Below are 144179 nucleotides of genomic sequence, written 5' to 3'. Positions count from 1 at the left end.
AAATGAGTTAATAGCACAGGCAGACTCTTCACATACTAGAGCATGTCTGAAATAAGTGTCAGAGCTGAAATCGACATGTAAATATGAAATAAATGCCCAAACATGTAGCTAGGTGTAATGTTAGAGACCACAGCAGTGAACCTTTCAAGCCGGTTTTCTCAACTCGCATTTTTCTGCAAGACATTACTCTATAAGCCATATCTCCAAAACTGGTGGGTCAAACTGAACAACCAATATGTCAATTTAAAGCTATGATTCCCTGCTTTCATATGACGTGAAAAAACGAAAATTCAAAAAAATCCAATGGCAGTCCCTCAGTCAAATTTAGTCACAAATGGTCAAGGGTCCACTCGGGCTTGGGGCTGTTTATTGGACCCATGAAGAGCTCTTAGGCCAAATAACCTGAAGCCGTAGCGTAGCTTAAGTCATGGCATCTTCCAGTTTGCAGCGAATAATATCTTTGTTGTCTTGTCTGTGGCATTATTTTCACAGATCATCAGTGACCTCATGCACTTCAAAGGCTCTCACAAACACGAGTTTGACTCCCGCTGGAAGAGCTTCAGTCTTGTGAAGAAATCCATGGAGAACAGAGTGAGTTTTTTTCTTCTTTTTTCATTCTTTTTTTAACCCATTCTGGGCGGGAACCCCTTTTGGTGTTTTAAGCGTTACGTTAAACTTTAGCTATTGAAAAATAGCAGACCTACAAGCTCATAGCGCGCCACCGAGTGGCGCGCTATGAGCTTGTAGGTCTGCTATTTTTGAAAAATCGTTAAAATGTGCCTCAAATCTTTCAGAAAATTGTCATGATTTAGAAAACGTTTTTTTTAAATTTCGACGTCAGGCCTGAATGGGTTAAATATATTGCATTTGTATAACATTTTCAGTGCATACTGTACATCAGAAGTACTGTAGCAACATCTCGAGATGTCAACTTGACGAGACGTTTGTTTTATTTTGTTTTTTTGGGGGGGGTTTTCAGCTTCACGGCAGAAAGCAGCACATCAGAGCCCTGCTCATAGACAGAGTAATGCTCCAGCATGAGGTAAATACTAGAAACATTTTACCACACCATGACTGCACTATGTATGGAACATTAATCTCCTTGTATGGAACATTAATCTCCTTGTATGGAACATTAATCTCCTCGTATGGAACATTAATCTCCTTGTATGGAACATTAATCTCCTTGTATGGAACATTAATCTCCTTGTATGGAACATTAATCTCCTCGTATGGAACATTAATCTCCTTGTATGGAACATTAATCTCCTTGTATGGAACATTAATCTCCTTGTATGGAACATTAATCTCCTCGTATGGAACATTAATCTCCTTGTATGGAACATTAATCTCCTCGTATGGAACATTAATCTCCTCGTATGGAACATTAATCTCCTTGTATGGAACATTAATCTCCTTGTATGGAACATTAATCTCCTCGTATGGAACATTAATCTCCTCGTATGGAACATTAATCTCCTTGTATGGAACATTAATCTCCTCGTATGGAACATTAATCTCCTCGTATGGAACATTAATCTCCTTGTATGGAACATTAATCTCCTTGTATGGAACATTAATCTCCTTGTATGGAACATTAATCTCCTTGTATGGAACATTAATCTCCTCGTATGGAACATTAATCTCCTTGTATGGAACATTAATCTCCTTGTATGGAACATTAATCTCCTCGTATGGAACATTAATCTCCTTGTATGGAACATTAATCTCCTCGTATGGAACATTAATCTCCTCGTATGGAACATTAATCTCCTCGTATGGAACATTAATCTCTAATCTCCTCGTATGGAACATTAATCTCTAATCTCCTTGTATGGAACATTAATCTCCTTGTATGGAACATTAATCTCCTTGTATGGAACATTAATCTCTAATCTCCTTGTATGGAACATTAATCTCCTCGTATGGAACATTAATCTCTAATCTCCTTGTATGGAACATTAATCTCTAATCTCCTTGTATGGAACATTAATCTCCTTGTATGGAACATTAATCTCTAATCTCCTTGTATGGAACATTAATCTCCTTGTATGGAACATTAATCTCCTTGTATGGAACATTAATCTCTAATCTCCTTATGGAACATTAATCTCCTTGTATGGAACATTAATCTCCTTGTATGGAACATTAATCTCCTTGTATGGAACATTAATCTCTAATCTCCTTGTATGGAACATTAATCTCCTTGTATGGAACATTAATCTCCTTATGGAACATTAATCTCTAATCTCCTTGTATGGAACATTAATCTCCTTGTATGGAACATTAATCTCCTTGTATGGAACATTAATCTCCTTGTATGGAACATTAATCTCTAATCTCCTTGTATGGAACATTAATCTCCTTGTATGGAACATTAATCTCTAATCTCCTTGTATGGAACATTAATCTCCTCGTATGGAACATTAATCTCCTTGTATGGAACATTAATCTCCTTGTATGGAACATTAATCTCTAATCTCCTTGTATGGAACATTAATCTCCTTGTATGGAACATTAATCTCTAATCTCCTTGTATGGAACATTAATCTCCTTGTATGGAACATTAATCTCTAATCTCCTTGTATGGAACATTAATCTCCTTGTATGGAACATTAATCTCCTTGTATGGAACATTAATCTCCTTGTATGGAACATTAATCTCCTTGTATGGAACATTAATCTCTAATCTCCTTGTATGGAACATTAATCTCCTTGTATGGAACATTAATCTCCTTGTATGGAACATTAATCTCTAATCTCCTTGTATGGAACATTAATCTCCTTGTATGGAACATTAATCTCTAATCTCCTTGTATGGAACATTAATCTCCTTGTATGGAACATTAATCTCCTCGTATGGAACATTAATCTCCTCGTATGGAACATTAATCTCCTTGTATGGAACATTAATCTCCTTGTATGGAACATTAATCTCCTCGTATGGAACATTAATCTCCTCGTATGGAACATTAATCTCCTTGTATGGAACATTAATCTCCTTGTATGGAACATTAATCTCCTTGTATGGAACATTAATCTCCTCGTATGGAACATTAATCTCCTCGTATGGAACATTAATCTCCTTGTATGGAACATTAATCTCTTTATGGAACATTAATCTCCTTGTATGGAACATTAATCTCCTCGTATGGAACATTAATCTCCTTGTATGGAACATTAATCTCCTCGTATGGAACATTAATCTCCTTGTATGGAACATTAATCTCCTCGTATGGAACATTAATCTCCTTGTATGGAACATTAATCTCCTTGTATGGAACATTAATCTCCTTGTATGGAACATTAATCTCCTTGTATGGAACATTAATCTCCTTGTATGGAACATTAATCTCCTTGTATGGAACATTAATCTCCTTGTATGGAACATTAATCTCTTTATGGAACATTAATCTCCTCGTATGGAACATGAATCTCCTCGTATGGAACATTAATCTCCTTGTATGGAACATTAATCTCCTTGTATGGAACATTAATCTCCTCGTATGGAACATTAATCTCCTTGTATGGAACATTAATCTCCTCGTATGGAACATTAATCTCCTCGTATGGAACATTAATCTCCTTGTATGGAACATTAATCTCCTCGTATGGAACATTAATCTCCTTGTATGGAACATTAATCTCCTTGTATGGAACATTAATCTCTTTATGGAACATTAATCTCCTCGTATGGAACATTAATCTCCTCTTATGGAACATGAATCTCCTCGTATGGAACATTAATCTCCTCGTATGGAACATTAATCTCCTTGTATGGAACATTAATCTCCTTGTATGGAACATTAATCTCCTTGTATGGAACATTAATCTCCTTGTATGGAACATTAATCTCCTTGTATGGAACATTAATCTCCTTGTATGGAACATTAATCTCCTTGTATGGAACATTAATCTCCTTGTATGGAACATTAATCTCCTTGTATGGAACATTAATCTCCTTGTATGGAACATTAATCTCCTCGTATGGAACATTAATCTCCTTGTATGGAACATTAATCTCCTTGTATGGAACATTAATCTCCTCGTATGGAACATTAATCTCCTTGTATGGAACATTAATCTCCTTGTATGGAACATTAATCTCCTCTTATGGAACATTAATCTCCTTGTATGGAACATTAATCTCCTCGTATGGAACATTAATCTCCTCGTATGGAACATTAATCTCCTTGTATGGAACATTAATCTCCTCGTATGGAACATTAATCTCCTTGTATGGAACATTAATCTCCTCGTATGGAACATTAATCTCCTCGTATGGAACATTAATCTCCTCGTATGGAACATTAATCTCCTCGTATGGAACATTAATCTCCTCGTATGGAACATTAATCTCCTCGTATGGAACATTAATCTCCTTGTATGGAACATTAATCTCCTTGTATGGAACATTAATCTCCTTGTATGGAACATTAATCTCCTTGTATGGAACAATAATCTCCTCGTATGGAACATTAATCTCCTCGTATGGAACATTAATCTCCTTGTATGGAACATTAATCTCCTTGTATGGAACATTAATCTCCTTGTATGGAACATTAATCTCCTTGTATGGAACATTAATCTCCTCGTATGGAACATTAATCTCCTTGTATGGAACATTAATCTCCTTGTATGGAACATTAATCTCCTTGTATGGAACATTAATCTCCTCGTATGGAACATTAATCTCCTTGTATGGAACATGAATCTCCTCGTATGGAACATTAATCTCCTCGTATGGAACATTAATTTCTAATCTCCTCGTATGGAACATTAATCTCCTTATGGAACATTAATCTCCTTGTATGGAACATTAATCTCCTCGTATGGAACATTAATCTCCTCGTATGGAACATTAATCTCCTCGTATGGAACATTAATCTCCTTATGGAACATTAATCTCCTTGTATGGAACATTAATCTCCTCGTATGGAACATGAATCTCCTTGTATGGAACATTAATCTCCTTGTATGGAACATTAATCTCCTTATGGAACATTAATCTCCTTGTATGGAACATTAATCTCCTCGTATGGAACATGAATCTCCTTGTATGGAACATTAATCTCCTTGTATGGAACATTAATCTCCTTATGGAACATTAATCTCCTTATGGAACATTAATCTCCTCGTATGGAACATGAATCTCCTTGTATGGAACATTAATCTCCTTGTATGGAACATTAATCTCCTTATGGAACATTAATCTCCTTGTATGGAACATTAATCTCCTTGTATGGAACATTAATCTCCTTGTATGGAACATTAATCTCCTTATGGAACATTAATCTCCTTGTATGGAACATTAATCTCCTCGTATGGAACATTAATCTCCTCGTATGGAACATTAATTTCTAATCTCCTTGTATGGAACATTAATCTCCTCGTATGGAACATTAATCTCCTCGTATGGAACATTAATCTCCTTGTATGGAACATTAATCTCCTTGTATGGAACATTAATCTCCTTGTATGGAACATTAATCTCCTCGTATGGAACATTAATCTCCTTGTATGGAACATTAATCTCCTTGTATGGAACATTAATCTCCTCGTATGGAACATTAATCTCCTCGTATGGAACATTAATTTCTAATCTCCTTGTATGGAACATTAATCTCCTCGTATGGAACATTAATCTCCTCGTATGGAACATTAATCTCCTCGTATGGAACATTAATCTCCTCGTATGGAACATTAATCTCCTCGTATGGAACATTAATCTCCTTGTATGGAACATTAATCTCCTCGTATGGAACATTAATCTCCTCGTATGGAACATTAATCTCCTCGTATGGAACATTAATTTCTAATCTCCTTGTATGGAACATTAATCTCCTCGTATGGAACATTAATCTCCTCGTATGGAACATTAATCTCCTCGTATGGAACATTAATCTCCTTGTATGGAACATTAATCTCCTTGTATGGAACATTAATCTCCTCGTATGGAACATTAATCTCCTTGTATGGAACATTAATCTCCTTGTATGGAACATTAATCTCCTCGTATGGAACATTAATCTCCTCGTATGGAACATTAATCTCCTCGTATGGAACATTAATCTCCTTGTATGGAACATTAATCTCCTCGTATGGAACATTAATCTCCTCGTATGGAACATTAATCTCCTCGTATGGAACATTAATTTCTAATCTCCTTGTATGGAACATTAATCTCCTCGTATGGAACATTAATCTCCTCGTATGGAACATTAATCTCCTCGTATGGAACATTAATCTCCTTGTATGGAACATTAATCTCCTTGTATGGAACATTAATCTCCTCGTATGGAACATTAATCTCCTTGTATGGAACATTAATCTCCTTGTATGGAACATTAATCTCCTCGTATGGAACATTAATCTCCTTGTATGGAACATTAATCTCCTTGTATGGAACATTAATCTCCTTGTATGGAACATTAATCTCCTCGTATGGAACATTAATCTCCTTATGGAACATTAATCTCCTTGTATGGAACATTAATCTCCTTGTATGGAACATTAATCTCCTTGTATGGAACATTAATCTCCTTGTATGGAACATTAATCTCCTCGTATGGAACATTAATCTCCTTATGGAACATTAATCTCCTTGTATGGAACATTAATCTCCTCGTATGGAACATTAATCTCCTCGTATGGAACATTAATCTCCTTGTATGGAACATTAATCTCCTCGTATGGAACATGAATCTCCTCGTATGGAACATTAATTTCTAATCTCCTTGTATGGAACATTAATCTCCTTTTATGGAACATTAATCTCCTCGTATGGAACATTAATCTCCTTGTATGGAACATTAATCTCCTCGTATGGAACATTAATCTCCTCGTATGGAACATTAATCTCCTTGTATGGAACATTAATCTCCTCGTATGGAACATTAATCTCTAATCTCCTCGTATGGAACATTAATCTCTAATCTCCTCGTATGGAACATTAATCTCTAATCTCCTCGTATGGAACATTAATCTCCTTGTATGGAACATTAATCTCCTCGTATGGAACATTAATCTCTAATCTCCTTGTATGGAACATTAATCTCCTTGTATGGAACATTAATCTCCTTGTATGGAACATTAATCTCCTCGTATGGAACATTAATCTCCTCGTATGGAACATTAATCTCCTTGTATGGAACATTAATCTCCTCGTATGGAACATTAATCTCCTCGTATGGAACATTAATCTCCTTGTATGGAACATTAATCTCCTTGTATGGAACATTAATCTCCTTGTATGGAACATTAATCTCCTTGTATGGAACATTAATCTCCTTGTATGGAACATTAATCTCCTCGTATGGAACATTAATCTCCTTATGGAACATTAATCTCCTCGTATGGAACATTAATCTCCTCGTATGGAACATTAATCTCCTTATGGAACATTAATCTCCTCGTATGGAACATTAATCTCCTCGTATGGAACATTAATCTCCTTGTATGGAACATTAATCTCCTTGTATGGAACATTAATCTCCTTGTATGGAACATTAATCTCCTCGTATGGAACATTAATCTCCTTATGGAACATTAATCTCCTCGTATGGAACATTAATCTCCTTGTATGGAACATTAATCTCCTTGTATGGAACATTAATCTCCTTGTATGGAACATTAATCTCCTCGTATGGAACATTAATCTCCTCGTATGGAACATTAATCTCCTTATGGAACATTAATCTCCTTGTATGGAACATTAATCTCCTCGTATGGAACATTAATCTCCTCGTATGGAACATTAATCACCTCGTATGGAACATTAATCTCCTTATGGAACATTAATCTCCTTGTATGGAACATTAATCTCCTTGTATGGAACATTAATCTCCTTATGGAACATTAATCTCCTTGTATGGAACATTAATCTCCTTGTATGGAACATTAATCTCCTTGTATGGAACATTAATCTCCTCGTATGGAACATTAATCTCCTCGTATGGAACATTAATCTCCTTGTATGGAACATTAATCTCCTCGTATGGAACATTAATCTCCTTATGGAACATTAATCTCCTTGTATGGAACATTAATCTCCTCGTATGGAACATTAATCTCCTTGTATGGAACATTAATCTCCTCGTATGGAACATTAATCTCCTTGTATGGAACATTAATCTCCTCGTATGGAACATTAATCTCCTTGTATGGAACATTAATCTCCTTGTATGGAACATTAATCTCCTCGTATGGAACATTAATCTCCTTGTATGGAACATTAATCTCCTCGTATGGAACATTAATCTCCTTGTATGGAACATTAATCTCCTCGTATGGAACATTAATCTCCTTGTATGGAACATTAATCTCCTCGTATGGAACATTAATCTCCTTGTATGGAACATTAATCTCCTCGTATGGAACATTAATCTCCTCGTATGGAACATTAATCTCCTCGTATGGAACATTAATCACCTCGTATGGAACATTAATCTCCTTATGGAACATTAATCTCCTCGTATGGAACATTAATCTCCTCGTATGGAACATTAATCTCCTTATGGAACATTAATCTCCTCGTATGGAACATTAATCTCCTCGTATGGAACATTAATCTCCTCGTATGGAACATTAATCTCCTTGTATGGAACATTAATCTCCTTGTATGGAACATTAATCTCCTCGTATGGAACATTAATCTCCTCGTATGGAACATTAATCTCCTTGTATGGAACATTAATCTCCTCGTATGGAACATTAATCTCCTTATGGAACATTAATCTCCTCGTATGGAACATTAATCTCCTCGTATGGAACATTAATCTCTAATCTCCTTGTATGGAACATTAATCTCCTCGTATGGAACATTAATCTCCTCGTATGGAACATTAATCTCTAATCTCCTTGTATGGAACATTAATCTCTAATCTCCTTGTATGGAACATTAATCTCTAATCTCCTCGTATGGAACATTAATCTCTAATCTCCTTGTATGGAACATTAATCTCCTCGTATGGAACATTAATCTCCTCGTATGGAACATTAATCTCTAATCTCCTTGTATGGAACATTAATCTCCTTGTATGGAACATTAATCTCCTTGTATGGAACATTAATCTCCTTGTATGGAACATTAATCTCCTTGTATGGAACATTAATCTCCTTGTATGGAACATTAATCTCCTTGTATGGAACATTAATCTCCTTGTATGGAACATTAATCTCCTCGTATGGAACATTAATCTCCTTGTATGGAACATTAATCTCCTCGTATGGAACATTAATCTCCTCGTATGGAACATTAATCTCCTCGTATGGAACATTAATCTCCTTGTATGGAACATTAATCTCCTTGTATGGAACATTAATCTCCTTGTATGGAACATTAATCTCCTCGTATGGAACATTAATCTCCTCGTATGGAACATTAATCTCCTTGTATGGAACATTAATCTCCTTGTATGGAACATTAATCTCCTCGTATGGAACATTAATCTCCTTGTATGGAACATTAATCTCCTTGTATGGAACATTAATCTCCTTGTATGGAACATTAATCTCCTTGTATGGAACATTAATCTCCTCGTATGGAACATTAATCTCTAATCTCCTTGTATGGAACATTAATCTCCTCGTATGGAACATTAATCTCCTCGTATGGAACATTAATCTCTAATCTCCTTGTATGGAACATTAATCTCCTCGTATGGAACATTAATCTCCTTGCGGTTCACCAGCTGCGCAAGTTGACCGTGGAGGGATGTCAGTACAGGAGTACTCACCAGCAGCTAATGACAGATCTGTTGAGACTCACCACAAGCACGTACAGTCAGGTGAGATGAACCATTCATACGACAGTACAGTATTGGAAACGCTATTGTGCCAATGGTTGTGTACCCATTTCTCCTTTCTCCGTTTGCTGGAAATCAATACTTAACTTTATCACCCCAGGGGCGACTGTGGCTCAAGAGGTAGAGCAGGTCGTCCAATGATCCATGGGTCGGCGGTTCGAATCCCGGCTCCTCCTGTCTACATGTCGAAGTGTCCTTGGGCAAGACACTGAACCCCAAATTGCTCCCGATGTGCTGGTTGGTGCCTTGCATGGCTTCCGCCGCAATCGGTGTATGAATGGGTGAATGTAATGCACAATCTATGTAAAGCGCCTTGGATAAAGGCGCTATATAAATGCACCATTTTACCATTTACCCTTCCGCTCTCCTCCACACCAGGTGCGCAGCAGAGCTCAAAGTGTGTTTTTCTCTGCGTTGGGAACCTACAACTTCTGCTGCAGGGATCTGATTCCACATGTTCTGGAGTTCCTCAAACCCGACGCCAGTGGTGTCACGCAGCAGCAATTCAAAGTATGTATGATGGCCCTGTGTGGCATGTCTGTGTTTTATATGTGTGTATGATGGCCCTGTGTGGCATGTCTGTGTTTTATATGTGTGTATGATGGCCCTGTGTGGCATGTCTGTGTTTTATAGACAGACCAATACCAACGCTATTATAGTGTGTATGATGGCCCTGTGTGGCATGTCTGTGTTTTATATGTGTGTATGATGGCCCTGTGTGGCATGTCTGTGTTTTATATGTGTGTATGATGGCCCTGTGTGGCATGTCTGTGTTTTATAGACAGACCAATACCAACGCTATTATAGTGTGTATGATGGCCCTGTGTGGCATGTCTGTGTTTTATAGACAGACCAATACCAACGCTATTATAGTGTGTATGATGGCCCTGTGTGGCATGTCTGTGTTTTATAGACAGACCAATACCAACGCTATTATAGTATGTATGATGGCCCTGTGTGGCATGTCTGTGTTTTATAGACAAACCAATACCAACGCTATTATAGTATGTATGATGGCCCTGTGTGGCATGTCTGTGTTTTATAGACAGACCAATACCAACGCTATTATAGTATGTATGATGGCCCTGTGTGGCATGTCTGTGTTTTATAGACAAACCAATACCAACGCTATTATAGTGTGTATGATGGCCCTGTGTGGCATGTCTGTGTTTTATAGACAGACCAATACCAACGCTATTATAGTGTGTATGATGGCCCTGTGTGGCATGTCTGTGTTTTATAGACAAACCAATACCAACGCTATTATAGTATGTATGATGGCCCTGTGTGGCATGTCTGTGTTTTATATGTGTGTATGATGGCCCTGTGTGGCATGTCTGTGTTTTATATGTGTGTATGATGGCCCTGTGTGGCATGTCTGTGTTTTATATGTGTGTATGATGGCCCTGTGTGGCATGTCTGTGTTTTATATGTGTGTATGATGGCCCTGTGTGGCATGTCTGTGTTTTATATGTGTGTATGATGGCCCTGTGTGGCATGTCTGTGTTTTATATGTGTGTATGATGGCCCTGTGTGGCATGTCTGTGTTTTATATGTGTGTATGATGGCCCTGTGTGGCATGTCTGTGTTTTATATGTGTGTATGATGGCCCTGTGTGGCATGTCTGTGTTTTATATGTGTGTATGATGGCCCTGTGTGGCATGTCTGTGTTTTATATGTGTGTATGATGGCCCTGTGTGGCATGTCTGTGTTTTATATGTGTGTATGATGGCCCTGTGTGGCATGTCTGTGTTTTATATGTGTGTATGATGGCCCTGTGTGGCATGTCTGTGTTTTATATGTGTGTATGATGGCCCTGTGTGGCATGTCTGTGTTTTATAGACAGACCAATACCAACGCTATTATAGTGTGTATGATGGCCCTGTGTGGCATGTCTGTGTTTTATATGTGTGTATGATGGCCCTGTGTGCCAAGTCTGTGTTTTATAGACAGACCAATACCAACGCTATTATAGTGTGTATGATGGCCCTGTGTGGCATGTCTGTGTTTTATATGTGTGTATGATGGCCCTGTGTGCCAAGTCTGTGTTTTATAGACAGACCAATACCAACGCTATTATAGTGTGTATGATGGCCCTGTGTGGCATGTCTGTGTTTTATAGACAGACCAATACCAACGCTATTATAGTGTGTATGATGGCCCTGTGTGGCAAGTCTGTGTTTTATATGTGTGTATGATGGCCCTGTGTGGCAAGTCTGTGTTTTATATGTGTGTATGATGGCCCTGTGTGGCATGTCTGTGTTTTATAGACAGACCAATACCAACGCTATTATAGTGTGTATGATGGCCCTGTGTGGCAAGTCTGTGTTTTATATGTGTGTATGATGGCCCTGTGTGGCATGTCTGTGTTTTATATGTGTGTATGATGGCCCTGTGTGGCATGTCTGTGTTTTATATGTGTGTATGATGGCCCTGTGTGGCATGTCTGTGTTTTATATGTGTGTATGATGGCCCTGTGTGGCATGTCTGTGTTTTATATGTGTGTATGATGGCCCTGTGTGGCATGTCTGTGTTTTATATGTGTGTATGATGGCCCTGTGGGGCATGTCTGTGTTTTATATGTGTGTATGATGGCCCTGTGTGGCATGTCTGTGTTTTATATGTGTGTATGATGGCCCTGTGTGGCATGTCTGTGTTTTATATGTGTGTATGATGGCCCTGTGTGGCATGTCTGTGTTTTATATGTGTGTATGATGGCCCTGTGTGGCATGTCTGTGTTTTATATGTGTGTATGATGGCCCTGTGTGGCATGTCTGTGTTTTATATGTGTGTATGATGGCCCTGTGTGGCATGTCTGTGTTTTATATGTGTGTATGATGGCCCTGTGTGGCATGTCTGTGTTTTATATGTGTGTATGATGGCCCTGTGTGGCATGTCTGTGTTTTATAGACAGACCAATACCAACGCTATTATAGTATGTATGATGGCCCTGTGTGCCAAGTCTGTGTTTTATAGACAGACCAATACCAACGCTATTATAGTGTGTATGATGGCCCTGTGTGGCATGTCTGTGTTTTATATGTGTGTATGATGGCCCTGTGTGCCAAGTCTGTGTTTTATAGACAGACCAATACCAACGCTATTATAGTGTGTATGATGGCCCTGTGTGGCATGTCTGTGTTTTATAGACAGACCAATACCAACGCTATTATAGTGTGTATGATGGCCCTGTGTGGCAAGTCTGTGTTTTATATGTGTGTATGATGGCCCTGTGTGGCAAGTCTGTGTTTTATATGTGTGTATGATGGCCCTGTGTGGCATGTCTGTGTTTTATATGTGTGTATGATGGCCCTGTGTGGCATGTCTGTGTTTTATGTGTGTGTATGATGGCCCTGTGTGGCGTGTCTGTGTTTTATATGTGTGTATGATGGCCCTGTGTGGCATGTCTGTGTTTTATATGTGTGTATGATGGCCCTGTGTGGCATGTCTGTGTTTTATATGTGTGTATGATGGCCCTGTGTGGCATGTCTGTGTTTTATATGTGTGTATGATGGCCCTGTGTGGCGTGTCTGTGTTTTATATGTGTGTATGATGGCCCTGTGTGGCATGTCTGTGTTTTATATGTGTGTATGATGGCCCTGTGTGGCATGTCTGTGTTTTATATGTGTGTATGATGGCCCTGTGTGGCATGTCTGTGTTTTATATGTGTGTATGATGGCCCTGTGTGGCATGTCTGTGTTTTATATGTGTGTATGATGGCCCTGTGTGGCATGTCTGTGTTTTATATGTGTGTATGATGGCCCTGTGTGGCATGTCTGTGTTTTATAGACAGACCAATACCAACGCTATTATAGTATGTATGATGGCCCTGTGTGCCAAGTCTGTGTTTTATAGACAGACCAATACCAACGCTATTATAGTGTGTATGATGGCCCTGTGTGGCATGTCTGTGTTTTATATGTGTGTATGATGGCCCTGTGTGCCAAGTCTGTGTTTTATAGACAGACCAATACCAACGCTATTATAGTGTGTATGATGGCCCTGTGTGGCATGTCTGTGTTTTATAGACAGACCAATACCAACGCTATTATAGTGTGTATGATGGCCCTGTGTGGCAAGTCTGTGTTTTATATGTGTGTATGATGGCCCTGTGTGGCAAGTCTGTGTTTTATATGTGTGTATGATGGCCCTGTGTGGCATGTCTGTGTTTTATATGTGTGTATGATGGCCCTGTGTGGCATGTCTGTGTTTTATGTGTGTGTATGATGGCCCTGTGTGGCGTGTCTGTGTTTTATATGTGTGTATGATGGCCCTGTGTGGCATGTCTGTGTTTTATATGTGTGTATGATGGCCCTGTGTGGCATGTCTGTGTTTTATATGTGTGTATGATGGCCCTGTGTGGCATGTCTGTGTTTTATATGTGTGTATGATGGCCCTGTGTGGCGTGTCTGTGTTTTATATGTGTGTATGATGGCCCTGTGTGGCATGTCTGTGTTTTATATGTGTGTATGATGGCCCTGTGTGGCATGTCTGTGTTTTATATGTGTGTATGATGGCCCTGTGTGGCAAGTCTGTGTTTTATATGTGTGTATGATGGCCCTGTGTGGCATGTCTGTGTTTTATATGTGTGTATGATGGCCCTGTGTGGCATGTCTGTGTTTTATATGTGTGTATGATGGCCCTGTGTGGCATGTCTGTGTTTTATATGTGTGTATGATGGCCCTGTGTGGCATGTCTGTGTTTTATATGTGTGTATGATGGCCCTGTGTGGCATGTCTGTGTTTTATAGACAGACCAATACCAACGCTATTATAGTATGTATGATGGCCCTGTGTGGCATGTCTGTGTTTTATAGACAGACCAATACCAACGCTATTATAGTGTGTATGATGGCCCTGTGTGGCAAGTCTGTGTTTTATAGACAGACCAATACCAACGCTATTATAGAAAGCAAGCTAGCTCAACGCTAAGCTTAATTTATATTGAGGTCTCCAATAAGAACAGATCTAAACACTGCAACATGTTTGCTAGCTAGTTGCCAATAAGAACAGATCTAAACACTGCAACATGTTTGCTAGCTAGTTGCCAATAAGAACAGATCTAAACACTGCAACATGTTTGCTAGCTAGTTGCCAATAAGAACAGATCTAAACACTGCAACATGTTTGCTAGCTAGTTGCCAATAAGAACAGATCTAAACACTGCAACATGTTTGCTAGCTAGTTGCCAATAAGAACAGATCTAAACACTGCAACATGTTTGCTAGCTAGTTGCCAATAAGAACAGATCTAAACACTGCAACATGTTTAAGCTAGTTGCCAATAAGAACAGATCTAAACACTGCAACATGTTTGCTAGCTAGTTGCCAATAAGAACAGATCTAAACACTGCAACATGTTTGCTAGCTTGTAAATCTTTTCTTTTTGGAAAGCAACACTGTCAAACTATGCGGTTTGAATTAGGCTTCAGGTTGGCTTGAGTACATTTGCCTTAAAGATGGAGTGCCATCTTAAAGATGGAGTGCCATCTTAAAGATGGAGTGCCACAATGTTTGTATTTTTCCAGTTTTTCATGTGTCTGAGGTGACAGTACTTCATTAGACACCCTGGAGTGCAATGGTGTATTAACTTTGTATTTAGGGTTTTTTCCTGGAGGCTGAACCCTTGACAGTCAAACGGGCCAATTAAATAAACAGTAATATAGTGACATCACATTGTCAGCCCTTCCCCTAACCCCTCCCCCTTTATCATACAACCACAGCTGTGGGTGCGGATTCAGTTCAGGTGGATCACCACCCATTACCACCCACCAGGCAAACCAGGCATACTTAATGAACTGCTGGGCGTGTCCACATAAAAACAACATTTTAACAAATACTGTACACTTTTTTAGAAAAAAATATACCTCCTTATATAACGATAAGACCTGATGATCTTGTTTTAGGGTGGAAAAAAATCACGGCACTCCATCTTTAACATTGTTTCCCCGTATGTCCTCTCTCCATCTTCAGGGTGCCTTGTACTGCCTCCTGGGGAACCACAGCGGTGTGTGCCTGGCTAACCTGCACGACTGGGACTGCATTGCCCTGACCTGGCCGGCCATTGTGCGCTCGGGTCTCAGCTCGGCGATGTCCCTGGAGAAGCCCTCCATCGTACGCCTCTTCGATGACCTCGCAGATAAAGTCCACCGCCAATACGAGACCATTGGCATCGACTTCTCAGTAAGGGACCCTTAACACTAGGATGTCTGAAAAAAATGCACTACTACTATGACGGCTAACGGTCAGGCTGACCGGTGTTTTTCGTGCTATTTGATTGGCCATTCTCTCCCCCACTGTCTAATGATCTTCACACCTCTCTCTGCACCCGTTGACGGCTTGCCATTGTCTTCTAAATGTTACATTCCAACGAATTCAAGGCAGCAGTTTCAACTAGACAGGACAACTCAAGTTATTTTTTATTTCAGTTTACCAAACTATAATTATAGTGACGGTGTGAGCGCTATATTGAATACCCTTGCGTGGCAAACACTGTCCGACTTTGTATTGAGCCAATAAAATAAAAAAATAAAATAGAAACAGAGCCAGGCACATTGCTCAGACGAAATACGACATTAGTTATATATTGTCATTTTATATAGGGGGAAACATCGATGTAATTAATATATATTTGATTGATTGTGCCAAAAAAAGGAAAGAGCTGTGCGTGCGTGCGTGCAAATCAGAAAGGTTTACAGACAAAGGAGTTGGGAGTTTGGGAGCGGCTAGCCTTCTATATAATGCTGCGCACATATTAGCCTATATATATTTTAAAAATACCCAGCATAATTTTTGGGAAGGCTAAGCCTGGCCTAGCCTTACATACCCGCCGCCTATGATCGATGTCATTTATATATATTTGATTTATTGTGCCAGCAGAGAAGTCCGTAGCAGCAGCACGGTTTATATATACACCATAGGATAGATCAAGTCATGTGACGCATCACCGCCACAAATAGTGCTACAGCGTTATCTAAAATGCACTTCCGCATACCTCACCGTCAGTTACTTGGATATTTTCTCCCTCTCCACGAGAGAGGGAGAGAGAGAGAGGGAGAGAGAAAAAAAGAGAGCCGTGATGCGTGGAAATTAGTTCCACTGGTCGCGTGCAGAAAAGTTTACACACAAAGAAGGACGGACAGAACTGTTCTTCTGACTGACAAAACATTTAGAAGTTCGGGACGTCTATCGGGTTGGACTGATTTCAAACACTGTCATTTTTATTTGGCATCGCGCTGATTCGTGCATCGGCGAACATTCTAATGTCGGTCGGGTCAAACAGACCATGCTATAAACTTTATTATTCCAGGATAATTGATTCATTTTTATCATCGCCACCTTACATAATTATGCTATAAAGATGGCGTGTATAGTCAACATGTATTTATATCTATTGAGCTATGCGTTTGGTTGAAACAATACGCCAGTCAGTCAACACACCATATTTCACCATATTATTTTTTTCCGTTTCGAGAAATAAAGTCAGACATCGTTATTTCTGCAAACCGCATATATAACAAATATAACATCTAAAACAACAAACTTACATTCGTAATGTAAGTTTGCCTACATGTGGAAGTATAGTTGGAATGCAAATGACACATTAGCTTGAACAATGCCCGTCTCCAGCCGGGAGGGAGGTGTGAACAGCACTGCTTGTGGGGGAGAAAGGGTGAGGGCTCTAAGAGCGGTCCCACGGACCGAAAAAGAGCAGACATTTTAGTAGAATTATGTCTAAAATCATATTTCCAAAACGTTTCAGATGGAAAAAAAACAGAGATGGTTTGAATCGAACATTTAGAAAAAGTCATGCAAGGGGAACTTTCTCAGGACTTCATGGGCAAAGAAAATCCACTTAAAAATTTCAAAATCGGTCAGCCTGACTGCTCCGACGCGCTAGTGTTAAAGTAAAGGAAACTGAATACAGACAAAAACTGTAGAAGCAAACTCAAGACACCTCAAGGGCAGTATGATGGAATAATTGACATTGGCTCTATTTTATTAGAAAGAGGTGGATTATCCTTGGCCAATTAAAAAAATGAAAAAAGTAGGGTATTGTTTGGAGGGACAATCGGGGGAAAAAACCAATATAGAAAATTCACCAGACATATGTTATACTTAATACATTTTGCAAGTGTAGTTAGTGGCAGTGGCAGTGTAGTTAGTGGCAGTGCCAAGATCACTCTGGCCTGTCATCCCGTCTCTTGGGGAGAGATGGGTGATTAAGGCATTGCCACTAAATGACTAGTTACATACACAATTCAGTATGGGGTGCCAGAGGATGAGAGGCCACTCAGGCCAGAGGATGAGAGGCCACTCAGGCCAGAGGATGAGAGGCCACTCAGGCCAGAGGATGAGAGGCCACTCAGGCCAGAGGATGAGAGGCCACTCAGGCCAGAGGATGAGAGGCCACTCAGGCCAGAGGATGAGAGGCCACTCAGGCCAGAGGATGAGAGGCCACTCAGGCCAGAGGAAGAGAGGCCACTCAGGCCAGAGGACGAGAGGCCACTCAGGCCAGAGGACGAGAGGCCACTCAGGCCAGAGGACGAGAGGCCACTCAGGCCAGAGGACGAGAGGCCACTCAGGCCAGAGGACGAGAGGCCACTCAGGCCAGAGGACGAGAGGCCACTCAGGCCAGAGGACGAGAGGCCACTCAGGCCAGAGGACGAGAGGCCACTCAGGCCAGAGGATGAGAGGCCACTCAGGCCAGAGGATGAGAGGCCACTCAGGCCAGAGGATGAGAGGCCACTCAGGCCAGAGGATGAGAGGCCACTCAGGCCACAGTGATTTTGGCCTTGCCACTACACAAGCATATTGTAACACTTTCTATACAAGTTAAGTTTAGGCTGAAGTTATGTAATCAGCTCTTGTGAAAAACCTAAATTGTATTTATTGTTGTACAGCAAGGATAACCTAAGTGTTTGTGTATGTTAGATTCCTGAGGAGTGCCATAGGGTGGCACAGCAGCTGATGGTCACCTCCAGTCCTCTGCCTAAAGAGCCTGTCCCGTCTGAGGACGAAGTGGCCGATGGCCTGAAGAGGCAGGAGCTCAAGAACTCCGAATCAGTAGAGTGAGTTCACGCCATTGTCATGACAGTGTCCTCATCTTAATAAAAGGCCATTTAGCATGTTCTCCCCGTGTCCCCTAGGGTAGGTACCCTCACATGTTCTCCCCGTGTCCCCTAGGGTAGGTACCCTCACATGTTCTCCCCGTGTCCCCTAGGGTAGGTACCCTCACATGTTCTCCCCGTGCCCCCTAGGGTAGGTACCCTCACATGTTCTCCCCGTGTCCCCTAGGGTAGGTACCCTCAAATGTTCTCCCCGTGCCCCCTAGGGTAGGTACCCTCACATGTTCTCCCCGTGCCCCCTAGGGTAGGTACCCTCACATGTTCTCCCCGTGCCCCCTAGGGTAGGTACCCTCACATGTTGACCCCGTGCCCCCTAGGGTAGGTACCCTCACATGTTCTCCCCGTGTCCCCTAGGGTAGGTACCCTCACATGTTCTCCCCGTGTCCCCTAGGGTAGGTACCCTCACATGTTCTCCCCGTGTCCCCTAGGGTAGGTACCCTCACATGTTCTCCCCGTGTCCCCTAGGGTAGGTACCCTCACATGTTCTCCCCGTGTCCCCTAGGGTAGGTACCCTCACATGTTCTCCCCGTGCCCCCTAGGGTAGGTACCCTCACATGTTCTCCCCGTGTCCCCTAGGGTAGGTACCCTCACAAAAAAACATGCAGTAATGCTGGTCTCTATACTGCCTCCCCCTGGCCAGCCGGGGCGCCTGATGGAGGGGAAAGGAACTGGTTGGAATAACGTGTTCCTTCCACGCGCTACGTCCAACCAGGGAAACTCCCCCCTGTCGGGTGTAAAGGAGCGACTTGGACACTCAGGCATGAAGGAAGCATGAGTTCAAGTCCGTTGCTCTCCCCATGTCCCCCATATATGGGGACTGGTTGACGGAGGGTGTGTAGAGCCCAGGATCACATTAGATAATTGACACAGGGGTGAAAAATGGTTACAAAATCATGGGATAAAAATTATATATATAAAAAGAAAAGGTAATTTTGCCATCAACTTGTCATATCAAGTTCCTATTAACTGCTCATCAGTTCAAGACTATTCTAGGCCTGACTGGAGTCTTTTACAACTAGTGCAGAGGGTGTTCCCCCACCTCAGCGTGCGTGCGTGCGTGCGTGCGTGCGTGCGTGCGTGCGCCTCCTGCCTTGTGGGGAAACTCGATGTCAACTAAAATTCCATTCCTGTTGTTCTGATGTGAGAAAAATAAATAATACTGTCAGTCAGTGTGGAAAAAAATCACAACCGTGTGAAGTAAGTGGTGCAACTCCGTGTGGGGGTCCCCCCGGGGGGGCGGGGGGGGGGGAGTTCCAGACCCACAGGAACGCACCCAGGGTCCCGGCCCGATTCCGGCGAGCCGCCCCACGTCCGAAACGGTTGAGAAATGACAGAGTTACCGTGTTGGGGTCCCTCTACTGTACTGTACTGTCACTGTACTGTACTGGCACACCCAAAATCACCATATATACAGTTAATATATGCGTGTGTGTTTGTGTGTGTGTGTTAGGTTGCGCACAGGTGGTGAAAAACAACCATGCTGTTTTCGTGCTCAGACGCAGCCAGCCAGCCACCCAGCCACACACATAGTCACTTAAGGAAGTGGTTGCACCACTTAAAAACACATCTTATGTATATTCTATACACTCCAAAATTGAGTGTACAGAATATAAACTCTGAAATTATGCATTTGACATATTCATCGTCAAACATTTCACGGCGAAACTACACAGAAGTATCTCAGAAGAACGGGCTTTAGGTTGAAATCAGCTAAAGTGTTCCTTCAATATCATCAGCCTAATATTGTTCCCTCCCCTCCCAGAAAGTACAAGCGGCTGGTCGGTGATCTCCTGGACTGCATCAGCAACAGAAACATGTACGTTAATATTTACTCTCTGCTTAAAGGGATAGTTCAGATTTTTTTAACTTAAGTTGTATGAAATACTTGCCATTTATATAGTGGTTGCAACTGTATTAATTGATTGCCCGAGTCCTGTGGTGGGAGTTCTGCTCTTGTTTTGGTGAAATATCAAGTAGTTCCGGTCATTTTGTGGGGGGCACTGGGGGCCACGCAGTAAAAGTAAATTAATCCACAAAACTAACGTAATTTGTATTGTTGACCTATTTCTAAAATATTAGTGCAACTTCCGTTCTTTTTTTACCCCTCTATCACACAGAACTATGTTTTTTGTGTCCATATCACTACGCCCAAAAAATTGTTCCATGTGATAGAGGGGTCAAAGTTGAACGAAAGTCGCGCTAATATTTTAGAAATAGGTCAACAATACAAATTACGTTCGTTTTGTGGATTCATTTACTTTTACTGCGTGGCCCCAGTGCCCCCCACAAAATGACCGGAACTACTTAATATTGACCAAAACCAGAGCAGAACTCCCACCACAGGACTCGGGCAATCAATTAATACAGTTGCAACCACTATATTAATGGCAAGTATTTCATACAACTTAAGTTAAAAAAATCTGAACTATCCCTTTAAGTCTTGTCAGTTTCATGGGCTCATGCTTTGGTTAATCAACGATGTCTATATCCTGGTGTGTTTGTTGTTCCAGGCCTTGGAAGTTTGAACACATTTCTATTGGTTTCCTGTCACTGTTGTTGAGGGACGACCACCAACTCCCTGCACCAGCTGTCCTGTTCTTCGTTAAAAGCCTCAATCACGACTCCCTGTTGATCCGCAAGGTCCGTCTCCTCACAGCCATTCACAATAAAAAACAAACATGAAGATTGAAGAGTGCATTTGAAGCCGCATCAGTTGCATGGATTCACCCGAAAGCTTTTGTTTTCTCCACTAGGTGGCGATATCGGCCGTGGCAGGAATCATGAAGCAGCTGAAGAGACCTCACAAGAAACTACCTGTCAGTCCTTTTGAGCTCAGTAAGTATAAAAGCTCTTTCTATACTTTGATTAACCCATTTTGACCTGGGATCAAAAAATGTCTTCTACATCCTGACAGTTTTCTGAAAAAGCTACGTTTCGATGTCAGTCGTTCTTCGATTTTTCAAAAATAGCAGACCTACAAGCTCGTAGCGCGCCACTCGGTGGCGCGCTATGAGCTTGTAGATCTGCTATTTTTCAATAGCTAAAGCATAACACAATGCTAACACCAAAAGGGGTTCCCGCCTAGAATGGGTTAAGTAAAAAAGAAAAGGCAAACGTTAAGGTTTCCCTTAACGTTTAGCTTTGCCTTGTTTTCTCAAGTATGCAAAAAATGATAATCATTGATTTCTACTTTTTGCGATCTCACCCACTTCTCCCGAATTCTCTCTGGAAGGTGGGATGAAGGAGTCTCTGGAAGGTGCGATGAAGGAGTCCAACGGTATCATAGCGGGTGACCGGCCAGACAACCGGTGGCTTCAGTATCACAGTGCAACTCTACCGCGATCGCAGAAGGACTGGGATGACTGCACGTTCGTAGAGAAGACTCACTGGGGATACTACAGCTGGCCAAGGTGCTCACTCAACGATCTGATCCCAGCCCCATATGTGCCCCCTCCCTACCTTAGAGTATATATGAATAGAGACGGCACCCGGAGGAAACCCTGAGGAGAAATGGACATGGTGGCTGAATTAGGTATTGCAGCGCTGGCCCAAACACGTGAACACGTGCAATGATAGTCAACGGCAGCGTGTTCATGTGTTTGGGGCAAATCCATCCCAGAATGCACTCTGTTCCTACCCGGAAGGAGGAGTGAAATCGCCTCATGCGCTTTAGAGCAACTTAATGCAAGTGGATGGGAGGAGAACTCGGGTGCCGTCTCTATTCATATATACTCTAAGCTCCCTACGCTCATTCTGTAGCTCCGAGATGAGGTCACACCCTGGGCCCCTCCCACCGCGGTTCAGAAACGACGCATGTTTCCACAAGGAACGCCTCTTACCCTTTTCTGCAATGAATCCAAAAAGTGAAGGGCTACATTTTTGTTGAGTGGTGTAAACCACTCCTACAACTGGCTTTTGTGTGCAGAAAAAAATGAGCATGGTTGCTATGTTCAAAATAATTTCTGACGTAATTAAATCACACCCGGGTGAACTGGATGACCGTAGCAACCATGCTCATTTTTTCTGCACAAAAAAGGCCAGTTGTGAAATCACATCCGGGTGTGATTTCATTACGTCAGATCAGAGCTGATCAGGCTATATAATACCTTACCTTATATAATAATAATGATTTCATTACGTCAGACATTACGTCAGACCACAGCTGATCATGCTATATAAAACCTTACACCACTCAGTTCACACGGGTGTGATTTTGTTTTACACTAATTCAAACTTAATCAACGGCCAAGAAAATCCAAGTTCAAACGGTTACACGAGCCTCACAGCGGTTGTTTAGCATGTTTTTCAAGGAAGTTGAAGCTTTAGCGCCTCCCCGGCGCCTCCCCTGGTCGAAAGTAGAATTACATTTCCAACTGACTTCAGTTCACTCGACATGCACGCGCATACGCACGACTTCCTCGATAAACATGGAAGCGACTGACTAAACAACCGCTGTAACGCTCGTGTAACCGTTTACACTTGGATTTTCTTGGCCGTTGCTAAGTTTGAATTAGTGTAAAACTTATTTTAGCCCTTCACTTTTTGGATTAATTGTGCAGAAAAGGGTAAGAAGCGTTCCTTGTGGAAATATGCGCCGTTTCTGAACCGCGGTGGGAGGGGCCCAGGGTGTGACCTCATCTGGGAGCTACAGAATGACAGTAGGGAGAGGTCACATACTGGGGCTGATCTGGTCCATGCCTTCGTCAGCTCAACTTATTTTATTCACTCCCCCCCCCCCCCCCCTTATATTCTCTTGATGGCATATTAACTTTTATTTTCCAATGCTATTTCTAGAAATCTGATGATGTATTCCCCACCAGAGGAGCAGCCCAAAGAGAACATGCCCAGAGAGGAAATGACAGAGGTTTGATACAACTACACATGATCACACAATGATACAACTACACATGATCACACAATGATACAACTACACATGATCACACAATGATACAACTACACATGATCACACAATGATACAACTACACATGATCACACAATGATACAACTACACATGATCACACAATGATACAACTACACATGATCACACAATGATAAAACTACACATGATCACACAATGATACAACTACACATGATCACACAATGATACAACTACACATGATCACACAATGATACAACTACACATGATCACACAATGATAAAACTACACATGATCACACAATGATACAACTACACATCATACACTGATACAACTACACATCATACAATGATGATCACACAATGATACAACTACACATCATACACTGATACAACTACACATCATACAATGATGATCACACAATGATACAACTACACATGATCACACAATGATACAACTACACATGATCACACAATGATACAACTACACATGATCACACAATGATACAACTACACATGATCACACAATGATAAAACTACACATGATCACAATGTCACTGAAAAATAACATGGCATCGGGGTCAGTGGTGGAAAGTAACTAAGTACTTTTACTTAACCCACGTAGCACTTGCCCTAACCTCGACGATCTTACAGGCATATGCAAAGGCTCAACTTATGTAACTTAGATAGCATTTTATGTAGACATAGCACTCAATAGTGTATACTCATAGTTTCATTATATAGAATATATAATGTATCTTAGCGTACGTATGATTCTTGATGACAATTCTTTATCATGTATTTGATGGCATTACCACGTTTTGTTCTTGCTTACTGTAAATCGCTCTGGATTCAGAGCATCTGCTAAATGCCTAAAATTGTGAATATATATATATCCATCCCTAACAGCGAGAACAGATCATCTACGACCACTTCTCAGACCCCGTGTTCGTCAACCAGCTCATCGAGTTCCTCTCTCTGGAGGATCGCAAGGGCAAGGACAAGTTCAGCCCCCGCAGATTCTGTCTGTTCAAGGTGAGAACACAACGCCAGAAGAAGAAGGGGTTGGTCAGAACAGCCTGGGAACGTTAGAAAGGAGTAAACGAGACTTGACCCATTTTGGGGCTGGAACCCTAATGCTAATGGTGTTAGCATTATGTTATGCTTTAGCTATTGAAAAATAGCAGATCTACAAGCTCATAGCGCGCCACCGAGTGGCGCGCCACCGAGTGGCGCGCTACGAGCGGTGCGCTACGAGCTTGTAGGTCTGCTATTTTTGAAAAATCGAAGAACGTCTGACATAGAAACATAGCTTTTTCAGAAAAACTGTCAGGATGTAGAAGACATTTTTAGAATCTGATCTCAGGTTAAAATGGGTTAATTGTTGCAGGGACTGTTTCGGAACTTTCATGATGCCTTCCTGCCTCTGCTGCGGCCACATATGGAGCGTCTGGTGGCCGACTCCCACGAGAGCAAGCAGCGCTGCGTTGCGGAGATCATCTCTGGCCTCATCAGGGGCTGCAAACACTGGAGTTACACCAAGGTATTGTTCTCTTCCACACTGAGGTGACCAGATTGATACACCAAGGTATTGTCCAACCCGTCCTCTTCCACACTGAGGGGACCAGATTGCCCTGCTAGCGCCGCCTGGGAAAAAGTCCCTCAAATTGCCCTCAATGAAGAATTTAGTTGTCAATGTCAATCATATTATAAAAGCACATTTGTGACCAGATTTGACTGAAAGACTGCCATCGCGCAAATTCCGAGGAGAAAGGAGAAAACTTTTATTTTTTTATTTTTTTAAATGAGTTAATAGCACAGGCAGACTCTTCACATACTAAAGCATGTCTGAAATAAGTGTCAGAGCAAATGCTTAAACATGTAGCTAGGTGTAATGTTAGAGTCCACAGAAGTGAACCTTTCAAGCACTGTTTTCTGCAAGACATTACTCTATAAGCCATATCTCCAAAACTGGTGGGTCAAACTGAACAACCAATATGTCAATTTGAAGCTATGATTCCCTGCTTTCATGACATGAAAAAACGAAAATTAAAAAAAATTCAATGGCAGTCCCTTAGTCAAATTTAGTCACATTCGTTTGATTTGTATATTTACATAGCTCACACCAGTGCATTTTCAAGCGTCTTCAAGCAAAAATAAATGACTACTGAATCTTCTTTTCATGTTATCACCTTTACACAAAATGAATGGCTAAAATGCATCCTTAGATTCTCCCCTTTTCATTGAGCACTTTTAACCTATTTTGGGGCGGGAACCCCTTTTGGTGTCAGCATTATGTTATGCTTTAGCTATTGAAAAATAGCAGATCTACAAGCTCATAGCGCGCCACCGAGTGGCGCGCTACGAGCTTGTAGGTCTGCTATTTTTGAAAAATCAAAGAACCACTGACATAGAAACATAGCCTTTTCAGAAAACTGTCAGGATGTAGAAGACATTTTTAGAATCTGATCTCAGGTCAAAATGTGTTAATTTGACCCGCCGCTGTGCTTCCATCCCAGGTGGAGAGTCTCTGGGCTCTGTTGTGTCCTCTGATCCGAACCGCCTTGTCCAACATCACCATAGAAACCTACGCAGATTGGGGTACTTGCATCGCCACAGCCTGCGTAAGCCTTCATCTTGTTTGTTACAAATATTACCTGTAACTTTATGGATCTGTCGTATCATGAAGAATGTTACTAAAGTATTGCATTCCTAATATTGATCTTGTACAGGAGAGTAGAGACCCACGCAAGCTGCACTGGCTGTTCGAGATGCTAATGGAGTCACCGGTCACCGGGGAAGGGGGTTCCTTTGTGGATGCTTGGTGAGCAGAAGCGGTTTCAACCTTTTTTTTCCTTTTTTTCACCAGCTGCTTCGTAGAAGTGCACTGTTTACCTGGGAAACTTGTGACCGGTAGACGGACACCGCTAGTCTTTCTGCTGAGTGTTGCCAAGTCTGCATATTTCCAGCCTAACGTGGATTCATTCACAGTTGCTTGCCTGGTTTGGTTTTTGGAGGCTGCTTAGCTTATTTCTGTCACGACAGTTGCCACCACTGGCAACAACCCATAACATCCCATCGTCTGCACGGCATGGCTAGTCGAGCAGTTCCGATTGGCTGCCTCGTCTCCAGCCATGTTGCCTCAGAATTCTTTAGGGTCACTAATTTGAGCATAACAGCGGAGCGCAGCTAAAAAGTGGCATAACGTCAGCAGCAGACCCACAGATAATAATAATAATGCAGCTGGTAATTAATTGATTTAATTAATTTTGGCTATTTTTTAATGGCGTGACTCTGCAGGAGTCTAGCAGTCTAGAACTCCAGAAGTCTGTGTGCTTTGTGCTTCTGTGTGAGTCTGAGATAATATTGCAAACCACTGGACCAATCGGCATGTTTTTTTTTAGCACACTAAACAATAGGCGTCATATGTACAGTACCTACACAAAAAAAGAAGGAAAAAGAAAAGAAAAACATGCATTATACATTTTAACCCATTTTGGGGCGGGAACCCCTTTTGGTGTTAGCATTATGTTGTGCTTTAGCTATTGAAAAATAGCAGACCTACAAGCGACCTACAAGCTCATAGCGCGCCACCGAGTGGCGCGCTATGAGCTTGTAGGTCTGCTATTTTTGAAAAATCGAAGAACGACTGACATAGAAACATAGCTTTTTCAGAAAACTGTCAGGATGTAGAAGACATTTTTAGAATCTGATCTCAGGTCAAAATGGGTTAACTAATAAGTCGAGTTTTGCTTTGCTGACTGCTTCCTTGTCATTTCTTCCGCAGTCGTCTCTACGTGCTTCAGGGCGGCCTGGCGCAGCAGGAGTGGCGCGTTCCGGAGCTCCTCCATCGCCTCCTACAGTATCTGGAGCCCAAGCTCACACAGGTGTACAAGAACGTGCGAGAACGCATCGGCAGGTAATGTGACCCCCCTGATGGTATTGTATTTTTATTATTATGCACACATATTTATGTACTCATATATTATGTACATATATTGTATCCAGGGGTTCCCACGACGACCATGAAATTCCTGGAAATATTTTGAAATGAGAAAACAAAATATATATCCAGTCCTGGAAAAAGGTTTCTAATTTATCAAGGGTCCTGGAAAAATAGTTTGCGGCTATTGATTTTGTTCATAAAATAACTTTTTTCCAAAACATGTCTCTATTTATTTTGCCAAACGGGAATGATTGCAGGAATTGATCGCAGCCTGATGTGTACCAGTACGTGACAAAAATCACAGATCTACAAACAAACAACATTTGGCACAAAATGTGGAATAGATCTGAATGATAGCATTCTATATTCTATGCTTTATTGTCGCTACACTGCCTGTCTTTGGGCATTGTTGCACATAGGACTAAGAGACTCATTGTTGCACTGAATGATTGTTATATATGCCTGGAAATTGGGTTCAATATTCTGGAAAGGTTTTGGAAATTGGTAACAAATGTGTGGGAACCCTGTGTATTGCTCCCCATATTCTTTCTGACGTCTCTGTCTCTCTCTCTCTCTGTCCTAAATGGTAAATGGTGCATTTATATAGTGCCTTTATACAAGGCGCTTTACATAGATTGTGCATTACATTCACCCATTCACACACACATTCACACACTGATGGCGGTAGAAATCATGCAAGGCACCAACCAGCACATCAGGAGCAATTAGGGGTTCAGTGTCTTGCTCAAGGACACTTGCTTCGACACCAACTCTGGGGGAGCCCGGGTTCGAACTGGCAGCCTTGCGGTTGCGATCCAGCCACTCTACCCCTGAGCCACCGCCACCCCAAAACTGTCCTAAACTCTCTTGCAGCGTGCTCACATACATCTTCATGATCGACGTCAACCTGCCGTGCATTCAGCCCACCACCTCTCCGCGCATCGCGGAGTTCACCCTGCGGATCGTGTCGCAGCTCAAGCCTCTGATGGAGGGCGACGAGGAGATCCAGAACCACGTGATGGAAGAGAACGAAGGGGCGGGCGAGCAGGACGAGAGGACCCAGGCCATCAAGCTGCTCAAAACAGGTGCGATTATCGCAAAGTAGTTGCAGAGCTGAGCAGAATATTAACCCATTTTGGGGCGGGAACCCCTTTTGGTGTTAGCATTATGTTATGCTTTAGCTATTGAAAAATAGCAGATCTACAAGTTCATAGCGTGCCACCGAGTGGCGCGCTACGAGCTTGTAGGTCTGCTATTGTTGAACGACTGACATAGAAACATAGCTTTTTCAGAAAACTGTCGGGATGTAGAAGACATTTTTAGAATCTGATCTCAGGTCAAAATGGGATAAGGAATTCACGGGCTAGAAACGAAACCGTCACAACCCCATGGTTGAATTACGGTCAAAGCAGAAGAATGCACCACATGAATGAATGGTCTCCCGGCCACGTTGTGTGTCTTTTTGGTTTGGCTCTTATTGTTCTGAAGTATCCTGAAGCCGTAAACGCTGGGCTGTTTTAGCTCATTGATTTATTGTATTTGTTTTTAAAGTGCTCAAGTGGCAGATCGCCAGCGCTGGGCGTTCCTTCTCCACGGCCCTCACAGAACAGCTCCAGTTGCTGCCGTTGCTCTTCAAGGTCAGTTCTATCTTCTGTCTGTGTGTGCTTCTGTTACCTAAGTCAGGGGTTCTCAACCTGTGGGTCGCGACCCCTCGGGGGGGGGGTCGCCAAATTATTTTGGGGGGTCCCCAAATCATTAAAAAAAAAAAAAACATATATATTTTTTTTGCAACTGAATGGCTGGAAAGTGGAAATGAAGAGTTTACATATAGTACACATAGTACATGCATACACCTTCCCTAATGATTATATCTGGTTTCAGTATTTATTTATGGTGTATTGTCTCTATTATTAAGGTTATTGCAGCAGTCCATTTATATTGGGGGTCGGGAGGGGGCGGGGTGGGGGTCCCGAGACGTTGCCAAAGCATTTCCGGGGGTCCCCGGCCAAAAACGTTGAGAACCCCTGACCTAAGTCAGTGGTTCCCAAGCCTTTTCGTGTCAAGGACCCCCAAATCAACATTTATTAGGCCACGGACCCCCATTTGAAAACATATGCCAGTGACCCCAATAAGGGAGGATTTTTACGGCTCTAGCAGTGATTCCGAAACATATTAATTTCAAGGACCCCCAGTTTCACACGCATTATGCCACGGACCCCCGATTGAATTAGCCTGATTATCAGACTGTAGCTTTCTTGAAGCTTCAGTCTGACATTTTCTCCTGTCTGAGCGATTTCAAGGGGGAGGGGATTAGAATTTCCCTCAACCAGTAGCCATTGGTGTTGTTTTCCCCTCCTTCCTCTGTGTGTTGCGCTGCGTGATGACGCTGAAAACGGGACTCGGCGCTGATTGGTTGTTCGTTAGACCCACCCCCACCACCGATTCTCATTGGATAATACATTTTTGTACCGAAGAAATTATAGGTTCACAGACAGTGCAACACCAGACCAAGAGACGCAGTCCACTCAGAGAGTGGGCGGGGTCTTTGGGCTGGATCCAGGCTACAATTTAATGGCATTTCTATCTCTGGTACTCCAATTTATATTGTAAAACCACTGTTAATTTTACTCTGAGAGTGTACAAATGGACCCGCTAGGGTCCCTGGAACAACATATTTTGAGAGTGGGTTCCAGAGCCAATTGAATTTAATTCTGGGGCTCCTTGCCCTGAACTAGTTTGAGAATCACTGACATAGAAAAAGGTTTCTCAGATAACTGTCATGATTTAGAGGACATTTAGTCTAATGGACGTCGGGCCTGATTGGGTTAATCTGCCTTGCGGGACAGATCGCGCCGGTGGAGAATGACGACAGTTATGACGAGCTGAAGAGGGACGCTAAGACCTGCCTGTCTCTGATGTCACAAGGCCTCCTCTACCCCCAGCAGATTCCAATGGTCCTCAGCACTTTGCAGGAGGTGAGTCATCAGTCACTCTGCCCTTCATGTCTAGCACTTGAAAGACCAGTTAGGAGTAGGTGAACTTCTTATATGCTATATACAAGTAAGACGCGCAAACGTGGCAAGTGAACGCAGTTCGTAAATTGCAATAACAACAATTAGAATAAATTACATACTTTTATTCAAATTTTTAAGTTATTTTTTTAGTGTGTGTATGTGTGTGTGTTTATTATTATTTATTTTTTTAAGTTAAGTTTGTGTGTGTGTGTGTGTGTGTGTGTGTGTGTCTGTGTCTGTGTGTCTGTGTGTGTGTGTGACAGACAGAGGTTCTGCTAGGTCTCATAGTTGGTGCTCACTGCGTTCGCAATAAATAATGCCATTGAATCTACATCAAAGTGAAAGTTGAACTGCATGTGGATAATATATGTATATTATATTTATTTACTTATCTTTTATGACGTAATTTAATTATCAGACAAAACAAACATGGGCAAAACAAACAAATAAACTCTGTCCATGTCAATGGCGTTTTCAATGTTTGTTTAAGGAAAATCAAACATTAAACCTGTATATAGGAGCAGCTAGCACCCCTCAATAAGTAGCCTTGGGAACCAACAGCTCCCCAAGGCATGTGTGTGTTCAGGAACCTGTATATAGGAGGGGCTCGCGCCCCTCAACAAGTAGCCTTGGGAACCAACAGCTCCCCAAGGCATGTGTGTGTTCAGGAACCGGTCCCTTCTTTCCATAGCTAGCGTGAGGCAGCTTGATGTATATGAACCTACATGACAATAATAATAATAATATTAAAACTTTATGTAGTGCTTTTCGAAAACAGTGTTTACAAAGTGCTTTTCAGTGCCAAGATAAATAATATCCATAGGGAAAACAAACGACAATCAATTAAAATTAATCTATGCAAACAATACCAAATATAAAACCAAAGCACATACATAGACATACACATTATACATATATATTGAAAGTAACACCATTGAGATGCAAGGTAAAGGTACTAGAATGATTCAATCTAAGGAAAGGCGTTGGTTAATATACAAAGAGTGATTTAAAAGATGACACTGATTTAGCTAGCCTTAAAGCCACACTGGGCAGGTCATTCCTGAGCCTGGGCGCCCCATGGTGGCAAGGCGAGTCATGACATGTCACGTCACGAGCAGGAAGGCATTGTGGGGGCACGGTGGCACAGTTGGTAGTGCTGTCGCCTCACAGCTAGAAGGTCCTGGGTTCGATTCCCGCTCGGGACGCTGTGGGCGCTGGCGGCGTGTCCTCTCCTCCGCGTCATCAGTGCCCATACCCGAGGCGGGGTTGGCGAAAGGGCCTTTCTGTGTGGAGTTTGCATGTTCTCCCCATGTCCCCCAAAAAACATGCAGTAATCCTGGTCTCTAAACTGCCTCCCCCTGGCCAGCCTGATGGAGGGGAAAGGAACTGTTTGGAATAACGTGTTCCTTCCACACGCTACGTCCAACCAGGGAAACTCCCCCCTGTCAGGTGTAAAGGAGCGACTTGGACACTCAGGCATGAAGGAAGCATGAGTTCAAGTCCGTTGCTCTCCCCATGTGCCCCATATATGGGGACTAGGTTGGCGGAGGGTGTGTAGAGCCCAGGATCACATTAGATAATTGACACAGGGGTGAAAAATGGGTTACAAAATCGTGGGATAAAAAAATAAAAAAAGGAAGGCATTGTGCACCAAATACCATTTTATAGTCTTTGTTGTTTTGACTCTGCCTTTGATTGATCCCAGTCTCAGGGTGAACTCTAACCACAAGGCCAATGAGCTGGTTTTGTTTATCCTGTTGCCGACCGTTTTAGAAATGAGCTGGTGTTACAAAAGGTCTGTGTGTTGCTGACGCTGGGTGGGGTCTGTGGGGGTCTGTGTTGCAGATTGCTGGCAGCAGCTCCTGGCACGCTCGCTACACGGTGCTGACGTACCTCCAGATCATGGTGTTTTACAACCTGTTCACCTTCATGAGTGACCAGGCGGCCGTGGATGGCGTGCGGGCACTGGTCATACAGCTGCTGGAGGATGAGCAGCTGGAGGTACACACACACACACACGCACACACACACGGGTAGATATTATAATATTCCAAAGCTTAAACCATAGTGGACGTTTTGAGCCTCTTGGCTGATGAAGAGCCTAGAGGCAGAGAGGCATGTCCACTATGGTGTAAGGAACTAGAGATGTCCCGATACTGTATCGGTATCGGGAAAAGTATCGGATCGGCCCTTATTTGTCATATCGGGTCATATCGGTATCGGTGAATATGTCAGTCTAACCACCGATCCGACACAGGGTTAAGGGGTTGACACTATGGCAGGTAAATAAAATGTTGGGACATGTGGAGTTTGCTTTGGAGTTGCCCCAAACTGCAAGTGCACATTTGAGTGAGGAGTCTGCTATAAACACAATGATATATAGCTATAAACACAACATGAGATCACTACACTGGTATCTGTATTCGGTATCGGTATCGGCTAACACAGAAATCGAGGTATCGGGATCGGATCGGAAGCGAAAAAAAGTGTATCGGGACATCCCTATAAGGAACCTTAACACAATCCATGCAAGTAAACTACAATAGAAACGCAGACCAGGTGCCAGCGTTTCTATTGTAAAAAAAAAAAGAAGTAAAAAAGACGCAAAATTACATCCTGGCACAGGGGCTTATAGGCTTAATTAAAGCGTAACCTGACGTTCCTTGGCGTGGATTGGGTTAATACATATTTCTAAAGCTTTGGAGCCTTACTCGGTGTGCGGACCGTACTTTTTGTTCTATTGTTACTACCTCGGCACGCCACCTGGCTTTGTTCTATTGTTACTACCTCGGCACGCCACCTGGCTTTGTTCTATTGTTACTACCTCGGCACGCCACCTGGCTTTGTTCTATTGTTACTACCTCGGCACGCCACCTGGCTTTGTTCTATTGTTACTACCTCGGCACGCCACCTGGCTTTGTTCTATTGTTACTACCTCGGCACGCCACCTGGCTTTGGTGAGGTGACCACCGCTACGGTGGTGATCTGACCACGTTGAGCGGTGGTGAGTCAAAACAGAGAGAAGGGCTGGAGCGGTGGCGGTGGTTTGCTCTTCACCGCGGCTCGTGACGTCATGTTGTAGTTCGGTGGTCACCTCACCACCGAAAATCCAGACTATGTATGAGCCTTAAGTGAGTGGATGTGTGAAATGAAATGAAATGAAATGATTACTATATTTACCCAGGGTATCTGGGCTAAGCTCAAGAACTTGTTTCCAGCCAGGCCCTGCTCATAGAACATTTCATCGTAGTGGTTCAATGCCTTGTTCAAGGGCACTTCAGCGGTGGTAATTTTAACGTGTCGGACCGCTGATTCGAACTGGCGACCTTCCGGTATCAAGACCGCTCCGCAATCCGTTCGGCCACTGCTGCCTTCCGTTCGGCCACCGCTGCCTGTGCTACTGTATATTGTACTTTTCTAGATATTATGATATGGCATGAATTTATATTAAAATATAAAATGCAAAGCATTTGCGCTAAGCTTTGTGGCCAATCTGGAACAGTTGTTTGTCAGTAGATGACGTCGACAGCTGGTGAACAAACTTATCGGCAACTTCTGTCAGTTTTTATAATCACCTAAGCATTGGCTAGTTTAGTTTAGTGCATGCTGGTCTACACTAGCTGCACTTCTCACTGTCTTTCAGCTCCACTGTAATGATTCAGCACTCTCTCTCCGCTCCTTCTGGCTCTCCTCTCTCTCCCCCTCTGGCCCTCTCGCTGTTGCTAAGGAAACCACAGGCTGCAGTGATCTGTTGCTATGGAGATAACGTGTATATCTATTCTACGTCCGAGCATAGACATGGTAACGCCCCGCCTGCCTCTGATTGGCCTACCGACACTGAGCATAGACATGGTAACGCCCCGCCTGCCTCTGATTGGCCTACCGACACTGAGCATAGACATGGTAACGCCCTGCCTGCCTCTGATTGGCCTACCGACACTGAGCATAGACATGGTAACGCCCTGCCTGCCTCTGATTGGCCTACCGACACTGCCTGTCCTCCGAGATGCAAGGCTAGTCCGAGGTGGGAAATAATATAGTAATAATAAGTACAAGAGAATGGCAACACGCGACAGTAATTTGTAACTTTAATTTTTGTAGAAGAGGCAAACGTGCCGTTTGCTTTGATTGAATAATTGATTGAACACGTAGGCCTATGTACTATGATTTGATTTGGCTGTGTTCTAACTTAAAGTGTTAGTGTTGATTATCGTGTATTAATCTAAACTAACACTAAACTAATACTATTATACTAATAAAGATCAAGGGAAAGGAGACTTTTTTTTTTACAGTACAATAATGTTTAAAGTTTACACAAACAGGCCAACGGCATAAACAATATTAGTTTACCTCTTCTACAAAAATAAAAGTTTCTGTCGCGCGTGCCAAGCTGTCAACTGGACTTGTATTATGTATTTATTTCCCACCACGGAGTAACCTCGCGCAGCAGACTACCCCCCCCCCCCCCCCCCCCCCGCGCTATGAGCTTGTAGATCTGTTATTTTTCAATAGCTAAATTACAACATAATGCTTTAAACACCAAAAGCGGTTCCCGCCCAAAATGGGTTAAATTACTTTAAGAACGCTATCTGATGATGAAACGGGATTAGGATTAATGATCTTGTGTAATAATGTGGCCGTATGTGACCACAGGTGACCACAGGTGACCACAGGTGACCACAGGTGACCACAGGTGCATAATCTACAGATAACCCCTGTTACTGATTCACTCTCTTATACCGTATGAGCAAAAACCCTGTTACTGATTCACTCTCTTATACCGTATGAGCAAAAACCCTGTTACTGATTCACTCTCTAAGACCGTATGAGCAAAAACCCTGTTACTGATTCACTCTCTAAGACCATATGAGCAGAACCCTGTTACTGATTCACTCTCTAAGACCATATGAGCAGAACCCTATTACTGATTCACTCTCTAAGACCATATGAGCAGAACACTGTTACTGATTCACTCTCTTATACCGTATGAGCAGAACCCTGTTACTGATTCACTCTCTTAGACCATATGAGCAGAACCCTGTTACTGATTCACTCTCTAAGACCATATGAGCAGAACCCTGTTACTGATTCACTCTCTAAGACCATATGAGCAGAACCCTGTTACTGATTCACTCTCTTAGACCATATGAGCAGAACCCTGTTACTGATTCACTCTCTTATACCGTATGAGCAGAACCCTGTTACTGATTCACTCTCTTAGACCATATGAGCAGAACCCTGTTACTGATTCACTCTCTAAGACCATATGAGCAGAACCCTGTTACTGATTCACTCTCTTAGACCATATGAGCAGAACCCTGTTACTGATTCACTCTCTAAGACCATATGAGCAGAACCCTGTTACTGATTCACTCTCTAAGACCATATGAGCAGAACCCTGTTACTGATTCACTCTCTTAGACCATATGAGCAGAACCCTGTTACTGATTCACTCTCTAAGACCATATGAGCAGAACCCTGTTACTGATTCACTCTCTTAGACCATATGAGCAGAACCCTGTTACTGATTCACTCTCTAAGACCATATGAGCAGAACCCTGTTACTGATTCACTCTCTAAGACCATATGAGCAGAACCCTGTTACTGATTCACTCTCTAAGACCATATGAGCAGAACCCTGTTACTGATTCACTCTCTAAGACCATATGAGCAGAACCCTGTTACTGATTCACTCTCTTAGACCGTATGAGCAGAACCCTGTTACTGATTCACTCTCTAAGACCCGTATGAGCAGAACCCTGTTACTGATTCACTCTCTAAGACCATATGAGCAGAACCCTGTTACTGATTCACTCTCTAAGACCATATGAGCAGAACCCTGTTACTGATTCACTCTCTAAGACCATATGAGCAGAACCCTGTTACTGATTCACTCTCTTAGACCGTATGAGCAGAACCCTGTTACTGATTCACTCTCTAAGACCATATGAGCAGAACCCTGTTACTGATTCACTCTCTTAGACCATATGAGCAGAACCCTGTTACTGATTCACTCTCTAAGACCATATGAGCAGAACCCTGTTACTGATTCACTCTCTTAGACCGTATGAGCAGAACCCTGTTACTGATTCACAATCTAAGACCGTATGAGCAGAACCCTGTTACTGATTCACAATCTAAGACCGTATGAGCAGAACCGTCTCCAGTTCTGTTCAGTTGGTTGATCATGGGCCTGTGAGCCTGGACGCGTTTCTCTGAACCCGAGAATAAGAAAGAACTTTGCAAATCACTCCCTACCTTGAAGTGAGCCCACCTTAACCCATTCTGGACTGAGGTCGATAAAAGAGCGGTCAGTGGTGCTCAACCTTTTTCATGTCAAGGACCCACAGAATTATCTCTATTGGGCCGCGGACCCCCATCTCAAAATATGTAGTTCCAGGGACCCCCCCAGAAGCAAATATTTTAGTTAAAAATGTTTGCTCTGAAATATATATTCAATGATTTGCGCCACATTTTAACGACTTTTCAAAAATAGCAGACCTACAAGCTCGTAGCGCGCCACTCGGTGGCGCGCTATGAGCTTGTAGATCTGCTATTTATGAAAAGTCGTTATGCTAAAGCACAACATAATGCTAACACCAAAATGGGTTCCCGCCCAACATGGGTTAAAAGTCTGATGACATGCCTGCCCAGGAGCTGCCATATCAATGGGAACTTGATTTATCTGCTGGTCTACTGTCGTTTATCACCGTTATTTAAAATCACAACACATAAATGCACTTCAGCATCTCTGTAGTTTCAATCAAATTGGACACTTTCGCTCTCAAACCGTGCACATGTGCGTTAGGTTTACATTTTAGGGTACGAGTATGGAGTGTGGAGTCAGCAGTGATTTGGGTATTGGAATTTGGCTACTTTCTGAAGAAGTGGGAGGTACCCACTTGATATGCTTTTGGTGGGAAAAACTTCTAATCAATTCAATTCAATTCAATAGCCTTTATTGTCTCCGAGGAGAAATTTGTCTTGGGCACCAAGAGACAGCGTTATACATACATACATACATACATACATACATACATACATACATACATACATACACAGTTCATAGTACAGAAAATACAGTTCATAGTACAATAAATAATTATCCTACCCACACTGCAAATATATCAAGGTTCAAGTATTGCAGTATTGCACTCTCCCAGTAGTTAGTTATCTGTTATTGAGTGCTTTGATTGACAGTGGAACATGGAGAACATGGAGGCTGCGTGCCTATGGTTTTATCTTGAAGAGAACATGGAGGCTGCGTGCCTATGGTTTTATCTTGAAGAGAACATGGAGGCTGCGTGCCTATGGTTTTATCTTGAAGAGAACATGGAGGCTGCGTGCCTATGGTTTTATCTTGAAGAGAACATGGAGGCTGCATGCCTATGGTTTTATCTTGAAGAGAACATGGGGGCTGCGTGCCTATGGTTTTATCTTGTGAAGAGAACATGGGGGCTGCGTGCCTATGGTTTTATCTTGTGAAGAGAACATGGGGGCTGCGTGCCTATGGTTTTATCTTGAAGAGAACATGGAGGCTGCGTGCCTATGGTTTTATCTTGAAGAGAACATGGAGGCTGCGTGCCTATGGTTTTATCTTGAAGAGAACATGGGGGCTGCGTGCCTATGGTTTTATCTTGAAGAGAACATGGGGGCTGCGTGCCTATGGTTTTATCTCTTGAAGAGAACATGGGGGCTGCGTGCCTATGGTTTTATCTTGAAGAGAACATGGGGGCTGCGTGCCTATGGTTTTATCTTGAAGAGAACATGGAGGCTGCGTGCCTATGGTTTTATCTCTTGAAGAGAACATGGAGGCTGCGTGCCTATGGTTTTATCTTGAAGAGAACATGGAGGCTGCGTGCCTATGGTTTTATCTCTTGAAGAGAACATGGAGGCTGCGTGCCTATGGTTTTATCTTGAAGAGAACATGGAGGCTGCGTGCCTATGGTTTTATCTTGAAGAGAACATGGAGGCTGCGTGCCTATGGTTTTATCTCTTGAAGAGAACATGGAGGCTGCATGCCTATGGTTTTATCTCTTGAAGAGAACATGGAGGCTGCGTGCCTATGGTTTTATTTTGAAGAGAACATGGAGGCTGCGTGCCTATGGTTTTATCTTGAAGAGAACATGGAGGCTGCATGCCTATGGTTTTATCTCTTGAAGAGAACATGGGGGCTGCGTGCCTATGGTTTTATCTCTTGAAGAGAACATGGGGGCTGCGTGCCTATGGTTTTATCTTGTGAAGAGAACATGGGGGCTGCGTGCCTATGGTTTTATCTTGAAGAGAACATGGAGGCTGCGTGCCTATGGTTTTATCTTGTGAAGAGAACATGGGGGCTGCGTGCCTATGGTTTTCCTAATCGTCCTCTTCTCTTGCTAGGTACGAGAAATGGCTGCCACCACTCTGAGTGGCTTCCTGCAGTGTAACTTCCTGTCCATGGCCGACCCCATGCAGGCCCACTTCGAGGCTCTCTGCAAGACCCGTCTGCCCAAGAAGAGGAAGAGGGAACTGGGCTCTGTGGTGGACACTATCCCCTCTGCTGGTATGGATGGATGGAAGATTTTACACCTTTTTTTTATCCCACAATTTTGTAACCCATTTTTCACCCCTGTGTCAATTATCTAATGTGATCCTGGGCTCTACACACCCTCCGCCAACCTAGTCCCCATATATGGGGCACATGGGGAGAGCAACGGACTTGAACTTGCTTCCTTCATGCCTGAGTGTCCAAGTCGCTCCTTTACACCTGACAGGGGGGAGTTTCCCTGGTTGGATGTAGCGCGTGGAAGGAACACGTTATTCCAACCAGTTCCTTTCCCCTCCATCAGGCGCCCCGGCTGGCCAGGGGGAGGCAGTTTAGAGACCAGGATTACTGCATGTTTTTTGTGAGGGTACCTACCCTAGGGGACACGGGGAGAAGATGCAAACTCCGGAATATTTTACACTCTTGTAATATGTATTACTATAGATGTTTTCCCAACAGGACACTGGCTGCCCTTTTCCTATTTAAAATGTTGTCCCCTCGTTGTTTCTGCATAGATTTGGTTCGCCGCCATGCAGGAGTGCTGGGGTTAAGTGCTTGTATTCTCTCAAGCCCGTATGACGTTCCCACCTGGATGCCTCAGCTGCTCATGGACCTGAGCGCCCACCTCAACGACACACAACCCATCGAGGTGCGTCACTCCACACCGCTGTTAAATCGGGGCGGCTGTGGCTCAGGAGGTAGAGCAGGTCGTCCAATGATCCCTGGGTCGGCGGTTCGAATCCCGGCTCCTCCTCCTGTCCACATGTCGAAGTGTCCTTGGGCAAGACACTGAACCCTACATTGCCTCCAATGAGTCGGTCGGTGTGAGCTCGCCACCATTGGTGTGTGAATGTGGGAAGTGAGGACGCTGGCGTCGACTGTTCGCCGCTTCACCTCCCAATGTATGAATGAATGAACCATTGTAAAGCGCTTTGAGCACTTGGAAAAGCACTATAAAATGCAATTCATTAATTCATTAAATCGCGACCGTCATAGTCTTTTGAATAAAACAAAAATATTTGTACGATTTTTCTCCACTAAATAATAAATATACAGTTGATTTTGTTGTCCATTTTTATTTTGGCGGTCCTTGAGAGTTATTCTTAGTGTTACACAACAGTCATCTTATTATCTCCGCCCAACACATGTCCAAACTGTTGCTGGAATCTGTGGAAACGTACATTGGTTCCACTTTGTCAGCTTGACCAGACAGTTTCCTGGTTGGTTGACCAATGACCAGACAGTTTCCTGGTTGGTTTCCGACCAGGGGGGGAGCTACCCTGTGTCTCAAATAACACACAGTCCGGGGGCGACTGTGGCTCAAGAGGTAGAGCAGGTCGTCCAATGATCCATGGGTCGGCGGTTCGAATCCCGGCTCCTCCGGTCTACATGTCGAAGTGTCCTTGGGCAAGACACTGAACCCCAAATTGCTCCCGATGTGCTGGTTGGTACCTTGCATGGCTTCCGCCGCAATCGGTGTATGAATGTGTGTGTGAATGGGTGAATGTAATGCACAATCTATGTAAAGCACCTTGGATAAAGGCGCTATATAAATGCACCATTTACAGTCCTCTCTGTGTACTTCATGGTCATGGTCTCATAATAACATCATTTTGTCTGACTACCAGATCACACAATTGACACAATTGACAGGTCTATGTATAATAGTTCCCACAATAGAGGGTATGCGCATGCTTAAAGTGAATGGCACATCAAGTGGCAAAGCAACAGGCAAAGTGAGTTTAACGTTGTTTAATGTTGTTTAATGCAATCAGAAAGGACTTTTCTGTGTGGATGTATGGGCTGTCAAGGCCAGAAAGTAGTTTTCTGCCACTCAGTAGGTGTTCTTGCATAACTTCCTGGTTTGATGATGATGTCACGCGCATACCCTCTATAGGCACTTGTTGACTTTGAATGTATTTTTATGCTTTAGTTTAATTTGTTCTCTTGACATTCTCTCCACCCATCGATTTTCTTTCAGATGACCGTGAAGAAAACGCTGTCTAATTTCCGCCGGACTCACCATGACAACTGGCAGGAGCACAAGCAGCAGTTTACGGACGACCAGCTGCTGGTCCTGACGGACCTGCTGGTCTCACCCTGCTACTATGCATAGACCACCTGGTACAGCAGTCCCGTTCCACCACCCTGGTATTCCTAAAGTCCACTCCACGTTTTCTACAGTTAACCCATTTAGAGCTGAGGACGATTCTACAAATGTGACTAAATTTGACTGAGGGACTGCCATTGGATTTTTTTGAATTTTCGTTTTTTCACGTCATATGAAAGCAGGGAATCATAGCTTCAAACTGACATATTGGTTGTTCAGTTTGACCCACCAGTTTTGGAGATATGGCTTATAGAGTAATGTCTTGCAGAAAAATGCGAGTTGAGAAAACCGGCTTGAAAGGTTCACTGCTGTGGTCTCTAACATTATACCTAGCTACATGTTTGGGCATTTATTTCATATTTACATGTCGATTTCAGCTCTGACACTTATTTCAGACATGCTCTAGTATGTGAAGAGTCTGCCTGTGCTATTAACTCATTTTGAAAAAAATAAAAATAAAAAAAAATTCTCCTCTGGTGAAAAGCGGTAATTTGCGCGATGGCAGTCTCAGTCAAATCTGGTCACAAATGTCTTCTAAATCCTGACAGTTTTCTGAAAAACCTGTTTCTATATCAGTGGTGCTCAAACATTTTCATGTCAAGGACCCCCACATATATATGTAATTGGCCCGCCGACCCCCATCTGAAAATATGTTGTTTCAAGGACCCCCCCAGAAGCAAAGATTTGAGATGAAACGCTGAATAAATATTCAAAGATTTGCATCACATTTTCACGATTTTTCAAAAATAGCAGACCTACAAGTCACCTACAAGTGAAAAATAGCAGATCTACAAGCTATGAGCTTGTAGATCTGCTATTTTTCAATGGCTAAAGCATAACATAATGCTAACACCAAAAGGGGTTCCCGCCCAGAATGGGTTAACTTCTCTTGGAGGCATGATTTGTGACTCTATACAGAAACGGAGCTTCTCTCTATACCAACTTTAATATCCATAAATCCAGCATATTTATATGGGGGATAAAACCCCCCATTATAAATGGATAAAACCCCCCATTATAAATGGATAAAACCCCCCATTATAAATGGATAAAACCCCCCATTATAAATGGATAAAACCCCCCATTATAAATGGATAAAACCCCCCATTATAAATGGATAAAACCCCCCATTATAAATGGTACATGGGCTTCCAGACCCTTTTCAGATTTTTTTAAATTGTATTTTTAACTTCTGTGGGAACAGTATTTGTTTGTACATATACTTTTAACCACATCAGGTCATTCATACTTTGTAACTCCCTTCCAACGTGTGATTGTTTGTTAATCCATTTTGGGCGGGAACCCCTTTTGGTGTTAGCATTACGTTATGCTTTAGCTATTGAAAAATAGCCGATCTACAAGCTCATAGCGCGCCACCGAGTGGCGCGCTACGAGCTTGTAGATCTGCTATTTTTGAAAAATCCAAGAACCACTAACATAGCCTTTTCAGAAAACTGTCAGGATGTAGAAGACATTTATAGAATCTGATCTCAGGTCAGAATGTTTAATGTCGTCCATGTTGAATCTGATATAGAATCTGATCTCAGGTCAGAATGTTTAATGTTCCCTGTTGTCCTTTTCAGGGTTCCTGTCGCTGCTGCTAGAGGGATATATTCTCATATCCTTGAGCCACTTTTTATTTTTTTGTTAGATTTTAGCTTGTATTGGTCTGGGAGGACCTCAGACTGTGCACACACACACACACACACACACACACACACACACACACACACACACACACACACACACACCAGCCTGCATGAGAGAAGAGGCTCCAGAATACGCCACAGGCAAAGAGTGCTACAACCCCCCCCCCCCCCCCCCCCCCCCCCCCCCCCCCCCCCCGAGGATGATAAGCATGTCAAAGTAATGAATGAGTTTTTGTGTATTTAATGTATTTAGCCCTCATTTACTTTTCTACTATACTTAATATTTAAGGTTAAGACAAAATAGCAGGGACGTTTCGCCTGCAGTTTGGAACATTACTGTACAGTGTTTTGTTTTGTTTTTGGGTTGGTTGGTTGGTTTGCTTAGCGGGTTTTCAGTGGTGCACGAGAGTGCGTGCGTGCGTGCATGCACGCTTGTGCGCGTGTGTGTGTGTGTGTGTTGGGATGATTTTTTCAGACGAATGCCTGCAGGTGCTACACATGCGCCTCTCAGGAGTATATCCTGAGTGTGAGCTCTGAGCCAACACGCTGTCCAAGAAGTGAAGGACAGACAAGATGACGATGTCTTTACCATCGTGTTTTAGAGACACAGAAGATGACTATTGCATAATAGTCTTTCCAGCTTAGACTTAGGCGCGATTCATACTCCTATTTTAAAGCCGAATAAAAGTCGGTTCGGCTCTGTAGAGCCTACAATGTGACGTCATTTGAGGTTCGGGGGGGGGGGGGGGGGGGGCGGGGGGTGGGTACCGTCCTAAAGTCGGCTCTTCGGTGCTACTGAAAATTTCTGACGAGCCGAAATCATTTCGGCACTACAGCCCTGAAACAGCGGTAAAATAGGAGTATGAATCAGCCCTTAACCTGGAACACACATGGATGTGTGATTGTTTGATCTATGATATGCATCGTATATGTGTATATAACATGTATGACAAACACACCTCATGCATATTTATTTATTTAATTCTTTTTTGAAGTGGTCTAAGTTGTCGTAGTGCGGTGCAGATGGAGCTGATATTCATCCAGCGTTTAGGCGGTCAGTGCTATGCCGTATGACACGTTGGCTGTGTTGTTGGGAGCACAAGGTTGATCACAATGGCATGAATGTTTCAATGCGAGGAAACACCTTTAAACTGCCTGTCAATTATTGTGACTTTGTCTCTTGGCTCCTTCAATATCATTTACATTTTTTCTAAGAAACCACTGAGATAAATTTATTTTTGGTTGCTTTTTCACAATGACTTGAAATTTAGTGTAATTCAACCATTTAGTACCTCACTTATGTATAGAGTAGTGCCAAAACTTAAGTGATTTTTATTCTTTTTTTCTTTCTTTTTTTTAGATGTACTGTTTGCTTATTTAATGAGAACAATAAATTCTTTTTAACAAAAGCTGTATGTTTTGTTTGAATTTCAGTTTTGAATGAGTACAGTTACAGAAAATGCTAATAATCTCCAAGGAATATATCCAAATCTGTTAAACGACTATACTAATTAGTCTGGGGGGCGTGACGGAGGAACCGGCCACAGAAAGGACCAAGGTCATGAGTTTGAGTCCAAGACAAAGTTATATTCTCCATTGTCTCATTAGTACTTCTACCCCTTTCATTTTCTGCAAGTAGCCTGTTACGTTCCACTGTGTTTCTTTCGTGGGTTTTGTGTTCGGTCGATCTCTCCTCCTCCCCTCTGTAACTACAGGTCTGTACACCGTAGTACAGATGATTGTGGACAGCCACCAATCATCTGTACACCGTAGTACAGATGATTGTGGACAGCCACCAATCCAATCACCCCATCAATTGTGGTCGAACCCGTTCGTCAGCCTCTGATTCACTAACTCAAGACAGTTCGGCCAAAGCAGTAATGGTGTTATCAATGTTATCAACTGACTTGGATAAGGAATCCAAGCTTAAGTCCACGCTGAGTTTCTTCTACAGAATGAAGTCCTGCTTTTCTAATGCTTCTCGCAAAAAGCTGGTTACAGGCCTCTTCCTGTCGCAGCTTGATTATGGCGATACTGTCTACCGCTTTGCTAGTTCCTCAACTCTGACTTGACCCCCTGTTTCATGCTGCATTGAGGTTCATAACCAACTCCCCCTATAGGACTCATCACGGTACTCTGTACGCCCTAGTGGGTTGGTATTCCTTAACGTCTATAGGACTCATCACGGTACTCTGTACGCCCTAGTGGGTTGGTATTCCTTAACGTCTATAGGACTCATCACGGTACTCTGTACGCCCTAGTGGGTTGGTATTCCTTAACGTCTCGCAGGTTGCTACATTGGTATATTCTCATTTATAAAGCCATTCTAGGTAATCTCCCACGTTACATTGGTTCTAAATTTGAACTTGTCCAAAACTCTCTCAACCTCAGATCAAATGCTTGGTTACGCTATGTCGTGCCCCCAACTAAATCTGAGGCTGGAAAAAAAAGCATTGCTTATTTCGGACCCTGGTCTTGGAATGACCTACAGACCAGACTCAAACTGGCTGCTGTGATTCCCCTAGTGAGCTTTAAAAGGATTGCCATGGGCAGTTGGGCACACTTCCCATACACTGCTCCTGCTTTGATGTATAGCAAATGTTCTCTTGCTTCAATTTCCATTGCTTAGTTTTAATTTATTAGTCCTTATTGGTCGCGTTACTAAACGTTCCTGTTCTCCCTTTGAGCTTCTTCAGTAGTGGGTTCTGTATTTATGAGCATTGTAGGTTTGTCCTGTTTTTTGTTGTATTTATTGTTACAGGCAGAGCTGTGTCACTTATGTTGCCTCTTCTCTTGGCCAGTTCACACTTGTAAAAGTGTGGTTTTTACTGGTTAAATAAAGGTTAAATAAAATAAAAGCCAGAGAAGAGACACTGGGTCTGAAAATAAATACAAATGTCATCAAATCTTGATCCCAGTCTACTAGAAGGACTGGAAGTGAGGGAATCACTCAATGCCTTTTTTCAACAGCAGAGGGCAGTGTGTCGTGGCAGGAGAGAAGTGTGTACTGTAGTAAGTATAGTCATCATACAAGAGAAATATATCTGAAGATGTTTTGCATAACTATTTGAAAAACACATTGCATCATTTTTATACTTTGTAGGCTAAGCAAGAACTTCCCAGTTAAACATACCAATATATTACAAGTATTTTGTTGTAAGAATGTTGATATTTTGGGCAACTGAACATGACCTTTGGGGGAATGGTATACCGGTATGAACTGTACCTGAACCCAAATGACCACACTACAGGTATAAATGACCACACTACAGGTATAAATGACCTCACTACAGGTATAAATGACCACACTACAGGTACACTACAGGTATAAATGACCTCACTACAGGTATAAATGACCACACTACAGGTACACTACAGGTATAAATGACCACACTACAGGTACACTACAGGTATAAATGACCACACTACAGGTATAAATGACCACACTACAGGTACACTACAGGTATAAATGACCTCACTACAGGTATAAATGACCACACTACAGGTATAAATGACCACACTACAGGTATAAATGACCACACTACAGGTACACTACAGGTATAAATGACCACACTACAGGTACACTACAGGTATAAATGACCACACTACAGGTATAAATGACCACACTACAGGTATAAATGACCACACTACAGGTACACTACAGGTATAAATGACCACACTACAGGTACACTACAGGTATAAATGACCACACTACAGGTATAAATGACCACACTACAGGTATAAATGACCACACTACAGGTATAAATGACTACACTACAGGTATAAATGACCACACTACAGGTATAAATGACCACACTACAGGTACACTACAGGTATAAATGACCACACTACAGGTATAAATGACCACACTACAGGTACACTACAGGTATAAATGACCACACTACAGGTATAAATGACCACACTACAGGTACACTACAGGTATAAATGACCTCACTACAGGTATAAATGACCACACTACAGGTATAAATGACCTCACTACAGGTATAAATGACCACACTACAGGTATAAATGACCACACTACAGGTACACTACAGGTATAAATGACCACACTACAGGTATAAATGACCTCACTACAGGTATAAATGACCACACTACAGGTATAAATGACCACACTACAGGTATAAATGACCACACTACAGGTATAAATGACCTCACTACAGGTATAAATGACCACACTACAGGTATAAATGACCTCACTACAGGTATAAATGACCACACTACAGGTATAAATGACCACACTACAGGTACACTACAGGTATAAATGACCACACTACAGGTACACTACAGGTATAAATGACCACACTACAGGTATAAATGACCACACTACAGGTATAAATGACCACACTACAGGTACACTACAGGTATAAATGACCACACTACAGGTATAAATGACCTCACTACAGGTATAAATGACCACACTACAGGTATAAATGACCACACTACAGGTATAAATGACCTCACTACAGGTATAAATGACCACACTACAGGTATAAATGACCTCACTACAGGTATAAATGACCACACTACAGGTATAAATGACCACACTACAGGTATAAATGACCTCACTACAGGTATAAATGACCACACTACAGGTATAAATGACCACACTACAGGTATAAATGACCACACTACAGGTATAAATGACCACACTACAGGTATAAATGACCACACTACAGGTACACTACAGGTATAAATGACCACACTACAGGTATAAATGACCTCACTACAGGTATAAATGACCACACTACAGGTATAAATGACCACACTACAGGTACACTACAGGTATAAATGACCACACTACAGGTATAAATGACCACACTACAGGTACACTACAGGTATAAATGACCACACTACAGGTATAAATGACCACACTACAGGTACACTACAGGTATAAATGACCACACTACAGATACACTACAGGTATAAATGACCACACTACAGGTATAAATGACCACACTACAGGTATAAATGACCTCACTACAGGTATAAATGACCACACTACAGGTATAAATGACCACACTACAGGTATAAATGACCACACTACAGGTACACTACAGGTATAAATGACCACACTACAGGTATAAATGACCACACTACAGGTATAAATGACCACACTACAGGTACACTACAGGTATAAATGACCACACTACAGGTATAAATGACCTCACTACAGGTACACTACAGGTATAAATGACCACACTACAGGTATAAATGACCACACTACAGGTATAAATGACCACACTACAGGTATAAATGACCTCACTACAGGTATAAATGACCACACTACAGGTATAAATGACCACACTACAGGTACACTACAGGTATAAATGACCACACTACAGGTATAAATGACCTCACTACAGGTACACTACAGGTATAAATGACCACACTACAGGTACACTACAGGTATAAATGACCACACTACAGGTATAAATGACCACACTACAGGTACACTACAGGTATAAATGACCACACTACAGGTATAAATGACCACACTACAGGTATAAATGACCACACTACAGGTACACTACAGGTATAAATGACCACACTACAGGTATAAATGACCTCACTACAGGTATAAATGACCACACTACAGGTACACTACAGGTATAAATGACCACACTACAGGTATAAATGACCACACTACAGGTATAAATGACCACACTACAGGTACACTACAGGTATAAATGACCACACTACAGGTATAAATGACCACACTACAGGTACACTACAGGTATAAATGACCACACTACAGGTATAAATGACCACACTACAGGTACACTACAGGTATAAATGACCACACTACAGGTATAAATGACCACTACAGGTATAAATGACCACACTACAGGTATAAATGACCACACTACAGGTACACTACAGGTATAAATGACCACACTACAGGTATAAATGACCACTACAGGTATAAATGACCACACTACAGGTATAAATGACCACACTACAGGTATAAATGACCACTACAGGTATAAATGACCACACTACAGGTATAAATGACCACACTACAGGTATAAATGACCACACTACAGGTACACTACAGGTATAAATGACCACACTACAGGTACACTACAGGTATAAATGACCACACTACAGGTATAAATGACCACACTACAGGTACACTACAGGTATAAATGACCACACTACAGGTATAAATGACCACACTACAGGTATAAATGACCACACTACAGGTACACTACAGGTATAAATGACCACACTACAGGTATAAATGACCACACTACAGGTACACTACAGGTATAAATGACCACACTACAGGTATAAATGACCACACTACAGGTATAAATGACCACACTACAGGTACACTACAGGTATAAATGACCACACTACAGGTATAAATGACCACACTACAGGTACACTACAGGTATAAATGACCACACTACAGGTATAAATGACCACACTACAGGTACACTACAGGTATAAATGACCACACTACAGGTATAAATGACCACTACAGGTATAAATGACCACACTACAGGTATAAATGACCACACTACAGGTACACTACAGGTATAAATGACCACACTACAGGTATAAATGACCACTACAGGTATAAATGACCACACTACAGGTATAAATGACCACACTACAGGTATAAATGACCACTACAGGTATAAATGACCACACTACAGGTATAAATGACCACACTACAGGTATAAATGACCACACTACAGGTACACTACAGGTATAAATGACCACACTACAGGTACACTACAGGTATAAATGACCACACTACAGGTATAAATGACCACACTACAGGTACACTACAGGTATAAATGACCACACTACAGGTATAAATGACCACACTACAGGTATAAATGACCACACTACAGGTACACTACAGGTATAAATGACCACACTACAGGTATAAATGACCACACTACAGGTACACTACAGGTATAAATGACCACACTACAGGTATAAATGACTACACTACAGGTATAAATGACCACACTACAGGTATAAATGACCACACTACAGGTACACTACAGGTATAAATGACCACACTACAGGTATAAATGACCACACTACAGGTATAAATGACCACACTACAGGTACACTACAGGTATAAATGACCACACTACAGGTACACTACAGGTATAAATGACCACACTACAGGTATAAATGACCTCACTACAGGTATAAATGACCACACTACAGGTACACTACAGGTATAAATGACCACACTACAGGTATAAATGACCACACTACAGGTATAAATGACCACACTACAGGTACACTACAGGTATAAATGACCACACTACAGGTATAAATGACCACACTACAGGTACACTACAGGTATAAATGACCACACTACAGGTATAAATGACCACACTACAGGTACACTACAGGTATAAATGACCACACTACAGGTATAAATGACCACTACAGGTATAAATGACCACACTACAGGTATAAATGACCACACTACAGGTACACTACAGGTATAAATGACCACACTACAGGTATAAATGACCACTACAGGTATAAATGACCACACTACAGGTATAAATGACCACACTACAGGTATAAATGACCACTACAGGTATAAATGACCACACTACAGGTATAAATGACCACACTACAGGTATAAATGACCACACTACAGGTACACTACAGGTATAAATGACCACACTACAGGTACACTACAGGTATAAATGACCACACTACAGGTATAAATGACCACACTACAGGTACACTACAGGTATAAATGACCACACTACAGGTATAAATGACCACACTACAGGTATAAATGACCACACTACAGGTACACTACAGGTATAAATGACCACACTACAGGTATAAATGACCACACTACAGGTACACTACAGGTATAAATGACCACACTACAGGTATAAATGACCACACTACAGGTATAAATGACCACACTACAGGTACACTACAGGTATAAATGACCACACTACAGGTATAAATGACCACACTACAGGTACACTACAGGTATAAATGACCACACTACAGGTATAAATGACCACACTACAGGTACACTACAGGTATAAATGACCACACTACAGGTATAAATGACCACTACAGGTATAAATGACCACACTACAGGTATAAATGACCACACTACAGGTACACTACAGGTATAAATGACCACACTACAGGTATAAATGACCACTACAGGTATAAATGACCACACTACAGGTATAAATGACCACACTACAGGTATAAATGACCACTACAGGTATAAATGACCACACTACAGGTATAAATGACCACACTACAGGTATAAATGACCACACTACAGGTACACTACAGGTATAAATGACCACACTACAGGTACACTACAGGTATAAATGACCACACTACAGGTATAAATGACCACACTACAGGTACACTACAGGTATAAATGACCACACTACAGGTATAAATGACCTCACTACAGGTATAAATGACCACACTACAGGTATAAATGACCACACTACAGGTATAAATGACCACACTACAGGTACACTACAGGTATAAATGACCACACTACAGGTATAAATGACCACACTACAGGTACACTACAGGTATAAATGACCACACTACAGGTATAAATGACCACACTACAGGTATAAATGACCACACTACAGGTACACTACAGGTATAAATGACCACACTACAGGTATAAATGACCACACTACAGGTACACTACAGGTATAAATGACCACACTACAGGTATAAATGACCACACTACAGGTACACTACAGGTATAAATGACCACACTACAGGTATAAATGACCACTACAGGTATAAATGACCACACTACAGGTATAAATGACCACACTACAGGTACACTACAGGTATAAATGACCACACTACAGGTATAAATGACCACTACAGGTATAAATGACCACACTACAGGTATAAATGACCACACTACAGGTATAAATGACCACTACAGGTATAAATGACCACACTACAGGTATAAATGACCACACTACAGGTATAAATGACCACACTACAGGTACACTACAGGTATAAATGACCACACTACAGGTACACTACAGGTATAAATGACCACACTACAGGTATAAATGACCACACTACAGGTACACTACAGGTATAAATGACCACACTACAGGTATAAATGACCACACTACAGGTATAAATGACCACACTACAGGTACACTACAGGTATAAATGACCACACTACAGGTATAAATGACCACACTACAGGTACACTACAGGTATAAATGACCACACTACAGGTATAAATGACTACACTACAGGTATAAATGACCACACTACAGGTATAAATGACCACACTACAGGTACACTACAGGTATAAATGACCACACTACAGGTATAAATGACCACACTACAGGTACACTACAGGTATAAATGACCACACTACAGGTATAAATGACCACACTACAGGTACACTACAGGTATAAATGACCACACTACAGGTATAAATGACCACACTACAGGTATAAATGACCACACTACAGGTACACTACAGGTATAAATGACCACACTACAGGTATAAATGACCACACTACAGGTACACTACAGGTATAAATGACCACACTACAGGTATAAATGACCACTACAGGTATAAATGACCACACTACAGGTATAAATGACCACACTACAGGTACACTACAGGTATAAATGACCACACTACAGGTATAAATGACCACTACAGGTATAAATGACCACACTACAGGTATAAATGACCACACTACAGGTATAAATGACCACTACAGGTATAAATGACCACACTACAGGTATAAATGACCACACTACAGGTACACTACAGGTATAAATGACCACACTACAGGTACACTACAGGTATAAATGACCACACTACAGGTATAAATGACCACACTACAGGTACACTACAGGTATAAATGACCACACTACAGGTATAAATGACCACACTACAGGTATAAATGACCACACTACAGGTACACTACAGGTATAAATGACCACACTACAGGTATAAATGACCACACTACAGGTATAAATGACCACACTACAGGTATAAATGACTACACTACAGGTATAAATGACCACACTACAGGTATAAATGACCACACTACAGGTACACTACAGGTATAAATGACCACACTACAGGTATAAATGACCACACTACAGGTACACTACAGGTATAAATGACCACACTACAGGTATAAATGACCACACTACAGGTACACTACAGGTATAAATGACCACACTACAGGTATAAATGACCACACTACAGGTATAAATGACCACACTACAGGTACACTACAGCTATAAATGACCACACTACAGGTACACTACAGGTATAAATGACCACACTACAGGTATAAATGACCACACTACAGATGACCACACTACAGGTATAAATGACCACACTACAGGTACACTACAGGTATAAATGACCACACTACAGGTATAAATGACCACACTACAGGTACACTACAGGTATAAATGACCACACTACAGGTATAAATGACCACACTACAGGTATAAATGACCACACTACAGGTACACTACAGGTATAAATGACCACACTACAGGTATAAATGACCACACTACAGGTATAAATGACCACACTACAGGTACACTACAGGTATAAATGACCTCACTACAGGTATAAATGACCACACTACAGGTATAAATGACCACACTACAGGTATAAATGACCACACTACAGGTACACTACAGGTATAAATGACCACACTACAGGTATAAATGACCACACTACAGGTACACTACAGGTATAAATGACCACACTACAGGTATAAATGACCACACTACAGGTATAAATGACCACACTACAGGTACACTACAGGTATAAATGACCTCACTACAGGTATAAATGACCACACTACAGGTATAAATGACCACACTACAGGTATAAATGACCACACTACAGGTATAAATGACCACACTACAGGTACACTACAGCTATAAATGACCACACTACAGGTACACTACAGGTATAAATGACCACACTACAGGTATAAATGACCACACTACAGATGACCACACTACAGGTATAAATGACCACACTACAGGTACACTACAGGTATAAATGACCACACTACAGGTATAAATGACCACACTACAGGTACACTACAGGTATAAATGACCACACTACAAGTATAAATGACCACTACAGGTATAAATGACCACACTACAGGTATAAATGACCACACTACAGGTACACTACAGGTATAAATGACCACACTACAGGTATAAATGACCACACTACAGGTATAAATGACCACACTACAGGTACACTACAGGTATAAATGACCTCACTACAGGTATAAATGACCACACTACAGGTATAAATGACCACACTACAGGTATAAATGACCACACTACAGGTACACTACAGGTATAAATGACCACACTACAGGTATAAATGACCACACTACAGGTATAAATGACCACACTACAGGTACACTACAGGTATAAATGACCACACTACAGGTATAAATGACCACACTACAGGTACACTACAGGTATAAATGACCTCACTACAGGTATAAATGACCACACTACAGGTATAAATGACCACACTACAGGTATAAATGACCACACTACAGGTATAAATGACCTCACTACAGGTACACTACAGGTATAAATGACCACACTACAGGTATAAATGACCACACTACAGGTATAAATGACCACACTACAGATACACTACAGGTATAAATGACCACACTACAGGTATAAATGACCTCACTACAGGTACACTACAGGTATAAATGGCCACACTACAGGTATAAATGACCACACTACAGGTATAAATGACCACACTACAGGTATAAATGACCACACTACAGGTATAAATGACCACACTACAGGTACACTACAGGTATAAATGGCCACACTACAGGTATAAATGACCACACTACAGGTATAAATGACCTCACTACAGGTACACTACAGGTATAAATGACCACACTACAGGTATAAATGACCACACTACAGGTACACTACAGGTATAAATGACCACACTACAGGTATAAATGACCTCACTACAGGTATAAATGACCACACTACAGGTATAAATGACCACACTACAGGTACACTACAGGTATAAATGACCACACTACAGGTATAAATGACCACACTACAGGTACACTACAGGTATAAATGACCACACTACAGGTATAAATGACCACACTACAGGTATAAATGACCTCACTACAGGTACACTACAGGTATAAATGACCTCACTACAGGTATAAATGACCACACTACAGGTATAAATGACCACACTACAGGTATAAATGACCACACTACAGGTACACTACAGGTATAAATGACCACACTACAGGTATAAATGACCACACTACAGGTACACTACAGGTATAAATGACCACACTACAGGTATAAATGACCACACTACAGGTACACTACAGGTATAAATGACCACACTACAGGTATAAATGACCACACTACAGGTACACTACAGGTATAAATGACCACACTACAGGTATAAATGACCACACTACAGGTATAAATGACCACACTACAGGTATAAATGACCTCACTACAGGTATAAATGACCTCACTACAGGTACACTACAGGTATAAATGACCACACTACAGGTATAAATGACCACACTACAGGTACACTACAGGTATAAATGACCTCACTACAGGTATAAATGACCACACTACAGGTACACTACAGGTATAAATGACCACACTACAGGTACACTACAGGTATAAATGACCACACTACAGGTATAAATGACCACACTACAGGTATAAATGACCTCACTACAGGTACACTACAGGTATAAATGACCTCACTACAGGTATAAATGACCACACTACAGGTATAAATGACCACACTACAGGTATAAATGACCACACTACAGGTACACTACAGGTATAAATGACCACACTACAGGTATAAATGACCACACTACAGGTATAAATGACCACACTACAGGTACACTACAGGTATAAATGACCACACTACAGGTACACTACAGGTATAAATGACCTCACTACAGGTATAAATGACCACACTACAGATGACCACACTACAGGTATAAATGACCACACTACAGGTATAAATGACCACACTACAGGTATAAATGACCAAACTACAGGTACACTACAGGTATAAATGACCACACTACAGGTATAAATGACCACACTACAGGTATAAATGACCACACTACAGGTATAAATGACCACACTACAGGTACACTACAGGTATAAATGACCACACTACAGGTATAAATGACCACACTACAGGTACACTACAGGTATAAATGACCACACTACAGGTATAAATGACCACACTACAGGTACACTACAGGTATAAATGACCACACTACAGGTATAAATGACCACACTACAGGTATAAATGACCACACTACAGGTACACTACAGGTATAAATGACCACACTACAGGTATAAATTACCACTACAGGTATAAATGACCACACTACAGGTATAAACTAGAAAAAGTGCCCTTCTGGGCACAGGTCTCCACCAGGAAGATAGGAGTGTGTGTGTGTGATGTTTGGCAAAATGTTTAGCAATATAAACGTGTGTGTGTGACGCGGCTTGGCCTGTTGTAGCGCCACCATGAGGCTGATTTGAAAACTGTCAAGTGGCATTTCTTCCAAAGCCTAGTGGGAATATGCATGCACAGTTTCACCACAATCGGACGCTGCGTTGAGTAGTTGTGGCGATTTGTACAAAACGGGTACAAAGCGGGCTACTCCTGAAAAGTTTAGAAGCCAATCGTAGCCAATGAGGGTGGATTATGAGAAATCAAACAAACACGTCTTGATCACATGACTATGAAGAGCATGTGTACCGATTTGCGTGAAATTTGGATAAAATCTGAAGGAGTAATATTAGAAAATGTGTTTTACATATCCTCCTGGTGGCGCTATAAAGAGCAGATGTGAAAAATTCCAGGCAAAGGTTTTTCCTTGGCCTCTAGGGAGTTGGCATACAAAGTTATCCACAGATCCGTGCAGTTAGAGGTAAAAACACTTTTCGGCCAGTTATAGCGCCACCATGAGGCTGAGTTGAAAATGTGCATTTCTTCCTCGGCCTAGTGGGAATGTGCGTGCACAATTTCACGGAAATCACACGATGTGTTCATGATTTGCAGCATTTTGTTTGAAACTGAGCACTCCTGCAAACTTTGGAAGCCAATCTTAGCCAATCAGGATGGAGTCTGAGAAATCTGAAAAACCCGTTTCGTTGAATGGCTCTAGAGAGACTGTGTACCAATTTGCGTGATGTTTGGACAAAATCTGTAGGTGTACTGTCCAAAAACTTGTTTTGCACAAAGCGGCCTCCTGGTGGCGCTATAACAGGCCGTTCTGGAAATTTTGGGGCAGAGGTTCATCGTTGGCATCCAGGGAGTGTGTGTGCAAATTTTGGCATCGACCGGGTTAACTGTGCCGGAGATTAGCTGTTCACAGACGGAAGGACGGAAGGACGGATGGACACACGGACGGACGGAGTGCAAAACATACTCTCTCCCCTTGCCTTCGGCCTGATGGAGACAAACATACTCTCTCCCCATGCCTTCGGCCTGGTGGAGACTCTCCCCATGCCTTCGGCCTGGTGGAGACCATTAGGCTTTACTCTCACCCTTCGGCCTGGTGGAGACCATTAGGCTTTACTCTCACCCTTCGGCCTGGTGGAGACCATTAGGCTTTACTCTCACCCTTCGGCCTGGTGGAGACCATTAGGCTTTACTCTCACCCTTCGGCCTGGTGGAGACAACATGCCTTCAGCCTGGTGGAGACAACATGCCTTCGGCCTGGTGGAGACCACTAGGCTTTACTCTCACCCTTCGGCCTGGTGGAGACCACTAGGCTTTACTCTCACCCTTCGGCCTGGTGGAGACCACTAGGCTTTACTCTCACCCTTCGGCCTGGTGGAGACAACATGCCTTCGGCCTGGTGGAGACCCTTCGGCCTGGTGGAGACAATGAGGCTTTACTCTCACCCAAGTTGTGAAACCAATTGAACCTGTTGACCCTCCTCAGTTGGCTTGGCTCTTTGTATCTGTTCTGTCCCATCTTCTTCCTCGCGTTGCGTTTCCTTCCGGTGGACTGAATGACGACAGTTCTGATGAGCTGAAGAGCGATGCTAAGGCCTGCCTGTCTCTGATGTCACAAGGCCTCCTCTAGCTCTACCCAGAGAGCAGATTCCAATGGTCCTCACTTCTCAGCACTCTGCAGGAGGTGAGTCATCTTAACCACGCAACAGTTACAGCCGTCATTCTGCCTTTTGTCTCCATCACTCCTGCACAGCCCTTCTGTTTCCACGTACTCCACACTGTGTTAAGGAACCTAAATGATGAAGACTAGTTGGGAGAAAAGGCCAATATGCTATAAATGCCAATGAGGCTACTTTAAACTACATGTGGGATAATATTTTCATATTTCCTTTTACTGAGAGAGTCTAGAACTAGAATCATATATTTATTGTGCGGGGCACAGTGTTTTGCAGACTGCTGGCATGCTCGCTACACACACTGTTGACATCATTACAACCTGCTCACCTACATGAGTGACCAGTAAGCAGGCAGTGGTGTGCACCGCGGGCAGGCAGTGGTGTGCACCGCGGGCACTGGTCATACAGCTGCTGGATGTAGACACACACACACACACACACACACACAATATGTAGATATTTGAATAAGGCATGCCAATTCAAATTGTGAAAGTAAATGATGTTCTAATCTTGTGGCCAATTTGGAACAGGTGTCCGTCAGCAGTAGATGACGATGTGAAAAAACGAACGGTAATATTGGCTGATTTTACAGTATAATAATCACTATAAGCATTGGCTAGTTTACTTAGTGCATGCTTGTCTACACTAGCTGGATTTCTCACTGTCTTTCAGCTCCACTGTAATGATTCAGCACTCTCTCTCCGCTCCTTCTGGCTCTCCTCTCTCTCCCCCTCTGGCCCTCTCGCTGTTGCTAAGGAAACCACAGGCTGCAGTGATCTGTTGCTATGGAGATAACGCTGGGATTCAAGGAGAATGAGGGGAAGGAGAAAGAAGTGGAGGATGTTGAGATGTATTTTTCTTTTTGTTTGCTTGTTTTTTGCTCCGCCTCTCTTGTCCAGCCAAACAGAGTCTGAACAGCTGTCTCATGTCCTGTTCAAGGCCTTGGCAATACTGTATGTATGACATGGTATATCTACCTATGATGTGTACAGTATGACATGGTATATCTACCTATGATGTGTACAGTATGACATGGTATATCTACCTATGATGTGTACAGTATGACATGGTATATCTACCTATGATGTGTACAGTATGACATGGTATATCTACCTATGATGTGTACAGTATGACATGGTATATCTACCTATGATGTGTACAGTATGACATGGTATATCTACCTATGATGTGTAGTCTATGGTTGCTAATCAGACTTAACCCATTTTGGGCGGAAACCCCTTTTGGTGTTTTAACTGTTATACTTTAGCTATTGAAAAATAGCAGATCTACAAGCTCATAGCGCGCCACCGAGTGGCGCGCTATGAGCTTGTAGGTCTGCTATTTTTGAAAAATCGTGAAAATGCGGCACAAATCTTTAACTACTTGTACTAATTATTCACTCTTTAAAATTACCTTTTCAATTGGTTAACCAATTCTGGGTGGGAACCCCTTTTGGTGTTTTAACTAAGCATTATGTTATACTTTAGCTATTGAAAAATAGCAGATCTACAAGCTCGTAGCGCGCCACTCGGTGGCGCACTATCAAATCAAATCAAACTTTATTTGTATAGCACATTTCCAACGACCGAGGTCGAACCAAAGTGCTTCACATCACAGAGCATAAGAACATACATACATCGAGAGTAAAAGAGTAAAAGGAAAGAAAAGCATTATGTAAAAAATGTCAGAACAGAACAATATATCAAAAACAAAAGGCAGTTCCATAGGTGCATAGGTAGGCTATAAAGGCCACGGTAAACTTAATTTAATTAGGAAACGCGATTGAAAAGAAATGAGTCTTTAGCAAGGATTTAAAAGTCGCCAAAGACCGAGCTGAGCGAACATGAAATGGCAGGGCATTCCAGAGAGTGGGTCCGGCCACTCTCCTTTGGTCCTGAAGTGTGTATCAGGCACAGTCACGAGAGACTGGTTAAACGATCTCAGGGCTCTTGTTGGGACATATGGCGTTATCAATTCCACCAAATATGGAGGGGACAGGTCATTTTGGGCTTTAAAAACAAACGTTAAAATCTTAAAGTCAATCCTAAAACGGACAGGGAGCCAGTGGAGGGAGGCGAGGACTGGGGAGATATGATCACGCCTATTTGTGCCAGTGAGGAGGCGAGTGGCGGCGTTCTGTACGAGCTGTAGACGTCTGATTGCTGACAGGTCGATGCCTGCATAAAGAGCATTGCAATAATCGAGTCTTGATGATATGAACGCGTGAATGACTCTCTCCAGGTCAGTACGGGGCAGATAGGTCTTTACCCTAGCCAGAAGCCTTAGTTGAAAGAAACTGGCCTTGACCACAGAACAGAATGTGTTTATCGAATTTTAGATTACTGTCAAACGTGACACCAAGACTCTTAACTGAGGACCGGATATTGGCACTGAGGGGACCGAGAGGGGTGATGGGAGAGCTTGGGTCGTGATTGAAAATGATAACTTCGGTCTTGGTTTCATTCAAAGTGAGGAAGTTTGTGTTCATCCACGATTTAATGTCAGAGAGACACATCAATAGCGGCTGAGCGGGGTCAGTGCTGTCCATATTCAGTGGAAGATAGAGCTGAACATCATCTGCATACAAATGAAATGATACATTATGTTTTTTAATGAGTGAGCCTAGAGGGAGCATATAGAGCAGGAAGAGGATGGGGCCAAGGATGGAACCCTGAGGGACGCCACAGGTTAGAGGGGCCACACTGGAGTGGAATGCGCCTAGCCCAACCTTAAAACAGCGGTCGGTTAGATAAGACCTGAACCATTCTAAGGCAGTGCCAGAAATACCGACATGGTGCTCCAGTCTGGACAGCAAGATCCGATGATCCACTGTATCGAATGCAGCTGTCAGATCCAGGAGCACCAGGGCTACCGGGCTGCCTGTATCTGTAATTTGGCGAATGTCATTGAGAACTCTGAGGAGAGCTGTTTCGGTGCTATGTCCAGGTCTAAATAAATAAAATAAATAAATAAAGCCATACTTTATAGGCCAGGAGCTGCCATGGCAAAAAACCACACTTTATAAATCTTTTGGTGAATGATGGTCCAACACATGCGCAGCCAGGGGCACTTTAGCTAGTTCATGTGGCTGCAGGCTGGCTGCTGTATCTGGTCATTTCCACACACACGCACGCACGTGCACACGTACATGCTTGCTCATAGACCGTTTCCGTAGCCGTCCTAGGCAACCAATCTACAACCTGCAAAAAGTTAAATTATCCCATTCTAGCTCTGCCACAAGTCTGTCAATAACAGTAAATAAATGCAGCAGTTGAAATCTTTGCTGCTCCGCTGATAGTCATTCATTAATGAATTAATGCAATGGATGACCAGAACCAATTAACAACAAACATAGTATTCAAGTAGCCTCGTTCCCACTTCCCAGCCTTAGGCTACTCATCTGCGAAGAGAAAAGCCTGGTCACAACCTAAGACAGAGAAAAGCCTGGCCACAACCTAAGACAAAGAAAAGCCTGGTCACAACCTAAGACAGAGAAAAGCCTGGCCACAACCTAAGACAGAGAAAAGCCTGGTCACAACCTAAGACAGAGAAAAGCCTGGCCACAACCTAAGACAGAGAAAAGCCTGGCCACAACCTAAGACAGAGAGAAAAGCCTGGTCACAACCTAAGACAGAGAGAAAAGCCTGGTCACAACCTAAGACAGAGAAAAGCCTGGCCACAACCTAAGACAGAGAAAAGCCTGGCCACAACCTAAGACAGAGTAAAGCCTGGCCACAACCTAAGACAGAGAAAAGCCTGGCCACAACCTAAGACAGATAAAAGCCTGGCCACAACCTAAGACAGAGAAAAGCCTGGTCACAACCTAAGACAGAGAAAAGCCTGGTCACAACCTAAGACAGAGAAAAGCCTGGCCACAACCTAAGACAGAGAAAAGCCTGGTCACAACCTAAGACAGAGAAAAGCCTGGCCACAACCTAAGACAGAGAAAAGCCTGGCCACAACCTAAGACAGAGAGAAAAGCCTGGTCACAACCTAAGACAGAGAAAAGCCTGGTCACAACCTAAGACAGAGTGTATAGAGCGTCGCAGTCCCGCCTCCTACCCTGGACCAGGAAATGAAACCCAATGCATTTTTCCCATAGACATTTCTTAAAGTATTTATTTAAAGACGGTTATGCCGCGGACAAAGCCAACTCGAGTCGTGACAACTCATGACAACACAAACAATATTTTGGACCAAACAAATAATTACAAAGAAGAAAAACAACAAAAAAAGTGTTGTAACCTGCCGTTTTTTTCTTCTTTCTAATTATTTGTTTGGTCCAAAATATTGTTTGTGTTGTCATGAGTTGTCACGACTCGAGTTGGCTTTGTCCGCGGCGTAACCGTCTTTAAATAAATACTTTAAGAAATGTCTATGAGGAAAATGCATTGGGTTTCATTTCCTGGTCCAGGGTAGGAGGCGGGACTGCGACGCTCTATAGCCGGAAGTGTCGGGTCGGAACATCCGTCAGATGTATTTCGCCCGGATATGATATGTTTTGACCAAACACAACACTTGTTTCATTCACGGAGAATGTAAACAGATTTGTAAAGCGTTCAACGTCATTTTCCTTGAGCGCTACTTCCGCCAAAATCCAGCACTTCCGTTTATACACTCTACAGCGTAGGTCTTGCACTCTTCCGTTTATACACTCTACAGCGTAGGTCTTACCCTCTTCCGTTTATACACTCTACAGCGTAGGTCTTACCCTCTTCCGTTTATACACTCTACAGCGTAGGTCTTGCACTCTTCCGTTTATACACTCTACAGCGTAGGTCTTGCACTCTTCCGTTTATACACTCTACAGCGTAGGTCTTGCACTCTTCCGTTTATACACTCTACAGCGTAGGTCTTGCACTCTTCCGTTTATACACTCTACAGCGTAGGTCTTGCACTCTTCCGTTTATACACTCTACAGCGTAGGTCTTGCACTCTTCCGTTTATACACTCTACAGCGTAGGTCTTGCACTCTTCCGTTTATACACTCTACAGCGTAGGTCTTGCACTCTTCCGTTTATACACTCTACAGCGTAGGTCTTGCACTCTTCCGTTTATACACTCTACAGCGTAGGTCTTGCACTCTTCCGTTTATACACTCTACAGCGTAGGTCTAACCCTCTTCCGTTTATACACTCTACAGCGTAGGTCTTGCCCTCTTCCGTTCATACACTCTACAGCGTAGGTCTAACCCTCTTCCGTTTATACACTCTACAGCGTAGGTCTAACCCTCTTCCGTTTATACACTCTACAGCGTAGGTCTTGCCCTCTTCCGTTCATACACTCTACAGCGTAGGTCTTACCCTCTTCCGTTTATACACTCTACAGCGTAGGTCTTGCCCTCTTCCGTTTATACACTCTACAGCGTAGGTCTTACCCTCTTCCGTTTATACACTCTACAGCGTAGGTCTTACCCTCTTCCGTTTATACACTCTACAGCGTAGGTCTTACCCTCTTCCGTTTATACACTCTACAGCGTAGGTCTTGCCCTCTTCCGTTTATACACTCTACAGCGTAGGTCTTACCCTCTTCCGTTTATACACTCTACAGCGTAGGTCTTACCCTCTTCCGTTTATACACTCTACAGCGTAGGTCTTACCCTCTTCCGTTTATACACTCTACAGCGTAGGTCTTACCCTCTTCCGTTTATACACTCTACAGCGTAGGTCTTACCCTCTTCCGTTTATACACTCTACAGCGTAGGTCTTGCACTCTTCTGTTTATACACTCTACAGCGTAGGTCTTGCCCTCTTCCGTTTATACACTCTACAGCGTAGGTCTTGCCCTCTTCCGTTTATACACTCTACAGCGTAGGTCTTGCACTCTTCCGTTTATACACTCTACAGTGTAGGTCTTACCCTCTTCCGTTTATACACTCTACAGCGTAGGTCTTGCACTCTTCCGTTTATACACTCTACAGCGTAGGTCTTACCCTCTTCCGTTTATACACTCTACAGCGTAGGTCTTGCCCTCTTCCGTTTATACACTCTACAGCGTAGGTCTTGCACTCTTCCGTTTATACACTCTACAGCGTAGGTCTTGCCCTCTTCCGTTTATACACTCTACAGCGTAGGTCTTGCACTCTTCCGTTTATACACTCTACAGCGTAGGTCTTACCCTCTTCCGTTTATACACTCTACAGCGTAGGTCTTACCCTCTTCCGTTTATACACTCTACAGCGTAGGTCTTGCCCTCTTCCGTTTATACACTCTACAGCGTAGGTCTTGCCCTCTTCCGTTTATACACTCTACAGCGTAGGTCTTACCCTCTTCCGTTTATACACTCTACAGCGTAGGTCTTACCCTCTTCCGTTTATACACTCTACAGCGTAGGTCTTACCCTCTTCCGTTTATACACTCTACAGCGTAGGTCTTGCACTCTTCCGTTTATACACTCTACACTAGCGTAGGTCTTACCCTCTTCCGTTCATACACTCTACAGCGTAGGTCTTGCACTCTTCCGTTTATACACTCTACAGCGTAGGTCTTACCCTCTTCCGTTTATACACTCTACAGCGTAGGTCTTGCCCTCTTCCGTTTATACACTCTACAGCGTAGGTCTTACCCTCTTCCGTTTATACACTCTACAGCGTAGGTCTTGCCCTCTTCCGTTTATACACTCTACACTAGCGTAGGTCTTGCACTCTTCCGTTTATACACTCTACAGCGTAGGTCTTGCACTCTTCTGTTTATACACTCTACAGCGTAGGTCTTGCCCTCTTCCGTTTATACACTCTACAGCGTAGGTCTTGCCCTCTTCCGTTTATACACTCTACAGCGTAGGTCTTACCCTCTTCTGTTTATACACTCTACAGCGTAGGTCTTGCCCTCTTCCGTTTATACACTCTACAGCGTAGGTCTTGCCCTCTTCCGTTTATACACTCTACAGCGTAGGTCTTACCCTCTTCCGTTTATACACTCTACAGCGTAGGTCTTGCACTCTTCCGTTTATACACTCTACAGCGTAGGTCTTGCCCTCTTCCGTTTATACACTCTACAGCGTAGGTCTTACCCTCTTCCGTTTATACACTCTACAGCGTAGGTCTTGCCCTCTTCCGTTTATACACTCTACAGCGTAGGTCTTGCCCTCTTCCGTTTATACACTCTACAGCGTAGGTCTTGCACTCTTCCGTTTATACACTCTACACTAGCGTAGGTCTTACCCTCTTCCGTTCATACACTCTACAGCGTAGGTCTTGCACTCTTCCGTTTATACACTCTACAGCGTAGGTCTTACCCTCTTCCGTTTATACACTCTACAGCGTAGGTCTTACCCTCTTCCGTTTATACACTCTACAGCGTAGGTCTTGCCCTCTTCCGTTTATACACTCTACACTAGCGTAGGTCTTGCACTCTTCCGTTTATACACTCTACAGCGTAGGTCTTGCCCTCTTCCGTTTATACACTCTACAGCGTAGGTCTTGCCCTCTTCCGTTTATACACTCTACAGCGTAGGTCTTGCACTCTTCCGTTTATACACTCTACAGCGTAGGTCTTGCCCTCTTCCGTTCATACACTCTACAGCGTAGGTCTTGCACTCTTCCGTTTATACACTCTACAGCGTAGGTCTTGCCCTCTTCCGTTTATACACTCTACAGCGTAGGTCTTGCCCTCTTCCGTTTATACACTCTACAGCGTAGGTCTTGCCCTCTTCCGTTTATACACTCTACAGCGTAGGTCTTGCCCTCTTCCGTTCATACACTCTACAGCGTAGGTCTAACCCTCTTCCGTTTATACACTCTACAGCGTAGGTCTTGCCCTCTTCCGTTCATACACTCTACAGCGTAGGTCTTGCCCTCTTCCGTTTATACACTCTACAGCGTAGGTCTTGCACTCTTCCGTTCATACACTCTACAGCGTAGGTCTAACCCTCTTCCGTTTATACACTCTACAGCGTAGGTCTTGCCCTCTTCCGTTTATACACTCTACAGCGTAGGTCTTGCCCTCTTCCGTTTATACACTCTACAGCGTAGGTCTTGCCCTCTTCCGTTTATACACTCTACAGCGTAGGTCTTGCCCTCTTCCGTTTATACACTCTACAGCGTAGGTCTTGCCCTCTTCCGTTTATACACTCTACAGCGTAGGTCTTGCCCTCTTCCGTTTATACACTCTACAGCGTAGGTCTTGCCCTCTTCCGTTTATACACTCTACAGCGTAGGTCTTGCACTCTTCCGTTTATACACTCTACAGCGTAGGTCTTACCCTCTTCCGTTTATACACTCTACAGCGTAGGTCTTACCCTCTTCCGTTTATACACTCTACAGCGTAGGTCTTGCACTCTTCCGTTTATACACTCTACAGTGTAGGTCTTGCCCTCTTCCGTTTATACACTCTACAGCGTAGGTCTTACCCTCTTCCGTTTATACACTCTACAGCGTAGGTCTTGCACTCTTCCGTTTATACACTCTACAGCGTAGGTCTTGCACTCTTCCGTTTATACACTCTACAGCGTAGGTCTTGCACTCTTCCGTTCATACACTCTACAGCGTAGGTCTTGCCCTCTTCCGTTTATACACTCTACAGCGTAGGTCTTACCCTCTTCTGTTTATACACTCTACAGCGTAGGTCTTGCACTCTTCTGTTTATACACTCTACACTAGCGTAGGTCTTGCACTCTTCCGTTTATACACTCTACAGCGTAGGTCTTGCCCTCTTCCGTTTATACACTCTACAGCGTAGGTCTTGCACTCTTCCGTTTATACACTCTACAGCGTAGGTCTTGCACTCTTCTGTTTATACACTCTACAGCGTAGGTCTTGCACTCTTCCGTTTATACACTCTACAGCGTAGGTCTTGCACTCTTCCGTTTATACACTCTACAGCGTAGGTCTTGCCCTCTTCCGTTTATACACTCTACAGCGTAGGTCTTGCCCTCTTCCGTTTATACACTCTACAGCGTAGGTCTTGCACTCTTCTGTTTATACACTCTACAGCGTAGGTCTTGCACTCTTCTGTTTATACACTCTACAGCGTAGGTCTTACCCTCTTCCGTTTATACACTCTACAGCGTAGGTCTTGCCCTCTTCCGTTTATACACTCTACAGCGTAGGTCTTGCCCTCTTCCGTTTATACACTCTACAGCGTAGGTCTTGCCCTCTTCCGTTTATACACTCTACAGCGTAGGTCTTGCCCTCTTCCGTTTATACACTCTACAGCGTAGGTCTTGCCCTCTTCCGTTTATACACTCTACAGCGTAGGTCTTGCACTCTTCCGTTTATACACTCTACAGCGTAGGTCTTGCCCTCTTCCGTTTATACACTCTACAGCGTAGGTCTTGCCCTCTTCCGTTTATACACTCTACAGCGTAGGTCTTGCACTCTTCCGTTTATACACTCTACAGCGTAGGTCTTGCACTCTTCCGTTTATACACTCTACAGCGTAGGTCTTGCCCTCTTCCGTTTATACACTCTACAGCGTAGGTCTTGCCCTCTTCCGTTTATACACTCTACAGCGTAGGTCTTGCACTCTTCCGTTTATACACTCTACAGCGTAGGTCTTGCCCTCTTCCGTTTATACACTCTACAGCGTAGGTCTTGCCCTCTTCCGTTTATACACTCTACAGCGTAGGTCTTGCCCTCTTCCGTTTATACACTCTACAGCGTAGGTCTTGCACTCTTCCGTTTATACACTCTACAGCGTAGGTCTTGCCCTCTTCCGTTTATACACTCTACAGCGTAGGTCTTGCACTCTTCCGTTTATACACTCTACAGCGTAGGTCTTGCCCTCTTGCCCAGCCCCATGTCGTCCACTTGACGACATGGGGCATGGCCTATCTTTTTTTATTTTTTACCAACCAATCGGTGGCCACTAAAACACTGCTGCCTTTGTATTACATGACCGTGTCACTCCCTTCAGCAAACAATAGTGATACAATCAATTCTTTTTTTGGGGGGGGGGTCTTTTCATATGATGAAATTAGGCTTCACACAGCATGATACATGACACTTGCACATCACCCAGGCGGTTATGTCCAAAATCTTTCTCACTTTAGGTCAGACGGGTGGTGGGCAGATATCTCCCTTTTTTCATATGATGAAATTAGGCTTCACACAGCATGATACATGACACTTGCACATCACCCAGGCGGTTATGTCCAAAATCTTTCTCACTTTAGGTCAGACGGGTGGTGGGCAGATATCTCCCTTAGAGATAGGGTGAGAAGTTCAGTCACACAAGACTCGGAGTAGAGTCGCTGCTACTCTGCTTGGAAAGAGGAGCCAGCTTAGGTGGTTCGGGCATCTGGTAAGGATGCCTCTCGAGCGTCTCCCTAGTGAGGTGATCTACAAGCTCATAGCGCGCCACCGAGTGGCGCGCTACGAGCTTGTAGGTCTGCTATTTTTGAAAAATCGTGAAAATGTGTCTTAGATAGATAGATTCTTTATTTCTGTGTCATGCACCCAAGGCGCCCCGCCCACATGGACTTATAGGTCACACCATACACATCATTGCGTCAGTATTGCATTGTGTACAAGAAACATTTTTAATTTTTTTACACAAACAAAACATTCTGCCTTTTTTCCCACGCTTTGCATAAAAAGTCTGCTAAAGCAACGATACCTTTCCTAAAACAACATTCCAACTTTTCGTAGTCCTCTAACCAGAAAAGGTTAACACAGATGGTTGTCATTTTACAAAATAATACATGTCTTAATTCTTCATATAATGGGCAGTAAAACAAAAAATGAATTTCATTTTCAATTTCTTTCAAATCACTCACTAGACACACTCTGTCCTCCTCAGGAGTACCATTGAATCTACCCGTTTCTAAAGCTAATGGTAAGGTCCCAGAATGCACCTTAAATCTTTGAATATATATTATTTCTGTGTTTCAGTTTTTAACTCAAATCTTTGCTTCTGGAGGGTTCCCTGGAACAACATATTTTCAGATGGGGGTCGGCGGGCATAGTACATATAATTGTTGGGGTCCTTGACATGAAATATTGAGAACCACTGATGTAGAAACATGAGGTTTTTCAGAAAACAAAGTGCATTTTTTAATGCACCTAAATGTGTTAACTGGAAGTGGCCGGGTTGAGTAGACTGGTGTAGTTGATTACAACTGCCTGTCCTAATTGTGATGACTTCTTACTCCTCAACCTCAATAAAACCTGAATGTAGGCTAAATATTTCAACCGTTTTAGACTACTTCTGTGCTTACTTACTGATAACAAAGTAGTAGTAGTAGTAGTAGTAGACTAGTTGTGTTTCACTTTTGAAAATGGACATGGTGTGTGAGCAACACATGTCCAACACTGCAATGTAAATAACTGATGTGTGACTGAACATCTCGTGAGACAGACATGAGGGCAATGTTTCCTTGAGAGATGAGGGTTTTTTTTTTACTATATTTGGAAGCAATATTTGTAATCTAAAGGGTGGAAAAATAAAGAAAAAAATCCAAGAAGATTAAAAATGACAAAATGATAATTGATGTACACACAGAGCGTTAACTAATAAAATAAAAATAATTATTAGGCTTTTTGATTGATTGATTGAAATATGTATTAACAGTTTGCAGAATTACAGTACATTTCAAGCACAAACTCAATACAAAGACTGTTAACTGTGAGTGGACGGCCCAATTAAGCATTACACTTGTTTACAAGAGGGTGCACCTTGTTCAATTCATCAAAAATAATATAGCTAATAATAAGGCTAAAATAATTAGGCTAATATAGCTATAATCACGGGCTTGTTTTAGTAGTTTATACTGCACTCTGCAGGGTAGGAATTAAGTACACGTTTAGCCTCGTATAAATGGTGCCTTTTGGCAACTGGCAAGCAGCGACACCGTCGTACTTCTAACGTCTATAGCTAATGCTTGGATACGTCGGCAGTGACTTCATACTCATTTTGTGTGCATCCACCAGTAGTAACAGCCCTACTAGTCATTGCTTCAGTGCAAAGAAGGATGGATCATGGATGTGTCGACAAGAAAACGAACATCGCCCGGCTGTTCATGCTGCTTACGACGTGCACGAGACCATTATATGGAAATGGGAGGTATGTGAAGTATATATTCGGGGGCATTTTCCCAATGTGCAATTTTTCATTTTCCATTGTGACTATAACTGACGATAGCAACAAACAAAAAAATACGCATTTTTGTCAGACCGCACTCCGCACGCGTTGGATGAAAATTAGTTCCAAATAAATCTTCGACGCACTGGAACACGGACACTCGAGTCTGTATTTCACAACGTGGACGCGCACGCACGCTATTATTTAAATTATGGAATTTGTCATGAGGGCGAGACTTTTATAATGAATAATAGCTTCTTACACCATGAGCTGAAACGAACATAATGTAATTCTAGTAGTGACACCCACACGCATTTTTATGCAAGAAAACGTATGAGTTTGGGGGAGGGAGCATTAACCCATTAAAGGCCAAGTTATGCTGGTATAATAAATGCAATTTTTTATTTATAATTTTAGAGCTAATTTATTCTCAATACCCAGTAGACAGACACTATAGGCCTATGTCATATGTTTGTGTGTATGTTCAAGCAGTCTGTCGAAAGAGTAATATTTAATATTCAGTAATATTTGACTTTGTATTCTTCCCTAGCACCTGACCATGGGAGCCAGACTGGTGGAGGGGGAAGCTACTCTCATAATTTCGCAACCCTTCCATACCGTGGAATCTTATTAAACCAAGCAATCTTGTGATCTTCACAATTTTCCTCCTGGCACAATGAATGCCACTAGTGGCACGCTGGCATCGGGCCTTTTGGAAGTGCAGAGGCAGCTGAACTCCAGCGGCACCACCATGATCCCACGGGTCTCCTCTGGCTGGGCTGTGATCCACACCGCTACGCTGACGACGTGCTCGCTCCTCCTCGTCTTCATCTTCTGCCTGGGATCGTATGGCAACCTGGTGGTGTTCCTGTCCTTCTTCGACCCGGCGTTTCGCAAGTTCCGCACCAACTTTGACTTCATGATCCTCAACCTGTCCTTCTGCGACCTGTTCATTTGCTGCGTGACCGCCCCCATGTTCGCACTGGTGCTGTTCCTGGACACCGGCGACGACGGCGTGTCCAGGAGCTTCTGCTTCGCCTTCCACCTGACCAGCTCGGGCTTCATCATCATGTCCCTGGAGACCGTCGCCGTCATCGCGTTGCACAGACTACGCATGGTCCTGGGGCAACAGCCCAACCGCACCGCCTCCTTCCCCTGCACCTTAGCCCTCACTGCCCTGCTGTGGACGTCCAGCTTCACCATGGCCGTCCTGCTCACCATACGCGTGTACTCGCGGAAAGACGGACCCTGCCTGCCACATTTCGGCCTGGCGGGCGGGCGAGCGAGAGTCGTGCTGTACGTCTACCTGGCGGACTTTGCCTTTTGCGTGGCCGTCGTGTCCGTGTCCTACCTGATGATCGCACAGACGCTGAGGAAGAACGTGCAGGTGAGGAAGTGTCCCGTTATCACCGTGGACGCCACGCGGCCCCCTCCGCCCCCTCCCCTGGTGGCGGCGGGCTTCGAGGGCATGCAGTGCGCCGTTCCCGTGCCCTCCCTCTACCGCAACCAGACGTACAATAAGCTGCAGCACGTGCAGACACACGCGTACGCCAACAGGAACAACCAGCCCCGCCCCCTGGTGCCGGGCGCCGCCCAGGGAGCGACCTGCTGCCAGCTGGTCTCCACGGTCAACCTGGCCACGGCCAAGGACTCCAAGGCGGTCGTGACCTGCGTGGTGATAGTGTTCTCCGTGCTGCTCTGCTGTCTGCCCATGGGAGTCTCGCTGGCGCAGGACGTCCTGTCGCCGGAAAGCGGCTTTGCACATTATCAGTTTGAGTTGTGTGGCTTTGTGCTCATTTTCCTCAAGTCCGGCATCAATCCGTTCGTGTACTCGCGCAACAGCGCGGGCCTCCGCCGCCGCGTGCTGTGCTGCGTCCAGTGGGCGGCACTGGGCTTCCTCTGTTGCAAGCGAAAGACTCGGCTGCACGCCATGGGGAAGGGCAACCTAGAGGTCAATCGCAATAAGTCCTCCCACCACGAAACCAACTCGGCCTACGTGCTGTCACCCAAGCCCCAGAGGAGGCTGGTGGACCAGGCCTGTGGGCCAAGTCACTCCCGGGACTGCGTTGGCAGCCCGAGGGCCACGGGCGGACGCAAACCTCGGCCCCCCAGCACCTCCACCCCCCTTAACACTCGTATCGAGCCCTACTATAGTATCTATAACAGCAGCCCCTCTGCAGCTCCCAGCTCTCCAAACAGCCTGCAGCCTGTCAGCTCTCAGACCTTTGGCTTTGCTAAGTCCTATGTAGCCATGCACTACCACACTCACCAGGAAGCCCTGCAGGACTTTGAAAGTACCTCCGTGCATCAGATTCCCGTTCCCTCGGTCTAGACAGCAACATCTAACCCTCTGTGCATCAGATTCCCGTTCCCTCGGTCTAGACAGCAACATCTAACCCTCTGTGCATCAGATTCCCATTCCCTCGGTCTAGACAGCAACATCTAATCCTCCGTGCATCAGATTCCCGTTCCCTCGGTCTAGACAGCAACATCTAATCCTCTGTGCATCAGATTCCCGTTCCCTCAGTCTAGACAGCAACATCTAATCCTCTGTGCATCAGATTCCCGTTCCCTCAGTCTAGACAGCAACATCTAATCCTCTGTGCATCAGATTCCCGTTCCCTCAGTCTAGACAGCAACATCTAATCCTCTGTGCATCAGATTCCCATTCCCTCAGTCTAGACAGCAACATCTAATCCTCTGTGCATCAGATTCCCATTCCCTCAGTCTAGACAGCAACATCTAATCCTCCGTGCATCAGATTCCCGTTCCCTCGGTCTAGACAGCAACATCTCATGGGAATCACATTCACCACGTCATAACAGTTAATCTTTTTGTATTTGAAATCAGCTTTGCTTTTCACTGCTGTAAAACATATGTTACAATAATTTGATTGCGGGGGAATATTTTATGAAGCAGCACTACTTTACACTATCGTGGAAACGAGGAAGGGGTGCAATAGTTAATTGAATTAATCAATTTAATAAATTCTGTCATACTTTTTTTTTAATCTACGAGAAATAGCATATCTACAATGGGAGGGATGCGCTGTGAGCTTGTATATTATATTGTTTTACCAGCTGCTATGCAATAGCAGCTGAGTCTCTCATCGATGTGCAAGCTACTAGTCCTCTAGTCTTCTATAGAGAGTCGCAGTCCCGCCCCCTTTCATGACGACGCCAGGCCCAGCAAATGAATCACAATGCATTTTTCCCATAGACATTTCAAAAAGTATTTATTTAAAGACCTTTTAAGTGTCGTACAAAGCCAACTCGAGTCGTGACAAATCATGACAACACACACAATATTTTGGACCAAACAAATAATTACATAGAAGAAAAACAACAAAAAAAGTGTTGTAACCTGCCGTTTTTTTCTACTTTCTAATTCTTTGTTTGGCCCGAAAAATTGTGTTTGTTATCATGATTTGTCACGACAACGGCTTTGTCCGCGGCGTAAACGTCTTTAAATAAATACTTTCTGAAATGTCTATGAGGAAAATGAACGGAGAATCATTTCCTGGGCCCTGGTAGGGGGCGGGACTGCGACGCTCTATAGAGTAATCTAGTAGGAGAGTGGCGACACTAGCGTTGACTCCCATTGTAACAATGGGATGCGGAAGTGCTCATTCTATCTCAATGGGATAGTTCCAATGTTTGGAACTATAGCCCATAGCACCCCTCTTTGCGGCCAGATCAAAGCGTGTCGCCACTCTCTTACTAGATTACTCCGGTCCTCTAGTCCAGCTGGTTGTCTCATTGGCTGATGTATGTGTGCACCGCAAATATGTCCGGGCGGAAACCCCACAATAGTTCCGCCTTAGAGAATTTTGGTTCCTACCTAAACTACTGCGCTGAACCTGACACAGTGGCTGTTATAGCGGACCCCCTCAGATGATACCAATGCAGCTGGTAATTAATTGATTGCACCACTCAGTTCACACGGGTGTGATTTTTGTTTTGTATCCTGTATGAGTTCTGATCCTGATAGGATGAAAGTGGTATCCTCACTTGAAATGCATTTTTTGTTTGCTAATTCAAGAACTGGAGAGACGGGGAGACCCCTGTTACTGAACCAACTCTATAGCAATGATAACAATGACTTATTTTAACAAAATAAAATCACTTGCTGCACCATTTAGACCATGGGTTCCCAAAGTGGGGTCCGGGGACCCCTAGGGGTACTTGAGGGAGTTCCAGGGGGTCCCCAGCTCAATTAGAGAATAGTTAGGAACCAAATGGACCCTTATGGGTCTGTATCTCAGAGAGTGTACAAATGGAACCAAATTCCATTTGTACACTCTCAGAGTTAAATTAACAGTGGTTTTACAATATAAATGTGGGTACCAGAGATAGAAATGCCATTAAATCGGGGATCCGTAGCCTAATGCGTGTAAAACTGGGGGTCCATGAAATGAATATGTTTCGGAATCACTGCTAGAGCCGTAAAAACCCTCCCTTATCAGGGTCACTGGCATATGTTTTCAAATGGGGGGTCCGTGGCCTAATAAATGTTGATTTGGGGGTCCTTGACACGAAAAAGTTTGGGAACCACTGATTTAGACAAATCAATTTATTTATTGCTCAATTATAAAAGACTAATATTTTTTTTTACATTGATATTATTTGATTAATCAAAAAAAGTGATAGAGGGGAATAATCGCTAAGAAGTGAATTGATAGATGAAGTCTTGTTCAGAAGCAAGACAAAATGAATTGATAGATGAGTCTTGTTCAGAAGCAAGACAAAATGAATTGATAGATGAGTCTTGTTCAGAAGCAAGACAAAATGAATTGATAGATGAGTCTTGTTCAGAAGCAAGACAAATGTGAGTGTTCCAAATGTCTGTTCCAAAGTGTTTCTTAGTGTTGTTGGACTGTCTGGAATCTATTTTCGATGACATGGCATTTTCAGACATGTATAATATTTCAAATGGTCTTTCTCTTCCGATGAAAGCTGTATTTGTGAACCTCATACATTTTCTAACTCAAATAAATGTTTGGCAAGAAGCAGACAGTGCATCTGAGCTTTAATCACTGCCCATTCTGGGCGGGAAGCCCTTTTGGTGTTAGCATTATGTTATGGTTTAGCTATTGAAAAATAGCAGACCTACAAGCTCGTATCGCGCCACCGAGTGGCGCGCTACGAGCTTGTAGGTCTGCTATTTTTGAAAAATCGAAGAACGACATAGCATAGCTTTTTCAGAAGACATTTTTAAAATCTGATCTCAGGTCAAAATGGGTTAAATTAACAATTGAGGACTACTATCTGTTCTTCCTTAATTGGTTAAATGTGTGTACCCTGACATCTGACTGAAGTTGAACTGACTATTCTACAGTGCCCTGACCTCTGACTGAACTGACCATCCTACAGGACACAGTACCCTGACCTCTGACTGAACTGACCATCCTACAGGACACAGTACCCTGACCTCTGACTGAACTGACCATCCTACTGGACACAGTACCCTGACCTCTGAACTGACCATCCTACTGTACACAGTACCCTGACCTCTGACTGAACTGACCATCCTACTGGACACAGTACCCTGACATCTGAACTGACCATCCTACTGTACACAGTACCCTGACCTCTGAACTGACCATCCTACTGTACACAGTACCCTGACCTCTGAACTGACCATCCTACAGGACACAGTACCCTGACATCTGAACTGACCATCCTACTGTACACAGTACCCTGACCTCTGAACTGACCATCCTACTGTACACAGTACCCTGACCTCTGAACTGACCATCCTACAGGACACAGTACCCTGACCTCTGAACTGACCATCCTACTGGACACAGTACCCTGACCTCTGAACTGACCATCCTACAGGACACAGTACCCTGACCTCTGACTGAACTGACCATCCTACAGGACACAGTACCCTGACCTCTGACTGAACTGACCATCCTACAGGACACAGTACCCTGACATCTGAACTGACCATCCTACTGTACACAGTACCCTGACCTCTGACTGAACTGACCATCCTACTGTACACAGTACCCTGACCTCTGAACTGACCATCCTACTGGACACAGTACCCTGACCTCTGAACTGACCATCCTACAGGACACAGTACCCTGACCTCTGACTGAACTGACCATCCTACAGGACACAGTACCCTGACCTCTGAACTGAACTGACCATCCTACAGGACACAGTACCCTGACCTCTGACTGAACTGACCATCCTACAGGACACAGTACCCTGACCTCTGACTGAACTGACCATCCTACAGGACACAGTACCCTGACCTCTGACTGAACTGACCATCCTACAGGACACAGTACCCTGACATCTGACTGAACTGACCATCCTACAGGACACAGTACCCTGACCTCTGAACTGACCATCCTACAGGACACAGTACCCTGACCTCTGAACTGACCATCCTACAGGACACAGTACCCTGACCTCTGAACTGACCATCCTACAGGACACAGTACCCTGACCTCTGAACTGACCATCCTACTGTACACAGTACCCTGACATCTGAACTGACCATCCTACAGGACACAGTACCCTGACCTCTGACTGAACTGACCATCCTACAGGACACAGTACCCTGACCTCTGAACTGACCATCCTACTGTACACAGTACCCTGACATCTGAACTGACCATCCTACTGTACACAGTACCCTGACCTCTGACTGAACTGACCATCCTACAGGACACAGTACCCTGACCTCTGACTGAACTGACCATCCTACAGGACACAGTACCCTGACCTCTGACTGAACTGACCATCCTACAGGACACAGTACCCTGACCTCTGACTGAACTGACCATCCTACAGGACACAGTACCCTGACCTCTGAACTGACCATCCTACTGGACACAGTACCCTGACCTCTGACTGAACTGACCATCCTACAGGACACAGTACCCTGACCTCTGAACTGACCATCCTACTGGACACAGTACCCTGACCTCTGAACTGACCATCCTACTGTACACAGTACCCTGACCTCTGAACTGACCATCCTACAGGACACAGTACCCTGACATCTGAACTGAACTGACCATCCTACTGTACACAGTACCCTGACCTCTGAACTGACCATCCTACTGGACACAGTACCCTGACCTCTGACTGAACTGACCATCCTACAGGACACAGTACCCTGACCTCTGAACTGACCATCCTACAGGACACAGTACCCTGACCTCTGACTGAACTGACCATCCTACTGGACACAGTACCCTGACCTCTGAACTGACCATCCTACTGGACACAGTACCCTGACCTCTGACTGAACTGACCATCCTACTGTACACAGTACCCTGACATCTGACTGAACTGACCATCCTACAGGACACAGTACCCTGACCTCTGACTGAACTGACCATCCTACTGTACACAGTACCCTGACATCTGACTGAACTGACCATCCTACAGGACACAGTACCCTGACCTCTGACTGAACTGACCATCCTACAGGACACAGTACCCTGACCTCTGAACTAACCATCCTACAGGACACAGTACCCTGACCTCTGAACTGACCATCCTACTGGACACAGTACCCTGACCTCTGAACTGACCATCCTACTGGACACAGTACCCTGACCTCTGAACTGACCATCCTACTGTACACAGTACCCTGACCTCTGAACTGACCATCCTACAGGACACAGTACCCTGACCTCTGAACTGACCATCCTACTGTACACAGTACCCTGACATCTGAACTGACCATCCTACAGGACACAGTACCCTGACCTCTGAACTGACCATCCTACAGGACACAGTACCCTGACCTCTGACTGAACTGACCATCCTACAGGACACAGTACCCTGACCTCTGAACTGACCATCCTACTGTACACAGTACTCTGACAACTGAACTGACCATCCTACTGTACACAGTACCCTGACATCTGAACTGACCATCCTACTGTACACAGTACCCTGACCTCTGACTGAACTGACCATCCTACAGGACACAGTGGCCATCATTTGCAAGTAAATGTGAAATTATATTTAGGTTTTTAATTAAAATAGTTCATAAACAAATAAAGCTTTCAAACTGCAAATTAACTAACATAGCATGTGTTTAGTATTTTGAAGAAGCTTAAATTTGAGCAGGAAATATGATGATTTCGGGTGTGCCTGTACAGTACAGTACAGTAGAGGGTACAGTAGAGGGACCCCCCCACACGGTAACTGTCATTTCTCTACCGTTTCGGACGTGGGGCGGCTCGCCAGAACCTGGCCGGCACCCTGGCTGTGGTCCTGTGGGTCTGGAACTTCCTGGGACCCCCACACGGAGTTGCACCACTCACTTCACATGGGTGTGATTTTTTTTAAATGGCCTAGGGTTTCATGCCTCTTTAGTAAGCAAGAGAGAATGATATTCAATACTTAGTATTTACGCCCTCTGGTGGCCGTTTACTGTAAAGCTCAGTTTTATACTCTCATCCAGTTTTGCTGCTTCAACACAATGTACTCCCATCAAATACAGTGTAATGTAATTGGCCCCCGACCCCCATCTAAAATATGTTGTTCCAGGGACCCAGAAGCAAACATTTGAGTTTAAAACGTCTGAAAGAATACAGTATATATTCAAAGATTTGCACATTTTTACGATTTTTCAAAAATAGCAGACCTACAAGCTCGTAGCGCGCCACTCAGTGGGGCGCTATGAGCTTGTAGATCTGCTATTTTTCAATAGCTAAAGTATAACATAATGCTTAAAACACCAAAAGGGGTTCCCACCCAAAATGGGTTAAAAACAACCTGAAGTAATGTTTGAGATGCACGCCAAGAGATTTCACAACTTAGTAGTTAAAAGAGAATTTTATTATTTTACACCAGTTTATTAATTGTCCGCGATACAGCAGTGATCATAATCAAACCCAGCATGCATTCTTTATTCATAAAACCACAGAATACCACATAAGAGGGACCCCTGCAGAGAATTTACATCAATTAGGACATTTTAATCAAAACACTCACCATCTGCCATCTCACAGGCAGCTAATACATAAATTACATTCACTCCTATAAGACAAACTACCCGTTCTTCACAGAACACACTCTCAAACTGGCTTTACAAGTGCAAAGCGCCAAAGGTTCTGTTCAGACTGTAGGCAAATCCAATTCTGATATTAACCCATTCTGGGCGGGAATCCCTTTTGGTGTTAGCATTACGTTATAATTTAGCTATTGAAAAATAGCAGATCTACAAGCTCATAGCGCGCCACCGAGTGGCGCGCTACGAGCTTGTAGGTCTGCTATTTTTGTAAAATCGTGAAAATGTGCCTGAAATCTTTGAATATATGTTCTTTCAGAGTGAGTTTTTAATTCAAATCTTCGCTACTGAGAGGGTCCCTGGAACAACATATTTTCAGATGGGGGTCGGTGGCCAATGTCGTATATATATTTGGGGTTCCTTGACATGAATATGTTTGAGAACTGACAACTGGGTTTTTGAGTGGTGTAAACCACTCCGACTGGCTTTGTTAGTTTACGTGTCTGTCTGTCTGTACCAAAAAATGAGCATGGTTGCTATGGTCACCCAGTTCACCCGGGTGTGATTTCATTACGTCAGATCAGAGCTGATCAGGCTATATAATACCTTTTTAATAAAACTGTCAGGATTTAGAAGACTTATTTTTTAATTTCGACGTCAGGCCAAAATGGGTTAAAGGACTGACTGTCCACACTGTTATTGGCCAATGAGCAGATCAGATGTGTGTCTTCAGACGGTAATGACGTAACAACAGATCAGATGTGTGTCTTCAGACGGTAATGACGTAACAACAGATCAGATGTGTGTCTTCAGACGGTAATGACGTAACAACAGATCAGATGTGTGTCTTCAGACGGTAATGACGGTAATGACGGTAATGACAGATCAGATGTGTGTCTTCAGACGGTAATGACGTAACAACAAAGACATGAGTAATGCTAAATGTATACTTCGTCACACAGCGGTGTCACTCACTGAAAATAGCAGTTATACAAGCTTGTGAGTTTATTTGTGGCGCATGACACTGTCATGACACTGTCATGACACTGTCTGTGCAACAATGACACTGTCTGTGCAACAACAACATGACACTGTCTGTGCAACAACAACATGACACTGTCTGTGCAACAATGACACTGTCTGTGCAACAATGACACTGTCTGTGCAACAATGACACTGTCTGTGATGTCATGACACTGTCTGTGATGTCATGACACTGTCTGTGCAACAATGACACTGTCTGCAACAATGACACTGTCTGTGCAACAATGACACTGTCTGTGCAACAACAACATGACACTGTCTGTGCAACAATGGAAGACATCTGATTTGAATCGCACTTCAACTCAACTAGGAATGTCAGTGTGTTGTGCGTGCACTTTTTTCCTTCATTATTTTCATACCTAACCCATTTTGGGCAGGAACCCCTTTTGGTGTTAGCATCATGTTATGCTTTAGCTATTGAAAAATAGCAGACCTACAAGCTCGTAGCGCGCCACTCGGTGGCACGCTACGAGCTTGTAGGTCTGCTATTTTTTAAAAATCGAAGAACGACTGACACAGAAACATAGCTTTTTCAGAAAACTGTCAGGATGTAGAAGAGATTTATAGAATCTGATCTCAGGTCAAAATGGGTTTAAAAACAGATCGGATTCCAATCTGGAAGAAAAATTGGAGTTGGTCTGCCAGTCTGAACATAGCCATTAGCCAAAATCAAGCGTCTAATCAACTCAAATGGGCCGCATACATACAACTTATAGCAACAAAAAAAACCCACCATGAACAGAACATTGACGGATCCCCTGATTCTGTCGTTTGCCGTTGAGTAACAGATTAAAGCAATGAAGTAATAAGTCCATCGCCTCATGGAGTGAGGTGTGTGTTTAAGTCTGGTTTCCCAGAGTGTGAACGAGTCCGTCCACGCCGGGATTGTTAATTGTTTTACGATGGCGTCTCATGCTAGCTCATCTACAAGCTCACAGCGTGTTGCATCATCATGACCCATTGTGAGCTTTGTACAGTAGATCGGGCTCTGACACACGACACCATCGTACGATGAAGAAAAAAAATAAATCAGGCTTAAGGCTGTAATGCAGCATAGGCCCTGTGCACAGATCTGTGCGTGGGATTGGGGCTGTTCTCCTGGGTTACCAGTGCACAGGGTAACCCAGGAGAACAGCCCCAAGCCCACGCACAGATCTGTGCACAGTGTGCACAGATCTGTGCGTGGGCTTGGGGCTGTTCTCCTGGGTTACCCTGTGCACAGATCTGTGCGTGGGCTTGGGGCTGTTTCTCCTGGGTTACCCTGTGCACAGATCTGTGCGTGGGCTTGGGGCTGTTTCTCCTGGGTTACCCTGTGCACAGATCTGTGCGTGGGCTTGGGGCTGTTTCTCCTGGGTTACCCTGTGCACAGATCTGTGCGTGGGCTTGGGGCTGTTTCTCCTGGGTTACCCTGTGCACAGATCTGTGCGTGGGCTTGGGGCTGTTCTCCTGGGTTACCCTGTGCACAGATCTGTGCGTGGGCTTGGGGCTGTTCTCCTGGGTTACCCTGTGCACAGATCTGTGCGTGGGCTTGGGGCTGTTTCTCCTGGGTTACCCTGTGCACAGATCTGTGCGTGGGCTTGGGGCTGTTCTCCTGGGTTACCCTGTGCACAGATCTGTGCGTGGGCTTGGGGCTGTTCTCCTGGGTTACCCTGTGCACAGATCTGTGCGTGGGCTTGGGGCTGTTCTCCTGGGTTACCCTGTGCACAGATCTGTGCGTGGGCTTGGGGCTGTTCTCCTGGGTTACCCTGTGCACAGATCTGTGTGTGGGCTTGGGGCTGTTCTCCTGGGTTACCCTGTGCACAGATCTGTGTGTGGGCTTGGGGCTGTTTCTCCTGGGTTACCCTGTGCACAGATCTGTGCGTGGGCTTGGGGCTGTTCTCCTGGGTTACCCTGTGCACAGATCTGTGCGTGGGCTTGGGGCTGTTCTCCTGGGTTACCCTGTGCACAGATCTGTGCGTGGGCTTGGGGCTGTTTCTCCTGGGTTACCCTGTGCACAGATCTGTGCGTGGGCTTGGGGCTGTTTCTCCTGGGTTACCCTGTGCACAGATCTGTGCGTGGGCTTGGGGCTGTTCTCCTGGGTTACCCTGTGCACAGATCTGTGCGTGGGCTTGGGGCTGTTTCTCCTGGGTTACCCTGTGCACAGATCTGTGCGTGGGCTTGGGGCTGTTCTCCTGGGTTACCCTGTGCACAGATCTGTGCGTGGGCTTGGGGCTGTTTCTCCTGGGTTACTTTTAAGGCTGGCCTTCGGGACAAACCTTTGTCCTCCGTCTGGCTCCAGTTGGACCAGCCATTAGTCATTACAGGCTTCTTCTGTTCCACCACCATGCAGTCTCTTATTAACCAGTGTTCTTCTGTTCCACCACCATGCAGTCTCTTATTAACCAGTGTTCTTCTGTTCCACCACCATGCAGTCTCTTATTAACCAGTGTCCTCTCTCACCATGTGTGAACATCTACATCTGGTCCACTCTGCCCCCCTCTCTCCCTGTCCTCTCATTGGCCTGTGTGTGTTTAGCTGGAGACTGATAGAAGCCCTTGCTCATCGGCTGTGTCCAGGATCCGGCAGATGACCGGGGACTCAACCTGATGACAAGAAAGCAAAAGGTAGACTATAGCAGTGATTCTCAACCTTTTAACATTTCAAGGACCCCCAGTTTGATAGGCATTAGGCCACGGCGGACCCCCCCCATTTCATATGTTTTTATCTCTGGCATCCCTTGAATCTACACGGTAAAATCCTCAGTGTCATCTCACCTGGTGTACAAATGCATTAAGGGTCCATTTTGGGTTCCTAAACTATCAATCATTTAGCAGGGAACGCCAAGAAGGACCATTGGGGGTCCCCAGAACCAATGTTGAGAGCCAGTGGCCTGCATAGTGCACGACGGCTTTGATCCGTGTCCCCCAAATTGCACCATAAAGTACATCATACAGTATACTGAGTCACTGATCTAAAATATGAAGTTTCATGGCCTTCTGTTTTGACTTGGCGATGTATTGAGTATTGAGTCACTGATGTATTGAGTCACTGATGTATTGAGTATTGAGTCACTGATGTATTGAGTCACTGATGTATTGAGTCACTGATGTATCGAGTCATTGTCATACACTACATTTCAGTCAGTCTCATTACTACAGCAAAGCTTTTGTGGCTCAACTAGGTTTGTGCTTGTACATATCAGCATGGGTGATATGGGTCACTTTAAGCTCTAATTTATTTAAAAATATATATATATATATATATATATATATAACTGTAAAACAACAATAATAATTACTGTAATCCCTTTTCAAAACAATGTTATAAATTGCTTCACTTCAACTACTAGCCTATGTATAAATTAAATTCCAAAAAAAGTTGTACAGAAAATAATCAGGGATAGAAAATGAAATGGGCAGGAGGTTTCTTGAATGGTGCATATTGATCTTACCCCGAGGATGTATTGACACATCTGAGGCTCCAGCATGTAGACAGTGACGGCATGGGGAGACTCAGACTCCTTGCACCTGACAGAGGACAGAAAGAAATGGCTTTAAGAAAACCTCCTGCAGATGTTATGAAGACCATCCCATTCCCAACTAGCTGTGACAATTTAGGCATTTAGCAGACGCTCTTAATCCAGAGCGACTTACATTAGGCAAGAACACAGCACATATATTAAATGCATTTATCATGAAACATGCGTAAGCTAAGAATGTAACTAGAACATATCTATATAATGACACTATACATATAAACTATACATATATACTATACTATGCTATACATATGTACTATGAAGTGCTATGACTACATACAATGCAATTATTGTGCAGTCTACATGACATGCTATAAGTCTGTTTCAAATGCTATCTAAGGGTGTAGGCCAGGGTAAGTGCTATGGGCCATGATGGAGTCTGAAAAGGTGGGTTTTCAGTCATATGAACAACACTCACTTGAGCTTGACGATGACCTGCCTGGGCTTCCCCGTCAGATCACACACATCCCCATGGCCGTAGTAGTGGGAAACCAATCTAAGAGCAAAACGCAGATGTGTTTTTTTAAAAGTCTGTTTTATTTACCCGGATCAATAGCAAACATAGCATAACATCGTAAGACAAAGTCTAAAATATAGCTTAAGCGGTTAATGGAACTGCGAGGACTTACTTGACTTTCTGCACCCCGTCGTCCTTGAGCTGGTAGGAGCGAGCAACGTTCTTCTTGGCCCACTCGAGATGTTCTTCGCCGTTCCAGTTCCCCACCACTACGATGTTCTTCCCTTGCTCTTTATCCTAATTCAATCATTTACATGAAATGTCAACACATGATAACAGTCACTCATGATGCCGTTGGCATTCTAATCTACATGTTTTACTTCCTTACCTCATGGTACTGATGCACATGCTTCCCATAACAGAACTCGTACTTCCACCAGCCCACCCCCTGAAACACAAGTTATGGTAAGATTGAAAATACATCTTGGTTGGTCGACAATGTAATACATTTTCATGCAAATTAGTCGCACAGGGGTGTGTAAGGACCTTTACAAGTATGAGGGCCATGCCCACAGAAAGCATTTTTGGAGTTGCCAGCACCTTTTTACCATGCATTTCACTGGTAAAGACTAAAGACGCGCTTCTGCGCTCAAAAAGCGTTTTTGTCTGGACTCTTCAAGTTGACAATAGTGTAACTTTCGGAGAGGAGCGCCGGTCGTTCGATCATCCCGATTGTGTCCGACAACCTGTTAACTCACGACACGCCATTGAATCACAACCTAAGAATGTTTACATTGTTCCAGCAGCTAAGCTATTTGTGCTAATAATGCAGATGACAGGATGTGCACAGCAACGATTGATAGGTTTGAACATTGCAGGCATCAATGAACGCTGTGTGCGAGAGCTCTGGACATGTCCAAAGCTCTCCTACACTCATAAAACACTTTCTGTGTACACTGGCCCTAGAAAAGCCTTTAGGTTTAGACATAGACTGGCTAGCAGCCAGCCCATGACACATTTAGGTTTAGACATAGACTGGCTAGCAGCCAGCCCATGAAACATTTAGGTTTAGACATAGACTGGCTAGCAGCCAGCCCATGAAACATTTAGGTTTAGACATAGACTGGCTAGCAGCCAGCCCATGAAACATTTAGGTTTAGACATAGACTGGCTAGCAGCCAGCCCATGAAACATTTCTAAGGCACTAGGAACCAGTAGGCCTCACCCCATGAAGACATAGACTGGCTAGCAGCCAGCCCATGAAACATTTCTAAGGCACTAGGAACCAGTAGGCCTCACCCCATGAAGACAATATGAACCACTCAGGAACTCCTTGATCAGCTGGTCATCTGTCAGACGGGAGATATGTGTGGTTCCAACAGTGACTTGAGATTGCCCCCCAACGGTCATGGGCTTGTGGGTGGATGTGAAGGCCTCCTCTCTCACAGGTGAAACCGGCTCCTGTAACATTGTCAGACGTTAATCTTCACGTGCGAGGTGCCGACACACGTTTCACTCTCTCGTCTTTTCTGTGCATCGTGTCGCTCACCTCTTTGGTCTCTGGGGTGGCGCTGAAGGGTGGTTTGAGTTGTTCCTCCCGCTCTTTGTCCAGCTGGTCGAGCCGCAGCGGCCGCAGCGGGGAGCCCGCCAGAGCCTGGCAGAATATAGCGTTCACCGGAGAGGACTTGAACCTAGGTAGGAGAATAGAGAGTAGGGCTGTGAAATTAACCAAAGAGATATCAATTCAAAACATTTAGTACCTCTAACCCTGGGGTGGGCAACTTTGATGATGGAGAGGGCCACTATATTTCCACACTCACTCCAGAGGGCCACTATATTTCCACACTCACTCCAGAGGGCCACTATATTTCCACACTCACTCCAGAGGGCCACGATATTTCCACACTCACTCCAGAGGGCCACTATATTTCCACACTCACTCCAGAGGGCCACTATAGTTCCACACTCACTCCAGAGGGCCACTATATTTCCACACTCACTCCAGAGGGCCACTATATTTCCACACTCACTCCAGAGGGCCACTATATTTCCACTCACTCCAGAGGGCCACTATATTTCCACACTCACTCCAGAGGGCCACTATAGTTCCACACTCACTCCAGAGGGCCACTATATTTCCACACTCACTCCAGAGGGCCACGATATTTCCACACTCACTCCAGAGGGCCACTATATTTCCACACTCACTCCAGAGGGCCACGATATTTCCACACTCACTCCAGAGGGCCACTATATTTCCACACTCACTCCAGAGGGCCACTATAGTTCCACACTCACTCCAGAGGGCCACTATAGTTCCACACTCACTCCAGAGGGCCACGATATTTCCACACTCACTCCAGAGGGCCACGATATTTCCACACTCACTCCAGAGGGCCACGATATTTCCACACTCACTCCAGAGGGCCACTATATTTCCACTCACTCCAGAGGGCCACTATATTTCCACACTCACTCCAGAGGGCCACTATAGTTCCACACTCACTCCAGAGGGCCACTATATTTCCACACTCACTCCAGAGGGCCACGATATTTCCACACTCACTCCAGAGGGCCACGATATTTCCACACTCACTCCAGAGGGCCACTATATTTCCACACTCACTCCAGAGGGCCACTATAGTTCCACACTCACTCCAGAGGGCCACTATATTTCCACACTCACTCCAGAGGGCCACTATATTTCCACACTCACTCCAGAGGGCCACTATAGTTCCACACTCACTCCAGAGGGCCACTATATTTCCACACTCACTCCAGAGGGCTACTATATTTCCACACTCACTCCAGAGGGCTACTATATTTCCACACTCACTCCAGAGGGCCGATCTACAAGCTTAACACAATCATTCCCGGGATTCCTTCAAAATAGGAGCTCTGGGGTGCTGGGAAAACATGTCCGCTTTTACTCTGAACCCCCCCCCCCCCCCACCACACACTCTGAATGGGTGCATTTTCAGAGCATGTTTATTTTAATTATCTATCAATCAATCGTGTTCCGGCTTGGACCAAAATGGAACGAACATAGTTAAGCGATTTCACCCCCAAAGTTTTTAAAGAAAATATACTTTGAAAGTGTTTCTACATTATTTAGTTATTTATATGATGATACATTTTTGAGTGGTGTAAACCACTCCTACGACTGGCTTTGTTAGTTTACGTGTCTGTCTGTCAGTCTGTCTGTCTGTTCGTACCAAAAAATGAGCATGGTTGCTACGGTCACCCAGTTCACCCGGGTGTGATTTCATTACGTCAGACATTACGTCAGATCGGAGCTGATCAGGCTATATAAGACCTTACACCACTCAGTTCACACGGGTGTGATTTTTTTTTGGGTGGAGAACCACTGCATTGCACCGACCCACGGCCCCCAGGTGGAGAACCACTGCGTTGCACCCACCCACGGCCCCCAGGTGGAGAACCACTGCGTTGCACCCACCCACGGCCCCCAGGTGGAGAACCACTGCGTTGCACCCACCCACGGCCCCCAGGTGGAGAACCACTGCGTTGCACCCACCCACGGCCCCCAGGTGGAGAACCACTGCGTTGCACCCACCCACGGCCCCCAGGTGGAGAACCACTGCGTTGCACCCACCCACGGCCCCCAGGTGGAGAACCACTGCGTTGCACCCACCCACGGCCCCCAGGTGGAGAACCACTGCGTTGCACCGACCCACGGCCCCCAGGTGGAGAACCACTGCGTTGCACCCACCCACGGCCCCCAGGTGGAGAACCACTGCGTTGCACGATGGGGTTACCTGTAGTCTGGGTGAGAACAGAGCAGCGGGGTCAACACCACCACCTCATATTCACAGGTGGTGACCTCAGCGATGGACAGGATCTCGTGCTTGGCCTCTGGGTGGCACACGTACAGCACGGACGTGGCGCGCGCCTGGTTCTGCTTCAGCACACAAGGGGTCCCGTTTCCCATGCCTACCGAGTAGTAGGGAGTCAGCTGGCCCTCGATATTCTTAGAAGGCACCTAGGCACAGTCAAACAGTAGAATAATCATAATTAGTAATCTCTCTACGTCGTCCTCAGACCAGCCCTCCATCGGCCTCTCCAGTCATCTGGGTTCTCCATACATCTGGCCAGCTCATTGGTTCTCCATACATCTGGCCAGCTCATTGGTGCTTTCTGCACCAGCATCTTTCTTTAGTACGTCCACATAGGTAGGTGTGGGACGTCCTCTCCATCGATGCCCGTGTGTTGGTTCCCACAGTGTAAGCTTTTTGGCCGGGAGTTCTTGGTGTCAGTGGCAGTGGCCAGCTAGTGTCATCCTCCTTACTGCTATCTTCTCTGATACACTTGGTAATGCCCCGTACAGTGGCCAGCTAGTCTCATCCTCCTTACTGCTATCTTCTCTGATACACTTGGTAATGCTCCGTACAGTGGCCAGCTAGTGTCATCCTCCTTACTGCTATCTTCTCTGATACACTTGGTAATGCCCCATACAGTGGCCAGCTAGTCTCATCCTCCTTACTGCTATCTTCTCTGATACACTTGGTAATGCCCCGTACAGACGCTTGTTGGTGACGTGCTGTGATGTGTAATAGTATTTAACCACATGAACCCTAGCATCCCTCCTGTGGTAATCATAATAGGCAGATAGCAGATCTACAAGTACACAACACGCCACTTAGCGTGAACGTTGTGCGATGTGTTGTGTGGTTGTACTAGATTGGCTATTCTCAGCCAAGAGATTTGGTGTAGAGGGGAAAACAGGATGGGACCAATTATAGACACTTGGGGCATCCCGGTCAACTAAGTATACAGGGTTAAAGTGGTTCATAATAATAACAAGAAGAAGATGTGCCCATACCCGAGGCGGGGTTGGCGAAAGGGCCTTTCTGTGTGGAGTTTGCATGTTCTCCCCGTGTCCCCTAGGGTAGGTACCCTCACAAAAAACATGCAGTAATCCTGGTCTCTAAACTAGAGACCTTTCCCCTGATGGAGGGGAAAGGAACTGGTTGGAATAACGTGTTCCTTCCACGCGCTACGTCCAACCAGGGAAACTCCCCCCTGTCAGGTGTAAAGGAGCAACTTGGACACTCAGGCATGAACATGAGTTCAAGTCTGTTGCTCTCCCCATGTCCCCCATATATGGGGGACTAGGTTGGCAGAGGGGGTGTAGAGCCCAGGATCACATTAGATAATTGACAAAAAATGGGTTACAAAATTGTGGGATAAAAAAAAGAAAGAAAGGAAGATTGGGGAGGACGAGAGGCTCCAGAGACAAGGCGTTTCTTTATGACACTAACCTCTTTCACAGTGTCCTTCACGTCGTCGGCTTCATCAACTTTATCTGTAAAAACAAATGAGAAAATAATGAGCTAGCATTATCACACTGAGATGCAGAAATGACATAGACACACATTAACTTGATTGATTGATTGATTGAAGAATTTATTAACAGAATTACAGTACATTTCAAGCACAAACTCAATACAAAGGCTGTTAACTGTGAGTGGACGACCCAATTAAGCATTACACTTGTTTCCAATAGGGTCCACCATGTTCAAATCATCAAAACATTTAGAGACGTACAAATAGACACAAATAGACGTACAAATAGACACAACTGATAAGTATATAAACAAACAACCAACAGTAAACCATATGCAATGCATATTGAATGAATGAATGGTTTATTTCGATCTATTCAGTTAGACCAGGGGTTCTCAACCCGTGGGTCGCGACCCCTCTGGGGGTCGCCAAATTATTAAAAAAAAACAACTGGCAAATGGAAATGAAGAGTTTACATATAGTACACATATACAGTATACACCTTCCCTAATGATTATCTGGTTTCAGTATTTATTTATTTATGGTGTATTGTCTCTATTGTTAACGTTATTGTAGCAGTCAATTTATATTGGGGGTCGGGGGTCCCGAGACACTGCCAAAGCATCTCCGGGGGTCCCCGGCCAAAAACGTTGAGAACCCCTGAGTTAGACAATTACATAACATTTTGTTTCTTTCTTTTTTAAATTCATGTTCATAAATAAACACTCACCCGTCCCTGTGGTGTGACTTGTCTTTGCAGCCATGTTTCCCAGAAAGTATTCCTGAACACTTATTTTCTATAGACATAATAATAGGTTGTTTTTAATGTATGCTGTACTGGAAGTGTCAGGAAAACATTAAATCATACTACACAGTTAAATTCGTAAATGTCAATTTAACTCTGACAGAAACCAAATGGACCCATTTGGTTTAATTTGTACACCGTCGAGAGCGTAATGTTCTACATCTCATATTGTTGTTGCAGCCATGCTCACCTGGCCCGTTTCCTTCTCTAATGTTCTACATCTCATATTGTTGTTGCAGCCATGCTCACCTGGCCCGTTTCCTTCTCTAATGTTCTACATCTCATATTGTTGTTGCAGCCATGCTCACCTGGCCCGTTTCCTTCTCTAATGTTCTACATCTCATATTGTTGTTGCAGCCATGCTCACCTGGCCCGTTTCCTTCTCTAATGTTCTACATCTCATATTGTTGTTGCAGCCATGCTCACCTGGCCCGTTTCCTTCTCTAATGTTCTACATCTCATATTGTTGTTGCAGCCATGCTCACCTGGCCCGTTTCCTTCTCTTCGTGGTATTGTCGTACGTGTTTCCCGTGGCACACTTCATACGTCCAGTAAGACTCGATCTGCAACGACCACAAGGGGGTTACGGTAATGGACACTTTGGTTTAGCCCGTTCTGGGCAGGGGTCTGCAACGACCACAAGGGGGTTACGGTAATGGACACTTTGGTTTAGCCCGTTCTGGGCAGGGGTCTGCAACGACCACAAGGGGGTTACGGTAATGGACACTTTGGTTTAGCCCGTTCTGGGCAGGAACCCCTTTTGGTGTTGTAACCAAAGCTCAAGCTTGCTGTGTTACGAGCTTGTAGATCTGCTATTTTTGAAAAATGTGGCGCAAATCTTTGAATGTACATTCTCTCAGAGCGAACATTTTTAACTAGGGATGCACCGAAAGGGAAATTCTTGGCCGAAACCGAATACCGAATATAGGAAAGGAAATGCATTTTTAGCCATTTTCTGCCGAATCTACAAATTAGAGTAGATTTGTAGAATCTTTTCTCAGGTCTAAATGGGTTAAAATGAACATTCAACTAACCAGTCAGTCTGATTATGTTTCATAATCAATATTACTTTGACGAACTGCTGCACCCCTACAAATCACAGGAAGCACTACAGCTGAGAACAGCTCACTGGAAACGTCCACCACACGTTAAGTAGCAATGCAGGAGGAGGGGCCAGTCGAAGGCTCTTACCCTGTAGGAGCAGCTGCTCTGCTTGAAGAGAGGCTCGAGGAGCAGCGCCGGAGTGGCACCGGCATAGACCTTATCGTCACCCTGGAACACAGACAGCACTCATTAAACCCATTTAGACCTGACCTCAACATTTAAAAAAAAATATCTTCTAAATCCTCCAGTTTTCTGAAATAAATATTTTCACGATTTAAAAAAAATAGCAGACCTACAAGCTCGTAGCGCGCCACTCGGTGGCGCGCTATGAGCTTGTAGATCTGCTATTTTTTTAATAGCTAAATTATAACATAATGTTTAAAACACCAAAAGGGGTTCCCGCCCAAAATGGGTTAAATGTGCTATATAAATAAAAATTGACCTGACCTAATGATGGCCCAAACGTATAGGAAGAAAATAAAATAAACTCCCACACACTGTCCGCAAATGTTGCTGTGAGACACTGTAAGCTTTTTTTAATTATTAGGACAGTATACCATTTATTATTAGGACAGGTATATACCATTGCATACTGTTGTGTTTTGACTGCGTTTTTTTCTTGCATTTGAGGACAGTGAGTGTGGGAATTGTTTCTTTCATTAACAATACAGACCCCTGTGTAACCTTGTAAAATCATGATTTTGAATTAACTTAACTGTGCTGCCTTACAACAGAGAGCGACAGGCTGGCCTTATGAAATGACTGATAACAGCAAAGACATTAATTTAAGAAGATCCAAGACCGCCTCCACCAGCATCACATCATATAATTATAAAATCGTACCACTGTACTCTTTGAAAAATGTTAATAAAATATTTATTCAATCAATCAATGAGATCCTGTATGTAGTATGTACTTACCGGTAGAGGGGCGTGTGTGTGTGCGTGTGTGTGTGTTGTACAGTTGGAGGCCATCGATATTGTCCTTTTCTTTTTGCTGAGGTTTGCGTGATCTGCGCAAAAGGACAGTTAACCCATTTTGGGCGGGAACCCCTTTTGGTGTTTTAAACATTACGTTATAATTTAGCTATTGAAAAATAGCAGATCTACAAGCTCATAGCGCGCCACCGAGTGGCGCGCTACGAGTTTGTAGGTCTGCTATTTTTGAAAAATCGTGAAAATATTTATTTCAGAAAACTGGAGGATTTAGAAGGATTTTTTTTTAATTTTGAGGTCAGGCCTAAATGGGTCAAATGATAAGGGACAATATCGGTGGCACCCAACTGTACATAATGATTAGAGATGGAGAGGGCTTTAATGACTCACCTCATCACCGGAGGCCAGGGAAGGCAGGAGACATTTATATTTCTCCTTCTCTGCTGTTGTCATAATGACGAAGTCATCTTCATTGTAAAGTGGACCAGATACTGGCTGAAACGCAAAAGGCCGGGGTTAAGCTATAGTAGACAATTATAAACACATTTACTCGCCAAAGCGATGCGTGGACATTGATACAGTCTAGCCCAACATCGATAAATACATCTACGAGAGTCTACATTTTGGGCTAGATACAGTCCATTGTACAAGTTTTTACAAGATTCAGATTTTACGGGGGCCATGCAGTTTCGAATTGCAGCCGTCCGTAGGTGCCCTTTGAGAGCGGTTTTGAAGGAGTCAAGGGATTCACATGTCTTAATGACTGTTGGTAGGGCGTTCCACATTTTGGTGGCATAGGAGCGGAAATAATTTAGTCCCTTGTTTGTGCCGAATCTGGGTTGTACATGGTTTGTTGCACTCTCTCTGGTGTTGTGGGTGTGGACTTAGTTAACATTAAGGAAGTATTTAGACAGGTACATGGGTATCTTGGTGTTGGTATCGGTGGTGTATCGAATCTTGTGGACCAGACCCATTGCAAGATGCTGTACTCTGTCATCGACCCTAAGCCATTCCAGCCTGTCAAAGTGGGCAGGGGTGAGATGGGTTCGGGGGGGGGGGGGGGGGGGTGAGGCTAAGTAGGAGCCTGACCAGTTTGTTTTGGGATTCATTGAAATATTTATTAACAGTTTGCAGAATTACAGTACATTTCAAGCACAAACTCAATACAAAGACAATTAAGCATTACACTTGTTTACAAGAGGGTCCACCTTGTTCAATTCATCAAAACATTTAGAGACATACAAATAGACACTTCTATTTCTGTACATACCAGCGTGACTTCAGCTCCTGGCCAGTTGATCTTGAAGGGGATCTCGTCGGTATATGACGGGTAGCCTCCGCCTCGGTTCGCTGACACACTGCTGCAGACCTCCAGCAACACACCGCCGAGAAACACCAGCAGCAGCTGCCCGTCCATGGTCGTCCTCCTCCGGCCTCCTCCTCCCAGCCCAGCCGGGGTATCGACTCCTATCCTGTTCTCCACCACATGTACCCGAAAGTGAAAAGCCTACAATCTCTATGAATTCCAAACTGATAAGAGGCTTCACATACTTTAGGCAAAGCGATGGATGACACCGACGTCAAGTTGTTGTCAACACAGTAAGTAACAGGGAAACAGGAAGTGAGTCGTCTGCCTGCCACGTAGATTTCCTGTCGTGTGCCGTCAAACAACGCCCCCTGCCCGTGGATGTATTAAATAGCAACATTAAAAAAATACTCTACTAGACTTTTGTATTTAAACTGAAATATTTGAAAGTAAATATAGTATGTTATAACTAGCATTACAAACATAGATACAAATACAAAATAATCATTTGATGTCAGTTTTAGGCGGGTTTCTGAAGTGTCCACAGGGCACTCGGCCCTCGAGTCGAGCCCCAGGGACAGTAGGGCCTACAGACTAGCCCTGGTCCAGTGCTTACAGCGAGTCTCTCTCTGACACTCGCTGTAAGCACTGGACCAGGGCTAAGTACAGACCAAGACCAAGTTTTGTTTATAGGCCTATATTCTTTTTCATGAGCGTTCAGACTTGAATGTGCTCATGATCTCAATGGTCTGATTAAATAACGGTCAATATGTCCCCCTAGGGTAGGTACCCTCACAAAAAACATGCAGTAATCATGGTCTCTAAACTGCCTCCCCCTGGCCAGCCGGGGCGCCTGGAGGGGAAAGGAACTGGTTGGAATAACGTGTTCCTTCCACGCGCTACGTCCAACCAGGGAAAATCCCCCCTGTCAGGTGTAAAGGAGCAACTTGGACACTCAGGCATGAAGGAAGCATGAGTTCAAGTCCGTTGCTCTCCCCAGGTTGGCGGAGGGTGTGTAGAGCCCAGGATCACATTAGATAATTGACACAGGGGTGAAAAATGGGTTACAAAATCGTGGGATAAAGATTATATTAAAAAATAAATAAAGGTCAATAAAAAAAAAAAAAATACGACATACAAATATTGTTTACTTTGTTTATTGATTGATTGATTGTTTTAAAGATTTTTTAACAGATTGCAGAATTAATGTACTTTTCAAGCACAACTAAATACAAAACTGTTAACTGTGGACGACACCATAAAGCATTACACCTGTTTACAATAGGGTGCACCATGTTCAATTCATCATAACATTTAGAGACGTACAAATATACACTTCTATATAGCCAAAAACAGGAAATCATCAGAGGAGGTAAAAGGGGGGGGGGGGGGACATATAGTGAGGGGGGAAGGGGTGGGTGGGGGAATCAGATTTTACGGGGGCCAGTTTCGAATTGCAGTAGGTGCCTTTTATTGAGAGCGCATTTGAAGGAGTCAAGGGATTCGCATGTCTTAATGACTGTTGGGCGACGGGCGTTCCACATTTTGGTGGCATAGGAGCGAAAATAATTTAGTCTCTTGTTTGTGCCGGTCCTGGGTTGCACATGGTTTGTTGCACTCCCTCTGTAGTACAGGAAATCTATGGAAAATACAGGATCAACCTCAAACTGCAAAAAAGAAAATCAGCTGATTTTGTATCTTCAATTTATCCTGAATAACAGAAACATTTTTGCCTGGAATTGTCTGAGGGGGAAGTGTTGAAAATGGCCTGTATGGGCCACCATGCATAGACATGCATCCAATATAAGGCAAATATATTCTAGATTTCCTTTTGCTTTAAGTAGCATGTGACATGTCAAACTAAGGGGCTTTCATGATGCTGAATCCATTCCATGCATTAGTTTTGCACAAAAAAACTCCTTGGGCTAATAACGGGTAACGGCCATAGCCGTCATCACAAATGTGATGAGGTCAGGTCAGCACATTTTGGGCTAAGTGGCTATGGCCAAATCTAGCCCAAAATGAGTGTTTTTGTGCAAAACGAATGCTTTGAATGGATTCAGCATCATACAAACGCCTAGTTTGACATGTTACTTAAAGCAAAAGGAAATCTAGAAAATATTTGCCTTATATTGGATGTCTATGGTGGCCATACAGTAGCCTACAGGCCATTTTCAACACTTCCCCTCAGACAATTCCAGGCAACTTTTTGAGTGGTGCAACCACTCCCTTACGGAGCTGTGTGTGGGTGCCTGGCTGGCTGGCTGGCTGGCTGGCTGGCTGGGTGCTTGGCTGGGTATGAGCACGAAAACAGCATGGTTGTTTTTCACCACCTGTGCGCAACCTAACACACACACAAATACACACGCACATATTAACTGTATATACGTATGATGATTTCGGGTGGGCCAGTAATGAAATGAAATGAAATCTATATTTACCCAGGGTATCTGGGCTAAGCTCAAGAACTTGTTTCCAGCCAGGCCCTGCTCATAGAACACATTTCATCGTAGTGGTTGATGCCTTGTTCAAGGGCATTTCAGCGGTGGTAATTTTAACGTGTCGGACGGCTGGTTCGAACTGGGAACCTTCCGGTATCTAGACCGCGCCGCTATCCGTTCGGCCACCGCTGCCACAGTACAGTACAGTAGAGGGACCGGCACACGGTAACTCTGTCATTTCTCAACCATTTCGGACGCGGGGGGCGGGCGCGGGCGGCACGCCGGAACCGGCCCGGCCCCCTGGGCGCGTTCCTGGGGGTCTGGAACTGGGTTTTTTGCAATTTGTTTGAGGTCAAATTACATTATTACTGGACTACTGGTGTTGCTAATCCAGCCCAATTTAGGGTGGAAAATGGACACAAAGGGGGCATACTCCATACTTGGCAGCGGTGGCCGAACGGATTGCGGAGCGGTCTTGATACCGGAAGGTCGCCAGTTCGAATCAGCGGTCCGACACGTTAAAATTACCACCGCTGAAGTGCCCTTGAACAAGGCATTGAACCACTACGATGAAATGTTCTATGAGCAGGGCCTGGCTGGAAACAAGTTCTTGAGCTTAGCCCAGATACCCTGGGTAAATATAGTAATCATTTCATTTCCCGACCAGGGGGAGGCAGCAATGTGCCCAAAGCCTCTAGTCTGCCGGGAATTACAAGAAGACGAAGAAGAAGAAGAAGCTGAAGAAGAAGAAGAGCTTATTTCTCTCGCGAGATTTGGCAACACAAACACACCGCAAACTGCGCATTCGCGCAACGCACAGAATAAAGATGGCGGCCGCCGCATCGTGGCTCCACCAGCATTCTAACAGTAACAATAACTATAATACTACTACTACTACTAACAAGATGCGGTTAACCGAAGCTCTTCTGTCTCTGATGAAACAACCTCACACACATTTACCCGACCTGCTGGACAACTACAGACAGCACGGAGGGGTCGGCACACTGCAGGTACACACACACACTACACACGCATGCGCACACACACACACACACACACACACACACACACACACACACACACACACACGAGATGCCTCTCTCAACATGCTGTGTGTGTGTGTGTGTGTGTGTGTGTGTGTGTGTTAGTTTAGCATTATCCCAATGCAGGGCTAACATAATGTTGTGTCTATGATATGCTACAGCAGGGCTTGCATAATGAATAAAGGGTCCATTTGGTTCCATTTGTTACACCCTCAGAGTTACAGACCTGGTTCCATGTGTATACACTCAGTTATAGTTATAGACCTGTAATAAGGGTCCATTTGGTTCCATTTGTACACACACTCACTCAGTGTTACAGACCTGGTTCCATGCTATACACTCAGTTATAGACCTGTAATAAGGGTCCATTTGGTTCCATATACCTCTGTAGAAGGGCGACTGTGGCTCAAGAGGTAGAGCAGTCTCGTCCAATGACCCATGGGTCGGCGGTTCGAATCCCGGCTCCTCCTGTCTATATGTCGAAGTGTCCTTGGGCAAGACACTGAACCCCAAATTGCTCCCGATGTGCTGGTTGGTACCTTGCGTGGCTTCCGCCGCAATCGGTGTATGAATGTGTGTGTGAATGGGTGAATGTAATGCACAATCTATGTAAAGCGCCTTGGATAAAGGCGCTATATAAATGCACCATTTACCATTTACCATTGGCCTACCGACACTGCCCGTCTTGACTGTCCTCCGAGGTGGATATGCTGGATAGTGGATAGTCTGATGCGAGGTTACTCTCCGTGGTGGGAAATAAATAATACAAGTAGTATGGTATGATACAAGAGAACGCTAACTTGTGATCGACTTCCAAATCGCTTCCAAACTCGTAAGACAGAAACGTGATTGTTGCATGTGGCTCCTGTGCGGTCGGAGGCTAGGGTTCTCCCTGGAAATAAAAACACGTGTTTTAAATGTGTCTCTCCTGTCATCAGAGCTGAGCTCCAGTGTTTTAAATGTGGTTGTTGTTCCTCTCATCTCCTCAGCGCTCCAGTGTTCTAAATGTGGTGGTTCTCCTGATCTCCAGGAGGTCAGGATCAGGGCTTATACCATGATGTTGGATCATGTTCTCCTGGAGGTCAGGATCAGGGCTAGGCTTATACCATGATGTTGGATCATGTTCTCCTGGAGGTCAGGATCAGGGCTAGGCTTATACCATGATGTTGGATCATGTTCTCCTGGAGGTCAGGATCAGGGCTAGGCTTATACCATGATGTTGGATCATGTTCTCCTGGAGGTCAGGATCAGGGCTAGGCTTATTATACCATGATGTTGGATCATGTTCTCCTGACATGATGTTCTTCTCTTCTCCTCAGAGCTCCAGTGGTTTAAATGTGGTTGTTCTCCAGGAGGTTAGGATCATGTCTAGGCTTACCATGATGTTGGATCATGTTCTCCTGGAGGTCAGGATCAGGGCTAGGCTTTAATACCATGATGTTGGATGATGTTCTCCTGGAGGTCAGGATCAGGGCTAGGCTTTAATACCATGATGTTGGATGATGTTCTCCTGGAGGTCAGGATCAGGGCTAGGCTTTAATACCATGATGTTGGATCATGTTCTCCTGGAGGTTAGGATCAGGGCTAGGCTTTAATACCATGATGTTGGATCATGTTCTCCTCCTGACATGACATTCTTCTCTTCTCCTCAGAGCTCCAGTGCAGTGGGAGGTCTGGTGGGATTCAGCAACGCCAAGCTGTCCTCCAGCAAGACCAAGTGAGTGAACCACGTGCTGTTTGATGTTACTTATCTCATAAACCACCACAGGTGGACGAAGCAGGACTCTAAAATAAAATATGCAAGACTAGCGTTCTCAATTAAATAGGAGAAATTGCATCTGAGCCAGTCTTGCAGCTTTTATTTTGGAGTGCCACTTTTTCCACTTTGGTGGTTTATGAGTTAAGTTGTATTTAATATTCATAACGGCACCACTGCCTTAACCAATTACAATATCAATTTAGGCATTTAGCAGATGCTCCTAACCCATTTTGGGCGGGAACCCCTTTTGGTGTTAGCATTACGTTATGCTTTAGCTATTGAAAAATAGCAGATCTACAAGCTCGTAGCGCGCCACCGAGTGGCGCGCTATGAGCTTGTAGGTCTGCTATTTTTGAAAAATCGAAGAACGACTGACATAGAAATATAGCTTTTTCAGAAAACTGTCAGGATGTAGAAGACATTTTTAGAATCTGATCTCAGGTCAAAATGGGTTAATCCAGAGTGATTTACAGTAAACAAGAACAATACAAGGCAATACGTCAAATACAATAGAAATAGTCGTCAACAATCATAAGCAAGCTAAGAACCTAATATCTGTCTAACAGTAGATTATCTGTCATTTGAGGCTAAGAGTAGTCATTATAGAGTGCTACGTGCTATGTCTACATAAAATGCTAAATTATAAATCCATCTATAAATGCACCCCCCCCACCCCACCCCAGTCCGCTGCCCCCCAGGTTGGCAGAGGAAGTGTAGCGCCCAGGACTACATTAGATAATTGACACTGGGTGGAAAATGGGTTACAAAATCGTGGGATGAAAATAAAATAAGGCGCCACAGATGCTTCCTCGTGTCTAAACGGGTTCATGTGTTGCAGGTTCGAGGGGGTGTGTCTTCTGGCCGTGCTCATCAGAGACAGCTCCAGTGAGGTGTTCCAACAGCACTGTCTGGCCTGGCTGAGGTCTCTGCAGCAGATCATACAGGTGGGTGCGTGTGCGCGTGCGTGCGCGCGTATTCCTACAGTCTCAGGCTCCTGTCCAGACCATAATATTGTGTTATATATTCCGACAGTCTCAGGCCCCTGTGTGTATATTTAATGTATTCCTACAGTCTCAGGCAGGTGCCTGTACAGACCATAATGTAATACTGCAGTCTCAGGCCCCTGTCCAGACCATAATGTAATACTTCAGTCTCAGGCCCCTGTCCAGACCATAATGTAATACTGCAGTCTCAGGTGCCTGTCCAGACCATAATGTAATACTTCAGTCTCAGGTGCCTGTCCAGACCATAATGTAATACTTCAGTCTCAGGCCCCTGTGTGTGTGTATATAAATATACACACACAGGGGCCTGAGACTGAAGGAATACATTCAATTTAATGTATTCCTGCAGTCTCAGGCCCCTGTCCAGACCATAATGTAATACTGCAGTCTCAGGCCCTTGTCCAGACCATAATGTAATACTGCAGTCTCAGGCCCCTGTGTGTGTATATAAATATACACAAATAAACAAAATATACAGGGGCCTGAGACTGCAGGAATACATTAAATTGAATGTATTCCTGCAGTCTCAGGCCCCTGTCCAGACCATGCTGTTGTGTTATATAATGTTCTATATTCCTACAGTCTCAGGCCCCTGTCCAGACCATAATGTTCTATATTCCTACAGTCTCAGGCCCCTGTCCAGACCATAATGTTCTATATTCCTACAGTCTCAGGCCCCTGTCCAGACCATAATGTTCTATATTCCTACAGTCTCAGGCCCCTGTCCAGACCATAATGTTCTATATTCCTACAGTCTCAGGCCCCTGTCCAGACCATAATGTTCTATATTCCTACAGTCTCAGGCCCCTGTCCAGACCATAATGTTCTATATTCCTACAGTCTCAGGCCCCTGTCCAGACCATAATGTACTATATTCCTACAGTCTCAGGCCCCTGTCCAGCCCATAATGTTCTATATTCCTACAGTCTCATGCCCCTGTCCAGCCCATAATGTTCTATATTCCTACAGTCTCAGGCCCCTGTCCAGACCATAATGTTCTATATTCCTACAGTCTCAGGCCCCTGTCCAGACCATGCTGCTGGCGGTCTCCGCTCTGCAGGACTTGCTGCAGTTCGCTGCCCAGATAGCAGAGCTCTCCAGAGAGGTCGGCCTCAACTCTATCCTGGGGATCCTGACGTCGCTGCTGGGCCTCAAGGCCGAGGTAATAACCTGTCTCACTGTTACACCTGTCTCACCTCTTATCACACCTGTCTCACCTCTATCACACCTGTCTCACTCTCTGCTGGGCCTCAGAGGTAACATTAAAAAACCAATCACACCCGTGTGAAGTGAGTGGTGCAACTCCGTGGGGGAGTCGGGGGATGAAGTTCCAGACCCACACACCGCCAAACAAACACTGCTACCCGTTTATTTTTAAAGGACCACCTTTCAACTTATCTTTCAACTAGAGCTGGGACTCGATTAAAAAAATTAATCTAATTAATCAGAGGCTTTGTAGTTAATTAATCTCGATTAATCGCATTTTAATCGCATACCATTATTCAACCCGAGAACAGTGAGAAACCTTTTTTTCAAATGTTTTTTGGTATCCCAGTGAATAGTGATTCCACTCATTTTCAACATTTTACTGTCATGACATTAATATACCTTAGAGTTGTTGTGTGGATATAATAAGAAAGTCCCCCCCATTCTGTGTTGCCTAGAACTGGAGGTCTGAAAAAAATCAGTAACATTATGAAGTACATCTCAGTGACATCACAAAAATGTACTTCATAATGTTACTGTTTTTTTCAGACCTCCAGTTCTATAGGCAACACATAATGGGGGGACTTTATTATTTCCAGTGCACACAACTCCATAGAAAAATGTTGAAAATGAGTGGTATTCCCCTTTAAGCAATACAACTTTTTTATCCCAACAGATAAACAAGAGCAGCAGTGTGTATATGAATACTCAAATGTGCTTTACATGGCGGGGCATGAGAACAAATAAAAACAACTTTATTATGGGGGAAACATTTCACATGAGGTTGGGGCTGACCCACGCTTGCTACTTCAGTATGTTTCGCATCGAGGACAGCTTGACAGCGGTGAAATCACCGCGTCTCCGGTGGTCTGTGAGACATGTTAAACTGAAGCAGCTAGCAAGCCTAGCATATAAGCTAACGTTGGTCATAAATGGATCATTTCCCTCTGACATTGCACACAGCCATGCCGCTATCCACGCGTCCATCCGATAGCTTTTACATCTAAATGTCCCATCCATGGAGCAAAAGCGATATAAGCGGCTTCTTCATTCGATTCATTTGGGTTTGGGCTTTCTGACGGAGCTGTAGCCTGTAGTGTAGAGTAAACAACTGCTGCTGCTGCTGGCGTGCCGCAGCCTATTCAGTACTACTAGAAACGCACCCAGTGAGAAACGTTCCGCGGTGAAAAAAGAAAGGTGCGATTAAATGCGTTAATTTTTTTAACGCGTTAATTTTTCTGTAGTTAATTAATCTCAATTAACGCGTTAAAGTCCCGGCCCTACTTTCAACTAATGTTCATGATAAAATACCATAATTGTTTTCTACTCAGTCTGTGTCTCATCATAGGAGGGATGTGGACAGTTCAGAAACACGTCCACCAGTGACATCATCGTTAGGCAGATTATTTTTTAAACAAGATTTTCATTATCGTGACAACGATGGCTTCCATTTTTGGCATTGCAACTTTTCAGGAATAGAAAGTCTGCCGTTTCTATTAGCTTGGATTCCCCATCGATGATGTCACTGGTGGACGGGTTTCTGAACTGCCCACAGCCCTACCATGAGACACAGACCGAGTTGAAAAACATTGTGGGCGGCTGTGGCTCAGGAGGTAGAGCAGGTCGTCCAATGATCCCTGGGTCGGCGGTTCGAATCCCGGCTCCTCCTCCTGTCCACATGTCGAAGTGTCCTTGGGCAAGACACTGAACCCTACATTGCCTCCAATGAGTCGGTCGGTGTGAGCTCGCCACCATTGGTGTGGGAATGTGGGAAGTGAGGACGCTGGCGTCGACTGTTCGCTGCTTCACCTCCCAATGTATGAATGAACGAACCATTGTAAAGCGCTTTGAGCACTTGGAAAAGCGCTATAAAAATGCAATTCATTATTATTATTATTGTGGCATTTTATCATGAACATTAGTGAGGATATTCTTTTGTATACTTCTAACACAGGGGTTCTCAACCCGTGGACCGCGACCCCCAGAGGGGTCGCCAATTTCTTTTTCTTTTTTTTCTTTTTTTTTTGTGCAACTGAATGGCTGGAATATGGAAATGAAGAGTTTACATAGTACACATAGTACATGCATAAACGTTCCTTAATGATTATATCTGGTTTCAGTATTCATTTATGATATATTTTCTCTATTTTATAAAAATAAAATAAACCTTATGGTTATTTTTGCAGTCAGTTTGTATTGGGGGTGGGGGGGGTGGGGGGTGCCGGGCGGGGGTCGTGAGACATGGCCAAAGCATTTCCGGGGTTCCATTTCCGGGGCATTTCCATTTGCTACTGAAATGATTGATACCTGTCCATTCAAACTCTAGCCGGCCCGCCCCAAAGTTATTAGTGCAGCTGTGCTCGGCAGCCGGCGAAAACTAGAATTCTCAACAGGCCCGGAAATTAAGATCTGACCCCCCCCCCCCCCCCCCCCCCATGCCAAAGCACCAGCGCTCGCACAGCGGTCTGCTGTCACCCAGGGGGATACGTTGACCTGGAAATGTAATGGTACTGTGCAGTTTCATCGACGACACTGCAAACGAGGGAAACCTCAATGTCTTGGGAGAATAACTAAAGGTTTGAGTGAATGAATGAACATGTTGTTTATGTTGTTTATGTTGTAGTGTGAGTTGGCAGCCATGGAGGGGATGACGGCGTGCATGACATACTTCCCTAAAGCCTGCGGATCACTCAGGGTGAGTTCTGGAGACACACACAGCGGTAGGGTGAGTTCTGGAGACACACACAGCGGTAGGGGGAGTTCTGGAGACACACACAGCGGTAGGGGGAGTTCTGGAGACACACACCGCAGTAGGGTGAGTTCTGGAGACACACACCGCGGTAGGGGGAGTTCTGGAGACACACACAGCGTTAGGGTGAGTTCTGGAGACACACACAGCGGTAGGGTGAGTTCTGGAGACACACCACGGTAGGGGGAGTTCTGGAGACACACACAGGGTGAGTTCTGGAGACACACACAGCGGTAGGGTGAGTTCTGGAGACACACACAGGGTGAGTTCTGGAGACACACACAGCGGTAGGGGGAGTTCTGGAGACACACACAGCGGTAGGGGGAGTTCTGGAGACACACACCGCGGTAGGGGGAGTTCTGGAGACACACACAGCGGTAGGGGGAGTTCTGGAGACACACACAGCGGTAGGGTGAGTTCTGGAGACACACACAGCGGTAGGGTGAGTTCTGGAGACATACACAGCAGTAGGGGGAGTTCTGGAGACACACACAGCGGTAGGGGGAGTTCTGGAGACACACACAGCGGTAGGGTGAGTTCTGGAGACACACACAGCGGTAGGGGGAGTTCTGGAGACACACACAGCGGTAGGGGGAGTTCTGGAGACACACACCGCGGTAGGGTGAGTTCTGGAGACACACACAGCGGTAGGGGGAGTTCTGGAGACACACACAGCGGTAGGGGGAGTTCTGGAGACACACACAGCGGTAGGGGGAGTTCTGGAGACACACACCGCGGTAGGGTGAGTTCTGGAGACACACACCGCGGTAGGGTGAGTTCTGGAGACACACACAGCGGTAGGGTGAGTTCTGGAGACACACACAGGGTGAGTTCTGGAGACACACACAGGGTGAGTTCTGGAGACACACACAGCGGTAGGGGGAGTTCTGGAGACACACACAGCGGTAGGGTGAGTTCTGGAGACACACACAGCGGTAGGGTGAGTTCTGGAGACACAGCGGTAGGGGGAGTTCTGGAGACACACACAGCGGTAGGGGGAGTTCTGGAGACACACACAGCGGTAGGGGGAGTTCTGGAGACACACACAGCGGTAGGGTGAGTTCTGGAGACACACACAGCGGTAGGGGGAGTTCTGGAGACACACAGCGGTAGGGGGAGTTCTGGAGATGCACACAGTGGTAGGGGGAGTTCTGGAGACACACACAGCGGTAGGGGGAGTTCTGGAGACACACACCGCGGTAGGGGGAGTTCTGGAGACACACACCGCGGTAGGGGGAGTTCTGGAGACACATACCGCGGTAGGGGGAGTTCTGGAGACACACACAGCGGTAGGGGGAGTTCTGGAGACACACAGCGGTAGGGGGAGTTCTGGAGACACACAGCGGTAGGGGGAGTTCTGGAGACACACAGCGGTAGGGGGAGTTCTGGAGACACACACAGCGGTAGGGGGAGTTCTGGAGACACACAGCGGTAGGGGGAGTTCTGGAGACGCACACAGTGGTAGGGGGAGTTCTGGAGACACACACAGCGGTAGGGGGAGTTCTGGAGACACACACCGCGGTAGGGGGAGTTCTGGAGACACACACCGCGGTAGGGGGAGTTCTGGAGACACATACCGCGGTAGGGAGAGTTCTGGAGACACACACAGCGGTAGGGGGAGTTCTGGAGACACACACCGCGGTAGGGGGAGTTCTGGAGACACACACAGCGGTAGGGGGAGTTCTGGAGACACACACAGCGGTAGGGGGAGTTCTGGAGACACACACAGCGGTAGGGGGAGTTCTGGAGACACACAGCGGTAGGGGGAGTTCTGGAGACACACAGCGGTAGGGGGAGTTCTGGAGACACACACAGCGGTAGGGTGAGTTCTGGAGACACACACAGCGGTAGGGTGAGTTCTGGAGACATACACAGCGGTAGGGGGAGTTCTGGAGACACACACAGCGGTAGGGGGAGTTCTGGAGACACACACAGCGGTAGGGTGAGTTCTGGAGACACACACAGCGGTAGGGGGAGTTCTGGAGACACACACAGCGGTAGGGGGAGTTCTGGAGACACACACCGCGGTAGGGTGAGTTCTGGAGACACACACAGCGGTAGGGGGAGTTCTGGAGACACACACAGCGGTAGGGGGAGTTCTGGAGACACACACAGCAGTAGGGTGAGTTCTGGAGACACACACCGCGGTAGGGTGAGTTCTGGAGACACACACCGCGGTAGGGTGAGTTCTGGAGACACACACAGCGGTAGGGTGAGTTCTGGAGACACACACAGGGTGAGTTCTGGAGACACACACAGGGTGAGTTCTGGAGACACACACAGCGGTAGGGGGAGTTCTGGAGACACACACAGCGGTAGGGTGAGTTCTGGAGACACACACAGCGGTAGGGTGAGTTCTGGAGACACAGCGGTAGGGGGAGTTCTGGAGACACACACAGCGGTAGGGGGAGTTCTGGAGACACACACAGCGGTAGGGGGAGTTCTGGAGACACACACAGCGGTAGGGTGAGTTCTGGAGACACACACAGCGGTAGGGGGAGTTCTGGAGACACACAGCGGTAGGGGGAGTTCTGGAGATGCACACAGTGGTAGGGGGAGTTCTGGAGACACACACAGCGGTAGGGGGAGTTCTGGAAACACACACCGCGGTAGGGGGAGTTCTGGAGACACACACCGCGGTAGGGGGAGTTCTGGAGACACATACCGCGGTAGGGGGAGTTCTGGAGACACACACAGCGGTAGGGGGAGTTCTGGAGACACACAGCGGTAGGGGGAGTTCTGGAGACACACAGCGGTAGGGGGAGTTCTGGAGACACACAGCGGTAGGGGGAGTTCTGGAGACACACACAGCGGTAGGGGGAGTTCTGGAGACACACAGCGGTAGGGGGAGTTCTGGAGACGCACACAGTGGTAGGGGGAGTTCTGGAGACACACACAGCGGTAGGGGGAGTTCTGGAGACACACACCGCGGTAGGGGGAGTTCTGGAGACACACACCGCGGTAGGGGGAGTTCTGGAGACACATACCGCGGTAGGGAGAGTTCTGGAGACACACACAGCGGTAGGGGGAGTTCTGGAGACACACACCGCGGTAGGGGGAGTTCTGGAGACACACACAGCGGTAGGGGGAGTTCTGGAGACACACACAGCGGTAGGGGGAGTTCTGGAGACACACACAGCGGTAGGGGGAGTTCTGGAGACACACAGCGGTAGGGGGAGTTCTGGAGACACACAGCGGTAGGGGGAGTTCTGGAGACACACACAGCGGTAGGGGGAGTTCTGGAGACACACACAGCGGTAGGGGGAGTTCTGGAGACACACACAGCGGTAGGGGGAGTTCTGGAGACACACACTGCGGTAGGGGGAGTTCTGGAGACACACACCGCGGTAGGGGGAGTTCTGGAGACACACACCGCGGTAGGGGGAGTTCTGGAGACACACACAGCGGTAGGGGGAGTTCTGGAGACACACACAGTGGTAGGGGGAGTTCTGGAGACACACCGCGGTAGGGGGAGTTCTGGACACACACCGCGGTAGGGTGAGTTCTGGAGACACACAGCGGTAGGGGGAGTGGGAGAGCGGGAGGAGATGCGAGAGGGTTAGCGAGAGGAGAGAAGAAGAAAGTTTGTTGTACTGAGGTTGCACTTTCCAGTCTTTGTACACGTCAAATGAAAACCGCATTATTAGTGCTGAATGTGTTCATAACGGCAGGATAAAGTAGCATGCGTCAAAGAGCTAGCAGTTCGTGGATGCTAGGATGGTTTGCTTGTTGCGTCCTTTCCTAACCCATTCTGGGCGGGAACATTAGCATTATGTTATGCTTTAGCTATTGAAAAAATCTACAAGCTCATCTACGAGCTTGTAGGTCTGCTATTTTTGAAAAATCGAAAAACGACTGACATAGAAACATAGCTTTTTCAGAGAACTGTCAGGATGTAGAAGACATTTTTAGAATCTGATCTCAGGTCAAAATGGGTTTTTAGAATATTCTTCTTTAGTCTTGGTTCTTTGAATAACACACTATTTAGTCTAAATATCAAAAACCTTAGTCAACTTAGTCTTTTGTCTTAGTCAACAGAATGAACAGTGGTTGTGTGTCTTGTTGTCAGGATAAACTGGGAGCGTTCTTCATCTCCAAGATGAACAGCAACGACCACACCGTCCAGGAGGTTTGTAATCAGCTGTTGTTTATTATATTGATCCTTAAAACTGTTTTGTTGCAAGGAGTTGCATCTGTGTGGTTTGGGCCTAAATTCGTCTCGCATAAGAACTTCCTCCTCCGCGTCATCAGTGCCCATACCCGAGGCGGGGTTGGCGAAAGGGCCTTTCTGTGTGGAGTTTGCATGTTCTCCCCGTGTCCCCTAGGGTAGGTACCCTCACATGTTCTCCCCGTGTCCCCTAGAGTAGGTACCCTTACAAAAAACATGCAGTAAAAAACATGCAGTAATCCTGGTCTCTAAACTACCTCCCCCTGGCCAACCGGGGCGCCTGATGGAGGGGAAAGGAACTGGTTGGAATAACGTGTTCCTTCCACGCGCTACGTCCAACCAGGGAAACTCCCCCCTGTCAGGTGTAAAGGAGCAACTTGGACACTCAGGCATGAAGGAAGCATGAGTTCAAGTCCGTTGCTCTCCCCATGTCCCCCATATATGGGGACTAGGTTGGCGGAGGGTGTGTAGAGCCCAGGATCACATTAGATAATTAACACAGGGGTGAAAAATGGGTTACAAAATCGTGGGATAAAAATTATAAACAAAGATGTGATTAAACTGTCTTCCTGTCAGACGGGGTGTAATAAACCTATCTTCCTGTAGGTGGCATGCGAGTGCTACGGCCGCCTGCCCTCTCTGGGCGGGGCCGTGGACAGAGGCGGTGGCCGCGCCGAGGGCTGGACCAATCAGATCCACTGTCTGCTGGCGTCTGCCAATGGCATCCTGGCTCAGCTCTACCAGGGTTCAGAATCAGGTATTGTAGTGGGGGTGGGGATATCAGATCTACCAGGGTTCAGAATCAGGTATTGTAGTGGGGGTGGGGATATCAGATCTACCAGGGTTCAGAATCAGGTATTGTAGTGGGGGTGGGGATATCAGATCTACCAGGGTTCAGAATCAGGTATTGTAGTGGGGGTGGGGATATCAGATCTACAAGCTCACAACGACTCGCATTGTCATACATGGACAACTGGCGGCCCGGGGGCTTAATGTGGCCCACAAGTTAATATCGGAATATGTTATTGATTTCTGCTGTTATAATTCCAATGCAAATAAAAATATATTTTTTATAATTCCATGCAAACATGACCACTTCAGTCTATATTAGTAGCTTAATGACTAGTATAACAATTGTATTGTCTTTTTTTTTTTAAGTCGAATGTATAAGTTCATAAAGTTAGCATTTGAAAGGCATTTGGAATTAAATATTCTTTTTACTTTTCACGATTCCAATTCAAAAATAGCAAAATATTATTCAGGATTTCAATTAAAATATAGCTGATCTACAAGCTTGTAGATCTGTAAGATCTTGTACAATCCTGAAATAGCTTGACATTTTTGTATATTTTAGCACAGGCTGCACAGCTATTGCATGGTTTGGTCACTGGCACAAATGTTTTCTGATGAGTCGGGTCTTTGGGGACGAATGCATTCGTCAATGGGGGTCGCCGGGGCTTAATGTGGGGGTCCTTGGAGCTGAATGCATATTCATGTGGGGGTCCTTGGAGCTGAATGCATATTCATGTGGGGGTCCTTGGAGCTGAATGCATATTCATGTGGGGGTCCTGGACATGGGCAAGTTTTAGAAACACTAGCCTAACAATCGTTTTTCGTGATGCATCTCCAGCTTGTAGATCGTTTTCAAACTGACTGTGTGTGTGTGTGTGTGTGTGTGTGTGTGTGTGTGTGTGTGTGTGTGTGTGTGTGTGTGTGTGTGTGTGTGTGTGTGTGTGTGTGTGTGTGTGTGTGTGTGTGTGTGTGTGTGTGTGTGTGTGTGTGTGTGTGTGTGTGTGTGTGTGTGTGCACGTGCTTACGTGCTTGTGCGCACACAGAAGGTACAGTCCAGTATGAAGGTCCAGGGTTGGAGCTTCCATTTCCACCTCTCGACGACTGTGATCCTCTGCTGTTTATCCACTTACAGCACCGCTACCGAGCCCTGTGTACTGCCCTGAAGTACACTCTGAGGTACACTAGTACACTTACAGCACCGCTACGAGCCCTGTGTACTGCCCTAAAGTACACTGAGGTACACTAGTACACTTACAGCACCACTACGAGCCCTGTGTACTGCCCTGAAGTACACTCTGAGGTACACTAGTACACTTACAGCACCGCTACCGAGCCCTGTGTACTGCCCTAAAGTACACTCTGAGGTACACTAGTACACTTACAGCACCGCTACGAGCCCTGTGTACTGCCCTAAAGTACACTGAGGTACACTAGTACACTTACAGCACCGCTACGAGCCCTGTGTACTGCCCTAAAGTACACTCTGAGGTACACTAGTACACTTACAGCACCGCTACGAGCCCTGTGTACTGCCCTAAAGTACACTCTGAGGTACACTAGTACACTTACAGCACCGCTACGAGCCCTGTGTACTGCCCTGAAGTACACTGAGGTACACTAGTACACTTACAGCACCGCTACAGAGCCATGTGTACTGCCCTGAAGTACACTCTGAGGTACACTAGTACACTTACAGCACCGCTACGAGCCCTGTGTACTGCCCTGAAGTACACTCTGAGGTACACTAGTACACTTTGACTTACAGCACCGCTACGAGCCCTGTGTACTGCCCTAAAGTACACTCTGAGGTACACTAGTACACTAGTACACTTACAGCACCGCTACCGAGCCCTGTGTACTGCCCTAAAGTACACTAAGGTACACTAGCACACTTACAGCACCGCTACGAGCCCTGTGTACTGCCCTGAAGTACACTGAGGTACACTAGTACACTTACAGCACCGCTACGAGCCCTGTGTACTGCCCTGAAGTACACTGAGGTACACTAGTACACTTACAGCACCGCTACGAGCCCTGTGTACTGCCCTGAAGTACACTCTGAGGTACACTAGTACACTTACAGCACCGCTACGAGCCCTGTGTACTGCCCTAAAGTACACTCTGAGGTACACTAGTACACTTACAGCACCGCTACGAGCCCTGTGTACTGCCCTAAAGTACACTCTGAGGTACACTAGTACACTTACAGCACCGCTACGAGCCCTGTGTACTGCCCTGAAGTACACTGAGGTACACTAGTACACTTACAGCACCGCTACGAGCCCTGTGTACTGCCCTAAAGTACACTGAGGTACACTAGTAAACTTACAGCACCGCTACCGAGCCCTGTGTACTGCCCTGAAGTACACTGAGGTACACTAGTACACTTACAGCACCGCTACGAGCCCTGTGTACTGCCCTAAAGTACACTGAGGTACACTAGTACACTTACAGCACCGCTACCGAGCCCTGTGTACTGCCCTAAAGTACACTCTGAGGTACACTAGTACACTTACAGCACCGCTACGAGCCCTGTGTACTGCCCTAAAGTACACTGAGGTACACTAGTACACTTACAGCACCGCTACCGAGCCCTGTGTACTGCCCTGAAGTACACTCTGAGGTACACTAGTACACTTACAGCACCGCTACGAGCCCTGTGTACTGCCCTAAAGTACACTGAGGTACACTAGTACACTTACAGCACCGCTACCGAGCCCTGTGTACTGCCCTAAAGTACACTCTGAGGTACACTAGTACACTACGCCTCCCCTTAGCCCTAAACTTATTTTGACATGTTGTACTAAACACTTGAAGTCAGACATGAGGACAGAACATCGCCGTTATGATCAATCTGTAGATTCTGAGTAAATAAGGAAGATTGTTGGCCAGTAAATCAAGGACTGTCTAAAGAGGACGAGACCGGAAACTGAGTCAGGAAGTAAAGATCTGCTACATGTCCCGCGATTGTCATTTAATCCACCCAAAACATACATATAAGAGAAAGACCATTAGAAAACAGATAAATCAGTTAAAATGTTCTTCAAAATAGTAAAAAAGACTGTGTGTGTGTGTGTGTGTGTGTGTGTGTGTGTGTGTGTGTGTGTGTGTGTGTGTGTGTGTGTGTGTGTGTGTGTGTGTGTGTGTGTGTGTGTGTGTGTGTGTGTGTGTGTGTGTGTGTGTGTGTGTGTGTGTGTGTGTGTGTGTGTGTGTCAGTTTTGACCCCAAGGCAGCGCTACGTTTGCCCGTCAGACAAGTTCTCAACCTGGTGTGTCGAGCTTTGGCTGTCACTGCGAAGAGCATAGTGAGTACACACACGCACCAGTAAGGGTCCATTTGGTTTCATTTCACGCTCTCAAACACACACACACGTGCAGGCACGAGCTTGTCTGTAGCGCTGTCGTCTCACAGCTAGAAGGTCCCGGGTTTGATTCCCGCTGGTGATGCTGTGGTGCGTGTTCTCTCCTCCGTGTCATCAGTGACTGGGTGTGGTTCGTTGGCCAAAGGGCCTTTCTGTGTGGAGTTTGCATGTTCTCCCGAATCTCCCCGTGTCCTCTAGGGTAGGTACCCTCACAAAAAACATGCAATAATCCTGGTCTCCATACTGCCTCCCCCTGTCCAGCCGGGGCGCCTGATGAAGGGGAAATGAACCCATTTTGACCTGAGATCAGATTCTAAAAATGTCTTCTACATCCTGACAGTTTTCTGAAAAAGCTATGTTTCTATGTCAGTCGTTCTTTGATTTTTCAAAAATAGCAGAGCTACAAGCTCATAGCGCGCCACTCGGTGGCGCGCTATGAGCTTGTAGCTCAATTTGAGTTGACTAAAAAAAACATGATCTGTCGACTAAAACTGAAACATTTCAGTTGACTAAAATGTGACTAAATCTAATGTTTTTGTGTGTCAGAGTTCGACGGGAGACGGAGCGTTCAGGCTGTTGGTTCTGCCTGGAGTTCACAAGAACACTATGGAGGTGCTGAGTGCACTGATCACAGCGTGAGTACACGCACGCACGCACGCACGCACGCACGCACGCATGCACGCACGCACGCATACACACACACACCAGTGTTGTTTTCGTCGACTAATACTATGACGAAAAATGTTCGTCGACTACCTTTTTTCACTGACGAAAACTAAATGGAAACTAAATGAAAACTAAGCTACGATGACTAAAACTAAGACTAAAACATTCCAGGTGCCTAAAATGTGACTAAAACTAAATTAAAACTATTCAAAAGACACAACACTGACACACACACACACACACACGCACACAAAAACACACACACACACACACACACACACACACACACACACACACACACACACACACACACATGTGGGGATCAAAGCCCAATAATAAAAAATAAACTTTATTTTGTAAACAACGACACTGAAGGAGCAGCGGCGCTATCGGCTGCTATGCTATCAGCTAGTCTCAAGTGTCTGCAGCAGCCTGTCACAAGTCCCGTAATGAACTGATACGGGACGCACGTTGTTCCGTATTTTAATGTCGGGTCGGGGAATAAATACAGTATGAATGACGGCGGGATTTATTTGACAACGCTGTCCTGCTTTCTTCACGAGAAGAGAAGAGCGCTCACAGCTCAGAACAGAGCGGACCTGTCTTTGACCGTGAGCAATGACATGCGAACCTGGGGTCTGGGGGCTCAGAGCTGCAGCCATTGGCTCATGATACGAGCACACGACCAATGGGACAGAGCATTCAGTGTTGCTAAGATACCCTTCCCCTTCACCCCACACCCTTGGACGATGGCAGCCAGGGCATGCATGTGAGGAGCGGCGCTGACAGGCGCAGCACAGCAGTGTCACACAGACAAACACGTACCTCTCCCATTTGGAAAACATTTGAAACAGTAAAGTTTATAACGTTTTATAATAAGCCATTACAAAAAAATAAAAAATAAAATAAAAACGATTTTTCGACTCATACGTTTTTGAGTCGCGGAAGGCATGAGTCGAAAATCGAGTCGATTTTCAACTTTTTTCAACATCCCTAACACACACACACACACACACACACACACACAATGTATTTCTGGATACACTACAAGGTGCCGTTGTTTCCATCAAGGTGTTTTTTTTAGCACATTTTGGATTTTTGCGCTTACATTTCTGAATGGATGTGTGTGTGTGTGTGTGTGTGTGTGTGTGTGTGTGTGTGTGTGTGTGTGTGTGTGTGTGTGTGTGTGTGTGTGTGTGTGTGTGTGTGTGTGTGTGTGTGTGTGTGTGTGTGTGTGTGTGTGTGTGTGTGTGTGTGTGTGTGTGTGTGTGTGTGTGTGTGTGTGTGTGTGTGTGTGTGTGTGTGTGTGTGTGTGTGTGTGTGTTTCAGGGTGCACGGTGCCATGGTCCCCTACGCTACAGTCCTACAGAAGCTCTTCTCGCAAACGTTGTCAGCCTGGACTCCTCTACCTGAGACCAATGTGGGGCAGCAGAGAGCTTACTGGTAACGCACACACGCAAAAAGGACCAGAAAGCGTCAGAAGACGTTCTACATGGCGAATGAGTTAAAACCCATTTTGACCTGACCAGCTATGTTTCTTTGTCAGTGGTTCTTCGATTGAAAATAAATAGCAGACCTACAAGCTCATAGCGCGCCACTCGGTGGCGTGCTATGAGCTTGTAGATAGCTAAAGCATAACATAATGCTAGCACCAATAGGGGTTCCCCGCCAAAAATGGGTTTTAACCTATTAGGACCTGACAGGTTCTACAAAACGTCTTCTAAATCCTGTCAGTTTTCTGAAAAACCCTATGTTTCTAACTAATTCATGTCAAGGACATCAAAAACGACATGTATTGGGCCGCCGACCCTGATCTGAAAATATGTTGTTCCAGGGACCCCCCCCCCCCCCCCCCCAGAAGCAAAGATATGAGTTAAAATCGTTTGGCTGTGAAAGAATACATATTCAAAGATTTGTGCCACATTTTCACGATTTTTCAAAAAAGGTTTTTCCAACAGCTAAAGTTAAAAAAGAATGGTTAAAGTTACGGTTGATCCGATCACGTGACCAGAAATCGGGGCCGATCACGTCATTCTCAAAGGATCGGAATCAGATCGGGAGCAAAAAAACGTCAGGCGACACAGATACATTCTCATCAGCTTGGTCTGAGGCCCTCATTTATCAACGTGATTTCACACAAAAAGATGTGCGTACGTCGAGATCACCGCAACTTTCAGCATTCATCATTCCATCGTGACTTTAAACTTTGGTGTACACCACGGCAAAAAAACTCACATCTGGTCGAGAGCTGTCGTTGGCTTTGCCTGCACTCGTAGACGAGTGAAGCAGCATTGTCTGACCGGCTGAAAGGCATCTAAACATATGTATTCTCTCTTAACCCATTTTGGGCGGGAACCCCTTCTGGTGTTTTAAGCATTATGTTATACTTTAGCTATTGAACAATAGCAGATCTACAAGCTCAAATAATGGCTATGAACTTGTAGGTCTGCTATTTTTTTTAAATCGTGAAAATGTGGCACAAATCCACAAGCCAAAGTTTTTAACTCAAATCTTTGCTTCTGAGGGGTTCCTGGAACAACATATTTTCAGATGGGGGGGTCGGCGGCCTATTACATATTTTTGGGGGTCTATGACATGAAAATGTTTGAGAACGGACTAACATAGACACGCTGTGCCACTGCCTGGGTAGAGAGACACGCTGTGCCACTGCCTGGGTAGAGAGACACGCTGTGCCACTGCCTGGGTAGAGAGACACGCTGTGCCACTGCCTGGGTAGAGAGACACACTGTGCCACTGCCTGGGTAGAGAGACACACTGTGCCACTGCCTGGGTAGAGAGACACACTGTGCCACTGCCTGGGTAGAGAGACACGCTGTGCCACTGCCTGGGTAGAGAGACACACTGTGCCACTGCCTGGGTAGAGAGACACACTGTGCCACTGCCTGGGTAGAGAGACACGCTGTGCCACTGCCTGGGTAGAGAGACACACTGTGCCACTGCCTGGGTAGAGAGACACGCTGTGCCACTGCCTGGGTAGAGAGACACACTGTGCCACTGCCTGGGTAGAGAGACACGCTGTGCCACTGCCTGGGTAGAGAGACACACTGTGCCACTGCCTGGGTAGAGAGACACACTGTGCCACTGCCTGGGTAGAGAGACACGCTGTGCCACTGCCTGGGTAGAGAGACACACTGTGCCACTGCCTGGGTAGAGAGACACGCTGTGCCACTGCCTGGGTAGAGAGACACACTGTGCCACTGCCTGGGTAGAGAGACACGCTGTGCCACTGCCTGGGTAGAGAGACACGCTGTGCCACTGCCTGACTGAGGTGAAGCAGATAACCCATTAAGGCCTGACGTCGAAATAAAAAGAAAAGTCTTCTGAAAGAATATATACAGTATTCAAAGATTTGTGCCGCATTTTCACGATTTTTCAAAAAATAGCAGACCTACAGGCTCGTAGCGCGCCACTCGGTGGCGCGCTATGAGCGCGCCACCGAGTTCCAGCTCGGTCAGGGTGCAGGTCTGTAATAAAGTATTTAATAATGTAATCCATTCCATTCCAGCTCGGTCCGGGTGCAGGTCTACCAGACCTTACTTCTCTGGGTTCAAGTGGGCGGGGCGTCGGCCGGCGTCCTCCAGGGAAGCCACACCCACTCGGAGCTGCTGCTGGGACACCTGCTGAGTGACATCACACCCTGTGCCGACGCCCTAAAGGTGAGAGGTCACATGTCAAGGTCACATGAAAGGTAGACGCCTCCTTCGGCTCTGGGGCGTCTGTGTCTCCATCTGGGGCGTCTGTGTCTCCATCTGGGGCGTCTGTGTCTCCATAGACAGAAAGGTAGACGCCTCCTTCGGCTCTGGGGCGTCTTTATCTCCATCTGGGGCGTCTGTATCTCCATCTGGGGCGTCTGTGTCTCCATCTGGGGCGTCTGTGTCTCCATCTGGGGCGTCTGTGTCTCCATCTGGGGCGTCTGTGTCTCCATCTGGGGCGTCTGTGTCTCCATCTGGGGCGTCTGTGTCTCCATCTGGGGCGTCTGTGTCTCCATGTCTCCATCTGGGGCGTCTGTGTCTCCATCTGGGGCGTCTGTGTCTCCATCTGGGGCGTCTGTGTCTCCATCTGGGGCGTCTGTGTCTCCATCTGGGGCGTCTGTGTCTCCATCTGGGGCGTCTGTGTCTCCATGTCTCCATCTGGGGCGTCTGTGTCTCCATCTGGGGCGTCTGTGTCTCCATCTGGGGCGTCTGTATCTCCATCTGGGGCGTCTGTGTCTCCATGTCTCCATCTGGGGCGTCTGTGTCTCCATCTGGGGCGTCTGTGTCTCCATCTGGGGCGTCTGTATCTCCATCTGGGGCGTCTGTGTCTCCATCTGGGGCGTCTGTGTCTCCATCTGGGGCGTCTGTGTCTCCATCTGGGGCGTCTGTGTCTCCATCTGGGGCGTCTGTGTCTCCATCTGGGGCGTCTGTGTCTCCATCTGGGGCGTCTGTGTCTCCATCTGGGGCGTCTGTGTCTCCATCTGGGGCGTCTGTGTCTCCATCTGGGGCGTCTGTGTCTCCATCTGGGGCGTCTGTGTCTCCATCTGGGGCGTCTGTGTCTCCATCTGGGGCGTCTGTGTCTCCATCTGGGGCGTCTGTGTCTCCATCTGGGGCGTCTGTATCTCCATAGACATGGAAAAGTAGACTCCTCCTTTGCAGCTGCGTAACTAGACGTCAGTAGGCACCCACGCAGGCTGGTCAGCGGGTGCCTGTACAGCGTCTTGGTTTATAAACTGCTCAGACCACCCCCCTCAGAGGTAATGTAACGTGTGTGTGTGTGTGTGTGTGTGTGTGTGTGTGTGTGTGTGTGTGTGTGTGTGTGTGTGGGTACGTGTGCGTGTGCGTGTGCGTGTGCGTGCGCGTGCGTGTGCGTGCGTGCACGCACACAGCTCAGACCAGCCCCCTCAGAGGTCCCCCGCTCTCGGCCCGGCCCTCGCTCCAGGAAGCCCCTCCTCCTCATTGACGGTGGCTCCTCCCTCCAGAAGAAAGGAGACCCGCTAGCCAATCAGGACACCTGCCTTGCCGCCCTCAAAGGTTTGCTCGTTTCAGTAGTGGTGGAAAAATAATTCGCATTCGTTACTTAATCCATTCTGGGCGGGAACCCCTTTTGGTGTTAGCATTATGTTATGCTTTAGCTATTCAAAAATAGCAGATCTACAAGCTCGTAGCGCGCCACCGAGTGGCGCGCTACGAGCTTGTAGGTCTGCTATTTTTGAAAAAAAAGAACGACTGACATAGAAACATAGCTTTTTCATAAAACTGTCATTTTCAAACAGACAATTTTAGAATCTGATCTCAGGTCAAATTGGGTTAAAACATGGTCTCTAACTGCCCCCCCCCCCCCCCCCCCCCCCCTGCCAGTCATTTCAAAGGTTTTCACTAACCGACTATATTCACCACTGGTTCTTCTCCTCAGCTCTGAGACACATCGTACTGACCAGCGGGACGCTGCTGAAAGACGACATACACAAGGTACTGCTTTATTATTGTTGTTGAGTTGGTAGTCTTTGCAATGTTTACTGTGATTAGGGTAAGCTTACATTTCATATCACAGACACCATGTAGTGAAAACTCCTGTAACTGTAACCAGAAAAAAACAAACGATTTTGAATCGTTCATAACGGAATCGTGACTCTAATTGGAATGGATTTGTTTTGACACCCACAGAGAGGCGGTACTCGGTACGGTACATCATAACCATTTGTTTTGACACCCACAGAGAGGCGGTACTCGGTACGGTACATCATAACCTTGTTTTGACACCCACAGAGAGGCGGTACTCGGTACGGTACATCATAACCTTGTTTTGACACCCACAGAGAGGCGGTACTCTGTACGGTACATCATAACCTTGTTTTGACACCCACAGAGAGGCGGTACTCGGTACGGTACATCATAACCTTGTTTTGACACCCACAGAGAGGCGGTACTCGGTACGGTACATCATAACCATTTGTTTTGACACCCACAGAGAGGCGGTACTCGGTACGGTACATCATAACCTTGTTTTGACACCCACAGAGAGGCGGTACTCGGTACGGTACATCATAACCATTTGTTTTGACACCCACAGAGAGGCGGTACTCTGTACGGTACATCATAACCATTTGTTTTGACACCCACAGAGAGGCGGTACTCGGTACGGTACATCATAACCTTGTTTTGACACCCACAGAGAGGCGGTACTCGGTACGGTACATCATAATCGATTTGTTTTGACACCCACAGAGAGGCGGTACTCGGTACGGTATTTGTTTTGACACCCACAGAGAGGCGGTACTCGGTACGGTACATCATAATCGATTTGTTTTGACACCCACAGAGAGGCGGTACTCGGTACGGTATTTGTTTTGACACCCACAGAGAGGCGGTACTCGGTACGGTATTTGTTTTGACACCCACAGAGAGGCGGTACTCGGTACGGTACATCATAACCTTGTTTTGACACCCACAGAGAGGCGGTACTCGGTACGGTACATCATAACCTTGTTTTGACACCCACAGAGAGGCGGTACTCGGTACGGTACATCATAACCTTGTTTTGACACCCACAGAGAGGCGGTACTCGGTACGGTACATCATAATGGATTTGTTTTGACACCCACAGAGAGGCGGTACTCGGTACGGTACATCATAACCTTGTTTTGACACCCACAGAGAGGCGGTACTCGGTACGGTACATCATAATGGATTTGTTTTGACACCCACAGAGAGGCGGTACTCGGTACGGTATTTGTTTTGACACCCACAGAGAGGCGGTACTCGGTACGGTACATCATAATGGATTTGTTTTGACACCCACAGAGAGGCGGTACTCGGTACGGTACATCATAACCTTGTTTTGACACCCACAGAGAGGCGGTACTCGGTACGGTACATCATAACCTTGTTTTGACACCCACAGAGAGGCGGTACTCGGTACGGTACATCATAACCTTGTTTTGACACCCACAGAGAGGCGGTACTCGGTACGGTACATCATAACCTTGTTTTGACACCCACAGAGAGGCGGTACTCGGTACGGTACATCATAATGGATTTGTTTTGACACCCACAGAGTGGCGGTACTCGGTACGGTACATCATAACCATTTGTTTTGACACCCACAGAGAGGCGGTACTCGGTACGGTACATCATAACCATTTGTTTTGACACCCACAGAGAGGCGGTACTCGGTACGGTATTTGTTTTGACACCCACAGAGAGGCGGTACTCGGTACGGTATTTGTTTTGACACCCACAGAGAGGCGGTACTCGGTACGGTATTTGTTTTGACACCCACAGAGAGGCGGTACTCGGTACGGTACATCATAATCGATTTGTTTTGACACCCACAGAGAGGCCGTACTCGGTACGGTATTTGTTTTGACACCCACAGAGAGGCGGTACTCGGTACGGTACATCATTTGTTTTGACACCCACAGAGAGGCGGTACTCGGTACGGTACATCATAACCAGTGTTGTTTTCGTCGACTAAAACCAAGACGGAAAATGTTCGTCGACTACCTTTTTCAACTGACGAAAACTAAGCTATGGTGACTAAAACTAAGACTAAATATACTGACGATTTCGTCAACGAATAAAAACTAGACTAAAATGTTAGGAAGGGACTAGTGGACAAGAGATCCAGTATAAGTCATTTTATACATGGTTGCATGCTGAAAATAGCAGATCTACAAGCTCACACCGCGTCGCGAGCTTGTAGATCTGCTATTTTCAGCAAGTGAAAAAAACAGTTGACATCAAGGCCCGCCTAAACACATTTTGTTCGACTAAATCAACTGTAGATTTAGTCGACTAAAATCTTGTGATATTTAGTAGACTAAAACTAGACTAACACTAAGACATTCCAGGTGACTAAAATGTGACTAAAACTAAATTAAAACTAAAAATTAAAAAACTAAAATCTAAATTTGCTGCCAAAAACAACACTGATCATAATAATGAGGTGTTCATTCCGGCTCACGGACATCGGAATAAAAGTTTACAATTGTATCTATCTTTCTCAAAGGGATCAATATGAGATCATGAATCCCGACAATTATTTAAACATGGTGTACACAAGGTACTGTGAGCGTTATTTGTTAATGTTCTAAAGAAATGATGTAAGGGATAATGTATGGCTGAGTGATTAACACATTTTGGGCGGGAACCCCTTTTGGTGTTAGCATTATGTTATGCTTTAGCTATTGAAAAATAGCAGATCTACAAGCTCATAGCGCGCCACCGAGTGGCGCGCTACGAGCTTGTAGGTCTGCTATTTTTGAAAAGTCGAAGAACGACTGACATAGAAACATAGCTTTTTCAGAAAACTGTCTGCTCACTGACCTGTCTGTCTGTCTGCTCACTGACCTGTCTGTCTGCTCGCTGACCTGTCTGTCTGCTCACTGACCTGTCTGTCTGCTCACTGACCTGTCTGTCTGCTCGCTGACCTGTCTGTCTGCTCGCTGACCTGTCTGTCTGCTCACTGACCTGTCTGTCTGCTCACTGACCTGTCTGTCTGCTCGCTGACCTGTCTGTCTGCTCACTGACCTGTCTGTCTGCTCGCTGACCTGTCTGTCTGCTCGCTGACCTGTCTGTCTGCTCGCTGACCTGTCTGTCTGCTCGCTGACCTGTCTGTCTGCTCACTGACCTGTCTGTCTGCTCGCTGACCTGTCTGTCTGCTCGCTGACCTGTCTGTCTGCTCACTGGCCTGTCTGTCTCTCAGCGTCTCATAGAAGCGGTGGTGCCGCTGTGCGTGCGTCTCCAGCAGCAGTTGACCAATCACAGCATGCTGTTGGACACCCCGGGCGTCGGTGGACAGTTCGGCTCCGCCCTGCCTCGACGAGAACTCTACAGGTTATTATTATTATTATTATTATTATTATTATACACTTGTTATCGACAGTTTATATTCTTCTAAATTCCGCCACTGTTTTTGGCATCCTAATAGTACTGTAGATATTTTTAAAGCACAGCTCAAGACTCACCTTTTCACTATTGCTTTTAAACATCTGTGTGTGTATTCATAAAACTGTGTGTGTCCAGGTTGCTTCTGTCCCTGGTTCTGGTTCCATCTCCTCGCTGGCCGCCTCCTATGACCTGTGCGGTGTCTGTCCTGAGCCAGGGACGTCGAGACCACAGCCTCAAGGTACTGAAAACACCCCAAAATGCCCGTAGCGGATCTACAAGCCAGTGTTGTTTTCGTCGACTAAAACTAAGACGAAAAATGTTCGTCGACTACCTTTTTCTACTGACGAAAACCAAATGGAAACTAAATGAAAACTAAGCTTTGATGACTAAAACTAAGACTAAATATATTGACAATTTAGTCAACAAATAAAAACTAGACTAAAATGTTAGGAAGGGACTAGTGGACAAGAGATCCAGTATAAGTCATTTTACACTTGGTTGCATGCTGAAAATAGCAGATCTACAAGCTCACACCGCGTCGCAGCTTGTAGATCTGCTATTTTCAGCAAGTGTAAAATCAGTCATTACAACGTTATCAAGGCCCGCCAAAATACATTTTAGTTGACTAAAACAACTGTAGATTTTGTCGACTAGTTGACTAAAACTAGACTAACACTGAAAAATTCCCGGTGACTGTCATGTGACTCAAACTAAATTAAAACAATTCAAGAGACTAGAGCTGCGTTCGAATTGCGAGGGTTGTTCCCTACTCCCTACTCCCCATACGGGGACCCAGACTCAGTGGACTCAAATAGTGATGAATCCATAGGGTTGTTCCCTACTCCCTACTCCCCATACGGGGACCCAGACCAAGGGGGCAGGCAGACTTTCCAACGTTGAAGCTCTGGGTCCTAGTGGTAGGAGGAGGGACTACAGGCGGACCCGTGGATTCATGACCGGGAAACCCCGTGCAGCTGGGCTTTAACGTTGAGCGCTCAGTTGCCCTACGTCACTCAGGACCTCAAAGTTGAGGTCCTGGGAGGGACTTCCGGCAGTCTTCCGGGTGCTTCAAAACGCCACTGAGCAACTTCCACTGACATGAATAGCTGGGGGGGCGGAGCTTCGCGCCAGTTCAGTCTCTATTATATATATACTCTATGACCCAGACTCAGTGGACTCAAATAGTGATGAATTCGGACAATACTCCCTGTATGGGGAGCACCGACTCTGACGTCAATATCGGTAGAGGGCGCTATAGGTCCGCGGGTTCATGTACTTTTTATTTGCATTGTAATCCCCATAGGGTTTTTTCAGATCGCCTCATAAAGAACTGTATGAAAAATAAACAAATCATCCTGGCCGTTTCACTCATTTGGATATGAAGAATCAACTGACACCAGTCAAAACGCTGCTGCTGAAATGATGTTAAAAAGGTTATTCTTTTAAAATAACATAGGCCTATGATTATTATCAATAAATTAATATTATATCCATTATCCAGCAATATGAGAACAGTGCACCACCTTGACAATATGAAAATATCAGCAGCATGATGAACCCCGCTAATCCTGGGGGGGGGGATACGGCAAAAATAGCCGATCTATAAGCAACGTCCATGTTGTGAGCTTGTAGATCGGGTACTTTTGGTAAAGAATTACCAAAAGTAGCCGATCTACAAGCTCTGCGCACAATACGGACGTTAACAGAAACAGCAGTCCAATAAATTGCTGCCTACATAATGAAGTTTTAATGTATTTAGCGCAATTCAATGAAATAATGTTAGATAACATATATGTTTTAATGGCAGGAATTAATTAATATTAATAAAACATATGTTCGGAGACACAATTAGCTCTTCGCTAAGTCCCACCCAAGCCCGTTCTTGGCCAATGCCACGTTAGCGACGGTTACTATGTTAGGATCCTGGTCACGCTTTCAATGCTGGTCAAAATGTTTAAGCAGTGTCAATAAATATATTTGCTGTACAGCATGTGTGGACCTCAGAAAGAGGGTTTGTTTTCTTACCTTGTTGTGAGCAAACTAGTCCATTCCATGAATTATTTCGCTCCGTTGTGCAGTTTAATAGTACATATTAGAAATAAAAATAGGCTCTCATTGACTTCCATTGTAACGGGGAAACAGCTCTCAAAGTCACTCTTTTAGAACACTAAGCTGATTCTGACCGTTTATGACATCAGGAAAACTCATGCGGTTATATTTTTAATAAAAAATGTCAAGGTTGTCTTGTTTTTGTTTTGACTTCAGTGTTGCCACATTGTGTGAGAGAAATAAGCCAACCCACCTCCAAAAACAAGCCAACTCTTAAAGCCAAATCAAGAAAAACAAGCCAAAACAAACACAATAATATGACCATATATAATCATAATAAAAAGATTGTATGCATTTATCATTATAAATACTATGTAGGCATATGTCTATGATAATTCATGTTTTGGTAATGTATTACATACACTAATTATTAGCCTTAAGCCAAAAGTAGCGGGAAATAAGCAGACCTGGCAACCCTGACAAGTTTGTGTGGTAAGAAGTTCCGGTTTGCCTACAAAACGATCTGATTGGTTCAAATCTGTACACCCACTTCTGAAGTAGCCTCGGTCTCAGGCCGTTGGATGTAAACATTAAACAAATGTATTTGATCTCGTCCACTTGTCGCAAACACCATACACAATTTTGGACGTGTTTGAGGGAGACACTTTAGGAGAAATGTCTGGGACTGCAGCTGGGTGCATCTCAAACAGCATGGCGACTTGTTTACAAACGAGAGTTGGGAACACCAGAACCGCTTCACACCAAAATAGTTACTTTATAAATCTATCAAAAGACGAAAATAAAACGAGTTTTCCTGATGTCATAAACTGATTCATGGAATGGACTAGTTTGCTCATAACAAGGTAAGAAAACAAACCATCTTTCTGAGGTCCACACATGCTGTACAGCAAATATATTTATTGACACTGCTGAAACATTTTGACCAGCATTGAAAGCGTGACCAGGATCCTAACATAGTAACCGTCGCTAACGTGGTATTGGCCAAGAACGGGCTTGGGTGGGACTTAGCGAAGAGTGAATTAATGTCTCACATGCATGTACAAAATATATATTTGACTTTAGCACATAAATGACAACCTCACCAACCTTAATCCAAAAACTATTAAAAAAGTCTGCGGTTGTAAAAATAGTGTCGGCAGCAGGGCGCGTAACCGTGAACCGATGAACGATGGTTTGAAAGGCGGCGTAACAGCCCACTAGACTAACGAGGGAGCTGATAGAATAGGGTTCTGAGGCAGCATAGGAGTCAAATAGGTCAGCAGGGCAGCTGTCAGAAAGGGGTTCAGATTAGTAATACTATTGCAAATGAATTGTTTTATTATAAATAAATAAAATAAAACGATTGCAAATAAATGCACAGATCATTTGTCTCGATCTGTAGCTTCGAGATCCGCCAGGGAAGAAAAGAGAGGGGAAACGAACGTTTAAAAAGTACATTTGTGTTGATTTCTTCCGCTGGTTCAACTTCTGCCTCTTCTGAGTTGGAGCGCAATAAGCGCATGCATGCAGAAGCAGCGCACGTGCGCGCAAACGCGTGCATGTGCGCTCAAGGGCGAGCTTGCGCAATGCATTATGGGGCAGATTTGCTTCGCTGTGTTTTTGTAGTGACCATCGGATGGTCCCTACAATTCCCAGTGCATTGTGGGATACTTCAGTCCACTACATTAGGGTGCAAAAATGCTCACTACATATTCAGACACTATAACAAAATAACCCCAAAGTAGTGCACTATATGGGGCATAGGGAATGAATTCGAACGCAGCCTAGGACTTGCATGTTCTCCCCGTGTCCCCTAGGGTAGGTACCCTCACAAGAAACATGCAGTAATCCTGGTCTCTAAACTGCCTCCCCCTGGCCAGCCGGTGCTCCTGATGGAGGGGAAAGGAACTGGTTGGAATAACGTGTTCCTTCCACGCGCTACGTCCAACCAGGGAAACTCCCCCCTGTCGGGTGTAAAGGAGCAACTTGGACACTCAGGCATGAAGGAAGCATGAGTTCAAGTCCGTTGCTCTCCCCAGGTTGGCGGAGGGTGTCTAGAGCCCAGGATCACATTAGATAATTGGCACAGGGGTGAAAAATGGGTTACAAAATCGTGGGATAAAATATATTAAAAAAAGAGACTTGGACTAAAACTAAAATCAAATGTTGCTGTCAAAATCAACCCTGGCGTGCAATGTGTGTGTTTTCCACCAGGTGTCGTCGTTCTGCACAGAGGCTCTGGTGGTCTGCAACGCCTTGCTTCACCCGCGCACCCCCTCGCTCTCCCTCCCCCTGCCCCCCCTGGCCCTGAAGCCCACCCCCTCCTCCTCCTCCCTGCTGGGGGGTCCAGGGACCCCCTCCTCCTTCCCTCCCCCGGGGGGGAGGCACGCAGCCCTGGGCCTGCTGGGCTCCCACCTGGAGAACCACCTGTCTCTGGTGGCCGGCCCGTCCCCCCAAGACCTGCTGCTCTCCTCCCACCACCACCACCCGGACCCCCCCGCCACCTCCTCCACGGGGCCCCCCAAGGGCCAGAGGTAAACCTTTTAGCCCCGAGAATCCAAAAGAGAGATTAACCCATTTAGGCCTGACGGCAAAATTAAAAAAAAAATCTTCTCAATCCTCCAGTTTTCTGAAATAAATATTTTCACGATTTTTCAAAAATAGCAGACCTACAAGCTCATAGCGTGCCACCGAGTGGCGCGCTACGAGCTTGTAGATCTGCTATTTTTCAATAGCTAAATTACAACATAATGTTTAAAACACCAAAAGGGGTCCCCGCCCAAAATGGGTTAATAGATTATACATACGTTTGCCCCGGGACCCAAACTAGTGAAAATACCCGATCTACAAGCCCCCCAGGGTCCCCGCGAGGGCCAGAGGTCATGTTATATGACCCCGGCCTAGACTAGAGGGCCCCCCCCGGGGGCCAGAGGTAATGTTATATGACCCCTAGACTAGAGGGCCCCCCCCGGGGGCCAGAGGTAATGTTATATGACCCCTAGACTAGAGGGCCCCCCGCAAGGGCCAGAGGTAATGTTATATGACCCCTAGACTAGAGGGCCCCACCCCGGGGGCCAGAGGTAATGTTATATGACCCCTAGACTAGAGGGCCCCACCCCGGGGGCCAGAGGTAATGTTATATGACCCCTAGACTAGAGGGCCCCACCCCGGGGGTCAGAGGTCATGTTATATGACCCCGGCCTAGACTAGAGGCCCCCCCCCCCCCCCCCGGGGGTCAGAGGTCATGTTATATGACCCCGGCCTAGACTAGAGGCACCCCATGGCCATGTCTCGTGACAGAGGCCGTTGCTAACGCCGGGGCTCCACCGGGCGCGTCGCGTCACGCGTGTGTGCGTCAAAAAACGAACCTGGGCAATTTTAATGCAGTCAAGCAACGCGGGCAGTGGAGCCACCCTTCATTGATTAAAAAGGGAACATTCCCTGACGGTGACGGAGACGCGACGCTGACGCGCCCGGTGGAGCCCCGGTGTTACTCGTCCGTCCAGCCATTCACTTCTCGTATTCTTGTATCTCGTTTGGAATATTAACGCTTCTAAAGAAGAGAGATCAGACTTGACAGCGCGAGGTAGTAATGGAACATTTCACCTCCCGGTTTTGGGGGGGAAATGGAAGGCGGGGCTTTTCAGAGTAAAATCTGCCTCATCTGCTTGGCACTCTGGCGCCTTTTATTCAGAAAAGTTCCGCAGCTAAAAAAGTGTTAACCCATTTTGTGCGGGAACCCCTTTTGATGTTTTAAACATGTTATAATTTAGCTATTGAAAAATAGCAGATCTACAAGCTCATAGATCTACGAGCTTGTAGGTCTGCTATTTTTGAAAAATTGTGAAAATATTTATTTCAGAAAACTGGAAGATTTTTTTTTAATGTTGAGGTCAGGCCTGAATGGGTTAAACATATTATTATAATGAATTTCCATGGTGTCTCACAGACCGGTGTATAATATTTTAGGTAAGTGTGGCAATATTTAAACATCATAATATTATAATATTTCCACAGACCAGTGTTTGTCCATTACGACAAGGAGGAGCCAGAGGACGTGGAGATCTCATTGGACAGCGACAGCAACGACAGCGTGGTCATCGTTCCTCCTGGCATGCTGACCATGGACGTCCATTCAGAAGAGCCCGCTGTCCCTGCAGCCAATAGCATGACTTCTGCTGCAGGTTAGACTCCTCCCCCCTCTGTCCCTGCAGCCAATAGCATGACTTCTGCTGCAGGTTAGACTCCTCCCCCCTCTGTCCCTGCAGCCAATAGCATGACTTCTGCTGCAGGTTAGACTCCTCCCCCCTCTGTCCCGGCAGCCAATAACATGACTTCTGCTGCAGGTTAGACTCCTCCCCCCTCTGTCCCGGCAGCCAATAACATGACTTCTGCTGCAGGTTAGACTCCTCCCCCCTCTGTCCCTGCAGCCAATAACATGACTTCTGCTGCAGGTTAGACTCCTCCCCCCTCTGTCCCTGCAGCCAATAATATGACTTCTGCTGCAGGTTAGACTCCTCCCCCCTCTGTCCCTGCAGCCAATAACATGACTTCTGCTGCAGTTTAGACTCCTCCTCCTCCCCTCTGTCCCTGCAGCCAATAGCATGACTTCTGATGCAGGTTAGACTCCTCCCCCCTCTGTCCCTGCAGCCAATAGCATGAGCTCTACTACAGGTTAGACTCCTCCCCCTCTGTCCCTGCAGCCAATAGCATGAGCTCTACTACAGGTTAGACTCCTCCCCCCTCTGTCCCTGCAGCCAATAGCATGAGCTCTACTACAGGTTAGACAGTGTTAACTCTTGAGATTGTAAAATGAAACCAAACGGGTCCATTTGGTTTCAATGTTACGCTCTCAAAGTGTTCAATTATTGTTACATATCTGCATTACTTAATTTAATAGAAGTCACATACACAATTAGAGAATTGAGAATAATTATTGTTGATCTCTCCTAATGGTACCAACATCAATACAGCATGGAATTGTTGACAAAATCTCATCCAACGACAACAAAACATTCAAAGTTTTGGGTCTGAGAGGCTAAATGTCATCATGTGGTGGTCTGTGGCTCAGTCTGAGAGGCTAAATGTCATCATGTGGTGGTCTGTGGCTCAGTCTGAGAGGCTAAATGTCATCATGTGGTGGTCTGTGGCTCAGTCTGAGAGGCTAAATGTCATCATGTGGTGGTCTGTGGCTCAGTCTGAGAGGCTAAATGTCATCATGTGGTCTGTGGCTCAGTCTGAGAGGCTAAATGTCATCATGTGGTGGTCTGTGGCTCAGTCTGAGAGGCTAAATGTCATCATGTGGTGGTCTCTGTGGCTCAGTCTGAGAGGCTAAATGTCATCATGTGGTGGTCTGTGGCTCAGTCTGAGAGGCTAAATGTCATCATGTGGTGGTCTGTGGCTCAGTCTGAGAGGCTAAATGTCATCATGTGGTGGTCTGTGGCTCAGTCTGAGAGGCTAAATGTCATCATGTGGTGGTCTGTGGCTCAAACACTGAACACTGAGAGGCTAAATGTCATCATGTGGTGGTCTGTGGCTCAGTCTGAGAGGCTAAATGTCATCATGTGGTGGTCTCTGTGGCTCAAACACTGAACACTGAGAGGCTAAATGTCATCATGTGGTGGTCTGTGGCTCAGTCTGAGAGGCTAAATGTCATCATGTGGTGGTCTGTGGCTCAGTCTGAGAGGCTAAATGTCATCATGTGGTGGTCTGTGGCTCAGTCTGAGAGGCTAAATGTCATCATGTGGTGGTCTGTGGCTCAGATGGGTCTGAGAGGCTAAATGTCATCATGTGGTGGTCTGTGGCTCAGTCTGAGAGGCTAAATGTCATCATGTGGTGGTCTGTGGGTCTGAGAGGCTAAATGTCATCATGTGGTGGTCTGTGGCTCAGTCTGAGAGGCTAAATGTCATCATGTGGTGGTCTGTGGCTCAGTCTGAGAGGCTAAATGTCATCATGTGGTGGTCTGTGGCTCAGTCTGAGAGGCTAAATGTCATCATGTGGTGGTCTGTGGCTCAGTCTGAGAGGCTAAATGTCATCATGTGGTGGTCTCTGTGGCTCAAACACTGAACAAATAATGGGCCTTGATATGAAAAAGGTTTGAAAAACACTGCACTAAAACAAGCTGCAACTGCTCCTCCTCCTCCACAGCACCAGGGGGCGCAAACACCACCGAGTCGTCCTCCGTGACCCCCGTGGCCACGCCCACCACCATGGAGGGGGTGGAGCTTCCGTCTGGCTCCGCCCTGCTGGCGGCAGCCTCCGCCACCATCACCACCTCCTCCCTGGTGTCGCTCATCCCTCCGCTCATAGCGCCGCCCGGCGGCGGCCTGGGGGGGTCGGAGTCTGCGGCCGGGGGGCCGGCCCAGCTCCAGCAGATGCTGATGCAGTCGTCTTCTTCGCCCGGTGGCGGCAGCGGCGGGGGGCCCACCGTCATGGCGGGGCCCCTGGGCCCGCTCCAGATGCACCCGCCACAGCAGCTGAGCCAGACGCCAGGTTAGCCCCCCCTTCTCAGTGTTTATTTTGATAGCAAATTTAGATTTTAGTTTTAGTCATAGTCTTTTGAATAATAGTTTTCGTTTTAGTTTTAGTCACATTTTAGTCACCTGGCTGTAATGCATCCAAGTGTAAAATGACTTGTGTCAGGATTTAGAAGACATTTTATAAATGTCGACGTCGGGCCTAAATGGGTTAAAATAGGTTTCACACTTTTAGACCATATCCGCGGTCATCATATGGGCATAACCTAACAATGGATGCCAAAACAATGGGACATTTTCAATTTGACATGTTGAGTCCTGCATGAATAAATATGAAGCTTGATTTTATTCCCATTGCTGCACGACGTTCATCCAAACACACGTCTTAGGTTTCTGGTCTAGCCCATTTTGGGCGGGAACCCCTTTTGGTGTTAGCATTATGTTATGCTTTAGCTATTGAAAAATAGCAGATCTACAAGCTCATAACGACTGACATAGAAACATTTTTAGAATCTGATCTCAGGTCAAAATGGGGTAGAGGGGGCGGGGCGCGGCTGAGATTTGCACACGCCCCTGATTGGATCTCACCGATCTGTCCGTCCCCCCCCCGGCCCCTCCTCTCCCCCCCCTAGTGCAGCCCTATGTCACATAATTTGGAGCGACGCCCATCCCGACGGGTTGACTCCTCCCACTTCTAGACCAGTGCGGCCGATGCGTTTCCCCAGGCTTTCAATTTTTTGCGCCGACGAAAACGAAAGCCTGGGTACCGAGGCTAATCCAAGCACAGCTGATGATGATTAACACAATCAGCGCCGGGATTCCTTCAAAATAGAAGCTCTGGGGTGCCGGAAAGACATGGCCGCTTTTACTCTGAACCTTTTACTAGGTCTTTAACCCATTTTGACCTGAGATCAGATTCTAAAAATGTCTTCTACATCCTGACAGTTTTCTGAAAAAGCTATGTTTCTATGTCAGTGGTTCTTCGATTTTTCAAAAATAGCAGATCTACAAGCTCGTAGCGCGCCACTCGGTGGTGCGTTATGAGCTTGTAGATCTGATATTTTTCAATAGCTAAAGCATAACATGATGCTAACACTAAAAGGGGTTCCCGCCCAAAATGCATTAATTCATCCATTTATTTATTTTGATTATTGATGGTAATTTATTCATATATTGCCGTTTTTCGTTTACAAAGCCTAAAAGACGCACATGACTGTATTTTATTTTATTTATATGTTCTATTGTTCAAAACACAATGAATCATCAATTAATCAATTCCCAGGCGGACGCCAGCTGCACCCACACCAGCCGCCGCCCCCTCACGCCCCGCCCCCTCCGTCCTCGGCCAATGAGGACTCGGGAGTCATAAATATCAACAGTTCCGACGAGGAGGAGGAGGAGGAGGAGGACATGGAGGAGGAAGAGGTACACATTGTTTTTATTTTTACCCAATCAATCACAGGATGATGAAAAACGGCATGCTTATAGTAGGGATGGAGCTCGTTAAGGTTTTATTGATAACGATCACCTTATCGATCAGGCTTATCGAGCCGGGTCCTTATCGAGCCCACTATCGAGCATTTGCTATTATTTTGTGGAAAACACACACACACACACACACACACACACACACACACACACACACACACACACACATTTCTATAATCTTCTTTTTATTTTAACCAACCAAAACATCCCTTGCACTACATTTTACTAGGGTCTTGAACTACAGTACTTTTCTAACAGAGTTAATTGTGTACCGTCACTTTAAAAACGTAATGCATACGTCATCGTACAACGGTGTCACGCACCAAAAATAGCCAATCTACAAGCTCACACTGCGTCTGGTTGCACCGCGTTGTGAGCTTGTAGATCTACAGACTGAGAAGTCGAATTATTATTATAACTTTGGCAGGGAGTTTTGAGTTTCCCAAACGGAATTGGATTATGACTGATGGCAACGGAGTCTTTCTGGGTAGCAAGGCAAGCAAACCACGCATGCCTTGGGTGGAAGAGGATTGTTGTTTCGCTGCAGCAGCTGACGGCTCCCGTGTTTCGACTCGGTGCAGACATGCAAAGGTATCGCATTTGGGTTTAATACAATGCATTATTGACAGATGCCTATGCATTGTCGAAATGTTCCCTTTCGTGCATGTAGCCTACTAATTAAGTTAACAACGGTGCTACATTATTGCATTTAGCTCCCCTCTTGTCTTTTAAAATGTAACCAAACTTTTCCACCCGTTCCACCCACGGCGCAAGTTACCATGAGCGTCAGCCCACCGTGGCCCAGTCAGTCAGTTTAGAGCTTAGCCTTGTCCAGTCTAACTTTGAAGAGAGGGGGAGAAAGAAAAACAACAAAAGATAGCCTACTTTGGCAGCCCTTGTGCATGCAAATATCTGTTAGTCACAAACTACAGCAAGCCGCCTTTGTTTTAAATTGTCCCCCATTCGCACGTCGGCAAAACCATTCACACCTGACGGCTGGAGATGCGCTACCCCCCCCCCCCCTTATTATACAGCGAGCGGCCCATGACGTCAGCTGCTGCGGCTTTACCCGATAAGAGGCTCGATAAGCCAAAAGCTTATTGATACTCTGGTCTCGATAAATGCCGAACCGGGTTTGTAATGGACTCCATCCCTACTCTCAACTGTTTTATTTATTTAACGGTACATCTCACCCGCAGGACGAGCTGGGCGAGGAGGAGGAAGATGAGGATGAGGAGGGTCTGGAGGATGAAGAGGAGGAAGAGGAAGGAAGTGACTTCCCAGATGAGGAGGAAGAGTACTACGACGGAGAGGAGTACGACTATGAGGATGTAAGTATAACTATATGGCATGTGGTGTTTTGGCAGCAAAGTTTGATTTTAGTTTTAGTCACATTTTAGTCCCCTGGAATGTTTTAGTGTTAGTCTAGTTTTAGTCGACTAAATCAACTGTAGATTTAGTCGACTAAAATCTCATGCCATTTAGTCGACTAAAACTAGACTAAAATGTATTTTGGCGGGCCTTGATGCCGTCGTAATCACTTTTGCCGATCTACAAGCACTTTAGCTTGTAGATCGGCTATTTTCAGCATGCAACTAATTGTAAAATGACTTATACTGGATCTCTTGTCCACTAGTCCCTTCCTAACATTTTCAGTCTAGTTTCTATTTGTTGACGAAATTGTCAGTATATTTAGTCATAGTTTTAGTCTCAGTGGAAAAAGGTAGTCGACGAACATTTTCCGTCTTAGTTTTAGTCGACGTATATGTATACTATAAATCTGTATACTAGGACTATACTAGGACTATGAGGATGTAAGTATACTATCTGTATGCTACAAACACACTATGAGGATGTAAGTATACTATCTGTATGCTACAAACACACTATGAGGATGTAAGTATACTATCTGTATGCTACAAACACACTATGAGGATGTAAGTATACTATCTGTATGCTACAAACACACTGAGGATGTAAGTATACTATCTGTATGCTACAAACACACTGAGGATGTAAGTATACTATCTGTATGCTACTTCATTAGACCTTGGTGTGTTTGTGAGGTGACAGTACTTCATTAGACCTCTTGGGTGTGTTTGTGAGGTGACAGTACTTCATTAGACCTCTTGGGGTGTTTGTGAGGTGACAGTACTTCATTAGACCTCTTGGTGTGTTTGTGAGGTGACAGTACTTCATTAGACCTCTTGGTGTGTTTGTGAGGTGACAGTACTTCATTAGACCTTGGGTGTGTTTGTGAGGTGACAGTACTTCATTAGACCTCTTGGTGTGTTTGTGAGGTGACAGTACTTCATTAGACCTCTTGGTGTGTTTGTGAGGTGACAGTACTTCATTAGACCTCTTGGGGTGTTTGTGAGGTGACAGTACTTCATTAGACCTCTTGGGGTGTTTGTGAGGTGACAGTACTTCATTAGACCTCTTGGGGTGTTTGTGAGGTGACAGTACTTCATTAGACCTCTTGGGGTGTTTGTGAGGTGACAGTACTTCATTAGACCTCTTGGGTGTGTTTGTGAGGTGACAGTACTTCATTAGACCTCTTGGGGTGTTTGTGAGGTGACAGTACTTCATTAGACCTCTTGGTGTGTTTGTGAGGTGACAGTACTTCATTGGACCTCTTGGTGTGTTTGTGAGGTGACAGTACTTCATTAGACCTCTTGGGGTGTTTGTGAGGTGACAGTACTTCATTAGACCTCTTGGGTGTGTTTGTGAGGTGACAGTACTTCATTAGACCTCTTGGGTGTGTTTGTGAGGTGACAGTACTTCATTAGACCTCTTGGGGTGTTTGTGAGGTGACAGTACTTCATTAGACCTCTTGGGTGTGTTTGTGAGGTGACAGTACTTCATTAGACCTCTTGGGTGTGTTTGTGAGGTGACAGTACTTCATTAGACCTCTTGGTGTGTTTGTGAGGTGACAGTACTTCATTAGACCTCTTGGTGTGTTTGTGAGGTGACAGTACTTCATTAGACCTCTTGGGGTGTTTGTGAGGTGACAGTACTTCATTAGACCTCTTGGTGTGTTTGTGAGGTGACAGTACTTCATTAGACCTCTTGGTGTGTTTGTGAGGTGACAGTACTTCATTAGACCTCTTGGTGTGTTTGTGAGGTGACAGTACTTCATTAGACCTCTTGGGGTGTTTGTGAGGTGACAGTACTTCATTAGACCTCTTGGTGTGTTTGTGAGGTGACAGTACTTCATTAGACCTCTTGGGGTGTTTGTGAGGTGACAGTACTTCATTAGACCTCTTGGTGTGCAACGTGGTTTCCTTGTGGCTCGCTTCACTCGCTACAAGCTCACAACGCGTGACCCATGGCGCTGTGACGCGTCATGAGCTTGTAGATCGGCTATTTTCAGCAAGTGTAAAATCAGTCATTACGACGACATCAAGACCCACCAAAATACATTTCAGTCGACTAAATCACCTGCAGATTTACCGTAGTGTGTGTATATATATAAAATTTTTTTATATATAATATAAAAACATCTTATATATTATTTGTCGACTAAAACTAGACTAAAACATTCCAGGAGACTAAAATGTGACTAAAACTAAATGAAAACTATTCAAAAGACTATGAACTAAAACTAAAATCACCACTGGTTCCCACCTGGTGCAGGAGGAAGAGGAGGAGGGGGAGATCCCGTCGTCGTTGGAGACCAGGAGGAGACGCATGGGGCCTCGGCTGGAGGAGGGGGAGGTGCTGGGCGTAGAGGGAGGCGGGGCAGCCTTCGGGTCGGACGGCGGGGAGGCGGGCCATGCCGGCGGCATCGAGGAGATCCCGCCCCCTCCCCCCAGAGCCACGTTCGGAGACGACGACGGACTCAGAGTGACGGAGGTTCGTTTGTTTGCTAACCCATTTGGGCCTGAGAACGATTCTACAAATGTTCTATGTCAGTGGTTCTCAAACGTTTTCATGTGGGCTTGTAGATCGGCAAAAGTGATGATGTAGTGTAGATTTAGTATTTTTGTAGACCCCCAAAATTATATGAAATTGGCTGCTGACCCCCATCTGAAAATATGTTGTCCCCCCCAGAAGCAAAGATTTGACTTAAAACCTTTGCTCTGAAAGAATATATATTCAAAGATTTGCACCACATTTTCAAGACTTTTTAAAAATAGCAGACCTACAAGCTCATAGCTTGTAGATCTGCTATTTTTCAATAGCTAAAGTAACATAATAACATAATAATAACATAATGCTTAAAACACCAAAAGGGGTTCCCGCCCAGAGTGGGTTCAAAAAAGTTACAAAGTCAATAAAAATGAGAAGGAGAATGCCTAAAAAAACCCTCCAGGGGCTTGACGAATGGCATGCGTCAGGAATATCTGTACATTCATAGGATAAAAATCACACCTGTGTGAACTGAGTGGTGTAAGGTCTTATATAGACTGATCAGCTGTGGTCTGACATAATGTCTGACGTAATGAAATCACACCCGTGTGAACTGGGTGACCATAGCAACCGTGCTCATTTTTTGGTATGAACAGACAAACAGACAGACACGTAAACTAACAAAGCCAGTCGTAGGAGTGGTTTACACCACTCAAAAACTATATCAATGTTGAATTTGCAAATCTATTACATCCATCTATCTGTTTGCTATTACATGCCTTGATACTGGACCATAGGTAAATGGTGCCTTTATCCAAGGTGCTGTATAGAGATGTTCATTGCATTCACCCATTCACGCACACATTCATACACCGATGGCGGCTAAATCCTGACAGTTTTCTGAAAATGTCAGTGGTTCTCAAACATTTTCATGTCAAGGACCCCTAAAATGTAATGGAAAAATGTTGGAAATGGAAAAATATGTAGTTCCAGGGACCCCCCACCAGAAGTAAAGATTTGAGTTAAAAACGTTTGCTCTGAAAGAATATATATTCAAAGATTTGCGCCCAACATTTTCACGATTTTTCAAAAATAGCAGATCTACAAGCTCATAGCACGGCACTCGGTGCCACGCTACGAGCTTGTAGATCTGCTATTTTTGAAAAGTTGTGAGAACGTGGCGCAAATCTTATATTATCTAATATATATTATTTCATAGCGAACGTTTTTTAACTCATATCTTTGCTTCTGGGGGAGTCCCTGGAACTAAATATTTTCAGATGGGGGTCGGCGGCATATTACATATAATTTTGGGGCTCCTTGATATGAAAATGTTGGAGAACGACTGACACACAGAAACATGGGTTTTACAGAAAACTGGTAGAATTTAGACGCCTTTTTTTTTGTAGAATCTGCCTCAGTCCTAAATGGCGAGTGTGGTTTAACCCTATAATAACTAGGGATGGAGCTCGATAACCGATACCCGAGAAAATCCGAAAACAAGTTTATTGAGTACCCGTTATCAATAAGCTTTGGGCTTATCAAGCCTGTCATCGAGCATAGCGGCCCATGACGTCATGTTTAAACAATCAAGACAAGAGGCGATCAAGATAATCGCCCACGCTGGCACAAACATGTCTAAAAGTGTATCGATACCTGCCAACAGAGTAAACAACATTACGCTTTTAAAGTCACTGTCTGTACACATATTAACCAGTTAACCGTTCCTTTAATATTATGTTATTGATAAAAAGGTCAATTGCCTTCCGTTTGTTAGAGAAGTACTGTAGTTGAAGGCCCTAGTAAAATATACTGGTTCTGTTCAGACTTTATTGTCTCCCATCTTTACACAATATAATAGAAGATGCTCGATAGTGGTCTCGATAAGGACCCGGCTCGATAAGCCTGATCGATAAGGTGATCGTTATCAATACAAATGAACGAGCTCCATTCCTAATATTAACTGAGTGTGCGCCGCCATCTCACAAACGCTGGGTGGAGGATGTTATGTCACATCTCAAACTCGAATAACTTAAATATACAACCAGGGGCTCCACTCCGTTTATAACCTACTTTGCGGTAGTATTTTCTACGTAGTCATTGGTCATCTCCCCCCCCCCCCCCCTTCATTTTTATTTATCTTTTCGTATTTTTTGTATTTTATTTGTATTTTATTTAATTTACAGTTGATTCCATTAATGTACAATTTGTGGTTTTTTTACATTGTATTTCAGACTTTTATATTTTATACATGAATGTTGAGTACTGGTGTTGTTGTTTTGTCCTGTATCTGTTCTGTAATTGTCATGTATCTGTTTGTCCTGTCTCATGTGCAAAAACTTACTTGAAAAAAATACTTGAATAATAATAATAATAACTGAGTGTGATCTTTAAGGTTGAGAGCATCGGCGTGCTGGAGGAGTGTCGCCGAGGAGGCAGAGAGGAGGAGGAGGAGGAGGAGGAGGAAGAGGAGGAGGAGGAGGACCCCAGCATGCCTCAGATCCTGTGTGTGACCGGCGCGGCTCTGCAGGAGATCCAGGAGGCTCCTGGGGAGGAGCAGGCAGCCGTGGAGCCTCCTGCGGAGGAGCAGGAAGGTCTGCAGGAGCCAGGGGCCCCCCTGTCGTCCCCCTCCTGGGAGCAGGGAGGAGGGGCAGGAGGACACGAGGAGACGCCGGGCGCATCCAAGGAGGAGCCGGCCGCTCACGTCCAACAGGTACAACTTCAATTTAAGACCTGACGTCGAAATTTAAAAAAAATGTCTTCTAAATCCTGATAGTTTTCTGAAAATCCTCATGTTTCTATATCAGTGGAGCTCAATATTTCAAGTCAAGGACCTCAGAAACTATATGTAATTGGCCACCGACCCCCCCCCCCCCTCCCCCATCTGAAAATATGTTGTTCCAGGGACCCCCCCATGAGCAAAGATTTGAGTTAAAAACGTTCGCTCTGAAAGAATATATATTCAAAGATTTGAGTTAAAAACGTTCGCTCTGAAAGAATATATATTCAAAGATTTGAGTTAAAAACGTTCGCTCTGAAAGAATATATATTCAAAGATTTGAGTTAAAAACGTTCGCTCTGAAAGAATATATATTCAAAGATTTGAGTTAAAAACGTTCGCTCTGAAAGAATATATATATTCAAAGATTTGCGCCCCATCTTCAAGATTTTTCTAAAATAGCAGACCTACAAGCTCGTAGCGCGGCACTCGGTGCAGTAATCCTGGTCTCTAAACTGCCTCCCCCTGGCCAGCCGGGGCACCTGATGGAGGGGAAGGGAACGGGTTCCTTCCACACGCGACGTCGTCATTGGCAGTACATGAGTTAATGCCCTGCTGTGTGCAACCCACTTTGAACGAACAATCTTTATCGGTACCCCAAAACAGGAGCAAGGAGCTGTGGTGGCTGAACTGGAAGAAGTTAGTCCCGCCCCCGAGGAAGGAGGAGCTACACAGGAGGAGGACACGCCCCCGGCCGAGCCCGCCGCTCCCCCCTCCCCCTCCACCCCAACCAGCCAAGAACACCAACACAAGGTTAGTACAAGGGTTAGGTTAACATTTTAGTTTGTACGGCGTACTTTTTTTTTTTTTTTTTAGATTTCTGGATTTTATAATTACAATTTATAATTTCAAATTTCCAATTGAAATACATCAGAATGAAACTGTATACACTATAGAATGCTATGTCTGCTATCTAAATTACATAAGTGTAGCCATTGCATGGTACAACCTATACATTGTTACATAAGTGTAGCCATTGCATGGTGCAACCTATACATTGTTACATAAGTGTAGCCATTGCATGGTACAACCTATACATTGTTACATAAGTGTAGCCATTGCATGGTACAACCTATACATTGTTACATAAGTGTAGCCATTGCATGGTACAACCTATACATTGTTACATAAGTGTAGCCATTGCATGGTACAACCTATACATTGTTACATAAGTGTAGCCATTGCATGGTGCAACCTATACATTGTTACATAAGTGTAGCCATTGCATGGTGCAACCTATACATTGTTACATAAGTTTAGCCATTGCATGGTACAACCTATACATTGTTCTACCTTTCAATACGGATGCTACCTCTGTGTCTGCTGTACATGTACAGTAGCAACAATTAGTATTTATTGTTTTTGTTTATTTTAATAAGAATTTGAAGGTTTTCAGAAACCGTTAAGTTAGGTTTAGAATGTGTTTTTTTAGAACCGGCATCAGGTCTAGCATGTCGTGGATTGTTTTAGTTTTTTAACTTGTTCCATGCATTAATAATATGCAACGTCCCGTCGAAATAAACAAGTTAAACTAAAGAGGAGAACAGCATCCCGACATTCATATTTATTCCCCAACCTCAACCCATTCTGGGCGAGAACCCCTTTTGGTGTTGGCATTATGTTATGCTTTAGCTATTGAAAAATAGCAGATCTACAAGCTCATAGCGCGCCACCGAGTGGCGCGCTACGAGCTTGTAGGTCTGCTATTTTTGAAAAATCGAAGAACGACTGACATAGAAACTGATCTTTTAGAATCTGATCTCAGGTCAAAATGGGTTAAAATACGGAACAAAGTCCGTCCCGTATCAGTTCATTGTGGGACACGTCTTTAAGTTTAATTAATAATAATAATAATAACGTAACGTTACCGTTAGCAGGAGGTGAAGGAGTCGTCAGAGTCGTCAGGAGGGAAGCAGCAGGAGGTGCAGAAAGCCTCCTCCTCAGAGGAGAAGGAGACAGCAGGTGCAGAGGAGGAGGAGGAGGAGGCAGGAGGAGGTGAAGACAACAAAGGAACCAAGAGGAAGAGAGAGGAGACCACGGAGAAGGAGGAGGGAGGTCAAGGCACCGAGAAGAAGAGGGTACGTACCCCGAAATATATCATAGAACACTAGTAAAAACCCGGGTGATTTTCACCCGGACAATTATGTATTTTTGGGCATTTTCATAATGTTGTTGATGTCTGAGGTGGGAGGGTCTTTCAGTACCTTCGTGATGCTCAGTGACATCATAGAAGGTAGGCTTGTTTCCCTGCCCACAGTGACATCATAGAAGGTAGGCTTGTTTCCCTGTCCACAGTGACATCATAGAAGGTAGGCTTGTTTCCCTGCCCACAGTGACATCATAGAAGGTAGGCTTGTTTCCCTGCCCACAGTGACATCATAGAAGGTAGGCTTGTTTCCCTGTCCACAGTGACATCATAGAAGGTAGGCTTGTTTCCCTGTCCACAGTGACATCATAGAAGGTAGGCTTGTTTCCCTGCCCACAGTGACATCATAGAAGGTAGGCTTGTTTCCCTGTCCACAGTGACATCATAGAAGGTAGGCTTGTTTCCCTGTCCACAGTGACATCATAGAAGGTAGGCTTGTTTCCCTGCCCACAGTGACATCATAGAAGGTAGGCTTGTTTCCCTGTCCACAGTGACATCATAGAAGGTAGGCTTGTTTCCCTGTCCACAGTGACATCATAGAAGGTAGGCTGGTTTCCCTGCCCTCAGTGACATCATAGAAGGTAGGCTTGTTTCCCTGCCCACAGTGACATCATAGAAGGTAGGCTTGTTTCCCTGTCCACAGTGACATCATAGAAGGTAGGCTTGTTTCCCTGCCCACAGTGACATCATAGAAGGTAGGCTTGTTTCCCTGCCCACAGTGACATCATAGAAGGTAGGCTTGTTTCCCTGCCCACAGTGACATCATAGAAGGTAGGCTTGTTTCCCTGTCCACAGTGACATCATAGAAGGTAGGCTTGTTTCCCTGTCCACAGTGAAATCATAGAAGGTAGGCTTGTTTCCCTGTCCACAGTGACATCATAGAAGGTAGGCTTGTTTCCCTGCCCACAGTGACATCATAGAAGGTAGGCTTGTTTCCCTGTCCACAGTGACATCATAGAAGGTAGGCTTGTTTCCCTGTCCACAGTGACATCATAGAAGGTAGGCTTGTTTCCCTGTCCACAGTGACATCATAGAAGGTAGGCTTGTTTCCCTGCCCACAGTGACATCATAGAAGGTAGGCTGGTTTCCCTGCCCACAGTGACATCATAGAAGGTAGGCTTGTTTCCCTGTCCACAGTGACATCATAGAAGGTAGGCTTGTTTCCCTGTCCACAGTGACATCATAGAAGGTAGGCTTGTTTCCCTGTCCACAGTGACATCATAGAAGGTAGGCTTGTTTCCCTGTCCACATCCCTGTTTTTGAGTGCTGCAAACCACTCCAACAACCAGCTTTGTCTGTTTGTGTCTATGTATGTGTGTACCTGTACGTGGGACCCAAAAAAATGAGCATGGTTACTATGGTCACTGACATTACGTCAGACCACAGCTGATCAGGCTATATAAGACCTTGCACCACTCAGTTCACACGGGTGTGATTTTTTGAGTGGTGCAAACCACTCCAACAACTGGCTTTGTACCCGTGTTTGTTCGTACCAAAACAATGAGCATGGTTACTATGGTCACTCAGTTCACACGGGTGTGATTTCAAAAAATGAGCATGGTTACTATGGTCACTGACATTACGTCAGACCACAGCTGATCAGGCTATATAAGACCTTGCACCACTCAGTTCACACGGGTGTGATTTTTTAACTCTACAGGCAGGTGTTCGGCTGAATTTCACCCGTGTTTAGTGATGGATAGAAATCCCACACACCTGCAATGGGCTTTGAATGTGGGAATTCTCACATGTCCCAGGAATGGGTGGACCAAAGGAGAAGTTCAGCCCTTTTGTTATTTCATTATTGCATTATTGTTGTATTTGTGTTGTTCAAGCACTGTGTAACTTCTGTTTTATATAAATAAAGTTTTCTTATTATTTGACAAAAAGGATGTTTAGAGTTCTAGGTTTAAACCCTAACCCAAAATATATCTAACCATATTAAATCCTAACACACCTGACATCATTGGTTAATATGAAGCGCCTGACATTTGTTTATTTTCTCCCCCTCCTTATTTCTGTGTGTGTGTCTGTGTCGGCGTGTCCGTTTGTGTGTGCGTGACCATTTGTCTGTGTCCGTGTGTCTGTGCGTGTCCACGTGTGTGTGTGTGTGTGTGTGTGTGTGTGTGTGTTTCCGTTTGTGTGTGTGTCGGTCAGCTGGATGACGTTGCCATGGCGACCATGTTGGCAGACTTCATCGCCTGTCCGCCCGACGACGAAGACGGAAGCGGAGCTTCTGGATCCAAATGAAGCCCATCCGCCTAAAGCCCCTCCCCCTGCATATAGCCCCTCCCCCAGTGGCTCTCAAACCTTTTTGTGTCGAGGACCCCCAGGGACCCCCATCTGAGCATGTTTAGTACCAAGGACCCCCCAGAAGAGAAGATCTGTGTTAAAAAAACAAGAAAAAAAAAAAACATTTTCCAATAAATACAAAAATAAATGAATGATCAGCTGTATAATCTGGCAGTGTGGCTCAAACTGATGTGAATTGATTTATAGAGGTCTATGTTTAAAACACCTGGAACTACATATTTTGAGATGGGGGTCGAATACATTATACGTTTTGGGACCCAAAACACATTTTGTAGAATCTGGTCTCAATGTGACGCTACATACATGACGTGTGCTGTGATTGGCTGTAGATCATTCACGTTTAGTGGAAGGACTGTTTCTATTGGACATTTCTTGGTTTTGGTTTTGTTTTTCTACTAATTTGCTCTCATGATATCCATGTTTTTGTGCCACATGTATTTGTTACAAAATAAATACACACGACGTGACGTTGTGATCTAACCTGACCCTGTGATCTACCCTGCATTGTGAGGTCATTGACGTTGTGATCTACCCTGCATTGTGAGGTCATTGACGTTGTGATCTACCCTGCATTGTGAGGTCATTGACGTTGTGATCTAACCTGCATTGTGAGGTCATTGACGTTGTGATCTAACCTGCATTGTGAGGTCATTGACGTTGTGATCTACCCTGCATTGTGAGGTCATTGACGTTGTGATCTACCCTGCATTGTGAGGTCATTGACGTTGTGATCTAACCTGCATTGTGAGGTCATTGACGTTGTGATCTAACCTGCATTGTGAGGTCATTGACGTTGTGATCTAACCTGCATTGTGAGGTCATTGACGTTGTGATCTAACCTGCATTGTGAGGTCATTGACGTTGTGATCTACCCTGCATTGTGAGGTCATTGACGTTGTGATCTACCCTGCATTGTGAGGTCATTGACGTTGTGATCTAACCTGCATTGTGAGGTCATTGACATTGTGATCTAACCTGCATTGTGAGGTCATTGATGTTGTGATCTAACCTGCATTGTGAGGTCATTGACGTTGTGATCTACCCTGCATTGTGAGGTCATTGACGTTGTGATCTAACCTGCATTGTGAGGTCATTGACGTTGTGATCTACCCTGCATTGTGAGGTCATTGACGTTGTGATCTACCCTGCATTGTGAGGTCATTGACGTTGTGATCTACCCTGCATTGTGAGGTCATTGACGTTGTGATCTACCCTGCATTGTGAGGTCATTGACGTTGT

General features: G+C 44.9%; 5 protein-coding genes and 1 long non-coding RNA gene across 8 annotated transcripts in view; 4 read left to right on the top strand and 2 right to left on the bottom strand.

Annotated features, from left to right (window-relative positions):
• LOC306931393 (proteasome activator complex subunit 4B-like) overlaps positions 1-43207 on the top strand; it is a 71037-nt gene extending 27830 nt beyond the window's left edge. Inside the window, exons 17-40 of the mRNA XM_079512775.1 lie at positions 493-591; positions 980-1042; positions 9693-9788; positions 10185-10316; positions 15778-15987; positions 18739-18875; positions 20695-20748; positions 21443-21572; positions 21686-21767; positions 22165-22342; positions 23727-23796; positions 24717-24842; positions 25198-25350; positions 26327-26431; positions 26540-26631; positions 27595-27726; positions 28627-28838; positions 29305-29390; positions 30600-30728; positions 32613-32768; positions 39147-39309; positions 39807-39940; positions 41273-41442; positions 42985-43207. Of these exons, the coding sequence (XP_079368901.1) occupies positions 493-591; positions 980-1042; positions 9693-9788; positions 10185-10316; positions 15778-15987; positions 18739-18875; positions 20695-20748; positions 21443-21572; positions 21686-21767; positions 22165-22342; positions 23727-23796; positions 24717-24842; positions 25198-25350; positions 26327-26431; positions 26540-26631; positions 27595-27726; positions 28627-28838; positions 29305-29390; positions 30600-30728; positions 32613-32768; positions 39147-39309; positions 39807-39940; positions 41273-41407 (2874 nt within the window). The 3' untranslated portion in view covers positions 41408-41442; positions 42985-43207. The remainder of the gene's footprint in view (positions 1-492; positions 592-979; positions 1043-9692; positions 9789-10184; positions 10317-15777; positions 15988-18738; positions 18876-20694; positions 20749-21442; positions 21573-21685; positions 21768-22164; positions 22343-23726; positions 23797-24716; positions 24843-25197; positions 25351-26326; positions 26432-26539; positions 26632-27594; positions 27727-28626; positions 28839-29304; positions 29391-30599; positions 30729-32612; positions 32769-39146; positions 39310-39806; positions 39941-41272; positions 41443-42984) is intronic.
• A 27769-nt stretch (positions 43208-70976) lies between these two features.
• On the top strand, positions 70977-72632 carry gpr75 (G protein-coupled receptor 75; the record flags this gene model as incomplete). The annotated part of the gene is made up of 1 exon (XM_079512883.1): positions 70977-72632. The coding sequence occupies one exon, from the start codon at positions 70977-70979 to the stop codon at positions 72630-72632; it is 1656 nt and encodes a 551-aa protein (XP_079369009.1).
• A 6469-nt stretch (positions 72633-79101) lies between these two features.
• On the bottom strand, positions 79102-80763 carry LOC306930698. Its single transcript, XR_013790919.1, has 2 exons — positions 80396-80763; positions 79102-80323 (listed from the first exon to the last, which is right to left on the bottom strand). It is a non-coding gene; the product is annotated as an uncharacterized lncRNA (long non-coding RNA).
• Positions 80764-80823: 60 nt separating this feature from the next.
• LOC306931395 (uncharacterized protein) lies at positions 80824-82567 on the top strand (the record flags this gene model as incomplete). Its single annotated transcript, XM_079512777.1, has 2 exons — positions 80824-81441; positions 81498-82567. Coding segments are annotated over exons 1-2 (1071 nt in total). The 5' UTR covers positions 80824-81440.
• On the bottom strand, positions 82365-94103 carry erlec1 (endoplasmic reticulum lectin 1). The gene is made up of 14 exons (XM_079512776.1): positions 93728-94103; positions 92848-92952; positions 91610-91690; positions 90904-90981; positions 90344-90410; positions 89589-89632; positions 88086-88309; positions 85856-85997; positions 85606-85767; positions 84695-84754; positions 84479-84603; positions 84268-84345; positions 83763-83838; positions 82365-82914 (listed from the first exon to the last, which is right to left on the bottom strand). Exons 1-14 carry the CDS (start codon positions 93872-93874, stop codon positions 82843-82845), a joined length of 1461 nt encoding a protein of 486 aa, XP_079368902.1. The 5' UTR covers positions 93875-94103; the 3' UTR covers positions 82365-82842.
• Positions 94104-96990: 2887 nt separating this feature from the next.
• Positions 96991-143420, top strand: pelp1 (proline, glutamate and leucine rich protein 1). Of its 3 annotated transcripts, XM_079512434.1 has the most exons (27): positions 96991-97214; positions 98900-98964; positions 99845-99950; positions 101023-101172; positions 103840-103911; positions 108035-108094; positions 108740-108890; positions 109969-110101; positions 112142-112229; positions 112833-112921; positions 114282-114395; positions 116420-116435; positions 116495-116629; positions 117835-117979; positions 118362-118417; positions 121653-121783; positions 121973-122075; positions 126101-126420; positions 127904-128070; positions 130034-130378; positions 131645-131787; positions 133050-133181; positions 135487-135705; positions 138098-138415; positions 139088-139234; positions 140356-140559; positions 142785-143420. In XM_079512434.1, exons 1-27 carry the CDS (start codon positions 97032-97034, stop codon positions 142875-142877), a joined length of 3885 nt encoding a protein of 1294 aa, XP_079368560.1. In that variant the 5' UTR covers positions 96991-97031; the 3' UTR covers positions 142878-143420. The 3 variants fall into 3 exon arrangements, with proteins under 3 accessions (XP_079368560.1, XP_079368561.1, XP_079368559.1); XM_079512435.1 differs by lacking the exon at positions 116420-116435 and having other exon boundaries at positions 116479-116629; positions 140359-140559; XM_079512433.1 differs by lacking the exon at positions 116420-116435 and having other exon boundaries at positions 116479-116629.
• The last annotated feature ends 759 nt before the right edge of the window (positions 143421-144179 follow it).

Source organism: Electrona antarctica (assembly GCF_951216825.1).
Source record: "Electrona antarctica genome assembly, chromosome: 10".
Taxonomy (NCBI): Eukaryota; Metazoa; Chordata; class Actinopteri; order Myctophiformes; family Myctophidae; genus Electrona; species Electrona antarctica.
This window is presented reverse-complemented; position numbering and strand designations above follow the sequence as displayed.

Excerpts from the sequence above, each read along its gene's own strand:
- pelp1 (XM_079512433.1), top strand. The coding sequence starts at position 97,032 with ATGGCGGCCGCCGCATCGTGGCTCCACCAGCATTCTAACAGTAACAAT. Across the intron at positions 108,891-109,968 it reads CTACCAGGGTTCAGAATCAG|AAGGTACAGTCCAGTATGAA; the intron begins GTATTGTAGTGG and ends GTGCGCACACAG. Across the intron at positions 121,784-121,972 it reads CCTCGACGAGAACTCTACAG|GTTGCTTCTGTCCCTGGTTC; the intron begins GTTATTATTATT and ends GTGTGTGTCCAG.
- erlec1 (XM_079512776.1), bottom strand. The coding sequence starts at position 93,874 with ATGGACGGGCAGCTGCTGCTGGTGTTTCTCGGCGGTGTGTTGCTGGAG. Across the intron at positions 84,755-85,605 it reads GTTCATATTGTCTTCATGGG|GGGGTGGGCTGGTGGAAGTA; the intron begins GTGAGGCCTACT and ends CTTGTGTTTCAG. Across the intron at positions 84,346-84,478 it reads GACGGGGTGCAGAAAGTCAA|ATTGGTTTCCCACTACTACG; the intron begins GTAAGTCCTCGC and ends TTTTGCTCTTAG.